The sequence below is a fragment of the Carex rostrata genome, chromosome 20 (genome assembly GCF_964058835.1).
Source record: "Carex rostrata chromosome 20, lpCarRost1.2, whole genome shotgun sequence".
NCBI lineage: Eukaryota > Viridiplantae > Streptophyta > Magnoliopsida > Poales > Cyperaceae > Carex > Carex rostrata.
The window spans coordinates 6,609,082-6,752,570 of NC_135937.1; the positions used below are offsets into that span (position 1 = coordinate 6,609,082).

Below are 143,489 nucleotides of genomic sequence, written 5' to 3' on the forward strand. Positions count from 1 at the left end.
GATCGTCAGAAATATTGGCGAGATTGAACGGGGAAAAAAAATCACCTCTAAAAACGTGTAAAAGATGGGTGTGATGTGTCAAGTTTTTTTTTTTAACACTTGCATGCATATGTATCCATATTTGCGCGCGCCAGTTGTAAAATATATTAAATATTAAGCGGTCCCTCAAGTAGTTAGTGGTTCATCCAGTAAACGAGCGGCCCCTCAACTTAATAATCGATAATAACGCATTTTGTGTTTGTCTTTTAGTGTTAGAAATTGTAGTCCCCCTCTTAATTAATGGTCAACAAAGACAGTTATTGACTGGGGGATAAATGAGAGAAATGAATTGGGGAATAGTTAGTTGATCCCTAGTCTAAATTACAAGAGTAATTTGGCTATACTTCCTAATTTACATTGGCTGGATAAGTTTCCTAATTATTGTCTAATCACATAAATCCAACTAGGTGCTAATTATAGCTTGACAGCTATCAATTTGAGGCTAGTTGATTTGTTTGCCTAAGTTAGCATGTGATGAATAATATTCTGAGTCTGATATTATTCTTTCTTAACAGCATCCGACCAAACTCGTTCCGATGCGGAGCCGTTCGATCCGCAACAAAATTCACGCACAACTTGAAGTAGTTTGCCTGAATATATATTGAAGCAGTTGATCAAACCAAAAATTTGATGTGATGTCTTCCGTACAACCTCCTCCGGTTCCGAATTGACATCCTCTCTATTACCTGATAATTAAGGGAATCTTTTACAATTAGTAGATCCGGACCGTTCTTTTTAACTAAACACGGATCTCAAACTTCAATAATTGCTAGTTCGAATCCTAAACCAGCTAAGACTTAATCTCAAAACGTAAAGTGAGAATAATTCTCTACAGTACCTGGGAGGATACGAATCATTTGACACAAGATCTGAAATAGTTGTCCACACAAGATTGTCCATTGTCAGGTGACATAATATACATGATGGCAATAGAAAATTAGGAATCCATCAAATCAAAAAGAAAAAAAAAAGGTTAGAAATCCAGACACGTCCAACCATGCTTGGTCTCATCATTTACATGTAGTACATGCTCTAATAATCCACTGCTCATGCATATAACCTACACTATAAGAAGACACGAAGAGAAGAATTAATTTCATAATCACCAAATAAGATGAAAAGCCCAACATTAACAAAAACTATAATTCATCTTCTACTGGTATCCGTTCATGTACTCTTCTTCCTCCCCTACCTCGCCACTGCGAGCCACCCGCCTAGTCCAGTTAAGTGCACCACCAACCACACATACAACTGCACTGTCACAAATGCATACGGGGCATTTCCCGATCGCTCCACGTGTCATGCTCTCGGTGTTGTGTACCCTTCCTCTGAACAACAACTCCTGGAAATTGTCGCGAATGCTACCGCCTCCAAGACCAAAATGAAGGTTGCAACACGATTTTCTCACAGCATCCCTAAGTTGGCCTGTCCAGGCGGATCTAACGGGTTAATAATAAGCACGCTTAATCTTAGCCGTGTCGTAAATATAGACATTGATAATATGAAAATAACAGTTGAAAGCGGGATAACGCTGAAGGCATTAATCGAGGCGGCAGCCAAGGCTAACCTGGCACTTCCCTATGCGCCGTATTGGTATGGTCTGACAATCGGTGGCTTGCTATCGACTGGAGCACATGGGAGCTCACTTCGGAAGAAGGGAAGTGCAGTCCATGAGTACATTACCAAGATGAGGATAGTCACACCCGCACCGGCCAATCAGAGTTATGCGAGAATCAGGGTGTTGACGGCCGGCAACCCGGATCTAGACGCGGCTCAGGTGTCACTTGGTGTTCTTGGTGTTATCTCTCAGGTACGTGTGACTATACTCATGTCGGTAAACTATTGTAAATTTATATTGTTTTTTATGAAATTGATGGTTTAGAATTTACAAATGAAAATTCAATGATTATATTAAAAAGAACACCATATTTTTTTTTTTACAAAAAGCAATACTCTAATTAAATTATTAAAAAAAATGATACTAGTAAATATGTCAGATCGAAGTGCCAATTAACCTTAATCGAGCGGTGAAAAATAATTGTGCATGTAAACATTTAGTTGTTGTACAAGTAATTAAAGGCTCAACTTATTATATTTAATAGTAAGATAATTCTTTTAACATGTAATCATAAAACATAATTATGCGACATGTATATTTAACATTAATTATTAATGATTACTTAATTTCCTGGATGGCAGAATAATGATATATACTTTCCAGCAAGAATGTGTTCATAGATCCCTGCTACAATTTATTAAATATTATCCTCAATATCATATATTCTTCTCTGTTAAAATTGGTCCCCATGTTGCTGTGAAATAATATCATTTAAGCTATCCGTTGACAACTGTTGATGTCCACACGACTAGGGGTGCAAACGGGTCGGATATTACCCTTCCGAATCCAGATCCGTATCCGAATTTTTGCAGATTCGGATATTCGGATACGGATAGTTGCAGATTCGAATACGGATACGGGTTGAGTTTCGGAATCGGATAGGGATACAGATACGGATAATTATCCGGATCCGGATATTTTAATTTTTCAGATATCCGGATATGTTAAGACTTGAGAGAATTTTTTTTTTGTCTATTTATCTTTTGTATTAGAACATCTTTAAAGATGATCTTTTGTGTTGGTATTTTTAATTAAAGTTACATTTATGTTGGTGAATTTTAGTTAATTAGATATATATTTTGTAATGGTGTAACAAGTTAATTAGATATATATTTTGAATTAGAAATCCGAATTATATCCGTATCTGTATCCGTTTAATATCCGATCCGTATCCGTATCCGATTACTATCCGATCCGAATCCGTATCCGAAAAAAAATACGGATACGAATATGAGTTGAGCACTATCCGATCTGTATCCAATCCGTTTGCACCCCTACACACGACTACACGAGACACTAATTTTGATTGTGCTTTATGGTTTATATTTATACATATAATTAATTGCGTGTTTCCTCTATATATGTACCAATGGATATAGGGTTGTCAATGGCACCCTTTTATCTGTTTATCCGATCCGTACTGTATCCGATAAGATGGATACTAGTAAGATTTTTTTTCGTAAAGTTATCGCGTACGGATACGGTAAAGGTTTTTTTTTGTTATCTAAACGGATAAGGATACAGATAAAGTCTATTTCGTACCTGCTATCCGATCGGTGAATTATAAAAAAAAAATTATATATATTAACGAGTATTGAAAAAAGTACTTAATATTTGAACAAATTATCATACATGTATGAAATAAATGTGTGAAATTAATACGATTAGCACGATCAGAAAATTTTTTTCAACAAAATACTATACATGTGTGAAATAAATATATGTGCTTTAATATTTTATTTAATAAATTATAAAAAAATTATTATATTAACATATTTATTATTTATCTGTTAGAAATTTATTTTAAAACTCAAAATTTAAATAATATTTATCTTAATATTAATGGTTTTTAACTTTATGATTTATAGAGCTAATTGTGAATTAATTCATTTAATTCAGTTTCTACATAGATGTTCATTATCTATTGCCTCAGAAAATCAAATCCAATAGATATTGAATATGAGCTGTGCGTGGCATACTGTTATTCATTTTAATCAATTGAAAAGCATAGCACAGCACTTTGCGCAAGTAACCGTTTGAGCTATACATGATGACCATTCATTCCTCAAATTCAACCGTTCAATTTCTTTAATATATATAAAAACTGAAATAGAGAATGAATGAGTATGTTAATTGTCATAAATGCACATATTTATCTTGTGTTAATGTCATTTGCCTATAAATAACACATGATACTTCAAGAAATGATCATCCAATAATCCATTCAACAATTCACATTCTCTTGCTCTTCCTATTAGCTCTATAATTCATAAATTCAATTTCTATTCTCCCACAAATAAATATTTTCTTTATAAAAACATATTATTCTGCTATCATTGTTGAAAGAAGCTACATCAACCTCTACCACGGTTGCGCCCGAAGGTAGAGGAATACCGGCGTAACTTGGGGCAAGCTTAACTGATTATTCCTGCGCTTAGGACGGGAAGTTGCCTTAGGTCCGCATTTTGCAGCTCCGGGTAATAAAGTTTTAATTATATTCTTGATTATATTTTTAATATAATTGTTATTTATTTTATTGATCAAAATTCAGATTTAAAATTAGTTGGTTAGTTCATATTTTTCCAACAATCTAAGGCAATAACCCGTAATCTGAATTTGATCAAATTAAATTCTGATTTTAATTATTTTTATAAATTGTAGAATTAATTAGTTTACCAAAATGAAAGATAAAAAATCAAAATCAAAATATTGATCATAACAAAAACTATTTCCCTGATTCGGATGGTATTTTGTATGAACTGTCACTGTAATTTGTGATATAAATTTAGCCGTTATGATTACTATGAAATTGTATTTAATTAATATTATTTGATTTAAATTACAATCGGAGAAGTTAGAAATATAAATTTGAGTTTGAATATATGCTGTGATTTATGAAATTAAATTAAGTTCCTTATATATCAATTAATGTTTTCTGTATTGAATACATTAAGAAATTATATTTGTTAATTAACTTCTAACTATGAGAATGATTTCCGCTATAAAAAATAAAATACAAGTTTGTCTTAATTTGTTTATATTATTTAGATCCCAATCATAATTAGAAATCAAAATCTTATTTCTTACTTAGACATTATAGATTTCTTACTAAAATATAAATTTAATTTTAGTAAATGGAAATTTTTAATAATAAACTAAAATGATTTCAAGTTGATGTAGTTGTTGATCAATGAAATATTATATAATTGAAATCGAAATAGAAAGTTACGAAAAAGTGAATTAAATATTAAATTGATTAATTTGATATTTAATTACAAAAGTGTTTCTTGTTATCCAATTGTTAGCATATATTTGATATGATAATTATACAAAGTCCGTTAGTAAATATTTGTTAAGTATATAATTGAATGTTATCAATAAAATTCGGAAATCTGATTATTACTCTTAACTCAAGTAATTAAATTTACAAATTATTTTTCTGAAAAAGAAGAATAAATTATTTAGTAGTGGACATCTTTGTCATAAAAATAAATAGAAAAAAACATTAATTTTTTACTTATGCTTCATCATTGTTGTTGAATTTTATAACGGATTAATATTATTAATTATTATAAATAAGAAAACTTAAAAGTCCTAATTAATGCTCATATAATTGCCACCTCTGTAATTTAATTGCATGAACCACCTTGATGATCTCTTTAATGAGTAGAGAAAACCAAAATAAACTGTGAACGTCTGTTTCTTAAATTAACACATGAACTAAGTGTTAGTTTCATATAATAGTTTCATATAATTAAAAATAAAATAAAATATATATATATATATATATATATAGAGGAATCAACAAGTGATATACAACCCATCTAATCAATATTAATATTGATAATTTCCCTCATCTAATGTCGTCCATATAATTAGATGAAATATTATATTTAATATTGAGAAAGTTGTGACTTGCAAGAGTATAGTATAATTTGAATTTATATGGATGTTTTCTAATTAAATTGTTAATCATGGTAATTATATCTTTAATGTTTATAATTATGTATTTAATGATTGGGAATATTGAACAGAGAATATTAAGCAGTTATATTCTTGAAAGACATTAATTCTCACTTGTCCAATCAGAAAATGCTATGTCATTTTTTTTTGTGTCTAATCAATATTAAATTGATTGTAGATATCGTTAATTTTATTTTGTGGGACATTAAAATCTGATTTCCAAATGGATATTCTACATTAGTAAATTAAACTTGACCTTCTATCCAGTCAATTTATAATTTTAAAACGGAATCTACATTTGCAATTGGAGGCCTTATTTTAATACTTTCTTATGGTCATAGTAACCAAAATATATAATTATGTTGAGATATTTTGTTCTCGAATAACTATACAAAACAATCTAGATAATATTTTATTTTTTATTTTTAAAAAAAAAATATCATGATCAAAATTATATTTTACTTATTACCAACTTCTAAGAAAAATTATCATAATGTAAAACAAATATGATTAGTAATAGTTTACAAACAGAGATAAAACTATTACAATTTAATAATGTTCCATAATAATATATATTATCTAATATTATACTATTAGTTTCATTGATGCCAAAAGTAAGAATTGTGATATCGAAGGGTTTATTTTGCCAAATAAATGAATATGTCAGTCTTATTTTCAGATTAAATAAAAATAATCCATGACATCTATGTAAAATAAATCTGATAACTATTGTAGGATTCCAATTTTATAAATATAATAATAAATCAAAATATTTAATATATTGTTGTCAGGTGAGATTTTAATTATATATTATTATAGTCTGAAAGACTACTAAAATAAAATTGATAATATTCAATACTTCTGAAAATAAATAAGAAAGAGAAATGTGGGGGTATAATTTAAAAATAATATTAATTAAAATAATTGTGATTAATTTTATTCATTGAGGTTCATTTTAATCAATTAATCATGATGACTAGTTAGCATACATGATTCATAATGTTATGTTAGAAAATAATTAAATAAGATGTCAATCTTACTATTTGATATATAACAGAATAATATGAGAGTTCAAATGTTTATTAAAATATATATAAACCTACCCTAAGTTATATATGGCATGAAATTACAAATGCATAAATTAAATCTTAATTGCACAATACTAATTATGCATTTATAGAATGCTTTAACATTATGTTATATATAGTTAATTGTGGAGATTAAATGATATGTATGGCATGAATATTGAATATATGTCCTTGATTTTAATTTTATGAGGAATTGTGATAAAGTTTAATAAGAAAACGAAATGTGGGGGTGCGAAATAAAATGTACTCATTTAATTATTGATCATGATAACTAATATATATATTGATTGTGATTATAGCTAATATGTATTAAATGAGACTACTTGATAATTTTCTCGTATGTTGCAAACAAATGTGAGAATTTAAATTATCATATATCATGACATGAGGCGATAAAAATTTATTGAGATATACATGCTTAATCTATCTTGATGTCTTAAATTACTTTGATTGTATTAGAATGCATGATTTTGACATTCTATTAAAAATACTATTATTGTTAGCTCATATATTTTATTCTAAGTGCGTGTGATTAATTTTATGTCACATGTTGCTACAAAATTAATGATATGCTTTTGAAAGCATTATTTCTAATTATAATAATTTGGTGAATATTATTTTGCAAGTGATTTATAAATAAAAAATAAATTACTTGCATGCTTGAGCAATAAATGATAATTCATTGACATGAAAATGTTAATGATTGACTAAAAGTTAAAGTCCATGTGTATATAGGATGAAAGTCCTAGAGTCATCGAGGGGATGAGATTTAGCCTAATGGGCCAATCTGGTGTGGGAACCCAACCTCTGTGATGGGCGATCCCCTGAAGGGGGTTCAATGGGTAAGAACAAGCAGATAGGTTGGCCAAGGAGCACAAGAATATTTAGATATGGAACTTATGTTCCAAACCCATCCCTATGGTGATCAGTGCTTCTGTGTAGTGTAATAAGATGAGTATCCCAAGTCGGTAATTCGTGAGATGTGACTCTACACACATTCTAGAGGGAACTCTTCTATATGAGAATAACCGTATATACAAGGCCGCGGCTACTGAGTTTAGGCAACCCGTAGAATATTCTCATGAAAAATCAAGTTAATGTGCATGGCCTCAAACGCACAACCCGCGATGTAGTTTTCTGTACTGTGTGTGTAATAATGTAAGTTCCGATCAAAGGAATCGTTGTTCAAGACCTGGTTCACTCCGATCTCCTCGGACTGAAATTATTGACACTAAGCGAAATCAAAACATTTTGCCCAATGCACAGTATAAACAATGGTAGCAGAAATATTTATATATATGTTTTTTAGTTTATTTATTTATTTTAAATTAAATTTTGAATTTTGTGGGGGATTGTTAGAAATTTATTTTAAAACTCAAAATTTAAATAATATTTATCTTAATATTAATGGTTTTTAACTTTATGATTTATAGAGCTAATTGTGAATTAATTCATTTAATTCAGTTTCTACATAGATGTTCATTATCTATTGCCTCAGAAAATCAAATCCAATAGATATTGAATATGAGCTGTGCGTGGCATACTGTTATTCATTTTAATCAATTGAAAAGCATAGCACAGCACTTTGCGCAAGTAACCGTTTGAGCTATACATGATGACCATTCATTCCTCAAATTCAACCGTTCAATTTCTTTAATATATATAAAAACTGAAATAGAGAATGAATGAGTATGTTAATTGTCATAAATGCACATATTTATCTTGTGTTAATGTCATTTGCCTATAAATAACACATGATACTTCAAGAAATGATCATCCAATATTCCATTCAACAATTCACATTCTCTTGCTCTTCCTATTAGCTCTATAATTCATAAATTCAATTTCTATTCTCCCACAAATAAATATTTTCTTTATAAAAACATATTATTCTGCTATCATTGTTGAAAGAAGCTACATCAACCTCTACCACGGTTGCGCCCGAAGGTAGAGGAATACCGGCGTAACTTGGGGCAAGCTTAACTGATTATTCCTGCGCTTAGGACGGGAAATTGCCTTAGGTCCGCATTTTGCAGCTCCGGGTAATAAAGTTTTAATTATATTCTTGATTATATTTTTAATATAATTGTTATTTATTTTATTGATCAAAATTCAGATTTAAAATTAGTTGGTTAGTTCATATTTTATTGATCAACGTTTTGTTAATTATCCGATAACTATAACAAATAAAAATAGAATACGGTTAAGATAATTTGTAATGAATAAAAATAAAATAGAATAAGAACAATTTATAACAAAAATGGATACACAAATGCTTTTATTCAACTCTTACCGTATCTGTATCCGTATCCGTGACGTCACTCCTAGATGATTTAGAGATCAGTGGTGCTCATTCATTTTGACTCACCAGTGGCCTCATTGGTTCATTCATTTTGACTCATACCAATTTAGTACATTCCTCTTTATCGAGTACAAAAGCATGTGATGGATCTTGTAACGGATCGAGTCTAGGGCTGTAAATGAGCCGAGTTTGAGCGAGTTACCTCCAACTTGAACTCGGCTCGTTTAATAAACGAGCGAGCCAACTCAAGTTGAGATGATAATAACGAGTTGTAGAGCCAATTCGAACTCAGCTCGTTATCAACTTGAGTTGGCTCACAACTCGTTTAACCAGTGATAGTATTACAACACAAGTTCAAACATATTTTGCACGAATCTCAAAGCACGAATAACAATCTAGAGATTCGGATTTGATTATTTTGAAATTTATTGTGACCAATACTATGTAACTTTATGTAACTCGAGTTATAAATGAGCGAGTTGGGGCCAACTCGAACTCAGCTCATTTATTAAACGAGTTGGCAAACTCGAGTTGTAAATGAATGAGTTAAAACGAGCTCTAAATGAGCGAGTTACGAATTCGAGCTCTTTTGCCCGGCCCTAATCGAGTCACAGAAAAGTTGAATAAAAGTAAAAATTAAATTATGATGCAATTTTACTTGATGTGCCTAGTTTTTTATAACAGACAAAATTAAAATGTGCCATGTGATTTATAAATGCAGTTCTTGAGATGACATCCCCGGTGAAGGCTTTGAACTCCGGCAAAACATCCAACTCAGTCAGAGAATTCTTGAGAATCAATAAGCGCTACGCCCTTTTGAGATGACAGCTACTTTTTGCTAGAACAAAACTCTGTCAAAATGAATTATAAATTATTCTTTGATAGAGATCATCATGAGTCTCACCTTGTGGCATCCACCGAAACTTAAAACTCACAATTAACCTCTCAAAAAATCATTGTATAGTAGAATTATTAGTTCGGCTCATTTGGATTGCACATTATCATGTATTACAATATTTCTAGTTGCACCCATAATCAGGTCCAAAACGCCAAGTTAATGTTGTTATATATATGCCACTTATTTAATTGATGCGTAAGCGTAAGCTTAAAATTTTCAAACATAATTAATTAATAAATTTAAATTGCCTCATAAATCTAAACTTTTGTGTAAATTTTAAAGCAGATTGAATAGCTTAGATCTGGCTTTAAATGAGAGTGTTGCCCAAAACCCTTTGAACCAAAACTTCACCCATAATTATATAGGGATCGACTAACTATCTCCCAGTTAATTTCCCTCATTCATCTCCCAGTCAATAACTACCTGTGGGGACCACTAATTAATTGGACATCATTAATTACTTGGGGGACCACATAATATTTGATAGATTTTTCAACTAACACGCGCAAATATGAATACCTATGTGCGCAAGTGTTAATATATAATATATCAAGTATTCATACTTAAGATACCAAGTATTTCGAAAAAAAAACTTGACACATCACACACTCATCTTTTACACATTTTTAGAGGTGGATTTTTTTTTCTCCGTTCAATCTCGTCAATATTTCTGATGCTCTGTGAAGAAATTTGCAAATCTAAAACCATGAATGTCTTCTATGCAATTTTCTCTTTCAAATGAGATTCATGATGACGTACTTTCGGGTTGTTCGTCGTGCAAGTATTCATACCCCATCGTGCAAGTATTCTTGAATCGTCGTGAATACCTTGTCATGTAAGTATTCATATCTTGTCGAGCAAATATTCATACCTCGTAATGCAATTGTAAATAATTCATGTCTGAAGTGTTTGTACCTAACATATTTTATCAAAAAAAATTCATATGGCACTGGATGACGTTTGAAAGTATATTGCAAGTATTTATACATCATTATGCAAGTGTAAATAGTTCATATGTCAAGTGTTAGTAACTAACATAATCTATGAAATTTTTATTGTTATTTTCATATGACACAGGATAATGTATGAAAGTATTAATTTCAAATATTGCAAGTATTCATATCTCATTATGCAAGTGCTGAAGTGTTTGTACCTAACATATTTTATCAAAAAAAATTCATATGGCACTGGATGACGTTTGAAAGTATATTGCAAGTATTTATACATCATTATGCAAGTGTAAATAGTTCATATGTCAAGTGTTAGTAACTAACATAATCTATGAAATTTTTATTGTTATTTTCATATGACACGGGATAATGTATGAAAGTATTAATTTCAAATATTGCAAGTATTCATATCTCATTATGCAAGTGTGAATAGCTCGTGTATCAAGTGTTTGTATCTAACATATTCTCTATCTTCTTTTTTTTCCTTGTGGCATTAGATGACGTTTGAAAGTATTAATCTCAAGTACTGTAAGTATTCATAACTCGTAATATAAGTATTTATACTTATAACTAAAGTATGAATTGTTACGTTAAAAAGTATCTTAATTTAATATTTTTTACAAATTACTCTATTTGATACTTGATTGTATTAATACATAATATGAAAAGTATTCATACCTATGCATTTATGTACTAATATTTATGTTATAAACTATGTTACATGGATACGGATACGGGTACATATATCGTATCAGATACGATACAGATACGACGATACGGTAATTTTCAAAATTTAGAATACAATATAGCTATTATTAGGGGTGAAAACGAAGCCGGATTATCCGGCGGATATCCGCTCCGTATCCGGATATAATCCGAATCCGGATAATCCGGATTCGAATAATTCCCGGATACGGATTCGGATAATTTTCGGAAATCCATAAAAGATCCGGATTCGGATACGGAGTCCTAAACGGAGCGGATATCCGGATTATCCGGATTCGGATAGTTTGGCCAAACCCATATAAAAGAGGAATAAATATTTGCTAAAGGTGGGATTTGAACCCATGTCCTCTCATCTCAATGCCTTTAGACTAAGCTTCAAACCACTACACCACAACATCTTTTGTTACCATACACTTATTTGATATATATATATTATATGAATAGATTATCTTTCATCTCTTATAAGTTCATTAATATTTATATTTAATGTTTTAATTAATATTTGTATTTTAGAAGTTCATATATCTTAATTATCCGACCATTATTCGTTTTATATCCGTATTCGAATCCGTATCCGTGGACTATCCGTTCCGTATCCGTATCCGTTTAAGGCGGATTTGGTTTTGAATTTTGATATCCGTTTACTATCCGTATCCGTATTCGTATCCGCTCATTATCCGACGGATGCGGATACGGTATTAGCATTATCCGCTCCGTATCCGCTCCGTTTTCACCCCTAGCTATTATACATATTATTTTTTATTATTTTAATTATATTATTAATTCAACACAATGATGCTAATAAAATTTGATAAAATTTGATGATTTTACTATGCTATCTGTCGCATTTTAAAAAAAAATTCAAATCCTTTTAGTTCTTCTTCGTCTTCTTCTTATAAATACAATAATTATGATATTGTAAAGGAACTAGACAAAATTTATGATTTTTCTATGAAATCGAAATATGAATACAATTCATCTAATATTTTATATTATTTTATGATAATTTATATTAACAAAAATTTCTGAGAATTTTGGGCCGGGAATAATGTCAGTATATATATAATGTTAGAAACAAAAGAACGAAAGGATAAATCTAGCTGGCTCAGGCTGAGGATAACAAAACTAACAATTTAATGCCTCTAGAAGTGGACCTTATCTTGGTCAGAGGCAACCTGTCTCGTTCGTACAGTTACCCATTCCTGGCCTATCTTTATCTAAATATCTCTCCAGAGGACCTTCCAAGTTGACAAATTTGTTCTTGCATATAGATTCTTAATTTTGATAGTTAATAAGTTAGTTATAGAAAGGTGGTTAGAAATTTTTATTCAATTATATATTGGTTAATAGTTTTAAATTTTGGAGATATATAATTTTTTTTATTAAAGGTCCCAATATATTCCAATATCTTTTTAGTTATTATTTTTGAGATTTGAACCTACATTCTCTTAAAAATATTGTTATCAGAACTAAACCGAACTGGAAGTTCCGGTCGGAATAAACTAGAACCAGACAGGTTTACGATTTGATCCATTATTAAGACCGAATATGCAATAGAACCATAAATATTTAATTAAATTAGTTGATTTTATAAGAAAAACCGGAGAACTAAACCAAACAAAACCGGTTTTGTATTGGTTTTGTGTCAGGCCAGTTATTTTCAATTTTGAAAGAAAGGTGCGGCTTTTGAGGTGAAAAAGTAGTATTCTTTTATGAGAAAAGTGAAATCTAACATGTATTTTTTTGTGGCCAATTATATGTAGTTATTTATGTTTTATAACATAGTTTTGTAAATAATTATGTGTTTGAGAATAATTTAATATTATTACAATATTATTTAACAAAAGTAAAAAAAACAAAATATAAAAATTCTAATATGGATTATTAGAGATTCATTGAATCACAAAAAAATAAAGAATTTCTATGTATTTATTCAATTTTATTATGAAGTATAAAATTATAAAATCTCTTTAATGAAAAAATATATATTTCATAATATTTTACTTTAATAATTTTAAAAATAAGTTTTACATTTGAGCTACAATAAATATATTATTTGTATTTTTATAATAAATAAAATTTCTTTTATAGTGCATTGTTTAATATGTATATTGGATTTATTACATAAAACATATTAAACAATGCATGTTAGATTTCGGATTGGTTGATCCATATTCTCACTTACATCTTATAAATATACAAGTATTTAAAAAACTAGCGGTCAAATTGGTTGATCCATCGATCCGATCAGTGAACCATTAAATCAGAGTTTTACCGATTCGACGTTCGGTCCAATTTTAATAACATTGCTTAAAAGAGAGATGATAACTTGTTTCACTACACTAAGCATGAAGTTCTCTTGGAGACAGGGGCGGACCCAGTGTAGTCCGGAGGGGCAGCCTGCCCCCCTGGATTTTCAAAAATTGTGGAAAAAAATAGATTGATTTCGGTTTCCCCCCCCCCCCCCCCCCCCCCCCCCCTCCTGAAAATTAGGTTGTCCCTCTTTGGAGAAAAACAGGTCAAGTTCTTTCTCTTTATTGCTGATAAGAATAAGCCACTATTTCTCTTGAATTTTGTTGTTCTAAAAATCTTCTTCTTTAGACCAATTTTCAGATAACAAATGAGAGAAAATAATCTTACAAAGGGGTCTCATATGTCATTGACTCAATAGAATGCTTCTTGTTATATTTTAATTCTTGGATAGGCTTGGTTTATGGTGAGCCTATGGCTTTTTCATGTATTGGTCTATGATGGTGTGGGTGTACGCAAAATGAAGAAGTCAAAATTAAATAAGGAATGCAAATAATTTAAATGGTGGCTCTATGACAGTGGACCCCACTGGTCGGATTGCCATCTAACACACCTAAATTGCACCCAAATATGCGTTAAATCTTGGAAAATCCATATAAAATCAACCGTTTGGAGGTTTTTCACGTTCTTCGTATCGAAATTCTCAGTTTAACGCGTAGAACATTATTATAGATTTTATTTTCAATAAATTCAAATCTCATTTTTGTGAATTTCAAAAAATTAGATTTTAAGACATTAAATCGACCCGATAAGCTAATGGGTTTGAACCTGATAAAATATTTGAATCCGATTTCTATTCCTCTCTGGCAAAAATCATGAGTCCTTGAAGATATATAAGTATGAGTGAGTCTATGGTACTATGCATATCACGGGTTGTTACCGTGCTACGGCTCTATATTTGAGTTTTCAAATCCTAACGGTCGATCCGAACCGTTCATCTTGTTCTCTATATTAATATGTGTTGGGAGACCAAATTTTACATTTTTTGAAAATTTTTTACTATTTTTTTAGATATTTAGAAAATCACTTGATCTGAAAATTCTGGACCATCCAAAAACAGTGATTTTCAATAAATCTAAAAAAATAGTAAAATAATTTCAAAAAATATAAAATTTGGTCTCCAAACACATATTAATATGGAGAACAAGATGAACGGTTCGGATCGACCGTTAAGATTTGAAAACTCAAATATAGAACCGTAGCACGGTAACAAATCGTAATATGCATAGTACCATAGACTCACTCTATAATTATTACCAAAAACGTGAAAGACAAGAATGGAATATTAACAACAATATATATAACACATTAATTCCTAGTTGCTGCATATACATTGCGCGCGCGTGCACGAAATTAATAATTTTCTAAATTATTTGACAACCGCATTCTTAATTCTTACGTACATTCAGCTGCTGCGCTGGTACAACAATCATGAAATATATAATAATGAAATAACTTATAACACCTTGAGCTATATATATATATACCCCTATCATTTCAGTTTGGTTCTGAAAGTGTGAAGTTTACGTTTAATTAGAAATTAGAATATTAATATATATAATCACAACTAGTGCTGTATATCATATATTGACATTCATTTAGAAAGTTAACTTGATAGCCACTACCAAGCAATTTAAAAAAAAAGACATTCATTTAGAAAGTTGATGATGTTCTAAGCCATATATCAAAGTGTTATCATGATAACTTAATGATGTCAAAGTCCTTGACCAACGAAATAATTTTTCATTGAATATGGCAACACTTTAGTGTGTGTCAGGATTGGAGTGGCTAATTAATCATCCCTAAAAAATTACTAAATATATGTACTACTAGTTGTAGTCTAGCTAATAGTTAGAATTCTATTTTGTAGTGTTGGGGATTTTTGTTCAAATTCCAGTAGCTAAATATTATGCATTTTACGTTTCAGTTCTCTCAATTTAGTTTTTTTTTTAACTTACCAATATATAATGGGATCATACTATATAAAACTAAAAAAATTAATCAAATAAATTCAATATAGATGATTAAAAAATTTAAAATTATGAGGTAGTTAAGTATTTTTTTTTTTTGACTTGATTGTAGTGGCCCTAGAGATAAAGAGAATGTAGAACATGCTATAAAATACAATTGCTTTATAGAAATGAAATCCTTGTAAAGGTTAATTTTGTGGCTCTGGCTGGATTTCATTTCTACCTTATTCAATTTATTTGGGACAAAAAAACTTCATTGTTATTATTATTGTTGTTGTATGATTTGTATATTCGTAGAAAATCACTATATTAGGCCTTTTTTTTTTTTATCTATCTGAAAAATTAATTAAAAAAAATATAAAATTTAATCTACTGATACATTATCAAGATCTGCCAACCGAAGATATAGGTCGATAGGGAAGGCCTCTTCGTAATATGCATATTAGTATATTACCATAACCTCGCTTAATCCTAATAATTTTAACAATGTTATAATATGTTGGGTTTCCCAATCTTTACTCGGCCCAAGAAGGCCCAGTCCAAACTGGATTTATGTGATTGAATAAAAACTGAATTAAAAGAGAGACTTTCCTGTGTTCTTTTGCGGGATATAAAGAGAGACTTATGGTTAGCAGGGATGTGATGGTGAATCTTTTACGCGTGTAGTGTAGAGATGACAAAATTTGCTCTTGAGGTTTCTTCCATGTTGGGTTCTCCTCGTCAGACAAAAATGGCTTGTTTACCCCTTCCTTTTTTATGTATGTCATTATGTTTTGTATGATGCACACAAGATATATGATGAAATGTTCAATATATTTTTCTTGTTTATTGGGTTGCTGACACAATGTTAAATAAAATATATTCAAAAGCTAGGTGTGATGATTGAATTATAATTAGTAATTATTTGATAAGTAATTAGGAATTTCTCACCAAATTAATTAACAAGCCCTTCATACAAGTATTGAACTAGATAAAGAACAACCCTTAAATAAATTTCATTATTCTTTATTTTTCTTTCAGGTCACTCTACAACTGCAACCAATGTTTAAGCGTTCGCTGACCTTTGTGACGCGCAGTGATGAAAACTTGGCAGAACAGGCTGTCAAATTTGGGCACCAACATGAGTTTGCTGACTTGGCATGGTATCCTGGCCACAGGAAGGTTCTGTACCGAAAAGATGATCGTGTCCCAGTAAATACATCTGGTAATGGTGTCTACGACTTCATTGGGTTCCGGTCGACTGCAACCTTGGCTATACAGATCAACCGGTTTGCTGGTACATGCTCATATTCATTTGATCTTAAATACAAATCAACAATGACTAGTTCAATCCTCACCAAATAAAGCCATTTCAAAACTGTCAGTTTGATAAACGGAATTTTAATGCCAGTTATTACATGTAAAGATTATTTTTCCTTTGATTTGTTGGCAACTTTATATTTGAGGATAGCCTTCTATTCACGGCCTCTGTCAAAATAAACTATAATTAGTTTATACAGGCAAAAGGATTGTATCAACAATGCAAGTATCACAAGTAAAACGAAACACCAAAATAAACAAGGACTTTTTTGAGCCAAGGAATTATACTAAGATAGCGTAAGTAGTCCTTGTATTTTTTTCATGTCCTAACCAGGGGCGAATCCATATTCAATGAATGGGGGTCAATTGCCCCCATTCATTTTCAATATTTTTGTATTTATACTCTATTTTTAATATAGTTTAAACTAAAATATTATGGATAGTGTGAAATTGACCCCCGTTCATAGTAGAATTTTTTTATATACTTGACCGTCATGCACGTTTGACCCCCATAGTCTAAAAATCTAGCTCCGTCCCTGGTCCTAACCCCAGAAAGACTATGATCTTTTCCGTAATGAGAAGCAGAGTTAAAACTTGAAACATCTTATTCAAATGTGGATGAATATATACAAATGTAGAGGATACCCTGGAAACAGCCAAAAGTGTCGATGGGAAATGTGCAGATTCACTACTCACCACATCCACGCTTGCACTTGCAGCCTACGGTCTGAAGAACAACGGCCTTCTTTTCACAGGCTACCCAGTTATAGGTTATCAGAACAAAATGCAGGCCTCTGGTGCATGTGCCTTTGGATCAGAAGATCGCCTGCTGACAGCATGCCCATGGGAGCCCCGGATTAAGGGATCCTTCTTCCACCAGACGACGATCAGCATTTCATTAGATAAAGTGAAGGAGTTTATATTGGATGTACAGAAGTTGAGGGATCTTAAACCGAGTGCTTTTTGTGGCTTGGAGCTCTATGATGGGATACTGATGCGGTATGTCAAGGCCTCATCAGCACACTTGGGGAAACAGTCTGATATGCTTGACTTTGACATCACTTATTACAGGTATGGTTTTTTTATTCATTTTTATTGTGCAATTATAAGATTTGCAAACATAAAAATGTAAAAAGCTCGTGGTTTCATAATTAACTCGAGAAATTTCTGCTAACAATTACACATTGTCAAGAAAGTAGATCTAATATAACACCTGATTTTATGTGGGTATAAGTTCGAGAAGGGTTCCAATACCTCATGTTTTTCATACCTCATCATACCAAATTTTATATTTTTGTTTTCAAAATCCAAATTGTCGATTTGAATCTCCCAACATGATATCCATATAGAAATATGCTTGGAGACCAAATTTTATAATTTTTGGAAAAAAATTACTATTTTTTACATAGGTAGAAAATCATTGTTTTTGAACGGTCCAAAAACAGTGTTTTTGTATATATGTTAAAAAATATTAAATTTTTTCCAAAAATAATAAAATTTCATCCCCTAGCATATTTTAGTATTGATTTCATGTTGAGCCGTTTGGATCAACAGTTTGAACTTTGAAAACGAAGATATAAAATATGAGTTATGAAAGGCACGAGGTATTGGAACTCTCCTCAAGTTCGAGATTAGAAAATTTTGGATGGATAGGGTATGTTCAACTTAAGACTCATAAGCTTCTTGTCTAGTGTCTGGTCAATGAACCAAATTATAATTTATTACTGTTGTTGAAACAAGTTGCTTTTTCTTTACCAGGAGCCGAGACCCAATGAGCCCAAGATTATACGAGGATTTCTTTGAGGAGATCGAGCAGATGGCATTGTTTAAATACAACGGGCTTCCCCATTGGGGTAAGAACCGCAACCTGGCATTCGAGGAAGTGATTAAAAAATACAATAACAGTAAGGCTTTTCTCGAGGTGAAAGGTAGGTACGACCCAGATGGGTTGTTCTCAAGCGAGTGGTCAGACCAAATTCTAGGGCTAGATGGCAGTGTGATTCTTAAAAAGCCAGGTTGTGCTCTTGAAGGCCTTTGCATATGCTCAGAGGATGTGCATTGTGCTCCTGATAAGGGATACTATTGTAGGGCTGGTAAGGTTTACAAAGATGCCAGAGTTTGCACTGATGTGAATTCGATCTAAGTCCAAATTTCAGATTTATTTAAGAAAGAGATAGGATTAGTTGGAATCTCTGCAAACCATGCCAGTATATATAATTGTAGCCAGCCTTTTGTGGTGAACTAATAGGTTGTTGGGTCATGCATATCATGTCAAACATGATATGATTTTAATTTACAAATAGGCCTTGTTCCCCAGCCGATCCCGGCCCAACTCGGCCTATTCAACTCTGAATTGGCTAATTTTCAGATTCATGATTTACAAATGGATATGATTAGTTGGAACCTCTCCAAAAATACAACAGGTTGGTTTGTTTAGCATGTACTTGGATTGCAGTATATGATTTTAATGTATGTATCATTGTGTGTATAAACCAATTTACTTCAATAAATTGATCAATGTCTATATTAATCTAAAGATTAGCCCTGAGTGACTATGTCATTCTTATGATTTCAAATTTTTAATTATGTATATTAAAATTTAATTAATTTTTTTAATATAATTCAGTCCATATCATGAAATATTTATTTGTAGTCTAGTAGTTAGAGCTCTATTTTGTTGTGGAAATAGAGCTCTAACTACTAAACCGAAAACCCTTGTATAGTAATATTTTTTTTCCTGGTGTTGATATTAAGTTTAATAGAGAATATGGTATTGTTGAGGATTCAAACATTACAAAATATAAAAATTATAATTTGTTAGCACATTTATAATTTTTATCCCATTATTTAAATAAAATAATATTAAATGTTTTATAAAACAGTTTTGTCGTAAATTATTAATTAAAAAACTATATAAAATGTTGAATAAATCAATTTTATCATAAATTAATAAATTATTAAATAAAAATCATATAAATGTAAATATAAATTAATCTAATAATAATAAAAAAATATGTACCTAACAAATATTATCTTATATAATTTCATATTTATCAATTATCCTATAGGTATCAGGTACAAAATAGTTTTTACCCATATTCTTTCCTAATAAACTAACTATCAAATTTTCTTACTCATATATATACCCTATAAATTAATAAAAAAAAATTACCTATACTTATCTTATCTCATACAGAACATGTCGAGTAAACAAATAAAATGATATCATTGACCCCATAATCTTACCCAAATTTTGAGTTTAGATCCGGACCATCTAAGGAAAGGTGTGCACTTGAAGGACTTTGTGTTTGCTCTGAGGATTTGCATTGTGCACCCGATAAGGTGTACTTTTGTTACAGTTTTGTAGACCCGGTAAGATTTATAGGGATGCAAGGGTGTGCAGCAATATCAGGAACTAGCTGTTGAAGGAATCACATGCATATGCACATAACAATAAATAATAGGTTATTCTTTGTCTCTCTCTCTTCTTTTTTTTTTTTTGAAAAATTGTCTTAGGATATATGATGAAAATGAGTCCTTAGTTAATTATGTTCTTTGTTGTGTATATATTGGTGTTTAAGCTGGAGCAAATTATAAAGATAATTACTTTCCAGGTAATATCGTACGTTGTTAATATATATCTTTTCTATATATGTGAAAACTTTACAATTGACAAAATGATAAATAATGTTTTATGAACCGATAAAGTCTGTGATAACAACTGTTATCTGCTATTCACAATGGAAAACACTTAACAGCCAGTATGAATCTATTTAAATACTTGAAACTAGTAAATAACATCTCCAAATAAAATGTATATTGAGGAAGGCTTTTCTATAAGTTAATTTTCATTTAGACTAATGAGATAACAGAGTACCATTAGCTACTCTGTTTCCAGGAAAAAGAATGACAAACTTAAGGTCATGTTTGGTTGCCGCGTAAATTTAGGGAGTACTAAGTTGCCAACTCCATTATTTATTCATCCTACATCTCGTTTGGAAATTTAGGTTATGACTTAAATTAATTCGCCGAGAGGATAGAGAAATTGAGATATGAATCTCTCTTAATTGTATTACATGGTCCAATAAGTTAATCTGCCCGAAGAGCTGCCAAGGCCGGGGGCCGAATAAAGAAGTGTGCAAATTTTACCACGTCTGAGTTAACATTGGAAAAAATGCATTTATAGTCTGATAGAGTCACTTTTTATTGGACCATGTAATAAAAGACCTGAAGGTTACCCAAGTTTTATATCTACCTCTTGATGTTTTTAATTCTGAATTTCGACATGATTTGAGGATATCTTGTTTATGGGACGTTTTACCAGAAAGCATGAACTCTTTTTAATGTTCGGATCCTCAACAATACCATATTCTCCATTGTTACTTAGCATATGCGTTGTACCGGTTTAACTTATTACCAGCATCCGTAAATTAGATTACAAAATTCATTGCTCAATTTATTGAAGTACAATGGTTTGTTCACACAAAAGTACATAAATTAAGATCAAATGGAGTTTGACATGATATGCATGACCCAACAACCTTTGCTACAATTATGCTAGCATGATTTGCAGAGGTTCCAACTAATCCTATCTCTTTCTTAAATAAATCTGAGATTTGGACTAGATTGAATTCACATTAGTGCAAACCCTGTCATCTTTGGAAACCTTACCAGCTCTGCAATAGTATCTTACATAAATCTGAGATATGAACTAGAATGAATTAATTCTCATGAGTGCAAACCCTGGCATCTTTGTAAACCTTACCAGCCCTGCAATAGTACCCCTTATCAGGAGCACAATGCACATGTTCTGAGCAAATGCAAAGGCCTTCAAGAGCACAACCTGCCTTCTTAACAATCACACTGCCATCTAGCTCTAGAATTTGGTCCGACCACTCGCTTGAGAACAACCCATCTGGGTCGTACCTGTCCTTCGCCTCGAGAAAAGCTTTACCATTATTGTATTTTTTCATCACCTCCTTAAATGCCAGGTTGCGGTTTTTACCCCAATGGGGAAGCCCGTTGTATTTAAACAATGCCATCTGCTCGATCTCCTCAATGAAATCCTCATATAATCTTGGAGTCATTGGGTCTCGGCTCCTGGAAAAAAGAAGAAGAGTAACTTGTAATTTCAGCAACAATAATAAATTATAATTTGGTTTGTTGACCATGCACTAGCTAGACAGGAAGATTATGAGTCTTACGTCGAACATATATACCCTATCCAAGTATCCATCCAGTATCTTCTAATCTCTAACTTACCCACATAGAATCAATTGTTAAATCTATGTTTTTGACAATCTGTAATTGTTAGCAGAAATTTCTTAAGTTAATTATGCAACCACAAGCTTTTTAAATCATACCTGTAATAAGTAATGTCGAAGTCGACCATATCCGACTGTTTCCCCAAGTATGCCGATGAGGCCTTGACATACCGCATCAGTATCCCATTATAGACCTCCAAGCCACAAAAAGCACTCGGTTTAAGATCCCTCAACTTCTGTACATCCAGTATAAACTCCTTTACTTTATCCAATGCAATGCTGACCGCTGTCTGGTGGAAAAAGGTTCCCTTAATCCTGGGGTCCCATGGGCATGCTGTCAGGAGGCCATCTTCTGATCCAAAGGCACATCCACCAGAAGCCTGAATTTTGTCCTGATATCCTATCACTGGGTAGCCTGTGAAAAGAAGGCCATCGTTGTTCAGACCGTAGGCTGCAAGTGCAAGGGTGGATGCGGTCACTTGTGAATCCGCACACTTGCCATCCGCATTTTTGGCTGCTTCCACGGTGTCCTCTACATTTGTATATATTCATCAACATTTGAATGAGATCTTAATTTTAAGCCTTTTTCTTTTGTGAAGTTACATAATATAGTTAACGCTAATTACGGAAAAGATCAAAGTCTTTCTGGGGATGGGACCTGAAAAATACACTGACTACTTGCCTAGCACAACTCCTTGGCACAAAAAATCCTTGTTTATTTTGTGTTTAATTTACTACTAATACTTGCATAGTTGATAAAATATTTTTGCCTCTATAAGCTAATAGTTTATTTTGACAGAGGCCGTGAAGAAAATGCTATCTGAAATCTATATATAGTTGCCAGCAATCCAAAGGAAAAATAATCTCTACATTAATAACTTCCCTTAAAATTCCGTTTATGATCAAACTGACATTTTTGAAATGGCTTCTCTTTTTTTTCTTTTTTTTTGAAAAGCATGGTAGGAGCATGTACCAGCAGAACGGATGGTCTGTATAGCCAAGGTTGGAGTCGACCGGAACCCGATGAAGTCATAGGTACCATTACCAGATGTATTTACTGGGACACGATCATCTTTTCGGTACAGAACCTCCCTGTGGCCAGGATACCATGCCATGTCCGCAAACTCGTGTTGGTACCCAAAGTTGACAGCCTGTTCTGCCAAGTCTTCATCACTGCATGTCACAAAGGTGAGCGAACGCTTAAACATTGGTTGCAGCTGTAGAGTGACCTGAAAGAGAAATAAAGAATAATGCTATTTATTGAAGAAGGTTTGTTCTTTATAATTTGGTTATTCAATACTTGTATGAAAGGTTCTTGTTAATTAATTTGGTGAGAAATTGCTCATCGCATTTCTGCGATTTTGGCTGCAAATTGGTAATTTTCAAGACCTATATAATTATCTTAAGGTAAATTACTAATTGAATAATTATTATCAGCTAGTTTTTATAGTATGTTTTATTTAAGATTGTGTTGGGAATCCAATAAACAAGAAAAATATCATTGAAATTTCATCATATATATATCTTGGGGGCACCATATAAAACATAATGACATACATAAAAGGCTAGAGTTTTTGGATGGTTTCCGAGTTGGTAAAATACATGGGAAAAAAATATTTTTAATTCTTCATCATTTTTAAATTGTTTATGGCTAGCGTTGAGGTTTGGTTCGATATACCCCATCTAGTTAATTTTTCACATGCGTTATGCGTAACGCTGTAGAGAGCTTGGCTGGACTCTTTGACTTCTCTATTATTTTTTATTTGATCCAGGTTGGTGCTTCCACATGACATGCATGTACATATTTATGATAATTAATTTGAGTTTTTCTATGGTGTTTTCTTATAAATTTTTTGTGGTGTTCTCTACCATCATCATCATCATTGTTTTTTTTTTCATATTTAAAATTAATTTAAAGCAATTGATTTGATAAAAAGATCTTTGTTAACTTTTATTATTATATATAATGCTAATATGTAATAACTAAGTTTATGAGAAATGTTAAAATATTTTTTATTTTTGTGTTTCCATATCAATCATGCATTCACTTTTAAATTTTCTAATACTAAAAATTCTGAAACTTATATGTCAAAGTAAAAAATTTAGATGAGATATATATATTATTTCATCTACATATATGTCCATAAAATTTTCTTTTCGATTTTGTTTTTATATGAATATATAAGTTGAAAAAATTATCATTCAGAAATTATCCATATCAGTATTTTTTTTTTTATAAATTCTTAATAACAATTCAAAATAAAATTGTGTCATCATCTTTACATATGCATACAAAAAATAAAATAGGTAACGGATTTATTTTGATATTTGAGCACTAACTTGTAAGTTATTAAAACTTTAAAAATGAAGATAATGGAGATACAGAGAAAAATACAACATTTGAAACGTTATCAATTTTCAATTAATTAATATATTGCACTACATATATCTAACAAAATAATGTATTAAAAATTCCTCGTCGTGAGCTTGTACTTAAAGTATAAAAGCTCGTGATCCATGCATAGACTATACATTATTAATTATTCATACATATATACCTGAGAGATAACCCCAAGAACACCAAGGGACACCTTAGCCGCATCAAGATCCGGGTCGCCGGCCTTTAACACCCTAATTCTCGCATAACTCTGGTCGGCCGGTGCAGGTGTGACTAGCCTCATCTCGGTCACGTACTCGTGGACTGCGCTTCCCTTCTCCTGAAGTGAGCTCCCATGTGCTCCAGTCGACAGCAACCCACCGATTGTCAGACCATACCAATACGGTACATAGGGAAGTGCTAGGTTAGCCTTGGCCGCCGCCTCGATTAATGCCTTCAGCGTTGTCCCGCTTTCGACTGTTATTTTCATTGTATCGTTGTCTATGTTTACCACACGGTTAAGATTAACTGTGCTTATTATTAACCCATTAGATCCGCCTGGACATGTCAACTTTGGGATGCTGTTAGAAAATCGCGTTGCGACCTTCATTTTGGTCTTGGAGGCGGTAGCATTCGCGACAATTTCCAGGAGTTGTTGTTCAGAGGAAGGGTACATGACACTGAGAGCATGACACGTGGAGCGATCGGGAAATGCCCCGTATGCATTTGTGACAATGCAATTGTATGTGCCGGTTGTGCACTGAACTGTACTAGGCGGGGGGCTCGCAATGGCAAGGTAGGGGAGGAAGAAGAAGAGTACATGGATTGATACAAGGAGTTGAATAGTTTTTGTTAGTGTTGGGCTTTTCATCATCTTATTTGGTGATTATGATATAATAAAACTTGGAATTTATTTTGGAGATATGATTGTTATGAACTTCTTCTCTTGATGTCTTCTTATAATGGATTGTTAGAGAATGTAATACATATTATTGTGTAAACGTGGAGCTCATGGTGGGTTGTGTCTGGATTTAGAATTTTCTATTGCCATTACTGGTAGCGCTGGCATATATGAATAGTTTGCAGTTGGCTTACATTTTTGTGATTTTTTTTATTTATGCTTGATTGCATTGAATAGTTTGCAGTTGGCTTACATTGATGCGGCTAAGGTGTCCCTTGGTGTTCTTGGGGTTATCTCTCAGGTATGTATCAATAATAATTAATGTATAGTCTAGGCATGGATCACGAGTTTTTACTTTTTAAGTACTTGAGCTCACGACGAGGAATTTTTAATACATTATTTTGTTAGATATATGCAGTGTGCAATATATTAATTAATTGAAAGTTGATAACGTTTCAAATGTTGTATTTTTGTCTGTATCTCCATTATCTTCATTTTTTAAGTTTTAATAACTTACAATTTAGAGCTTAAGTAGACAAATAATTCCGTTACAAATAAGATCTATTTTAATTTTTTATACATATATAAAAGATTGTGACACAATTTTATTTTGAATTGTTATTAAAAAATTATAAAAAATCACTGATATGGATAATTTCGAACGATAATTTTTTCAACTTATGTATTCATAATAATATATATATCACATCTAAATTTTTTACTTAGATATATAAGTTTTAGAATTTTTAGAATTAGAAAATTAAAAAATGAATGCATGATTCATAAGGGTGAAAACGGAGCGGATAATGCTGATCAGCAAACAGATAATGAGCGGATACGAATACGGATATGGATAGCAAACGGATATCAAAATTCAAAATCAAATCCGCCTTAAACGGATACGGATACGGAACGGATAGTTCACAGATACATATTCGAATACGGATATAAAACGAATAATGGTCGGATAATTGAGTTATATGAAATTTTAGATATAAATATTTAATTATTAATTAATAAAACTTAAATATAAATAAAAAATGAATAATGCCTATACGTGGCATAGAGTATAAACAAGAAAATACATTCAAAAGGTTCATGTCCAATAAAAAATGCACACGTGGTGTGGAATTTGAACCAAAGATGTTTGCCAGTCAGTAGGGTTGAATAATAATAATTGGATAGCTTATGTTTGTTTAAACTTTCTTCATTTGTTTATTCAATCGGGTCCAGATGTAAACTCCCCCATCCACAGCCCAATCAATGCTCGGCTAAGCATTATAATATCGCTACAGCAAACCACAATAATTTCATTCACGTGTGAAACTGATCAGTTAACATGAGGCTGAGCTGGAAAATTTCTGCAAAATAAATTAAAGTTAACAAAGATCTTTTTTATCAAATCAATTGCTTTAAATTAATTTTAAATATGAAAAAATCAATGATGATGATGATGATGGTAGAGAACACCATAAAAGATTTATAAGAAAACACCATTGAAATACTCAAATTAATTATCATAAATATGTACATGCATGTCATGTGGAAGCACCAACCTTGATCAAGGGGTTTCTTTAATAAAAAATAATAGAGATGTCAAAGAGTCTAGCCAAACTCTCTACAGCTCTCTACAGCGTTACGCATAACGCATGTGAAAATTAATTAGATGGGGTATATCGAACCAAATCTCAACGCTAGCTATAAACAATTTAAAATGATGAAGAATTAAAAATATTTTTTTCCCATGTATTTTACCAACTCGGAAACCATCCAATAACTCTAGCCTTTTATGTATGTCATTATGTTTTATATATATGGTATTTTTCTTGTTTATTGGATTCCCAACACAATCTTAAATAAAACATATATACTATATATAAAAGCTACCTGATAATAATTATTTAATTAGTAATTTACCTTAAGATAAATATATAGGTCTTGAAAATTACCAATTTGCAGCTAAAATCGCAGCAATGCGATGAGCAATTTCTCACCAAATTAATTAACAATAGCCTTTCATACAAGTATTGAATTTATAACCAAATTATAAAGAACAAATTAACCTTCTTCAATAAATAGCATTATTCTTTATTTCTCTTTCAGGTCACTCTACAGCTGCAACCAATGTTTAAGCGTTCGCTCACGTGACGTGCAGTGATGAAGACTTGGCAGAACAGGCTGTCAACTTTGGGTACCAACACGAGTTTGCGGACATGGCATGGTATCCTCGCCACAGGAAGGTTCTGTACCGAAAAGATGATCGTGTGCCAGTAAATACATCTGGTAATGGTACCTATGACTACATCGGGTTCCGATCGACTCCATCCTTGGCTATACAGATTACCCGTTCTGCTGGTACACGCTCATATTTATTAATTAGATCATAAATACAATTAACAATTAACTTCAATCCTCAGCAAGAAAAGCCATTTCAAAAATGTTAGTTTGATAAACGGAATTTTAAGGAATTAACTTCAATCCTCAGCAAGAAAAGCCATTTCAAAAATGTTAGTTTGATAAACGGAATTTTAAGGAAAGTTATTAAATTAGAGATTATTTTTCCTTATCTCATTCAAATGTTGATGAATATATACAAATGTAGAGGACACCGCAGAAGCAACCAAAAATGCGGATGGCAAATGTGCGGATTCACAAGTGACCGCATCCGCCCTTGCACTTGCAGCCTACGGTCTGAACAACGACGGCCTTCTTTTCACAGGCTACCCAGTGATAGGCTATCAGGACAAAATTCAGGCTTCTGGTGGATGTGCCTTTGGATCAGAAGATGGCCTCCTGACAGCATGCCCATGGGACCCCAGGATAATTAAGGGAACCTTCTTCCACCAGACAGCGGTCAGCATTGCATTGGATAAAGTAAAGGAGTTTATATTGGATGTACAGAAGTTGAGGGATCTTAAACCGAGTGCTTTTTGTGGCTTGGAGGTCTATAATGGGATACTGATGCGGTATGTCAAGGCCTCATCGGCATACTTGGGGAAACAGTCGGATACGGTCGACTTCGACATCACTTATTACAGGTATGATTTTTTTATTCACGTAAAAAGCTTGTGGTTGCATAATTAACTTAAGAAATTTCTGCTAACAATTACAGATTGTCAAAAACATAGATTTAACAATTGATTCTATGTGGGTAAGTTAGAGATTAGGTATGTTCGACATAAGACTCATAAGCTTCTTGTCTAGTGTATGGTCAACAAACCAAATTATAATTAATTATTGTTGTTGAAATTACAAGTTACTCTCTCTTTTTTTCCAGGAGTCGAGACCCAATGACTCCAAGATTATATGAGGATTTCATTGAGGAGATCGAGCAGATGGAATTGTTTAAATACAACGGGCTTCCCCATTGGGGTAAAAACCGCAACCTAGCATTTGAGGAGGTGATGAAAAAATACAATAATGGTAAAGCTTTTCTCGAGGTGAAGGACAGGTACGACCCCGATGCGTTGTTCTCAAGCGAGTGGTCAGACCAAATTCTAGGGCTAGATGGCAGTGTGATTGTTAAGAAGGCAGGTTGTGCTCTTGAAGGCCTTTGCATTTGCTCAGAACATGTGCATTGTGCTCCTGATAAGGGGTACTAATGCAGGGCTGGTAAGGTTTACAAAGATGCCAGGGTTTGCACTCATGAGAATTAATTCGATCTAGTTCATATCTCAAATTTATGTAAGATACTATTGCAGATCGTGGTAAGGTTTCCAAAGATGACAGGGTTTGCACTAATGTGAATTCGATCTAGTCCAAATCTCAGATTTATTTAAGAAAGAGATAGGATTAGTTGGAACCTCTGCAAATCATGCTAGCATAATTGTAGCAAAGGTTGTTGGGTCATGCATATCATGTCAAACTCCATTTGATCTTAATTTATGTACTTTTGTGTGAACAAACCATTGTACTTCAATAAATTGAGCAATGAATTTTGTAATATAATTTACGGGTGTTGGTAATAAGTTAAACCGGTACAACGCATATGCTAAGTAACAATGGAGAATATTGTATTTTTGAGGATCCGAACATTAAAAAGAGTTCATGCTTTCTGGTAAAACGTCCCATAAACAAGATATCCTCAAATCATGTTGAAATTCAGAATTAAAAACATCAAGAGGTAGATAAAACTGGAATAACCTTCGGGTCTTTTATTACATGGTCCAATAAAAAGTGACTCTATCAGACTATAAATGCATTTTTTTTCCAATGTTAACTCAGACGTGGTAAAATTTGCACACTTCTTTATTGTGCCCCCCGGCCTTGGCAGCTCTTCGGGTAGATTAACTTATTCGACCATGTAATACAATTAAGAGAGATTCGTATCTCAATTTCTCTATCCTCTCGGCGAATTAATTTAAGTCATAACCTAAATTTCCAAACGAGATGTAGGATGGATAAATAATGGAGTTGGCAACTTAGTACTCCCTAAATTTACGCGGCAACCAAACATGACCTTAAGTTTGTCATTCTTTTTGCTGGAAACAGAGTAGCTAATGGTACTCTGCTATCTCATTAGTCTAAATGAAAATTAACTTATAGAGAAGCCTTCCTCAATATACATTTTATTTGGAGATGTTATTTACTAGTTTCAAGTATATAAATAGATTCATACTAGCTGTTAAGTGTTTTCCATTGTGAATAGCAGATAACAGTTGTTATCACAGACTTTATCGGTTCATAAAACATTATTTATCATTTTGTCAATTGTAAAGTTTTCACATATATAGAAAAGATATATATTAACAACGTACGATATTATCTGGAAAGTAATTATCTTTTTAATTTGCTCCAGCTTAAACACCAATATATACACAACAAAGAACATAATTAACTAAGGACTCATTTTCATCATATATCCTAAGACAATTTTTCAAAAAAAAAAAAACAGAGAGACAAAGAATAACCTATTATTTATTGTTATGTGCATATCAGCATATGCATGTGATTCCTTCAACAGCTAGTTCCTGATATAGCTGCACACCCTTGCATCCCTATAAATCTTACCGGGTCTACAAAAGTACCCCTTATCGGGTGCACAATGCAAATCCTCAGAGCAAACACAAAGTCCTTCAAGTGCACACCTTTCCTTCAACACAATTACACTCCCAGCTAGACCTAGAATTTTATCAGACCACTCGCTAGAGAACAAGCCATCCGGATCATACTGCTCCTTCACTTTGAGAAAATACTGACTATTTGCATATTTCCTGATGACGCTATTGAATGCCAGATTGCGGTTCTTGCCCCAGTGGGGTAACCCATTGTACTTGAAAAGAGCCATCTGCTCGAGCTCTTCGATGAAATCTTCATTTAATCTTGGTGTATTAGGGTTGTAATTCCTGATTAATTTAAGAGGCAAATAATGTTCAACACATGTTTCTTACAAAAACCAAAATATGGAATTGAACTAAGAAATAATTAATTAACCAACGAAGTTTGTCCCAAATTAGAAAGAAATATAGTTACTTATAGATATGGTTATGATCTTTTTCGTTGTTTGTGTTTATCTAGAAATTGAACCTTAGAAATTGGTGTACAAAAGCGCAGTAAATCCACTGCTGATAGGGAGCGCCTATATTAGTCAATAAATTTCTTTTGTACATTGATAGAAATAGAAAGGAGATACATAGCGTATGCTGTATATAGATAGCTTTTGCTTAGAGTTTGTTACATATTCGGTTATGTTATTATATTGAAACCCTTCATTGTATAAAGGCCATTCTGTACATGTACTGATATACATTAAAAAAAGATTCTCTCCATTGAACAATTATAATATAGTTGTATATGGAAAAACCTATAAATTAGAAATTTTTAATCTACGCCACATACCATATTAATTAGCTATTTAGGCATTTAGCTACTTATATGACGCACATTTATGTGGTATCATTTATAAACAGCTGCACTGTGTAATTAATGCTGACAAATATGTATAGTTATCCAAATATAACATTACCTGTAGTAAGTGATGTCAAAATCTAGCATGTCAAATGGCTTCCCCAAATATGCCGATGATGCTTTAACATATCGCATCAAAATGCCATTATAGATATCGAAACCACAAAATGCTTTGGGGTTAAGATTCCTCAGCTTCTGCACATCCAAAATAAACTCTTTTACTCTGTTTAGTGGGATGCTGACAGCAGTCTGGTGCAAGAAAGTCGCCTTGATTCGTGGGTCCCATGGGCAAGAAAGTCGCCTTGATTCCTCAGGCCCAAATGCACAACTCCCTGATGCTTGCATTTTGTTCTGATAACCTATAACAGGGTAGCCCGTAAAAAGAAGGCCATTGTTCGTCAGACCGTAATGGGCAAGTGAGAAGGCCAAGTTGTTCAACTCTGATGCGAGGCATTTTGCATCAGCATCTCTCCTTGCCTCTGAGGATTCCTCTGCAATTCAGTAATTTTTAAGGCCTAACTAATTAAGATATCAATAAATATTTTCAACAAACTATCAAAACCATAATATTCGTTATCTTGTTATAAGTCTTAATTAACACATACAATTGGTATATGTATTTATCAGTCTCGTTAGTTGTTACCAATATAGTATCACTATATAAATCTAAAAATCCATAAAAAGAACAACCACAAATAATATATTTTATGAATCATAATATAGGTAAAATTATTAAAGCTGATCAATAATAATAATTTCTGCACTTAGTTCAGTAGAGGTAAATGACAACCACGCACATGTAGCGGAAAAGATCGATGTACTTGTTCCATACTTGTACAGCTTATAGTTCAAATTTGGGCTCCCAAAAAGCTGAAAATGCAGCTGTTAATTAGGACCTATTTATGACATTGGAAAATCAACTTGTGGTGAAAAATGTTTTTACTTAATTCCTTCCATGGAAGAAGTATAAAAACATTCCTAATTAGGAATTTACATAGATCTAACATGTTTTGTTTAATTAGTATCTTATAATCAGATTAATCAAAATTTCAAATGTTAGAGTACATGCATGAATGTGTCTACCTTCTAATCTATTAGCCAACGTAGCTGCCGATGGAGTGGGTCGGAACCCAATGAAATCATACACTCCATCACCTGATACATTCACTGGTACGCGGTCATCAAGACGGTACATGACCCTGTTGTGGCCTGGATACCAGGCAATATCAGCAAACTCATGTCGCAGCCCGAAAATGACAACCTGCTCTGCCAAGTCAGAGTCATTTCTTGTGGAGTAGGTTAGCGAGCGCTTGAACATTGGTTGCAATTGTAATGTGACCTGAAAATTAGAAACATTAAAAATAGTGACATTTGATGAGATTGTGTTAGACAATCCGTCATCTTTTTTCTAAGATGATCACAATTTTTCATCATTTTGGCACAATTTAGTATATAAATATATTATTTAACTAATTTCATTTTATTTTGTGTGTTTCTTTTTTTTTCTTGGGTTCCGCCACCATTACATGTTCGTGTCCTTACTCTAAAAAAAAAAAAAAGAGGTGAAAGAAATATCCTTTGTTTATGTGAGGTTAATCATCATATTCTGATAATTTTGCAAATCTTTTTAAAATAAAAGAGCAATTTTGCCTCTTGGTTTTAAACCGTTCCACATGTGAAATTAACATGAAAAAAAAATGGGTAATAAAGAAGGCAAAGGCTTCTATGGACAAATTTTCAATTGGGACTGTTCATTTCTTCCTGTGGTTTAATAAAGAAATATTGCCATGTGAAATTAACATGAACAAAACTTCCTGTGGTTTATTGCAAAATTCAACTTTTTCTTAGTCTGGCAAAAACTTGAAATGCATGTTGTGCCTTGTGGGGTCGTTTCTGAATATGTATTATCCTCAAATGTGTACAATTAAGACGCACCTGAGAGATTACCCCAAGAACACCAAGTGACACTTTTGCCGCATCCAGGTCAGCATCGTCAATTTCCAGCACTCTGATTGCCGTGTAATGTTGAGCGGCAGGTGCTGGTGTGACCAGTCTCATCCCTGTCACGTACTCATGCACTGCACTTCCCTTTCCCCAGAGCGAGCTCCCGTGGGCCCCAGTCGACAACAATCCGCCAATTGTCAACCCCCACCAGTATGGCACATAGGGGAGCGCTAAGTTGGCCTTAGAAGCAGCCTGGATCAAATCCTTGAGATTCATGCCGCTTTCGACTGTTATACGCATTGTTTTCATATCCAAGCTGACCACCCGGTTAAGATTTCTGTGTTTAAACAGATACATTTCAAATGAATAGTTTTCAGGTTTCTGTATATCTAAAGTTTACAAGTTTAATTAGGATAAATTGGAGGAGTCAAAACTTACCGTGTGCTGATTAGGATCCCATCGGACCCACCAGGACATGTCAGTTTGGGAATGCTGTGAGAGAATCTCGTGACGACTTTCATCTTCTTCTTAGAAGCGGTTGCCTTGGCCACGATGCGAAGTAACTCATTCTCTGAGGATGGGTAGACAACCTGGCTGGCATGACACGTCGACCTATCAGGAAATGCACCGTACCCATTTGTAACTGTGCAATCTGATGTGGCCTTAATGCAGTGCACCGGATCAGGTGGAGGACTTGCGGCCGTGAGAGAAAATGGTAAGGCGAGGAAGAAAATGTAGATTGCTATTAGCCTAGAGCTTTGCATTCTTATTTTAGAGATGAGAATTTTTGAATCGATTGTATAGAAATGAAGTATGTCAATATTACATACTACATATAAATAGATGTTAATAGTTTTGAGTGGTGCAGCTGTGTCTGTGTGGCACATGATCATTTTTTTCTCATGCGTATTTTAATTATGTCAATGATATCGCTAAACCATGCATGTATATATGTATTTTCCTAAATTAATATATGTAATTACTATGCATTAATTGACCTCTCCGTTTACGAGATTAAATCAAGGGTATGTAGTAACGATCTCATCCTCCCTTGCACATTATTACAGGAAATTATAAATGTTTTTTTTAAGGTTTGGAAATTATAAATGTTAAAATGTATGTATTGACATATATAGTTTTTTGAAAGAAATTCAAGCCCAAAATTATCCTTGATATAACATAGCTAGAGCACAATCATGTAGAAAGGCCCAGCCCACAGTTATCCATTCATTTATGATAGGACACAAATTATTAATAAAATATTTTGTCAAAAACAGTCTGTTTGAACCAATGTTGTAAATAACGGTATGCGGTTATCGGACAGACAGAGTACTGCCAAGTGATTAATTGAAAATAATGGGCTAAAATTGGAAATAACTGACTGATAATTAATCGGGAAAATTCGTGACGCTTTGGTTACCGCCAAGGACTAATCGATCGACCGATTAATCAGCCTAAACAAACGTTTTTCACAACACTGGTTTGAACTATAGAGAAACAACAACTAGCCGCTGGTTCTTATATGTCACACCCCGAGACAACCCGCCACGTATTTATACGTAAGGCGTGTGCACATCACATACATTATCAATAACAGTATGATATAAAGCCACATTTATTCCATAAACAAACGAGTTCAACAAACAATAATGGCAGGCATGGCTAGTAACACAAGCGCTGCCATGCCTGCTCAATATATCAATTATTGAATCATGGAAATAAAAATAAACATGTGGCAATTTATAAATCACAAGCCTTCCCGCTTAGTCTCACTCTTGTCCTTGCTCGAATCATTCCTCTTCATACCTGGAACCCACGTAAAAGTGGAACGGGTGAGAGATCGAACCTTCTCTCAGTGCGGGATTTAGTTCCAGCCCAGAGCTTATAAAACTTTTACTTATATTCACAAATATGAAAATACATAAATAAAATGCGTATGCTTCTTCCAATGCAATGTATATCCTATTGTTACTTCATTCATTTACTTTCATTTATTTAAAGAAAAATCCGTTAATCTTGTTCGTTTGCCTCACTAGACGGTGAATTCATATGCCGCTAGGTCTTGGCGTGATAGGACCGCTTCCGCCTGCAATCACGTCCGTGAAAGGACCGCTTGCGCCTACGATCACGTCCGTGAAGGGACCGCGTCAGCCTACAATCACATCCGTGACAGGACCGCTTTTGCCTACAGTCACGTTAACGAGGGGTCCAGTCGAAACTAAACCCAATGTATACATCCCAATATGCAAGCATATTGGCCCCTGTTCAATTACCATATTCGTTTGTTTTCAAAACACATTTATTCAATCACACAATTCATGCCATGCTCAACACATCCTATTCATGCAAGTCCATTGGTCAATATATGAATCCTATCATTTCATGCAATTTATTTATGTCTACTCAAGTCGAATGGTTCGAAGACAACATGCATAAATCCAACTAATGCAATAAAAATAAACAGTTGAATGAACAATAAGAAAGTAAAATAGTTTTATAAAGTCTAGGAAACCCGCACCTGTTTACGTAGTAAATTCTTGACCGTTATCTACATCTCTTACTTTCTCAAGAATTGAACCTAAGAAATAAACATACCTCTAATTAATAAGGTTTGAGTTCACATATTCTTATTTTCTAAAGTTCCCTATTTTTTATTATATTCATATATTTTAAGTCTTAACTTCTAAACTTTAATTAGTTTAATTCTTTGATATTATAATACTATTAAGTAAGACAATTTGACAATTAAAAGAAAGAAAACAACTAAAGCAATTTAAAAATTTATGTCACAGATCCTTTTTGATTTATTATTATATATCTTTAATAATTATAAATAAATAAATCAAATAACCGAAACTTGTTTATTTAGGAATCCAACTTTCTTTTATCTAAGGAATATATAATAGTTTTGTTTTTAAATTTTGACATCCAACAAACAAAGCAAAAAGTGAAAATTTATTTGAAAAGAAGGAAATAAATTATCTAAAATAATTCATAGATGGATAACGGTTTTGACAAGAATTAATATTTAATATTTACTAACTAAGAAAATGGTGAGTATCCAAACATATATAAATTTAGTAGAATATAATTTAATAGTCAAGACTTTATCATTAAAAACAAAATGAGAATTATGATCGAAACTTATTACTTAGAGTTTGCAGTTTAGGAAGGTATGGGCAACAGTCACTGTTTCTGATGGTTCTCGACGGTCGAAACTCCGATCGGGATGAATCCAGCGCTTATGGTTCCGTATCGCCGAACACTACAACTCTCGTGTTGAACACTTCTTCAAAATCTGGATTGGGCTTTAATGGACCATAATTAATCAATCTTACCGACTTGGGCTAATGACAAATTATGTTTTCTGCAGTTTTAATTTTCATCCTTAAAGATAAAGTTACCTAGACTTATAGGTTCGGAATTTGGGAAAATTTACTACATAATAGTCATAGGATTTTCTGTTACGGTTTCAACCAGACTGATTTCAACTTAATTGGAATTTCCAGTGAGTAGGAATTGTTAAATTAGTCGACATAGGTCTGCAATTTCCGAACAGCACTGTTTACTGATTTTAGAATTTTATGGACAATTCTACGTTCGGAATTTGGGGTAGGTTTCTAAACAAAAGTTGTAGATACTGAAGTTAACTTTTCAGGTATTAAATTTCATTTAATTCAGAATTAATATGAGTGAGCTGCGATTAGAATACTAACAACTATCTGTCTGAAAAATCCAGCTGAAGTTAAATTCAAAAGGTTATCAAAAATAGGATAGTTCAGATCTAGGTTTTAATTATAGGTTCGATTAGTATTTATATCCTAATTGTTGCGGTCAGGTAAGAAAACATTTATTTTAGAAATGTTTGTATTTTTCTACAAGATTTATTACGATATTTTCTATATAGATAACTATGTGTGCAATCCTAACTCAAGGTGTGTGTATATAGATTGGTCTTTCATTTGGACTCTTTTTTTACAAAGTGCTTAAACTTTCTTTACATTCTAAAATGTATCTAGTCATGATGAAGCGTTACATATATATATTATAATAATCTTTACGTTCCCTCGTAATGATTTTTTAATAACTAAAACGTTGACGTGACGGGACGTTACATCCTTCCCCCCTTAAAAATAATTTTGTCCGCAAAATTCAAATATAAAATTAAAAAGTTGATGTGACGAACGTTACATTATATGATTCTGGGTTCCATAGAAGAATGCCCGAAATTTTCATTAATAGGAAATTAATTAAATAAATATCGATAATGGAGAATGAATCTGAATTTTTTCGAGATACTGGAAAACATGATAGTGTATAACGTTCTCTGAACGTTATAGACTATCACGGCCAAAATTAGCGATAAACTAATTACCGCACTTATTAATTAACTAAAAAGCAAAAAAAAAAAAAAAATTACTGGACGATCACGTCCAACAAATGCATTGCCCAATTTGAATTTTCATGCTTTCCTTTTGACGTACAAGTGATAGACTTTTAATGGTTGAATAAAAAGAAAGAAATATACAAGTGACTCTCAACTTCTCATAGAAAGAAATACAAGTAGGATAAAGATGATAGACTTTGAACTTACAGATAGGCTTATTTATTCAACCACAAGATTTTGACTCTTTGCTATTGGCTGGACAAATGCATTGGTTTTCCTCCAATTTGAATTTTCATGCATAGTGGCTGGAGTTATCACGTCCAGTAAATTTTTTTTAGTTAATTAATAAGTACGGTAATTAGTTTATCATTAATTTTGATCATGATATATAGTCTATAACGTTCAGAGGACGTTATAAATAAGATATTTATTTAATTAATTTTGTATTATTAAAAATTTTCGGGGAGAATGCGCCATTATTTTAATGTAGTTGTTGGATATATAATACAATCGTGTAAATGTCTCCTTTCGCAGTAACTTGAGTACCTATCTATATTGACATATGTTACCAACCTACATTTATTATTACAAGTAATATTTTAGAAGCCAAATTAATTAACGTACAAGAAATGAATACATTTGTCAAAATTTAGTCTATATCTATATTATATCATTCGTAGATAATACATATATAAAACATTAAATTTGTTCATACAAATCTCAATACACATCAGACAGACAGTGTAGGTCGGGTTTTCAATAAAAATTTATCAAAATCTTTTAGACAAAACCCCCAATTCGTCCAGAATCGGCCATCATTTTAGTCACTTAATTTGGCAAATTCATGATATATACACTGCTTGCTCTCGATTTAGAATTTGTTCTGTTCTTGATATATACACGTCATCATATCAACCTCATACCAATCCTTGTACTAATAGCATTAGGAAATTAAGCTTTGCTTTCATTACTTTATTAGTGAGGCTGGTTAGTACGTATGACATCAGAGTCGTATGACATAATTTCAAAACTTATTGGATAGATTTCAAACAACTAATCAAACTGTCACGATAACTAATTTTTCGAATTTATTTAGTATCAAGTCAAGAGGTCAAATATGTTGACTTTTTAATTAAGTTAATTTTAATGCATTCATTTTTCAACATTTTTAGTTTTTATCGCTTGACTTGATACTAAAATAACCCAAAAAAAAAAATCACATGTAAATGCATCACTCATAAAATAAATCAGTTTGAACAGTTTAAATTAGTCATTTGAAAGTCTATCAGATAAATTTTGAAATTAGTATCATATGAGAACGATGTCATACTAGCCAACTCTTTATTAGTAATAACACTTTTCCCGATAACTAATTAAAGTGACTAATTAAATCGCCACGATAACTTAAGTAACGTAGTCTATTAGGTATATACATTGTAACATTGACATATCTTACCTACTTGCTATTATATATTATGATAACTAAGTCGTACTCTAGAAACAACCTGCATGACACGACGCAGACAAGAAAAAAAATGCATCCAAGGGACTTGTCACTTGTGTATATAAAGTGGAGTAATCAATCCAAGCAAAGTGATATTCTTAAGAAGAAAAGGTTGGAAAAAAGAGAAAAGGATACAAGGGCCTCCATGCATGCATGACAACCTTAAGTGCAACAAAAGATACAATCTTTATTTCACAGTACATATGGTGAAGCTCGTAACATGTCGATTGATTCGATCAGTAAACGAGATGGAAACAAAATCTATTCATCTCCTGATCATACTAGGAATCCTACTGATCTCCTTCTTCCCCCTATCCTCCCCAAGCCCTCCTCCTAGCCCTGTCAAGTGCACCACCAACAGCACGAGTAACTGCACCGTGACAAATGCATACGGAATATTCCCCGACCGGTCCACGTGTCATGCTTCAAAAGTCGTGTACCCTACTTCTGAACAACAACTCGTTGAAATTGTCGCCAATGCTACTGCCTCTAAGACCAAGATGAAAGTCGTGACACGTTTCTCGCACAGTATCCCTAAGCTGGCCTGCCCTGGCGGGTCTAACGGGCTGATCATTAGCACACGTAATCTTGACCATGTCGTGAAAATGGATAACACGACAATGCAAATAACCGTTGAAAGTGGAGTGACAATGAAAGCGCTGATCGAAGAGGCAGCAAAAGGTAACCTAGTAATTCCATATGTGCCGTACTGGTGGGGACTGACGATTGGGGGGTTACTGTCGACTGGGGCCCACGGAAGCTCGCTCAATGGGAAGGGGAGTGCAGTGCATGAGTATGTGACTGAGATGAGGCTGGTCACACCTGCACCTTCCAATCAGAGTTATGCGAGTGTTAGGGTTCTAAAGACGGGCGACCCGGATCTCGACGCCGCAAAGGTGTCACTTGGTGTGCTCGGAGTTATCTCTCAGGTACTTTTCAACAAGTGACTCAGTAAATATGATTTGTTGGGCAGTGTAATGAAGAAACATATGCATGGACTTACTAATTCAATGTAATTTTAATTTTGTAGTTAATATTACATCTTTAGAATGATAAAATTTACTGTTGGGGCTATCTCTACTAGGGGTGCAAATGGATCGGATAGTGGTAAAATCATATTCGTATCCGTTTACATTTTTCGGATTGGATATTAGACTAATATATATGGATAAGGGTCGGATATTAAACAGATACAGATACGGATATCCGCTTTTTATAATAGGGAATAACATAATTTTTTTCATAGTATATATTAAACTATATAGTATATATCTATTATTCATATACGAATAATTAAAATTTAAAACCATATTCGTATCCATATCCGCACAGATATTTAGATATCTGTATCTAATTTTCGAATATGGATTCGGATACGGTCAGATAATATCTAACCTGTTTGCATCCCTAATCTCTACTCTCAAGTAATTTCTCAATAATGAGAATGATTACCTAGCCTAAAAAAAAAAATTCATTTTTAGTAATGGTTCTTGTCTATAGCTTGCAAATAACATCCAGGTTTTGAAATATATTCATATATATAGAGGAGAAAAATAGTTGTCCCGTACCGATCATATCCTTTTTTTGTCGAAAGAAAAGTCATATGATGTTGAAGAAACTTCTTTTGTTATATTTCTTTTCCTGCTTTATTGTCAACATCTAAAGGATACTAAACTTAAAATTGCTTTCTTTTCTCGCCAAACTTTAATTTGTCTACTGTAATTCTTTTATGTGAAGTTATAGAGAAGCTCTAAGTTTTTCAGTATTTGATTAATTAAGTAATTGCTTACATGAATAAGAACATGTTATATTCTCAGGTAAAAAGACTACTTTAAGAAGTACATGGAAACTAAGAAACTTTTTCTTACAATTATTCAACATTATATATAGCTGTATAAACGGTAAATGTTAAATTAATCTAGCACCATTTTGCATTTTTATTACCCTTTTAGGTCACTCTGCAATTGCAACCAATGTTCAAGCGGTCGCTCACCTTTGTGACACTCAATGATTCAGACTTAGCTGATCAGGCAATCAGCTTTGGTTACCAGCATGAGTTTGCTGACATGGCATGGTATCCGGGCCACAGAAAGGTTCTATACCGGAAAGACGACCGTGTCTCGGTAAACGTCTCTGGTAGCGGTGTCTATGATTTCATTGGATTTCGATCAACTGCAACCTTGGCTATACAGGTCAACCGCTTTACTGGTATGGATATTAATGTCATGTATACATGACTTCATAAATTCAAACAACAACAAGCATTGCCCTTCAACAAAATTCAGTCTTTTCAAATATAATGAAATCAATTATTGTGAAATTTTGTAAAAGTGAAGAGTATTAATTTCTAATTTTAAATTAATGAAAACACTAAATTTTAAAAAAAATCATAAAAGTTTAACGAATAAAAGAATTTGTAGCATTTTGGACTCACATTTACGATATTTTTTATGTTTATTGGCCGAGCCGAAAATAATTTTTTCATATGCCAATGCAGAGGACATCCTAGAGGCGGAAAAAAATGCTGATGGAAAGTGTACATATTCGGAACTAACGACATCAACACTTGCATTATTAGCATATGGTCTGACAAACAATGGCCTCATCTTCACTGGCTACCCAGTGATAGGTTATCAGAACAAAATAGAGGCCGCTGGAGGTTGCGCCTTTGGATCGGAAGATGGCCTTCTAAGCGCTTGCCCATGGGACCCTCGGCTACAGGGATCCTTCTTCCATCAGACAACGGTTAGCATCCCGTTGGATAAAGTCAAGGAGTTTATATTGGATGTACAGAAATTGAGGGATCTCCAACCGAGTGCTCTTTGCGGCTTGGAGCTTTATGATGGGGTGTTGATGCGTTACGCCAAGGCCTCATCGGCCTACCTTGGGAAACAGTCAGATGTGCTCGACTTTGACATTACTTATTACAGGTAAGTACTAAGTAAGGAGCACATGATATATATATTCTTGCTTTTTTTTCTTACTTTCTCCTGCTTGATTTGTTCACAAATCAAAATAAATTATTTTGCCAGGAGCCGTGATCCGATGACACCTAGATTATATGAGGATTTCTTGGAGGAGATTGAGCAGATGGCGTTGTTCAAGTACGGCGGGCTTCCGCACTGGGGCAAGAACCGCAACTTGGCATTTGATGGGATTATACAAAGGTACAACAAAAGTCAGGATTTTCTCGAGGTAAAAGAGAGGTATGACCTAGACGGGTTGTTCTCGAGTGAGTGGTCGGACCAAATCCTCGGACTGAATGGAAGTGTGATTGTGAAGAAGGCAGGTTGTGCTCTTGAAGGCCTTTGTATTTGTTCAGAGGATATTCATTGTGCTCCAGATGAAGGGTACTATTGTAGACCGGGTAAAGTTTATGAAGATGCTAGGGTTTGCACTGATGTGAATTTATCCAGTTAAAATTCGAAACTTATTCATGGCATATAGCCAGGATATTTGGTAAGTGATATATATATTTGGATTCTTGTACTTCCAATTTTATTAATGAAATTATTGTATTCATGGCATATAGCCAGGATATTTGGTAAGTGATATATATATTTGGATTCTTGTACTTCCAATTTTATTAATGAAATTATTGTACGTAACACATTCCGTTTGTGGAAGTTGATGTTATCACTGGAATAGAAATTAATGATCCAAAAAGTGCTTACAGATCATTAGAACCAAAAATTGCTAATGGAAGATACTCTTGATTCTGCTAACGGGAGAGAAGTTCATCTAAATTTCTTATCACTTAAGAGAAGTTAAATAAACTATGCTATATAACAAAAGTAGAGTGTAATGAAAATAAACTAAGTGATCGTTGATAGTTTCCTATATTATTAAGATTACCAAGTTGAGTATATTATTTTACACTAATATAGCAGTACCAATTATGTATAATCTATAGAGGATATGCTTCAGAAAAAATTGAACGATAATGCAACTCATTTTAGAGTAACTTTCACAGCGAAATTTCCCATGAGAATTAACACTATAATATAATATATTAATCTAGTATTGAAACCTTATTCAAAATTTGAAATGCCGCCTCGTCCTGCCATTTACTTTGTCCAGTATCTAACCTTCCCTTGATTTTGTTGACGATGTGAAAACATGTCTCTTAAATACCCAGGCTTATGGAAGCATAATGTTAAATCCATCTAAAACAACGTAAAACACACAGACAAAAGAAGACAGAAACTGGTATTCTTACGCCTAAAAATACAGCTAACCAGCAAACAGCATATATTGATTTTTAACTTATAATCACTGTAGATCATTGAACTAAACAGGAAGCAGATCGATCAATCAGTCCTTTTCGGCAGGCATCAGACGAAGCCTCTCGTCTGTGCTTTGCGACAAGAGAGAATGGAGATCGCTGCCGTTGGCCAAACTGTTGAACTCGACCGACTTGGAGGGGTTGGCAGGGTACCGGCGCTGACAGAGGGTCATGAGGCGCTTAACAGACTGCAGGTACTTACGTGTTGTCTCATCATTCATGATGTGAGCCACACTGTTCGTGTAGATCTTCTCCCGTGCCGAACGCTCGTGAATACCAACCATAGTAACCCCAATTGGCCAAGGTGCATTGCCAATGGCTAGCTTGATGTACTGGTCCATGGCTGCCAGGTAGTCCCGTTTCATGCAGCAATTTACCACCACCATCAGTGCTATACGAATGTCATCCGGAAGGATCTGTAGTTATCATCATGGAAGAAAAACTATGCTCAAAATTTTATACTCGATCATCATTACTCAGTCAACAATAAAATAGATACGTACAATAACAGTTATCAGTAGATGTGCGACAAATTAATAAGCCCTCACTGTGAGAGGCAAAATCTCTTCATTATGATTGGGTTTCATTTCTAGCCTACCCCAACTTGTTTGGGACTAAAGGCTTGGTTGTTGTTGACGTATCTGGCATGTGTCTTTCAAGACGATCTTAATTAGTGCAGTATCCAATTCCAATTAGAACTGGGATATTCTAAGTTCATATTACAAGAATTTAAACAGACCTAGGGAATATGAACTGTATCTACTTTGAATAGTAACTTCTAATTTCTAAAGTTGCACTTAACCCTTTTCTGCCACTCATCATTGGTTCATGATACTTGGGTCAATTATTACTTCATTTTCACCTGTATATAGTTCCTGAAACTATTTTTAAAATTTTCAATCTCTATATCTCTATGTTCAAATTCACTTGCGGGTCTGTTCAACATGAAATGGCAGTACTTAGAAAAAGAAAACTGTAATAGAACATATATGTTATTTGGATTATGTCAATTCTTTCCAACCTGTGATTGTTTCAGGGACTTAAAACTACAATCAAAATATATTACTCAACTTTCAAAGACGCTCCCAGGTAGATCAGTTTTCACTGGGTTGAACTTAAAGAACACACTACTAATTAGTAATACAGTAGGGAAAAAAAAAACAGAAGTATTACCTTTTTACGGCAGAACTTAAAGAGGGGAGTCAGATAGCGAGCACACTGCTTAAAGGTGGCAAAAACAGATTTCCCTTTTGCGCTTCTCTTCTCAGTCTCAGTCATGTCATTGAGCTCCTGCCGCCACTCATTCAACAGCCTCTTGAAAAACACAAGGATCTTATCTTCATCGCACAAATCCTCAAATTTTGCTGTCATCCTCGCCCCATCCTTGTCGTCTTTTTCCCCTTCATCACCACTCAGTACTAGATCCTTATCCCCCTGCCCTTGGCCATCATCCGCCTCATCCGCTCCAATTACAGTCCCATCCATTTCTCTATTCTTGTCCTTCTTCAAAAAGTTACCTCCTGCCCCTGATTTCTGGCGCTTTCTCAGCTCGTATATGTCTCGCAAGAAATCATTTGCTTGCCCATCGATCATGTCATTGTCGATCTCTATAATCCCAGATTTAAGAGTAAGCTTCAGACGCTCCAGCCGAGTTGCATCATCTTCTCCAAAAAGAGTGATCGGTTGCTTGAGCATGCGGAGACGGCGAATGACCTCGTGGCGAGGGAGAACGAGGTCGTCTATTGGAAGGGATTCAGGGTGACTGGTGCTAGGGTTAGGGTTTGAGGAGGAGGAAGGAGTGGCAGTGGTGGAGGTCGAGTTAGAGGAGGCGGAGGCCGAGGTGGTGGAAGTCGAATTAGAGGAGGCGGAGGCGGAGGAGGATGATTTGGCAACGAGGGAGCGGTGCTCGTCTTCGCGGAGTTTCTGAATCTCCTTTTGCTCGATTTCGGAGCGGCGGAGGAGCTTCTTGCCTCCGAAATCGGCGGTCAGGTTTTGTCGCTTCCTCTGTAGCTCTCTCTTTAGTAGATCCATCTGGCCGATCGAACCGCCGTCTCTGATCTTTTTGGGTTGTGACTTGTGATGGAGTACGCGGAGAGAGAGAGAGGATGCCGACCGCAGGAGAGGATATGCGTTGTCGGATCGAAATCCGCTAGTAATATGGGTAATGGGTTAACAGGTTAGGTCGTTCAGCAACCGACTATTGGTCCGGTTTATTTGCTTTTCAACCGAGGTGTTATTATATTTGGATCAAAAGGTTCCCTTTTTTATTTAATTGTTTCGGTTCAGTTAAAATTTGAAAATACTTTGATTTACTTTATTTATTATATTTAATTTGATTTAATTTCTCTTATTTTGATTCCACTGATATATCTTGATATTTATTTATATGATTAAGTTTTAATATTTTTTATTTCATTTAATCAAATAAATTAAAATTTACTTTATTTTTTTATATTCGATTGTTATTGGAATTGGAGTGATGAGTTTAATTCAGTTAGTTTACTTAAATTTTTAAAAACTGAATAAAATTATGATATGATTATTTTAATTCGGTTTTCATTTGAACCGTTCCCAAAATACACCAATTGTTTGTATTATCAAACCTGTCGCACGTCGACAGTCCGACTCGGATCCGAATGTACCCAAAACAAAAATACTGCGCCATCCGAACACGTCGGTCACGCAAGATTTTATCAGAGAGTACATCACGTGATCACGATCATATATTTATTTTATTCTTAACGACCGCAACATTTTATCAGAGGGGAAATAAGACTACAAGTCCGCTATCCGTTACACATGCATGCAATCTAAAAGCTAATTTAGGATACAAATTTTTTCATTAGGGGGTTGATAATGAAATTCTCATGTTATATATTTGGGTTTCCAGCAAAGAAAGCTAGGGACCCAACAAAAGGAGCATTGATATATGTCGCCGGCTCGGTCTGTCGGTAATTATTCCGGTCATCTGAAAACCCGTCCCCGTTGTCAGGGCCACCGACAACTGCCCCGACAAGTAAATTAGGGTTTGGTGATCCAGAATAGAGGTATTGGAATCCATCACCGCAAGAAATGCCACTTGGGTGGTCCCGCAATGCCGGTAAGGACGACCCACGATGGTGCACATGTAATGGGTATCGGTTACCGAATCCTACCATGTAGGATGTTCTTGCCGGGTTCTGACCCAATATGTAATCCACCTGGCATTTGAAAAGCACTAAAGTTATTCCTTCTCAAACAAACAAATAAAAAACATGTAAAAGAAGTAGTTATAAATTTGGATGAATTGAGGATTGATTTGCAAAAATAAGCTTACTTTTGTTGTATTGGATGAAATTGCTAGGTTTAGTTTGGTACCTGTTTCTTTGCTAAAGAAATGAGGTCTGTTGCAGAGACAGTGGTGGTACCACAGGAGATGGATCCTCCATTTGTGGTGAGATACTTGGCATATGTTAGAAGTAGAAAACTAGTAGATGTTACATACTGTAAGTTGCTCTCACTTCCTTTGAACAAAAGTCCCCCTGTTATATAATAAAAAAATTAAATTTCATTTAAAGAAATTTTCCAACTATCTTGCTCTATCAAACAATTTTTTGTTTTTTGTTTTAAATCAAAACATCAAAATCTTTGGGAAAGGGTTTGATTGTATTTTAATTTCTTCGAAAAATAGATGCAACCGCACCAATAGTGCACAGTTCCAACAGTTTTCGAGCAAATCTGTGGTTACTGGTCAGGATCAGTTTATGGACATATCTGTGATCAGAATGGGGTTTTAAGGTCTGAAAAGCACTGGAACCGCACCAAAGGTACAGTCTCAGAAATCTGCACCTGGTGGACCGAATTGTACCATTGGTGCAGTTCGATCTATTTTTCGAAGAAAAAAAAAATAGTCGTTCCCTTTTCCGAAGAATTATATGTTAGTCTGGAAATTTCTCTTTTATTTTAATCTGTCAGTTCCAAATGCACAAGCTGTTTGGCAGTTTGGTCACAGAGAATGAAATAAAGAGAAATAACCTGGTGTATACTGTGATTGGAATCCATTTGATCCAGGTACAAGAGAACAGATATAATTATCTGAGTGAACTTTGTACAGCTGCAATGCATCTATCCTGTTTTGTAAAAACCCCTAAAACAAATTAAATAATTAGGTCTTTAGATTCAACCAATTTTAAGCTTTGCTTTGCTTGTTTGCTCTCTAATTAAGTACACAATTGGGTGCAATTTGAGACTAATTTAGTAGGATTCAGGCTTCCTTGGGGTGCAATTGTCAATTGACCATACTTTAATTGACATAAATTGTAAATAAAGATAAAATAATCCATTTTCCTAAATATATTCTTTCTTTTCTTAATTTCAACTAAATAATTCCTGTAACACTGATGGATTTTGAGAAATCCAATGAATGCAATCAATCTCAGGCCTAACCAGATGACCTTTTTTCTGAGAGAAAAAAAAAGTCAAAAATTGTGTTACCTTGGATAGAAGAACCTTGGTGCCGACACGCTTATCATCCCAACAAAAGGAAAAATCATCTTGTTCGGCACCAAGCATATGACCGTTCGATTGAATGTATGACATGTACGACACGTCCTCTGATGCCCAGTGCAACCATGATGCCCCCCATAGAAGTTCATCCTGTATATTCATAGATCATTTAAAGCTTTAGTGAAGATATTTTGTTTAATTTTAACCTTTGTCTCTGACATAACTCTTATTGCAAAATTACTTCAGTGCTTAATTTCCTCTGACAACAGAGGATTAATACTGATATTCTTCAATTATCTTTTGGAAGAGAAACTAAAGTTATACAGATTTGAAGATCTTACATGATAACCAGAATAAGAGCAATAGAAGGGACACACCACAGAGCTCAGCGAATCACTGTATGATCCCCGGTACCTATCTGCAAAGTCAAATACCTGCAATAAAAAAAAAAAAAAAAAATTACATAGAGAAAGTAAATGGTATGAATCATTATTTCTTTCAAATGCCAGGACTGTTTAGTATTTCTTTCAAAACAAGGGAATGATGAATGAAACTTGCTTGTTATTTTATAAACCTTAGTGGCAGCATGAAGCAACTTGGCAGAGTAAGCAGGATCACAATTCTTGAACACAATAGATGCAGCAGCCAATGCGGCAGCAGTCTCTGCTGCCACATCAGATCCGGGATTCTGGGCAGTGACCCGGTATACGTTTCGTGGTGTATCCATGTCCTCGGGCCGCTCCCAGCACCTGTGGTCCTGGTTTGGGTCTGCCACCTACAAAATTAAAATCAAATAAGAGAAATAACAACAAGGGCTTTCATTTAAAGCTTTATTACAATCAAATTCAGTGTTCTTTATTATATATATTTCTTCAACACACACTAAGCAAGCTCTAATTGTGATGTAGAGATCAACAATCCAAATATGTCATTTGAAATTTAAATTTTTGCACTATATCATCGAAATGAAAAATAGTTATGCTTGGACAGACATCTTAAAAATCAAAATGCACTTGAAATGATGCCCGTCTATTCGACCACGTATTGAGTAATCGCATTTTTGACCCAATAAACACAACTGGTACCATAAACCTGAGTTGAATCAGGTTTAATCACCTGAACATATAGGGAATCGGGAGTTGCGGTGGCAGCCTTGAGGAGGTAATCAGAGCCCCACCGGACAGCTGCTCTGGCGTTGTCAAGTTGGCCAGACATCATGTTTCCAAACTCAATTACGCTCCATGCTAGCATTGTCGTGGTGAAGGCCATCGGTAGCCCGAACTTAACGTTGTCACCGGCATCATAGTAGCCGCCAACCAAATCCACCTACAAAAAAGTTGGTCACATTTGGCTTATCAATATATGTTGATTCTGGTGCATTTTATTTTATGATAAATTAAGTAGTAGGTTTAACGAACTTGGTATTGAGACCCGTCAGAGAGGCCAGAGTTGCCTCGCCAAGTGACACGTTGATTACTCGGTAGCTGACCGGATCGCTGTGCTTCGAAAAACAAGATTGACTTCTCGAGTGCATCCGCATAATTAATTGTTGCTGTGACACAATGGTGGTTCAAGAGCAGGAAAACACACAATGGGAGGGAGTGCAAGAGATTTGGAGCCATTTTTAGACTCTGAAACGTTGCTGTGTTACACAGTTACAGTTGAGGGAGAGGTGAGAATTTATACTGAAGGGGAGAAAGAAATGAATTAGTTGTAAATAAACTTGGTTCATGTTTATGATTTATCATGTACGTAAATAATCGTTGAAATTTTTAGCAGAGGTCCAATAATTTATCCTCTATTTGTTTTACAGATTGTTCTTTATGGCTTAAAAGTTAAAAGTAGTCTAATATGTTTATATGGTATACATTTTTTAATTTTAATTATGTATATTCAAAGAAAAGGATTATTTTCAAAATATATATATAGGTATCAATTTACAGTATCATAGCATTTTTAATATGTATTTCTAAAGTATATAGTAAAATTGTGAAAATTTAAAAATAAATGGGGTCAATGTATATTGAAATCTAATTTATTTTATTTTTGGATAATATTTTATATAATTCAGCTCTTCTTATAAAATATTAAATGTGATGCTGGTAGCTAATTAATGATTAGAATTCTATTTTAATTGTGAAAAATTAAATTCAAATTCAACCTATTACATGTTATTCATTTTATTTTTTAACTCCAATTTAAATTTTCTAGTTCCACCCTTTAAATTATGAATGAACATCTAACCATTATTTCTTATTGGCATCATCACCAAATCTCATGATTTTTTTTCGACATTATAACTGATAAGATATATATATATAGAGAGAGACTAATATGTATTCGGTAGCATATGGGTCGATATGCATACGGTTCAAATTTGAAATTTCAAAATTCAAAAAGTTGATCTGAACCGTTCATCTTGTTCTCCATATTAATATGTGCTTGGAGACCAAATTTTATATTTTTCTGAATTTTTTTACTATTTATTAAGTCACTTTGAAAATTGCTGATCCAACGGTGGCTGCTGATTTTATTGTTTTGTTAAGCCACCGTTGGATCAACAATTTTCAAAGTGGCTTAATAAATAGTAAAAAAATTCAGAAAAATATAAAATTTGGTCTCCAATCACATATTAATATGGAGAACAAGATGAACGGTTCAGATCAACTTTTTGAATTTTGAAATTTTAAATTTGGACCGTATGCATATCGGCCCATATGCTACCGAATGCATATTAGTCACTCTCTCTCTATATATATATATATGATCCAAGACCGAAATTTTTATTAATACCATCTAAAAAATAAACCAAAAACACTATTGAAATTGAAGAATTTGAAGAATACCAGGGTCTTCAATTCAATCTGCGGCTCATTATTGAGGGGCTACAGATTGAATTGGAAGTCCCCAAAATCTAAATATTAGTATATTATAGTACATTTTTTTGTTTTTAGGGGGCTCCAATTCAATTTGCATCCTTCCCCTCTAAGAATAAAGCAGCAAATTGAATTGGAGGTTCTCATATTTTTCAAATTCCCTTTCATTTGTAGTTTTTTTTTAAGTGGTATTAATAAAAATTGCGGGATCCAAGATTCTAATAAAAGGCAAGTATTAATTGGCTCCCTGCTAAAATAGTTTAAGAAATAGAACGAGTCTAGGCAGGAGGTAAAGAGGTAAAGAGGCAAATGCGACAGTTGGTCGTTGGAAGCAACTGAAATGGGGCGATTTATGTCAAACTAATCACGGGCGCAAATTTCACATGCGCAAAGCTTCCAACTTCCAAGTAAATACCAAATAGCGGTGAACTTTTGCACTTGATACCTTGTTGCAAGGAACCATGCAGTATACATGTGTGTTCATCTCCAACAAAAAATATGTTTTAAGGAGTCTGGTTAATTAGTATGACTTTAGTATCATTTCAGTCTATAATATTAACTTTAAAAATTTTTGGATTGACTTTAAACGACGAATTCAAACTGTTTAAACTAATCTACTTCATTAGTTGTGAGTTTACATGTAAAATTTATAATTTTCGAATTTATTTAGTATCAAGTGAAGTGGTCAAATGTGTGAGTTTTTAAGTTAATTTTAATTCATTATTTTTTTAATATTTTTTTACCGCTTGACTTGGTAGTTGATACTAATACAATTTGGAAAAAAATATAAATTTGCATGTATATGCAGCACTCAAAAAGTAAATGGTTTGAACTGGTTGAATTTGTGATTTTAACTTTTAAGAATATTCCATAAGTTTTCAAGTTGTTGTCATATGACACTGATGTCATACTAACCGGACTGTATATTAAAGAGAGCTTTCAGCATTTGTAAAAGATCTAAATATAATATTAATTAATATATTCTAACAATTTTATAATAAATTAATATTCTTTTCAAGATCTCGTTACATGAAAATGTAATTAATTGTAAATGTTATAATTAAGACTTGAAATTGTTTATTGCAAAACATAAACATGATATTAAGATCATTTACATATTTAGAAAGAAAGAAGATGCAGTAGAAGATCAGACAGAAACAAAAATAAGAGAATCCAGAGCTGATATGAAGAACATAAGAGACAAAATTAATGCAGTAAAAACGCTGTTATTACGGTGGCTTTTACGCCGTAAATGGAGGCACACAACGGTGGTAAAATTTTCTTAAAAAGAAGAGTCTTTTTGTGGTTTATCAGAATCAACTGAAAACCTCTTTGTCTAATATCGTTATATTTTTTTTAAAATTTGAACATGGATTTCAGGTTTTAATGGATTTTCTTATGATTACATTTTTTTTTAGAAGATCTATGATTTATTGATACACTTATTTCTTTGAAAGACATTTTAATAGAGACCCTAATGCTATATAATAGTGCATTTTGCGCATACTATCTCTTGCCTGAAGTAAACGGTCAGTAGCTCAAAATCTTCATATGAAAAAAATCTTTGAGGAACAAATTTAGCATTTTTTTATTTTTTTTACTATGTTTTTAGATATGTACAAAAATTGTTATTTTAGATTGTCCAGAATCTTCAAAAACCAACGATTTTGTACCTATCAAGAAAAAAAATAGTAAAAAATATATAACTAATGTAAAATTTGTTTTCCAAGTACATTTTAATATAGAGATCATATTAAATAGTTCAAACTAATTATTTTAATTTTAAAAATAAAAATATGTGCATAAAGTAAAACATGACTATTTATGAAACACTATAGCCCAACTCAAATTTATATAAAAAAAAAACTAAACATCCAACAAGAAAAAAAAAATTTGCTTCCTTGTGGTACCGAATCATTCCCGAATAATTCTCGAACACAAATTTTTAATTATGCCGAACTGAATCCGAACTATTTATTTGTTACTATGCCACCATCAAGCAAGGTGTTAGTTTGGTACCCAGAGTCACGAGATGATTGTTGGGCTTGTGCATCTCTTCTCTTTCATCCCAGAATAATCAATAATTTGGTCGATTTGATTTGGTTCCACATAATTAATGACACAAACAGTTACACTAATTAAAGAGACTCTTTTTGCGTTAAAATCGGATTATTGTTTACATATATTAATTTTATAAAATTTTGAATTATCCGCTAATTTTAAATAATTGATGGTCTCTCAATCCAAAAACAATTTGGTTAGCCCGGTAAGTTACTTTTCTGGTTTCCTATCCTATCACGCTTCAAATTTCAGCCTTTCTAGAATTTCGCTTGTTTTGAAAATCCGGGTGAACAGTAAAAACAATAAAAATTTATGAACCACCGGATCAGCGATTTTCAAAGTGGCTTAATAAATAGTAAAAAAATTTCAAAAAATGTAAAATTTGGTCTCCAAGCACATTTCAATATGGAGATCGTGTTGAGCGGTTCGGATCGATTGTTTGAATTTTCAAAATGGCTAAACTGTACCATGGAGCACCAAACGCGTATACTCCGCGTCTCACCCAAGTCCATCTCTCTCTCTCTATATATATAGAGTTAGGCTGGGGTGCTATGGATAGCATAGTGGCCTCTATGCTACGGCTCAATATTCGAGTTTTCAAAATCCAAACGGTCGATCCGAACCGTTCATCTTATTCTCCATATTAATATCTGCTTGGAGACCAAATTTTATAACTTTCTGAATTTTTTTACTATTTATTAAGCCACTTTGAAAATCGCTAATCCAACGGTTTTACTGTTTTGTGCAGCCACAGTTGGATCAACAATTTTGTAAAATACTTAATAAATAGTAAAAAAATTCAGAAAAATGTAAAATTTGGTCTCCAAGCAGATATTAATATGGAGAATAAGATGAACGGTTCGGATCGACCGTTTGAATTTTGAAAACTCGAATATTGAGCCGTAGCATAGAGGCCACTATGCTATCCATAGCACCCCAGCCTAACTCTATATATATATACAAAGTATAATCTTCAGGTGTTTGATCATATTAAGTTATACATCAAAGTATTAACATCTTATTTTGTAAATATTGATACATATACACTAAAATATTTATACTTGAGGAGCAGGATAGCTACTCTACTTCCATAAGCATATGAGAACATATGCTTATAAGTCATTTTTGTGTTTTCGATGTCCAAATAGTTGATCTAAAACGCTCAATATGTTCTCCATATGAATATGTGTTTGAAAACCAAATTTTATATTTTTTTACTATTTTTTTAGAATTTTTCAAAACAGTCATACAAAATATTAAAAATAATAATTAAAAATATGAAAAACCCAGTTTTGCAAAATTCTGAAAAAATAGTAAAAAAAATCCAAAAAATATAAAATTTGATTTCCAAACACATTAATATGAAAAACATGTTGAGCACTTCAGATTAACCATTTGGACATTGAAAGCGCAAAAATGACTTATAAACATATGTCCTCATATCCTTATGAAAGTAAAGCAACTTTGATAAGATTAACTATTTTTGTTATAGAAAAATTGATATAAAAGACAAGACCTCCACTATTTCATTAGAAAAAAGTTGACACAGCGAGGACTAGATGCAGGGACAGGAGGGAGATTGGAGTGCAAGAATAAATATATTATTCATAAAATAACCTCCATTAACATGATTAATATCTAAATAAATATCCAACGGGAAAAACTTGCGAGATTTTCTTAGGCTTTTCTCCTCTACCACTATCACGAGATTATTGTTGGGCTTGTGCATCTCTTTACTGTGTACCCGTGTGTTAAGAACAAGCGAGAATTTGTACTGTCTCGTTACCACTCCCAGAAGAATCAATTATTTGAGTTCCGTCAAACATACTGACACCAACAGTTCCACAAATTAAAGAGAATATTTCAGCAACTAGAGAAAATCCGAAAAATAACCCATATTCAACGTGCTGAAAAGAGCTTACAAATGATTATGGAAATCAATAATCCTAAACATATAGCAGTACAGAACATTAACAAAAGCACAATTTTTTTGAAAAAAAAAAAAATTCCAATAGCTATGTTTGCAAGGGAATTCTAGACGATAGGCAACAAGTACAAGCTTCACACCAACTCTAATCTCCACAATGGAAAACATAAGTACTAATGTCCATAGAAAAATAGAAAAATATTACATGAGAATAATGGAGGATCACTTCAGTTATGAGTGTCATGCTCTATCTTCAGGAGAACCGCTATTTTACAAAGAAGATAAATTAACTTAGAAATGGAGGGAAAAAGATTCAAATTAAACAAGCCGTTTGATACCAACTGGCTCATACTAAACAATACCTGGGTAATATTACTAATTTGTTATAAGCAGGAGTAGATCGGTTTAATTTCCTGAAAATACTACCCTATATAAAGATTTGAACAACAAATAAATTACAGGGTACATATGGAGAGCAAACATTATGTTACTGTACCAGTATGGTTCCAAATCTGATATGCTAATATGAGGGTTCAAATGCCTCCATTTTTTGTGCCTTCACTATGCCTCTATTTTTAAAAACTTTAAAAACTCAAAATTTAAGACTTAAAAGTCAAAATAAAACCGTTGGATATGATCTATATCATTTTATCTATTCACATGTAAAAAATTATAACATTTCAATTTTGTTTTGGTTGTCATCTAGAGCTTGGAAAAAACGTGCTAATGTGGATAATTTCTAGACGTTGATTTTTCAACTTATTGATTCACATAAAAACAAAAGTGAAATGTGATAATTTTTTATGAGCACATAAAGAAAATAACATAGATCACATCTAATGGTTTTATTTTGACTCTTAATTTTTAAATTTTGAGTTTTAAAAGTTTTTAAAAATTGAGGTATGGTGGAGGCACAAAAAATGGAGGCATTTGAACCCTCCTCTGATAATATATGTATAATAAAAATAGATAGACAGCACGCACCTTGCATACCTATCCTTCTCCTCAGACCTATCTCTGTCTCTGTCTCTCTCCCTGTCCTTCTCTCTGCCCCTCTCCTCAGACCTCTCTCTGTCCCTTTCCCTCTCCTCAGACCTCTCTTCTCTCTTTCTCCCCCTATCCCTATCCCTCTCTAGATCCTTCTCTCTATCCTCGGACCTCTCTCTCTTTCTACCCCTGTCCCTCTCCAGATCCTTCTCCTTAACCCTCTCCTCAGACTTCTCTCTATATCTCCCTCTCTCCCTGTCCCTTTCTCTCTCTCTTGACCTATCTCTCCCCCTATCCCTTGACCTCTCTCTTTCCCTCTCTCCAGACCTCTCTCTCTCCCTCTCAGGAACTGGGCTATCAGCCCGGCCATTCACTGGACTTCTGGACCGACCTCCCACTGGACTTTTGACACGGCCATTGTTTTCTCTTGGGCTCGATCCACGGCCATAATCAGGGCTGCCCCTTTCACGGCCCCGCCCATAAGGACTGGGGGACCGTTCCCGGGCACGGTATCTGTCCCTGTTAGGTGACCGGTTATCACGGCCCCCATCGCCATCTCTATCCCTTCTGCTGGGGCTCTGGTGGCCACCCCTTTCGTCATCATCCCTCAGCGCAAACTCAACTGACAGAACCCGATCCAATAATTTGCTACATTTCAGAAAATAATGGAGTTAAACCTTATATAATGTAAGATAAATTGCACAATCCACCTAACGTCAAAAGCCATTATTTAAATCAACAGCCCCAAAACACTTGTCGCTCATGGAATTCACGGAAGCTATGATATATTCATAATTGTATGCAAAAGTAGAATTTAAGCATAAAAAAATCTATTAAAAGAAAATAAAAAGGGCATCGTTGTTAGTTTTTACCTTCCATTAGTAGCCTCAAAGGCCTTGCTTGCATCATCCAGGGTATCATACTGCACGAAGGCAAAGTTGCGACGGATCCTGATGTTGATGATCTTGCCGTAAGGCTCAAAGTGGCGTTCCAGATCCCTCATGCGGGTGCTGACAGGGTCAAAGTTTATGACAAAGAGAGTCTTCGACGGCTTCATGCTGCCCGGCGACCGCCGCGAGCCACGGCCCACTCGGCTTACCCCTCCTCCGCCTCGATCTTCATGCTGATAGAATGACAAATTACTTATTTTAGTATAATTGAATTTTACTTTTTTTATTTGTATGATTGCTCTCTTGTTTGTTTGTTTCCTTTTTGTTATTTAAATACACTGGTGCAGCTTCAAAGTCCTATGTTTTTATGCGATCACAGCATAAAAATAAAGTCTGAATAAATTCTAGGGAACTCAACTCAAGATACTCGAATTTAGGTGCATTTACACTGCAATATCATAATGGCTTTGATGTGACTTGACAACTGCAAAAGCTTGCCTTTTTTATAATAACTAAATAATTTCTTATTATTTATTACTTTTTGAAAAAAATAATCAGTAATAGAACCTTTGCCAACTCGATGCGAAGCCTACGGCCTTTTCTGCCAAATTCAGTTCGATCAAGGGCTCGGATTGCATCATCAGCATCCCTTTCGTCCTCCATGTAAACAAAAGCAAAACCTACAAATTTTTATGCAAAATTAACAAGATTTATCGTGTCGAATTTTGAGATTCGAAAAATATAACATTTTTGTAAATCAACAAAAGAAAAAAGGACAAATGGAAAAGATTAACAGGTTAGGCCCTCCATTTAAACTATTAAAAATTTGGGCTAGTAAGCAGGAACAGACCTTAAATAAATGTAGAGGTACAACAAAGATGAAAATGTGAAAAGAAAGGCATTTGCATTTGGATTTGCATTTGGTGGTTGTTTGACAATCAGAAATTACGGTTGTGCCACCACCTCCATTAAATTGTTCCTGCTTGGTTGTGCATGACTGGAACCCACATAGAAGATGTGGTAGACGGGTAGTAGGGACGATAGAAAAATAGGCAAAATTGCATGACAGAGAGGAGACACTAAGGTTGGTTTAGTGCCCAAGTGAACTGAAATGAGTGAGTGGGGTGGGACCCGTTCCATCATCCAATATTATATCCTGCGCAAAGAAATTGCTGAGTACAGGAGACCTCAGGCACATAATATGAAATAATTACATACAACCTTGTAACCAACATTTCTCAAACACCTTCACCTGAAGTTCACATTTCTTATATAAGCCTATAAAACTAAACAAATATCCCAGATAGCTAAGATAGTATTTCAAATGTTTTGGTATCTTTCATACATTGAAGTTTTCCAATTAAATCCTTAAATGAAAGAAATCTTCTTTCATGCAAAATGATTTATTTTTGCGATGCTACTCTGTGCAGCGGCCGGCCAGGGAGACGATAGAAATCCAGCATGCCCTGTAGGTGGTGATGCCTCCATGTTGCGAAAGCAAATAGCAGCACATGGCAAGTTACATTTAAAATGAATTTTTGCCCTTTTCCGTTATTTTTGTTGGACTAATTGTACCTGACTTCATGTCGATCTTGTCAATTCGACCATACCGCCTGAAAAGCCGTTCCACATCAGATTGTCTCGTATCAAAGTCAAGGTTCCCACAAAATATTGGCCTCATCTTTATCTGAAAAATGATAAAAATAAAAAAAACGCAAAATTACTCTAGCAATTTTTAAATTCAATCAAAATTGATAGTTAATTTGTATAAGTAGGATTTGAAAGCTTCCTTGAATCTAGACAAAGCCCCATTTTGGACTAGTTATGCTCCAATTGACCATGAGTTCTACAATTATGAGCAAGTATCGCTCAACGGAGACTATACAGGCCAAACCAAAGAAAAGCAATGCAAGAAGCGTAAGCAAAAAAATCTCAAAGTAGTTCAACGGTAGTAGTTAATGCTATCTATTGATCTATTGATCTAATAATCTAGCTGCACGGACTAATCGCGAGAACAATTAAAGATCCATTCTTGTTCCATAGAAGACCAACGAATTTTAGTTATATCATCATCTATTTCTCAAATAGTGCACAAATGAAAGGAAAAATTACAGAAATAGACGATACCAACACAGATCGCTATGAATACCAAAAACAGAACAAACAGAACTAGATCTCAAAAAAAAACATCAAGCAATTGGAAGGATAATCTACGATCTAGCAAGGAGTGCATCTAGAATCTCTCACCTTGGAATTGTTGCAAGGTCAACAATAAACCCTAGATCTCGCTTTGGATGCGCCGTCTACTAAAGAACAAGACGATATGAAGATTTAAATGGTTCTGTATTTAACATTTTCTACGACTTTTTACTTTCAAGGTGACGTAGCAGAAAAAATGGGCTTCCGATTTGCAGCCTTGGGCCAAACAGGCTAAACAGCCCATAAAAACAACTATTAAAAAAAGAGAAAAAAAACCCTGCAAGTTGTTTTCTTTCTTCAGTCTGAACTTTTGGGGAAATGGTAATTTCATTTCAATTTTATACTTTAGATGGAAATTTTATTTGTAGTGTCAGAGATATATGATAATTTTTTAGATGTAAACAACTATTTATTTTATTAATGAAATGGCTTTTAGACGTCACGTTGACCAATATATTGATTAATATTCACTCATCCATTTTAGAAATTAATTTTTGAGATGTATGAGAATTGTTTATTTCAATTTCTGAATGTTAAAAAGCAATCAAAACCAATTGCATGAGTGTATTTCTTTTCAAATTATCGGCCATTTTTATTAAAACCCCCTCCAAAAAAGAAAATTTTAAAAATAACCTTGCTTCTGGTTTTTTTTTTATTTATGCCCTGATCGTCAGGCCCATGGGCGGCCCAAATTTTTCAGTGGAGCTCCCGTTACAGAGGCGGGCCACAGGCCTAGTGAGGCGCCCTAACCACGGGCGGCCCAAAACCAAAGTGAAGCGCTCCCTTCACGGGCGGTCCATAGCTCTAGTAGGGCGCCCCCGTGACGGGCGGTCCACTAGAGACCCGTGATCCTACCCGTTAACAGCCTTCTCTTCAGTTATTTATATTATAATATATGTCTAATTTAATGGATGTAGATGCTATTTCAGCCATCAAAATAGTAAAGGAATGATAGAAAAATAAAGTAAAATATTAAAGGAATGATCCTTGTCTAGTTTTGAAATGATAAATTGATAATAGAGGAGGGTTCAAATGTCTCTATTTTTTTGCCTCCATCATAATTTTATTTTTAAAACCTTTAATAACTCAAAATCTAAACTTTAAGAGTTAAAAAATGTACATAATTTAAAGACGTTGATTTTTTAACTTATTGATTTACATAAAAACAAAATTGAAATGTGATATTTTTTTATGAGCACATGGAGAAAATTACATAAATCACATTCAACATTTTTATTTTGACTTTTAAGTTTTAGATTTTGAATTATTAAAGTTTTTAAAAATTAAAGTGTGATGGAGGCACAAAAAATTAAGACATTTGAACCTTGATAATAATAGTTCTCTCTTTATTCATTCACTTCTTGTTCATCCTCTTGATAATAATAGTTCTCACTTCATTCATTCACTTTTTGTCCAACGGAAAAAGATTCTTTCACTTCTTGTTCATCCTCTTGATAATAATAGTTCTCACTTCATTCATTCACTTTTTGTCCAACGGAAAAAGATTCTTTCAATTTTAATTTAATGATGACATGGTCTTAATAAAACTCTAAATTAGTTTTAGGGATGTAAATATTTAGAAACTCCAGAACTTTTAGTTTCTAAAAAGTAGTTAACAATTATTTAAAAACTCATCATGCTTTGAGTTAAATATAGAGTAGACGTAACATCATCATTGATAAAATGGTGTGCCGCTAGAAAACATACGTGTTAATTAGACAAAAAAATAGTATCACTAATATATTTCCTTCGTTGCACATATGAATAATTGAATTACAATTTACATGGAATGATAAGGTAGAAAATATATCTATATGGTATCAAAATTCTCACAAAACAGTCAAGAATCACACAAAACTAAGAACTAACAATCTGGTATCAAAATTCTCGCACTTGAAGATGTCTAAAAGAATGCTTTTGCAATTCTATTTTAGCTTTGGATGCCATAATCATTTTCCTATCAAAGACGAACCTCCTTGTGCTGGTGCCTGGATTAAGATCAGCACCCCAATTCTTCGTGGAGAAATCAGGGTGATTTTATTTACAACTTCAGAAGAATTTACTGTTTTACCAAATTGTTATGCAACCTCACAAAATCATTCAACGTGAGCTCAGCGGGTCTTGACTGCATTTGTTGAAGCATAAAGTTAAGCAACCAAAATGGAGAATATTGCAAAAAATAATACATAACTTTCGACAGTATTTCTAGGAGTAGGGTTATAATGCCTCACATCCTTATCTTTATTTTCAAAGTCCAAACAGTCAAATCCAAATTACTCAACCTAATCTCCATATAAAAATGTGATTGAAGACCAAACTTTGTGTTTTTTTTTTAAATATACTATTTTTTTAGATAGGCAGAAAATCATTGTTTTTCAGAAGATACTGGACCATCCAAAAACAGTGATTTTGTATCTAACTAAAAAAATAGTAAAAAATTCCAAAAAATATAAAATTGTCTCCAAGCACATTTTAATATGGAGAACATGTTGACCAATTTGGATCAACTGTTTGGACTTTGAAAAAGGAAATAAGGATGTGAGGCATGATTGGGGCACAAAAATAATAACCCTACTCTATTTCTAATATCCAATAAACATACCGTGGTTGAAAGCCCAATATTGTCAAGAGCCGATTCAATCTCGGTAGAAGAGCACAAATAGTGAAGTGATCTCCTCAACATTTTTCTCTTCCCATTGAAAGCGGAATTTACCTGAAAAATTAGATTTTAAAATTGACAAAAAAATCATTAAAAATCAAATTAATGCACTAGAATTTCAAATGCAAAAATTTAATAATAAAAGTTGCTGACCATAGAAAAAAAGGTCTTTGGAGAAGCAACTGGTGGATACTCCGAAATCTGTTTTACTTTAAACCTTACAATCGCAGCATCAAACTTCAAATTTAATTAACAAGAAAACAAAAATATTAGAGCTTGGTTCCTTCATCAAAAAGCATAAAATAATAGTTAGAGCAGCAGTGTAGGATGAAGACACAAGAACATATGTTTTCTTGCTTAAAATATTTACATGTTTTTCTTTTCCAAACAGGATCAAGATAAGCATTTCTTTAAACTTTCAAATTATAAACCCTCCAAAAGTACTGTTTTGTGCACGTGCCCCACTTGTATTCATTTATTACATGGAGAATTTCAGATATAAAAGCACTGGTAAAATATGGACAATCAGCCTGATTTATGAAATTTAGCACAAGTATAAATGCTAGCAATTTACAACTTTTAGGGCTATAGATGGAATTTGTGATCAATCTTTCATGTGTTTCAAAAAGAGAGGTTTACCTTTGGTTGAGGGAAGAAATTTGTTCTTTCTACTTGTAATTTGTACTCTGGATCTACAAATGAGGGCCTTCAAAATGAGTCTCTTAATATCATGATTAAAAAATATTAACATTTTAGGTGCATGTTTCCTCTAAAACTGTTCAAAGTAACTGCTCCTTTATACAAAGAGATATAATGATTGAGAATAAATGTAGTTGTTCTAAGGAAGTGTATGGAGGTGATTCCAAAATTGAAGATAATTAAGCCAACAATAGATGAAAACAAACATAAAAACTCCCAAGAAGACTTATTTGAAAAGCATTAACTGTCCTATTCTGATAAATGCATAGTTCAATTAGCAGTATGACAAACAAAAATTAAAATTGCATACCAGAGTAGAAGTTGACAAATATATTAATGGATCGATACTCAGGTGTTTCAACTGAAGCGTCAGTCAGCCGTGCAGCCGCCTCATCCTATAATTAATTCAAGACAACACCAAGCTTTTACTTATTATTGTGTATAAAAGAGTTTAGTCTTAGGTACAGAACCTGCTTCTATTCTTGTCTGCTTGGTGCTTTAATTGCAGAGGTGAAGTTTAAATTAAGGCTAGGTTGGATTCAACTGAGAACCATTGTCCAATTAAGGGCACATTGCACAACTGATTGTTAATTGCACTTCGGGATGTAAAAAAAGTCATGCCGTAACCGGATACGTCACTGCATGGCACGGTACGTGTGTCGGTGAAGTGCCGTGGCTCGCGACGCGCCGTGACCATTTGCGGGTCGTGACCATCCTTCGTAAAACTGACACGGTACAACATGCAAACTGGTACGGTCATGGAATGGCACATGGTCACGCGACCCAAGTCACAGCATGGCACATATTTACATCCCTATTTGAGCGCTTTATGCTTTTAATAGTAGCAGAAACTCATTCAAAGACTAATTTTGGAAAACATGGGTACTAATTTAAATAACAAACCTGAAGCAAAAGGACAACATCGGAGAAGGTATTTCCCATAGGAAGTAGAAGCTTTACAACCTCAGTACTTATATTAAATGGTATATTTGCTACTACCTGAAGAAATAAGATCATTATGCTAAAAACATCAAAGCATTAATCATGTCCTATTTGAGCCCTTGAACTTTACAGTATCCCATTTTGGTCCAAATAATATGTTTTCGTATGCAACGTAAACGATATTCTTTTGGATCGTGAAGTATTTGAAAAGTTATTCTGATAGTTGTAGCCTTTCAAAATAGGAAAAAATGGTAATAAATTAGCTTATCATTTTTAGTTCTTTACTAAATTATGAAAATGGTCCAATGAAATTTTAGGATTACTATTCTCATTCCAAAAACATACAATCTCGTAATTTCGTAATTTAATAACTTGATATGGGTTACCTGTTTGTTCATCACTGCACTACAGTATTTTAAATATTTCATAAAATAGCAGGAGTCGGAACTCGTAACAGAGAAAATAAACATTACTAAAAATGTTCATATCGATACCTTTGCAAGTTTTTGAGGCCCCTCCGGTGTCTGGTTTTGTAACATAGGAGCAAGATGCGAAACAAGGTGGCATTTTGTGATATCCTCCTGGAGAATCTACGAATTGTGATGAAAAAAAATATGTGACTAAAAAGGTGAAACAAAACTTTCCTCCAAACTGTTTGCAATTGAAACCAAAGGTCCTTTCAAATTTATTCAAAAGAGAATGCTATGGTGCAATCAGTTCATAAGATATTCTCTTCAGATCCATTTCATTTTCTTTTATCGATTAATTCGGACTTTTTTATTTTCTTATTTTTTTTTTTTAAACTGAACCACTGCACTGTAACGAGGGCAATTCAGCTTGACTTAAGCAAATTTAGCTCGAGTAACCTAAGGTTGCAATGGAACCTCTATTTCGACACTATTAACTTCAGTTTACACTTAATTTCTCAAAGTTCAAACCAAACACCAAACAATAGATAGAAATAACTCAATATAAAGGTGGTCAAAGAGGTTTTACAACAATACTATGAAGTTCAAATTGGTACAATTTATCACCGTCATGGGATTATGCTTTTCCAATCATATCTTCTGATCTAACCCGCAAGCATTAGATGACATTGTTAAAAACGCACCCATAGATGATGTCAGCTGATTGATCTGATGCGCTCATTTAGATCAGACAGTACGGACTCACAAGACATCACTAAAACAGTATGCAAACTGACCTGAACATACTAAAAATCATGTGGCCAGATATGTCTAATATTTTGCTATTTATCTTTTGCATCTTGTATAATAAAAATTAAAAGAAATATACCTTTAAGCGCTCGGTGCCTGCAAATCTATCCTTTATCAGAGTTGCCATTCGAGGATCCTATTATATTAAAAAAAGCATATGTAAATCTTACTGCCCGGAAATACAGATTTGTCATTAACTCCAAGATAATAAATGCAGTAAATATGTAACCTTCTCTACAGCTAGGACTGTAGCCCCCGAATTGAGAAGAGTGTTGGTTAATGAACCAGTACCAGGTCCAATCTCTAGTACCACGTCCCCTTCTTTGACATCAGCTGCATCTACGAGTTCATCATTTATGCTTGAATTCAACATATAGTGCTGTAAGAATAACCAAATGTTGAGTGAATTGGATGGCTTTATGAAAAAACAATGAAGAAAACTAAAACCAGAGATCAATTACACCTGTTCTTTTGAACCTTGTTTTGTGTCTTGTTTGATGCTTAGGCTAGTTTCAAAGCTAAAAAAAGGCGATATTGAGGCTCATTGCAAATTACTGAGTCAATTTAATCAAGTCTAAAGTTTAATCTCATAATTGATATGAAAATCAAATTCGATGGAAACACTGGGCTAATGTAGCAGAACTTAGATAAAACCGGGTTCCTTCACTGGCAATTACCATTGTACCTCAGACAATAGATTACCTGACCGAGGGATTTCCTTGGCACCATACGCTCACGTGAGTTGAGAGACTCCACCGTGGCATGGTAGTCGTCTGTCGGTCGTCTCTTCTCCTTCCTGGCTGTTCCGCCGTCGCGTGAGGTTCTAGAGACCGCCCGCACGACTGTGCGCCGCCTTGTACACGCTCGGCGGCGCTCCGCCGTGGGAGGTGGCGAAGGCCCTGAGGCCACCCGAACAAAGAGGAGCATCTCTTTCTCTTTGTCAGAGCTGGGTTTTAAGAGGGCTTTTAACGGTGTGGAATGGATAGAGCAGCTTGTTGAAATGAGGAGGTTATTTTTCTTCTCCTCTGCTTAAATTTAGATCATATACGTTACTGGACCGTGCAGAATGAGATCTGAGTCGTCCATTTTAATCTGGAACGGATCTCAAAGCGTATGAAGCGAATAGGCAACAGTTGATTTTGAACCGGGCATCCTACATGATCGGTCAGGTACTTTAGAAAATACTAGGATCTAAATAACTTAATTTTGAGTTAGATCCGGACCGTACGATTAGAATTCGGTCTTATCCCGCTCAGGTTGAAATTCACGGGGCCCTTTAATATCTGTGCGGATTCTGATCGGACGGTCCATATCCAATTTGAGTTATTTAGAATATCCGAATTTTAGTCGTTGGATTACCGACGAATAAAAATTAGATCAGTAATTTCGAAGTGTGGGTAAATCGCTCGATCTAGTCTTAGCATCCAAAATATTATCCATTGATTGAGAAGGCTCAAGGCTTGGTTATATTCAAATTTTTTTTTTATAATTTTAAATAAAAAAATAAGCCACAGACTTGTAGAAATAAATATGAAACTTTATTGTCAATCCAAATTTATTTTTAAGTCTTGATAATTTAATCGCACCTATTTACGTTTCATATTCTTCAGAGATTTGTAACTCAAATATCAAACCACTTCTTTTGCGCAAAGAGACAAAAGCTGCAATTGTTCTATATATATTTCTCATCTTTCGTTATGTAAGGTGCATGTGAAAGATAATTACAATATTAAAATTTATGACAAGCAAAACAGTATAATAAGAACAAAAGATTTAAGGTATAATTCCATAGTGATCCTGCGAATTAGAATTAGTGAACTTCTAAAAATAAATATAACAACAAATAACTCCTAGAGTAATAATAAAAAAAAAACGAAGCGACTCCAACGGAGGAAAAAAAAAAATCTCAAATTCTAAATCCAATTAGCGGTCGCCTCTCACAGTCTCACTCCATCTCTTCTTTTCGAGTTTTCACGTAAGTAAAGTCATCTCGATCAGAGTGCGGCGATGAGTAGATCTAGTCATATCAGAACGTAGCGGTGATCGAAAGAGCAAATCTGATCGTAGAGCAAGATAGGGATTAAGGTATTAGAATGATTATGAGCATATATAAATAGAATTATAAGAGTATATCTAGGAATTTAGAGGGTGATCGAGAATGATTAGAGTAATTTTAAATAATTTAAAAAATTTCGTGAGAATATAGAAGTAAATCTAAAAATCAGAGTCACTTAAATGGTTGTAAAATATATTTTTTTATCAATTAAATTGTTACTAAACATAAAAACCACTAACCTTCAAATAAATAAAAAATAGTGAATACTAGAACAGTAGAACATCTTCATTCTAACTACAAATGAATTGTAAAACGCTGACATGAAAATTATAACATCACCGTACAATGTCAAATATTTGATAATTTACAGCGAGTCTACTGCTACAACTATTTCAATCATAGTGATATTGATTTCAAAATTAATCGAATAAGTTTCAAACGACGAATATAAATCATTCAAACCGATTTACTTCACACGTGACGCATTTACATGCAAAATTTAGTAATTTTTTATTTTATTTGGTACGAAATCAAATGGTCAAAAAATAAGATTTTTAAGTTAATTCTAATACATTCATTCTTCATCATTTTTTTTTAACAATTTGACTTCACAAGAAATAAATTCAAAAATTTATAAAATTTACATGTAAAACCGTCACTCATATGATAGATCGATTTGAACGGTTTAATCGTTATTTGAGATCTGTTTAATGAATTTTAGAGTCAACATCACTACGGCTAAAATAATACTATTATTATAGTAGTCAGACTCATTTATAATCTCACTTAATTGACTATTATGTTGAATTTTACACTGTTGTTTGTGATTGATATGCAATATGCAAAAGAATGTATTTGTAAAGATAAAAAAAAATATATTAAGATATTCAGTGGATTCCCCTTTAACTTATAATGATTTGTAGGGATTAAAATAGTTTAAAATTGATTGCGAAATAACTGTTAAAGTTATTGACATGATTGGACAAAAAAAAATTATATTGACGATTGCAACAATGAAGATGATAAGGTAGAGTAATATAAATAGTGTTTTTTTATCGGCAATTGTGAAAGGGGGCTTTTTAAACCGATCGGTTTTAGAAATCGCCTCGTCTCTTTTTCTTTTTCTTTCTCTTCTAATGAATTTGAATGAATTGTGAAAGGGAGGAGAGAAAAACGGAATATTTATAGCTATTTTTACAAAATAAAAAACAAATTATCAGGTCGGTCAAACTTTGGCTGGCCGAATATTTAAACGGACTGATCAAAGTTTGTCCGATCTAGACACTTTTAAAAATTGTCTCCAGAGCCGAATATATTTGATATTTTTTATTTAACGTTGGATATTGAAAAAAATGACATTTTAATCACGACATTCTCATCATTTTAATTTGTGGGACCAATGAATATTTTAATACAAGTTATTTTGATGGATTAGTAACTTTGCAATTTAAGTTTTACATTCATGATCCCTAATTGCAAATCAATTGTAAAAGGTGAATGACAATTTTAGATGCGGCCATTTTTATTAATATTTTTTTAAAAAAAAGATTTTTTTAAAACTGCCCTCATATTTGTTTTTTTTTTAAATACTCCGACCGTCATGCCCACGAGCGGCCCGTTCCTCCTAGCAGACCGCTCGAGCCAAGGGCGGTCCGCTAGGGACCAGACCATCTGGGGTCCGGGTGATCCTCTTTTTTTTTTTTTAAGAGAGAGATCTTAATATTTTAATTTAAATAATTTTGTGAAGAAAAAGTTTTATTGTTTAGAGTATATGCCAAAAAATAAGACATTTGATATATTTATGAAGTGACGTCGTAACTCTTTATAACTTTGATTTGGTTTGTCAGTTGGATATCACGAGTTTAAAGATAACACTAATTAAGGACTTGGCCTCTGACAGCTTGTTGATCTTTTTATCTTTATTTCTGGTACTAAAAAAATAGTTTAGAGCTAATAAAATATATTAAAATCTCAAATTAGATCTCTGTCTATGCACAGTGCATCCTAGACTGACATCTGGTATGATACCAAGTCCAAACTCAGCAACCAAGTACTAAGCAAAGGCCACTGGTATAGTGCAATGTACTAAAAACATCAAATTTGATATCTTCTGATAAATCAGCAAATCTGGACTGATACAGGGACCAAACTGCGAAAGTGATTATACCAGCATGTAGAGCATTAAAAAATACACAGAATTGACACGAATTTCAATTTATTTGGATTTTTTTACAATTAGTTATGAATTTCCAAAGTTTGGTTTTTGAAAAAACTTTAAACAGTCATAACTTTGGCTAGGAAAGTCGGATTTGCGCGTATGACCACTTTTCAGAAAGGGAGGGGGGGACGGGACGAATCCGAATATCATTTTAGGGGAAACCTCCGGGTATCCAAAGCATCAGAATTTAAAAAAAATGTCGTTTAGTACCTCATAAATTCAGTTTAAGTCTTCGTTCGACAGTAGGCATACAACGATCGGTATTTTGTTTAGTCAATAGCCTAAGGGATTATTCAATAATGATCCATATAATTATTTTAAAATGCATTTACTATTTATTGTATTCGTTTGCCTATCTTCGAGTAAATGGTATACGTTGACAATAATCAAATAATCCAATTATTCTCTAAATAAATGGTATAAGTCGACAATAAGCAAATGGCATATGTTGACAAGAATCAAGGCCAAGTCCTCAGTGTTATCGTTAGACTTGTGATATCCAACTAACAAATCAAATCAAAGTTATAAAGAGTTACGACATCACTTCATAAATATATCAGATGTCTTATTTTTTGACATACACTATGAACAAGAAAACTTTTTCTTCACAAAATTATTTAAATCAAAATATTAAAATATCTAAAAAAAAAAAAAGGACCGCCCGGACCCCAGGCGGTCTGCTAGGAGGGGTGGACTGCCCATGGGCCTGGCGGTCGGGGCATTTAAAAAAAAAACAAATATGAGGGCAGTTTTAAAAAAATCTTTTTTTAGGGTATTAATAAAAATGGCCGTTTTAGATGTATTACTAATTAAGTGAGTTCATTATTTTTTCATTTATCTTGAGTAAAAATTAGAGATCAAATCACTTAATTATTTAATATACACAGAGAATTTCTTTATTCAAATTTTGAACATGCAACTTTTAACACGTAAAACATTATCTTTACTACTAGACCAAAATTAATTCTCATCAAGTTAGTTTATATAATTAACTATAATTATTTTTATTTTATATTCCTACAATTAAAGTTAGGATAATCACATAAACAATTAGATAGGCGATCCCACTTCGCACGATGAATTTACAAGTCTTGCAGTTACTATAACACATCCATCCTGATCTATTCATAAAATTTTATTATTTTCTTGCAAAATTACTCACAATTTTATTGTGTCCATCAAATTCTATATTACAGGAGAGCAAATAGTTTATTTCCTACTCATATGCACATGCAAGCATATGTTTAAATTCTATCATATACCCGTCACAGGTAGAAAAAAAACCACTTATTCTCATAAACCGATCTGTTGGAAAATGAAATATTTTTCTTATACATAATATTAATTTTTTTTAATGAAGAATAAATTGAGTAATTTATAAGTTAAAAACGAGTTTTAACACAAAGGTCAATAAATTAGGTAAATTTGTGAGTTTTTTTAAATTTAGGAGGATAAATATGATGTTATGAATTTTAGAGGAAAAATACGTAATTTCGAGATTTTTGAGGGGTATACATGACATTTCCCCTCCAATACAATATTAGTGATAATCCAAGTGAAACTTCTCATACAAAATGAACAAATGGAAAATAGGTAGGATTGTCAAATTTCAACGGGGGAATAAAATTAATAAATATTACAATGAGGAAATAATAATAAAATAAATATATTATCATTGATATTAAAGGAGGGTTTAAAAGCCTTTATTTTTGTGTATTTAATATACTTCTATTTTTTAATTTTTCGCAATAACAAAAATTTTCAAGACTCACGCGCTTAAATCAAAACTATTATATGTGATACATAGAAGTTTCTTGCGTAGAAAAAAAATCATCAACTTTGACTTTTATTTGTATATAAATTATTAAGTTGAAAAAAAATCAATGTTCATAAAATTTTTAACATCCGTGTATTTTTACAAACTCTTGATAATAATTAAAATAAAATTAAAATACCATAAATTTTTACAATTATATATTTATAAAAAAAGTAATATAGATCATAGTTAACTATTTTATTTCGTTATTGAAATTTTAAATTATATAAATTTTATAAATAAAGACCAAAAATAAAAATAAAAAACTGAATCCCTTCCCTGGCTATAACAAAAATTTCAAATTTAAAACGAACCTGTGCGGCTGTTGTCTAGCAAAATACTAGTCCCGGGGTCAAACAAAGAAGGCCCAAATATGGGCCCCGCTTGTCATAGTCAGCGTTCTGCACACCGTTTGTAAGCGAGCCAAATCCTCCGAGGTAACAAAATATTTCTGTTTATACCAGAACCGTCTGATCAGAATCTGTGCCAATCCGGACCGAGGTGGAATAGATCGGACGTTATGGATCTGAATAGAAATACCGTGTTACCTTTGGCGATATGAATTCTCAAAAGCTGGATTCTATCCGAAAATAAAGGAGAGGGAAACGGACCAAAAGGTTTCTCCTGCAATCCCGCCCCTTCTTTCTCATCCTTCCCGCTTCATTTCTAAATTCTAACGAAAAGGGAAAGATAAACTAACCTAGTAACCTTACCTTGCCTTTCCTCTCCTCTCTCAGTCACACACACTATCTCTCTCTCTACCGGATACAGGTACAAATTATCACTTCTTCTTCTAGTGATAATTGTGATCGCGCATTCTATGTCTGTATCCGTTGAATCAGATCAACTGGCGTCGAATTAGGGATACTTTCGTTTCTCTTTACTTGTCTGGCTGTTACCAGCTAAGAAGATCTTTTAGATCCGCTTTACGATACTGAAGAAATCCGCAATATAGGTGCTCGACCGTAATTTTGATTTGTTCCCGATCGGGTATTTTGCAAGAGTTCTCTCTGTGTTCCTGATCGGGGATTTCCTGATTTTGATTTGTTCGAGTGCTTTCAGTTGCGACATTTTGTGTGAACTAGATTTCTATTTGAACGGTAGTTGATCCTTTTCCTCCTGGATTTGTTCTTTTCCCTCTTCCAATAGTCCCTCGCGTAAGGCTAGACAAATTTATTCATAACAAAATTTGCTCGACGTCCTTAATAATTAGTGTTTATCAACCCGTGCTGCTGTTTCGAAATTCATATCAAATGACAATATCTGAATTTTCTAAAGTAGTTCTGTCCTTAATGTTCATCAACATCTATTCCTATTTGACAAAAAGTTAAATTATTTTTTATCACGGTATTGTATTGCTCTCCAGTTGATTTGTTTTCTCTTGTTTATCAGATCAGGCAGATTGCAGCGTGCATAGGTGATCAAGATGGATCAGGCAAGTTGGCATTACGCTTTATCTGTCCCTCTATCTCTCTCTTCTTCTCTTTCAACTTATGTATAGGCCCTTGTGGTTTTGATTAATTATGGAACTATATGCTTACTACACTCAGTCCTGTCAAGGAGTGTGGTGTACTTTGCTCCAGCACAAATTAATGAATAATACCAGTGCCAGAACCAAACTGTATGGTTTGTTCTAGGTAAGTCACCAGCACAAATCATTTTTTTTGGATGGATCAGATACCTATTAGTAACAATATAAGAAGTTCAATTGAATGCTCAAAGGCAAAAGAATTTTGAAACTTATCCAAGAGCTAGGAGCTTAGGACATCTGATGTTAGGTACTAGCCAATACATACTGATACTTTACTTGTCAGACTTTATTGTTTGTCCATAATTGTGATATATACAGTACGAGAAAGTAGAGAAGATAGGAGAAGGTACTTATGGGGTAGTATACAAGGCAAGGGACCGGTGCACGAACAAGCTTTTAGCATTGAAAAAGATCAGGCTGGAGCGCTCCGGCGATGGGGTTCCAAGTACTGCCATTCGTGAGATTTCTCTCCTCAAGGAAGTGCAACACTCTAACATTGTCAGGTCTGTTTTCTTTCTTCTTAGAGAAGGTATAAATTCCAGTATGATTCAAAGACAGTTTATATCAAATGTGTCAAACAAGGAGTCAGGTTAGGCCAGATTCTGACCAGTAGGCTTCTGTTCTTATAATTGAGTGCCTGATTGGGTTCTTGTTCGGGTTGGCCAGGTGAGGTTTCAGGTTGGGTCTAGTTTGGAACAGTTCTAGTCAAGTTCAGGATTGTTGGGTTTCTATTTTTTTGCATTAGGGGTATCTCAGGTCCTGGCTTGATGACAGTTAAGGTCTAGTTGGGTCCAAATTTGAGCAGGTTAGCAGGTATGCCTGATTTGACCAGAAATTCCCAAATTACCCCTTTTCACACTCATCATTAGGACTTAGGAGTTGGAATGTACTATAGACATTTGAGATTTTTTAATGATTAAATTGAATCTTATGATCACAAACTATGTTTGTATTACCATACTATGTAGGTTGCATGATGTAGTGCACACAGAGAAATGCATATATCTGGTTTTTGAGTATCTTGATTTTGACCTAAAGAAGCACATGGATACTTGCCCCAGTTTCTCAAGCAATCCTCGGATCATCCAGGTCAAATTTTTTTGCCTTCTTTATCTCAGTTCTCTCCGTTATCTATATGCAAGTGCCATCTGGATTAGCACATTAGTGTACTGAGATGTCAGTACATTTGATTTGGTTGAGTCCAAGGGGATTCTATTCTTTCTGTTTATTTTTATTTCCTCGTGGGAGGTGGGTTAGCATCTTTGTTTTTCCATTTTTTTATCTTACATATTCAATACATGCATGTTTGTTATGATGTAAGAACCTTTCCATTGCTATACAAGAAAGGGAAAGACAACCCCCTGACCCACCAAAAAGTAAATAACTTTACTAGTAGTTTTTCTTGACACGTGAGTACTAGGGCGTCTTGCCGCATACTTAAAAATCAGAGTGTTTTCATACTTCTGAATCTTTCTTTTTTTGGTGTGTAGTCATTTGTGTTCCAGATCCTTCGGGGTTTAGCATACTGCCATTCGCACCGAATCCTTCACAGGGATCTGAAGCCCCAAAATTTGCTAATAGACAAGCATAACAATGCCATCAAGCTCGCCGATTTTGGCCTTGCCAGGGCTTTTGCCATACCTGTCAGAACCTTCACTCATGAGGTCAGACTTGCAACTTTTTCTTTAAAAGGACCTGCCCCAACCAACTTGTTTGGGACTAAAGGCTTGGTTGTTGTTGTTGTAGGCAGGACCTGCCTAGGGCAGACTTGCAATTTTGCTCCCCCCCCCCCCCCCCCCCCCTGAAATTCTGGCAGAGTTTTGCATAAAATTTAAAAATAAATTTCATCAGCAATCACTCGTGCGCTATCTCTCTTCTCGCTTTCTTTGTTCCCCACCCCCCTCCTCACCCTCTGTTTCCCTTCGGAGTTAAACTGCATGTGATTGAAGATCGTATTCAATGGGTTCACTGATGACATATGGTTTGCATAAATCAGGATGAGCTGGTTAATTGTGGTCAGCTGCAGATCTGCTGAAATCATGGCACTTTAGACTTGCACTTTGCAACTTAGATCAAGTAAAAATTTGGTGTAGCGACCGGAATCAATATCCTCTGTGGATATAACTATAATGTGAATGATACCGTTTGATCTTTACTAGGTACATTTAATGGATATACCAGCAATACCTGTACAATTTTTTAATTTAGGAACAGATGAAATGCTACTTTTATATATGAGGGGCATTTAGTTTTCATTTTATCTCAGAGCCAACTCTAATTCATATTTATCCAAAATATCGAGGTAATATAATCTAAATGATATTTGGTAGACCAACTGGCTGGTTGATTTTATGATTTTATAATTTATACCATTTTTAGTTAACTACATAAGCAGATAAATTAAAGCTTTTCAGTGGAATATATTCATACATCCATATTTTACCGATATGAACTAACTTTTGTTCGTCTTTTATGAATAGGTGGTGACGCTATGGTATAGGTCTCCAGAAATATTATTGGGGTCCAAGCAGTATTCAACCCCAATTGACATATGGTCAGTAGGGTGCATATTTGCAGAGATGGTTAACGGCCAACCTTTGTTTCCCGGTGACTCTGAGATTGACCAAATCCTCAAAATTTTCAGGTTTAATATCACTTGTCTGAAACTTCAGGTCTTAATTTAACACAATTTGCCATCACTGAACCCAAACATGGTCTTGATTTATGATAAGTTTGGTTAAGCTTGTACTGGTAACACACTGGCCTTATGTACATGGCGTTCTCAGCAGAGCTTGGACTGATCAAATGTTAAAAATTTCTAGTTTAGTATGTTGATATTGGATAAATTGTTTACTATGGGAACTGACTGAACTAATAAATGAAGGGTACTGGGGACCCCAGATGATATGACATGGCCAGGAGTTACTTTCTTACCTGACTACAAGCTTTCTTTTCCCAAGTGGCATCCTCAGGTAGTAATATACTTTCTAGTTTTGGTTTCTTTCTCATTTCCTATTTTTCAGCCATCTATGTATTTGAGAACTCTTATGGATAATAACCCCTCAAAGAGTGATACTATGGTATCATGCATAACGCGGATTGTGCTGTACCACGGATCAATATTTTTGTTTCAATGTCCAAATAATCAATCTAAACCATTCAACATGATTTTCATATGACAATGTACTTGCATACCAAATTCTACATTTTTTCAAAAAAATATATTAATCTTTTAGATAGGTAGGAAATCACTACTTTTGAATGGTCTACAATAGTGATTTTCAATATATTTAAAAAAAAGTAAAAAAATAAAAAAAAAATGTAAAATCTACAGGTACATTTTTAGATGGAAATCTTGTTGAACGGTTCAGATTGATTATTTAGACTATGAAAATGAAGATATTGATTCGTAGTACATACTAATATGCGCTATGCATAGTACCGTAGCATCACTCACCCCTCAAGTATAACATTTTCTGGATGAGTTCTGTCTGTTTTTTCAAGTTAAAGATGGACATTAACAAAGGCTATGCATCCAATGTTTTTTTATTTTATTACATGTTCCTCTGCATGAAGATTAGTGAGACATATTTGGAATTCTAATTGAACATTTGCAAACCTTTGCAGGACCTTGCAGTGCTTGTACCCGAATTAGAACCATCAGGAGTTGATCTTTTGTCGGTACGTTCTCTGTCTTTGTTCTCTCAAGTAAATTATGATAAAGAAGTGCCAGCAATGCACAACAGTTGATCAACATGGTGCAGCTCTTTTCAATTTTTTCTACTTGTGTTCTAACCAAACTCCAGTTTTACTACGAGCTTGGGCCTGTATTCATTTTTCATTCCAGTGAATAAACATGTCAGTTATGGTTAATACTGAAATAAACCTATAGAACACAGTTTGATGATAACTTAGATTTTGTTTTTGAAATTTGATTCATGCAAATAGAAAATGCTTCAGTTAGACCCAAGGAGAAGAATTACTGCCAGGAGTGCGCTTCTACATCCGTACTTCCATGGTGTGCAATTCATTTCCTAATTTCAGGGATTTGAAATTTCATATATAGTTTTGGCCTTTTGGGACTTTGATGCACATACAATCTTGTAAGTAAATGCACCTGTTAGTTTCTGGGATTTGCAATTTAGGTTCAGAGCTTTTGGAATTAATAATCCATACTGTGCATCACATTAGCTCATGCCTCATGTATATCTTCAAGTAAAAGTTTGTATGAAAGCATTTTTGTGTCAAATTGCTTTTGAAATTAATTACTGCAACTTTTTTTTTTTTATGTTTTTACGTTTGGCAATATATAAAATTGAAATGACTCATCGGTTGTTTTTTAACATCCTATATAAATAAGACAGCGTTAGTCAATACTATATGAAATTAAATGTCAATTATTATTAAATTAATGTAGTAAGTGTAAACTTTATAAAAATTCAAACCTGTAAATGATTAAATTTTTGTAACATATTGCGTACTAAAACGGTATTTTTTTTTTTTATCAGTTCGAGACTAAATTTCTTGAGCAAATCAAATCATTTCCCAATGCTATTAAGACCGTTTTTGAGCTCATCTTTTATCTTTTAGTGGGGAAGATACGGACACTTTAGTTGATTAAAAAAGTGTTTTTAGTTGTCTGTGCTGGTAATATAAAATTATAAATATTTCTAGAATTTTTAAACTAGCTGTTGATGGGATGAAGAAACAAGCGCCAAAATAAAAATAAATAAATAAAGGTATTGCTAGGTGTAATTAGGTTGTCGACTCGTTGTGGTCACTTTTCTGCCGATTTTTTTATTAATAGAAAATAAAATAATAAAATATCGAAAAAGGTATAGATTTTGGGTTTTGTCGAAAAATAAGTAGAACGGTTTAATAAACCCGTTCAACGGGACGGGTCTAATTATCCCGTCCGGATTTAAGTATTAATTAATTTAATGATGACGCTAATTAAATTCAGTAGAAAGAAAAAAAAAAAGAGAGAGAAATTCCCAGACGGTATAATATAACCCGTCCGGTGTTACAAAAATTTATTTTGAATGTTGTAACAAATGAATTTTGTTGAAAAATACGGGTTCAGTGGCATAGATGTAATTTGATATTTTTAACGGCAATAGTTCTCTTTTTTTTCTCTTTGTTTGTGGGACCTAATAAACTATGGCACTTTTTTTTATTTTAAGATTTATGGGGTCTTTCCTATGATACGAAATTTTCGAATATTAATCGGATTTTATTTTTTAATTTCTATTAATAAAAAATTTAGCATAATTACTACCATAGAAATGGCATGCTAATTGTAAATTTGTAATTAACGTGATAATAGCACAAACCATACCTGCTCTGAATCTCCATCTCATGTCTCTTTCTCCAGTGCTAGTGCTACTATACAATATTGCATCATCTTCGGTACAATGTAATAAATTTCATAATAAATTTTTTAATGCCGGATGGGTTATATTATACCATTCGGGATTTTTTTTTTTTACTCAGGACGGGTCTGCTTGTACTGTCCGGGTTTTTTTTTTTTTCCCTTTCCGCTGAATTTGATTAGCGTCGTCATTAAATTAATTGATACTTAGATCCGGACGGAATAATTAGACCCGTCCCGCTGGACGGGTTTATTAAACCCGTTCTACTTATTTTTCGACAAAACCCAAAATCTATACCTTTTTCGATATTTTATTATTTTATTTTCTATTAATAAAAAAATCGGCACTTTTCTGCATGTTTGCTGTTTACCTTATTTTTATAAATACAGTATTTTTGCATTTGAAGGATGTTTGACTTGACCATCTAGTATATGTATAATATATTCTGTTTTTAATAAACCACCAATGCTAATTGTCGAGAAAAATAGCTCCTCTCCCTTGGCACATTCAAGTTGGAGACGTCCATTGTTAGGTTTTATTTTTTTATATCTGGATGGAGATCAAGTCTTTTAATTTTAATATTTCGCCATAGATTTTCTTAGATGCTATATCAAAAGCTGATTTCCTTATTGTTAGTTTTATTATGTAGAACATAATTATATTAACTTTAAAATTCAATGTCAATTCTTCTTTTATACTAAACTTAGACACCGCCAAGGACTTAAAAGATTGAATATGTTCAACGAAGTTATTTAAAAAGATGCTGGATAAATAAAATTATATAATGTCTTATAGATTTTCTCCTCCTTATAAAGTACATGAATACACGCATATAAAACTTCTCTAACATAAGAAGTACCTTGCTTAATTAGTTCTAAGAAAATAAAAGTCATATTTTTTATTTATTTATTGTGCCGTGGATATTAATTTTGAATTCCTACCCTGCTAACATTTCTGTGAGGGCATGATTTTTACTATAATTCAATTTGAACCTAATTAGTATTAAAATTTTACATATGAAATTTATGACATAATTTGAGTTGCCAAAATTTAATTATATTGCTTCTATGCTTACCTCTATACTTTATGACGTAATTTGATGCAATATCCATGGGATAGAAATCATAAAATAATTTCACTCAAGTCAAAATTATATACAGAGCCTATTTAAAATATGGAGAACCATTTTAAGATTATCAGATACATCACCTGATATGAATGCGACTATGCGAGTATATAACACAGTATTCTAAATAACGGTATGTACTCGTTGGATAGGTAGGGTACCACCAAACGATTAAGTAGGAATAATCGGTCATAATCGGAAATAGTCAGCTAATTAGTCTGAAAAATTTGTAACAGTTTAATTTCCACTAATAACTAATCAGTTAATTAATTAACTTAAACGACCGTTTTTACAACACTGATATAACACTGAGCATGAGGTATTGGTCATGTGGAAAAACGCTGATGAAGGAAAATGGATGCTTCCATTACTTTCACAACTGGATGATGGAAACCCGGATCATTAGATCCTATTCCTGGCCCCGTTAACCACTTGCAGCCGCACATAGATTCCAGATTTCTATTTAGAAAGCTTCTCTCTTTTCTCTGTTTTATTTTTATTATTAGTTTGGTTTACTTCTTTTTATAAAAAACGGTTCATTAAAAACATATAATTGTTATTTGTTCGTAAATTAGCCATGCTAAATTCCATTACTTTAAATTATCGAACCGTTTTTTTTTTTTTTATCATCTGGTTTTCCTTTTATGTTTTTTGTTTGTAATTGAAAAAATAATACCTCTTAATGGGACACTTTTTTTGGAAAATTGATAATTATTGTCCGAATTTGTTAGTAATAAATATACATCATGGTTATAAACTGTGTATAGAATATCTGAATATATATGAATTCCATACAAAATTGTGCAAAAATAAAACCTCTAAAGGAATTCAAGGATGATTAAGTCCCCTTCATTTATTTTTTTTTATAAATTTCATGCATAATTTTTATTACTTTTAATAAAATTTTATAGGTTTTTCTTTTCTCTATTAATGAAGCATTTGTATAATTAAAATGTCTTGTTCTAAAAATATATCTTGTTTGTTAAATTCAGTCCATTACAATAATTTCTAATGATGTCCTGGATACTCAGCAAACATAATTTACAGTGGCTTGGAAGGAACCATAAACACCGTAGATAATTAAATATAATTTCCTATTATACATCTAACCATAAAAGTCATTTCGTATTAAATTAAATTCCTTCAATATGGGAATTTTTTACCTGTAAAAATTATTAAAATAAGACGTACGAAACTAAAAAGAGTGTCTTGTTTTCAACAAATATAGAAAGAACGGATTTATTGAGTCCAATCTAAATATTATGGATTAGATTCAATGATTCAGATCCATATTTTTTTGAATTTGGATCCGGACTGTCCGATTAGAGAATAATCAAGTTCTGATCCACGAATGATCTCAGAAAAAACATAGTATTTGGATCCGGATCATTAAATCAGATCCATATATCTTGGATCAGACTCAGTAAGTCATATTTTTCTTTATTTATTGGAAATAAGACACCTTTTCAATTTTCACATGCCTAGACTTAATAATTTCTATGAATAAAAATTTCCTTAAATAAAAAATAACTTACCACCATTTTCAAATTTCAAGGTTGGCTCGAAAAATGTAAAGCAAAACATTACTTTTCTAGGCCACTTGATGAAGAAAAATGACAAAATATAGAAACAAATCAAACAATCAATCGAGAAAGAAATCCCTTTTCTATCTCCTCCTCTTTTCCATCTTATCGTACTTCCAATAGAATTGGTGGTCCCACTCAGCTAAACAAATTACGAGCGCCGCCGACGTTCTATTTATTACTTTTTATTAGGAGTGTTATGTAAAATACCGCCCCCCCAAAAAGGTCAAAATATTGACAACGCAATTTTCACTTCATGCAGCGTAGATACACTAAAATCAAAACAACGCCTATATGACTGGTGTGCTGCATGAAACAAAAACTACTCTGTCAATATATTGACCCGTCCCCAACCGAGCAACCTTTTTTATTCGATAATGTAGAAACGAAAAATGGGAAAAAAAATCGAAATTAAAACTTCTACAGTTAAAATTGGCATATATTATTATAATAGTCATACTAGTATCATGCCCTTGCGTTGCAACGGGGACATATTATAATATATATATATATTAATGAAAATAATAATTATCCAAAAATTAAGACACATATTAATAGAAAATTTATATGATTATGTATTTTAATTTAACTTTAATCGTGATCTTTGATAACAATTTGATGATGTGATGATTCTTTATTTTTAAGTACCAATGACGTCAAACAATAGCTCGATTTGAATCTAATATAAAATATTATACAACAATTCAATATCAACATATAATATGATATTAAAAAACATAAATAAAAAGTGTTATCGTGTGTATGTATAGGATACACACACATATTATAAGAGAAATATATATCCACACACACGTTTCAATTTATATTTTTCTTTGTTTCCAATTTATATTCTTCTTATTCTTTCTTTCCAATTTAGAATATACACGCACAGACACACACACATTGATATATTTTATATTGGAAATATATTCTAAATTACCCACAACAATATGTATATAAACAAAGAAAGAAAAATAAGAAAATTAAAAAAAATGATTTCTATTGTGATCCCTATAAAAAAGAAAAAAAGGCAATGAAAGAAAGAAATAAGAAAATAGAAGGTGGAGCCTTCTCAATTGAAGGGGAGAAATATGAAAACAAAGAAATAAGGAAAATGAGAAATATATCTCTAAATTTCAGAGTATGTTCAATTTTAATTGTAACGTATTGTGTGGCAGTACATGCGGTGAGTATATTTTTAATAAAATTTAGATTTCTATACATAAAACATATGCATTTAATTAAAAAAAGACAAATTATATAACTGGAGGGTTGAGATCAAATCCGAAGCTGTTGACCGATCCGATACCCAACGTGCTTAATAATAAAATGGAGATTACATACTTTTTTTTTTAATTGGAAAAAGATCTAAAAAATCCACCTTCCCCGCACAATTAATGCCGATCTCAAAATATTATTCTTCAACTTCACTTTTTTTTTTTACATTATTACTCAATAAAAAACTTTGCCATTATAGCCCCCTTTTCTATCTAAAGCTTTACAGAAGCGACTCTTTCTCTTTGCGGTCAAGGAGAAAAAAAATAACAGAAAAGGAGATAAAAACTCGAAGAGAGAGAGAGAGAGAGAGAGAGAGAGAGAGAGAGAGGAAGATCAATGGAGACTTACAAGCAGTTCGTGCGAGCGAACAGAGAATTTGTTCAAAATCTCGAATCCCTCGCCAATGTAAGAATTCATTACATCGCTTTTCAATTTCAATTCGTTATATTTTGGTCGATGTTCTCAAAGAAGCAAGTATCTGTGTGATTAATACTTACTTCTTTTTCCCTTTTTTAATTTCGGATGAGAAATCTACATTTTTAGTTACTTGGACTTAATTGTTTTAATAGGGTTGACAAAATCTAGCTTACAACCCCACTGATACTGGTACCTGAAACTTGATGTACCATCATAAGTTGCAATCCTCAATAATTTTTCACTGCTAATATTCTTTTATTATTTTTTAGGCAATTACATGGCTGCTACCAGAGCGGTTCTCCAATTCAGAGATCGGGCCTGAAGCAGGTTTTGTTTATTGTTTGGTAAATTTGCTCTTTTTGATTTTTGGGAAAGTTTCTTCTGTACCCCTAAACAATTTTGATATATCAGTTGCACACAATGCTGCAAAATGGAAACCTGTATGTCATATAAAATGTCAGGCATAACCTCATTTACTTTGGAAGTTGGTTTATTTTGAATTAGATATCAACAAGAAAAATCCCATCAATCTGTGTTTGGAGAACTTTTTTCTATCCCTGGTTATATGAAGAAATAAAAGCCGTGTTTCTAGAAAAATAGTTTCAAGTATGTTTAAAATCGGAACACATTTTTACAAAAGGGTTTTCTGAATGCATGCACTCAGAAGTGTTGTTTTCTGAATGCATGCATCAGGTTGTAAAACTTGAGAAATTCCATATTTGGACGGGTTTAATGATATTAATGCGATATGGCTTGTACCAAATTTGGACGATATTAAACCAATGCTTATAGTTTGTTGTTGTTTTGAACAAGTTTTGTTAAACTAAAATGAAAAATAAGGAACAATTAATCAAATTTTACTTGACCTTTCACAGTCCTTTAGTAATCAGAAGAAAAACTTAGCAACGGGGAGAAAAATGAGGTAGCTATTTGATTTTTAATTATTTTTCACCTAGATCTGCCATTGGTCTGCTTGATACCAGATGTGATGAGTGCTGGGTTCTGAGATCATATCATTCGCCTGATCTATTTTCATTGTTTTAAACTTCCCTGTCTTCAAAATGTATGGAACTATTTGTATTTAACACAGACTAATTTTTTTGAAAAATAAGAACGAAAAATAGTAGCCTGGTCATAGTGCAACGAGACTATTTCTGTAACTTTCGAATAACAGAAGGGCTAAACTCAAAAACTGTAATTTGAGCAAACAGGTGATTCATGCAACTTCACCTATTTTCTAACCAGCCTTTATTCCGCAGTTTATGCATTTTTGGGCATGGTAAGTGCTGTGAACCAGCACATAGTCGACACGGCCCCACAAACGCTAGTTCATCGAGGCCAGGAGGGCTTCAATATATCACAGCTTTCTTGGTCTCTCATTTTGTCAATTTTAAAAGATGGTGAGGCAGTTGTGGAAGTGGCATCTCAGCATTTCTTTGGGCAAGACGGAAAATGGGGCTTTATTGCGGCCATGGAGGCCATCAAGTACTCTTTTCTTTGCTAATGCCTTTAGATTATTAGGTCTGTTTTTGAGGCATGCCCCTGGAAAAGATCTAATACTGTATGTATCCCTGCAATGCTTAAATTATTTCATGGACACACCTCCAAACGTGGATAGTACCCAATTAGCCCTCATTGAATGCTTCATTAACTATGTAATTTGAATTTTGCTAGACAAAATGCGAGTATAGTGTATGTGCCCCACAGACACCAAAGTACCATGCGTGTGAAAGATATTATCAAAGTCTTCCCGCATTTACTTTATTAGATGCTTATATAAAAGCACCTTTATTATTGTTTACGCCTTAGTCCTTTACAGCTAGGTGATCTTCTAGTTGGAGTACCAGATATTTTTCCTTTCTATGGTTTGGCATTATATTTTGAATTTCTGCAAGGCCAGAATTGCAAAGCAAACATTTTCACTAGGATTATGTGCTTTTATTGGGATACCAGGGCACTGGTACGAGTTGCGACATTTAAAGAGAGTGGGTTCAAGATGCTATTGCAAGGAGGGGAGGTTTTGAACGAGGGAAAGGGCCTATTTGCAAATGCAGAGGGGTCTTCTCAACATTCTCAGGTACCGAGGGGTCTAGAAGGAAGAGCTGTCAATGCGCTAAACAAATTTGGTCAAAATGCAAAATATAACTTGGGTACATACAGACCTGCACCTGTTATGCCTGGTAAATTCTCCTGACTCCCTTGGAAAAAATCATGATATTTGGGGGGGGGGGGGTAGGCATGTTCATAATTATTGGAAAGGAAAAAGGGGTGAATAGGAGGAAAACAAATACATAGAGAAGGGCTATGTAGGTTAATTCTCATGTCTTAGCAACATTGGAGGTAATGTCATATTTTGATAGAAACCCTGCAATGTAATTCAAGAAACTTTAACACAAGGGAGGGTGCAAAGTGAAAAAAAATCTTTATGAGACTAATTTGTCATTTTCGTTCTTTTTTTCTTTGTCTGACAGCACCGAAACCTACATTCTCAAGTATTTGGCATGAGAAAGGATTGCATGGTCGCCTATATTTAATAGGAGAAGTTATTCACGTATTGAGACCTGTCATATACGTATTATTTATACGAAAATTTGGGATAAAATCTTGGACACCTTGGTTAGTGTCACTAGCTGTTGAACTAACCGGCATTACCCTTGTTTCTCATGCTACTAGTAGAGACAGCAAGAGAGGAGGGAGATCGTACCAGTTATCTGACTCTGAAAAGGATGAGGTGAGTGCATTATATTTGTGAGGTTTCGCACCTTAGATGCATAGACAACTATTCAATTTGTGACTCATACGGCACTTTCTTTGAGCCAATTGCACTTTTAGTCTGAATTTAAACTCAATTCAGGCTCCATTTTGTCGTCTGTTGTGGCAAATTAGCCTCAAATGCAGACTCCTCCATGCAATTGGCAACCAAACAAGCCAGGAGAAAACAAAATGGAACAGAAGGAAACAAAAATGGGCCAAATTATTACTAGTTTAATTTGGGCTTATAGATCGTATCTGGACTTGAATGGTACCAAAATTCAATCTAATCCTTTAGCACCCCCTTTGCCCAAGGACAGTAATTTTACTTTAATAATTTTTCTATTTTCTACTTTATTTCTGAATTGGTTTTCGAGAATTGATAAAGTTTTTTTTTTTTTTTTTCTGTTTTTCCAAACAGCTCAAAAGGAGAAAGAATATATTGGCTCTGTACATCTTAAGGGATCCCTTCTTTACTAGATATACCAGGTACACCTGTTTCCGTGAGAATTTTCTATGAAAACTTTTGGTTACAGATTTTCTATTGGAGAAACATTAAATTTAAATCATGTCATGAGGTTGTCAATTGGAATGTGCTTTGAAGATTATGGCTTAAATTCTGTTAACTATTAACTGTAGAGTGTGCTGTAGTTTTAGTATCAGTTGTTGGTTTGTTGCATACATGCTTTCATTTCATTAGTCTGTTGTTTTATGTTTCATTACTTTTGTTGCCCAAACATGCTGCTATCAGCATTGTGACGAGGGCCTATATGTAAAAACTTTTATTTTAATGTTCAACTTGTCAGTCACTGGCAAGGTTTCAAAAAAAAAAAAAAAGATTCTGTTTGTATATACTAACTGGGTATCATTTAAATTATCTGGTATGATTTATCATATAACTCAATCGGATCCCTATTGACTCACTATTTCAGTATCCATGGCCGTAGTTCACGTCTTATTGGCACATATCTTTCTATATTAGTTTCTCATGATGAACATGTAAATTTCAAATATGCCCAATATTTTTAATTATTTGTACCTTCTATTTCTCTCTTCAGGAGTCGTCTGGAGAAAGTTGACCAGGTCCTTAGCCCCGTGCCAATTGTTGGCTTCTTTACATGTATGTTGACATAATTTTTCTTATTTGAAACAAAATACTGTGAACAAAAGAGGAATATATCACATCTTATCGTAGAAATCCGGCTAATTACCTCAGTTATCAGTATTAAAAGGACACAAGTGATTTTTCCTGGAAAAATCCTAGTGTGATATTACCAATTATTTGAAAAGAAGTAGCACCAGGTCAAGTAGTTATTTTGCGCTGTTATATATGCTGGCATGTCCTGGTACCGGATCAAAACAATGTGATTTCTTTTTTCTTTTTGCATCTTTTTGTCTATCTTTGTACCACTTAGCTGTCTCTGAATCTGTAACTATTGATACCAGCATAACCAGCATTTTTTTTAGATTCAATGTGTTATCATTGAATACTGTTTTGTTACTTTCAGTGACAGCGTATAAATTATTTTTTGTTTTTTGATGCAGCTAAACTTGTAGAGCTATTAATTGGGATTCAGACACGCTACACGTACACAGCAGGCTCATAAGAATACAAGAAAAAGAGAGTTAAAGTGTGTCATTATATCCTGGTATATTTCATTTGACAGCTTGCATATATGATTTCTCAATGCAAATTGCATTGAGAAAAACTTAACACTTTTGTTTTGATAAAAAAAAAAAAACTTAACATTTTTGGACTCTTTTAAGAAAGGGCGACCCATTGACAATGGAATTATTTGATAACTCCCAACAGTATATCTCAAATAAAGTATATATAAGTTTGAAAATTCAGATGATAAGTTAATGTTACGTGTTGTTGGTTATATAGACAGCGCACTATAATGAATTTCATGCAATTTAACTATAGTTAGTAAAGCATCAGGGATTGTTTTATACTTATGAATAGCACAAATTCGTTTAATGAAAGGTAAAACATGCTCTAGATCTCATTAGTTTTTGTGTGCTTGATATACAATACAGATCATACCTAAACTGTACTTTTTTTTTAGATTTTTAAGATTGTAAAAGTTACATGATTGTCAACGGATCGTACATCTTAACAAGAATGGTGCGATTTTATAGTGTACTTGTACTGTATAACCTTATAAAACAATGACGTGATGTTTGATTTGCATCTAAACAGGGGTGCTTTTTCGGAGTTTTTGAATTGCAATTGGAAAACTTGCTTTTCAATCGATGGTACGGTGGTCATTTGAGATTTTACTCCTGTTAGTCAGATAAGTTCTAAAGTTTCAGTTTTAAGCTGAGTTGAGATGAAATGCATGGGTTGCCTTGCATATCAAAACTTGGCTGAGTAGATTTTTTATAATTTATTGAAAGGCGGGGTCATCTAGAAAATAAATTTATTTGACAAATTGTTAATATGTGTAACATTTACGCAAGTATTAGGCAGGGAAATGAAATTTACTTTTTCCCTCTGAAGTTGTATTTTAAGAAATCGCAACATTCTTCCTGTAAAAGGCTATACAGTCGGCCCCATAGCAGACACAAAATCAGACACGGACACGGACACACATACATACCACGTCTTTTCTTTCTATATGATTTTTTGTTTTAGCGAGTTGGCAATAAAAAAGGTTCAATATGATTTTTTATTTTTTCTGGGTTAAAGTTTTCCAACTGTAAAAGCAAATTATGGGGCCACCTATTTTTGTAAAAGCAACTTAATGCGCATGTAAGGACCACCTATTTGTGTTTTTTATAACTTCTCTGCTTTAGATTTGATACATTTTACTAACATTTGTGTCGACTTTAATTATTTTCAAATGTGGTTTGGTGTTGAACTAATTAATATTACTTGTTCATAGTTGTCGTTGACCGAAAATACATTACTTTTATGACATGTTGACTTGACCTAAATGTACCTTCAAATAAGCAACACATGATAGTTTTTAAACAAAGAAAAACTCATTTTTATATTTACAAAAAAAATAAATAAATTGTGAGGTTCGGAAGTCCATTGTGCTATAAAACATTTTCTTAACTTTAACGCATTATAATCCCATTTCCCCCAATTTTGTTTACTTCACACTACGGTGAATTTTTATTATTTTTTGAAGTAATTTGATGAATGATCTTGTTAAATTTGTACGCATTTACAGTTTTATCCGATCCTAAGCATAGTGTTGTGATTTTTGTTCTTAATTAATGGGATTGCTATGATAATTCAATAAACCCTTTTTTTTTTTTTGTGAGAAATGACGGCGCAATGTGACAAAATTGAAATGATATTTCAAGTTTGCCTTCTTGTATCAGTGTATGTTTTTTGCAAAAAAGAAATGGAAGTGCAATTATACGAAATGAAGTTTCCAAAACCTATGGAGGATCAAATTAATAACTTCTTAATTTCAAATTTAAAATTACATAGATATTAGGGTGCGTTTGGTTGCGGTGAGAATAGAGCTATTCTCAGAATAGCGGAGCTATTCCTAGAACCCTGCAATCCAAACGACATATAGGAAATAAGAATAGCGGAGGAAAAAACTCTATTATGCTATTCCGTCAAAACCATGGGTTAGCGGAAAATAGAAGAAACGGGGTTAGCAATATCAATTAAAAATTAGTGCTATTCCTAACATACAATCCAAACAACATTTCTACTAATCCGGAATAGCCAAAGTTAGTGCTATTCTTGAATCCCTTGAGTTAGCACTATTCTCCATCACTAACCCAAAAATTGCTATTCTTGCACTAATCCTTGCACCATCAATTTTAGATTATATAAATATTAACATGCTTAAGAGTATATTCAATATTAGACTCGTTATGTTTGTAAAAATGAAACAAATATTTTAGAAAAAAAATTGATTCAATTTAAAATTTGCAATGAGCACATGTTCATATAAAGAACTATTTTTTTTTCTATGCATAATCAATTATATTTAATACACTCATTTTGTTCACAAAATAGAGATGACTATTTTTTTTTATAAACAAATCCGATTTAATTATACATTTTAAAAATTGAAACTATTTACCGTCAAAAGATGTGCGAATCATACAAATATCAACGGATTCTATGAAAAATGTCAGATTTTAAAAACACCATGCTTGATCATTGCATTATTAATGTAGTAAATCTTGACAGATAGTGGCTTCTAGGCGTGAAAATGGTATGGATAAAATCCGATCCGTATTTTAAAAATTAGATGTGGATATTCGATATCTGAATATCCATGTGGATATAAAATAGATAAATTTTACGTTCAATTATCAGTATTCAAATAGTAAATTTATACCATATAATTTAATATATATTATAAAAAAATTATTCATCATTATTATTAAATAAATATCGTAAAGGTGAACTTTAGTATTATTTAATTATATTTTTATATAATTTTTAATAAATATCCGATGTAATCCGTATTCATATCAGTCTAATATCCTAGTAATTAAAAATAACTCTGATGTTAGATAGTAATATGACGTCGGATATTCGCGGATTTTTATTTTTATTGTAGCATTTACATGCAAATGATCTGCGAGGAGGAACCTGAACCTCGATGAGTCAAGATTCGTGCCGGGCCGATAATCCGAAAGCTTCCAGGTTTTACTTAAAGCAAGCAAGCACATGAACAGGGTTCTACACAACCAGCTGGATACAATTGGGTGAGTAGGTGTGTCATACTTAAATTGCATTCATTTAATTTGAAATCACTTGTTCCATTTTTTAATTCAACTTTCAAGTTAAAACGTTTTAGCTTAATATTTTAATTTTGGATGGAGTATGAACATTTTCAGATTCTGATTCGTGATTAACAGAAATTCCCATTTTTATCAAGGGTGCCACCGTACCAGTCCATTTTTTGGGCCTCAACAACCAGTAACATAAAAAGGCCCATATACAGTTTGGGCCCAATTTCATGATTATCTAATTTAGGAAAGCTGAATGCTCTCCCCTGGTCGGAAAGGTTCGAGAAACTCATCTAGGAAAGCTGGTTCGCTTGAGAGAATTCACATCCTCTCAGGTAGTGTATTAATAATACCCGGGTTGGATATACCCTACCCTGCCTGCCCGTGCCCGGGGGTATCCGTGCCCGAGCCCGGGTATGGGTCGGGTACGCGGGTAGGGGCAAAAACCGGACCGAACGGGGTTTTTTGGACTCATACTCGACCATATCCGTATCCGACCTTACCCGTACTCGACTTTACCCTACCCGGGTACTCGTCTACCCTTACCTGTACCCATACCCGTACCCTTATACCGATCCAAATTCAAATTTCCCCCCCAAACCGGTTCAAGTCCCATCCGGACCCGACCGGCCGGACCCACCCGGACCGAACCGGACTGACCGGATGGGACATAATTTTTTTTTTTTTTCTGTTTTTAAAATTCTGTTTTTATTTTTGTTTTTAAAATTCTGTTTTTAATTTCTGTTTTTAAAATTCTGTTTTAATTTCTGTTTTTTAATTTCTGTTTTTTTATTTATATTTTTTATTTATATTTTATTGTTTTAAAGTAAAAAAAAAAACAAAAACAGAAAAAAAAATAACAGGAAAAAAAACGGAAAAAAAAAAAACGGAAAAAAAAGAAAAAAAAAGAAAAAAAAAACGGACCCACCCGGACCGCCCTACCCCTCAAGGGTACCGCGGGCACGGGTATAGGACGGGTAAGGCACGGTTTTTGAAAAAAATACCCGAGATACCCGCAGTACCCGTGCCCCTGCCCAGGTATACCCGGCCCGCCCATGCCCTGCCCGAGATTAATACACTACTCTCAGGTTACCGGACTGAGTACAGTTGAATTGGACGGCCCAAAATTGTTCTTTTTAACTTGGCACTCATCTCAAAGCACAAATAATACTGCCCCCTGCGCCATCCCGAGAAAGAACCCGCTGAGAGTAAATCTGGACCGTCCATTTAAATTGAGCTGAATCAGGTACCTGGGAGGATACGGATCGAATTCAGCAAACCTTTCAAGTTTCAACGGATACTTTCCATATTTAAGGGTAATATATATAACCTCCCCCATCGACCATCATCATCTCTCTTTCTCCTTTTCTCAATCTTCTGATACTAACGAAAGAAACAAATAGATCACGCCAAGATCGGTTCAGCACACGGATTCCCACAGAAATGGCGAGTAACGAGGCCATGGTCGCGAGTACAAGCAGCAGGGGGGCTACGCTAGTTGGATCCAAGAGGAAGCAGAACACTCACTGCAAGATCCCCATTGAGTGCATTGAGGGTGATAGTGCTCGCCGGGTATTCGACAAAATGCCTCTTCGAAATTTCTAGTCTTCTTAATTCTACATGTTAATTAGATTTTGTCAATTAGACTCTGAAATTTTGGTTAAAAATTAAGATTTTTTCCAGAGTTCTGTCTATGTTTTCTTTTGTTTTGATTTGCTTTGCCTGTTCCCTCTATCAGAGTTCTGAATGAAAAGAGAATACGAACCAAAAAAAAAGAAACTGTACTATTAAAGAGTTTCTTGCTTTTCTTGGTGTGCTATTCATTCTTAATTTTGTGAATTCTAAGTATTTACCATGTTAATTATAATATTGAATAATGATAATATAAAAGTAATCTGTTTCTTAATCAAATGCACTTGCTCTTGCAGGATTGCTTCAACAAAAGACACAAAGGTTTGTTCAAAAAGGCATCTGAGCTCTCTGTTCTCTGTGGGGTTCGGATCGCTGTAATTGTCTTCTCTGAGGACGGGAGAGCCTATTCTTTTATACACCCCCCCTCCAACACTCCTTCCTTCCTCGATCAATACATCTCTAAACCACCGGTGTCGGGTCACACGTCGCAACCCTATTCGCTCCCAGATGTCACCATGCAACTGTCCGAACTCGATGCAGTGCTTGTTGCTGAGAAGGCAAAGGAGAAGTCCCTCGAAGAGAAGATTGACGGACTGGGAGAGAGCATATGGGGGTCTGAGAAGGCAAAGAAGATGTCCCTCAAAGAGAAGATTGACGGACTGGGAGAGAGCATATGGGGGTCTGATGTGGAAAAACTCTCTTTAGAGGAGCTAAAGGTAGTCGAGACTAAACTATTAGAAGTTATGGTTGACATGGCAGCCAGGGGAGATCGGCTGATGGTCAGTTCAAATGATGGTGAAGAGATGGCGGCGCTTGATGCCCCTGGCATTTCTGTACCAAATATGGTTACCAGTACGAAAGAAGGCCATGTCAGTGTCATTGAGGAAAGAAATTATTTTGCTGAAAGCGTTCAGAGACAAGAATTAGGTGCAGCGTCACGATCGGAGATGATGAATAGAGAAGTGCAAGAAGATAATAATGCGTCTGATGAAATTGATCTAGAGCTCAAGCTCTAAAATGTTAATTGTTTATTCCTTATATTGAAAAATTGGTTTCTGATCTCTCTGTCTTCCCAAACTGGCATGAGAATGTGTGTATGATGAAATTTATCCGTTGTATCATGGGTGCGTGAAAATTTACCTTTTTGTGATGTTTTGTTGGGTTGTTTAGAATCTGTAATAGTTGACTTTGTTTCTAATGAAACGGGCAGTAAAATGCCTCTTATCAAAAAAAAAGAAGAAAGAAAAAGGGAAAAAAAAAATTGAAATCTAAATCTATAATATTGATTTAACCTTACATCGAATAATGCATAAAGTAAATTGTAATATTGTAATATGGCTAAATTCATGAGGAGCTTATTGAAGTATTTGATGATATTAAGATTTTTTGATCTATATTACTGTTAAATTATATAAATAACTTCTACACTAATCTTAAAACAACTATTTTAACAATATTACTAAATGCATATGTAATAATATGAAACTCATCAATCAATAGCACAAGGGATATGTTACAGCACTTGTCAGATCAGCAATCAATTTGCAAGTTTTTCATGTATGCTGTGGGCTATATGGAGTGGGTGAAATGAGGAAGTCTATGCTGCCAAGAAGCCTTGCATCAAAACTTGCCTAATTAATGTACTATCAAAAGGAAGAAAATGCCTCAAGGACCTCATAAAGTAGATTGGTTTCAACGATTTGAATTTATTGTTTGAAATCAATCCTACAAATTTTGGAGTTAAACTCACCAAAGGGCTTGGTGAGATTAAGAACACCCTAGTTCTACTCGACTAAATTATCACCCCTCTTATGCAAACCAGTTTCGGTACACTCATTTACCGTACCAGTTGTGGACCTCACCTTTAGTCCGCATTACCTGATAATTCTAATTTTGATTTTGAATATGGACTGTTTGATTATTATTCGACCAATCCAGTTCAAGTTGGAATTTATGGGGTCTCTATAATATTCATGTGGATTATAATTGGATGATTCAAATTAAAATTCAGCTGTACCTCTGGCACTTAATGAAGAGGTTGAAACCAGAAAACTGCTGTTTTTCTTACTATTTTCTGAGCTATTTTTATTTTATTTTATCTTTCGAGTTTTTCAATCATCGCCCCTCTTTTTCCTACCGTTACTATGTGATGCATTTCTAGAGCAGAACTAAGAAACACAGTCACCACTTGCAAGGATATCCTCATTGCAAGGCAACTTGGCAAATGGCAAGCCTTAAATCAAACACCAATAGTTTACACGCACAAAAATAATTCAAATTACACAATTTACATAAATCTATACATGTAACAATAGGAAATTAGCAAAGACTTTCCTATGCATCGGTTATCCCATGCACATTATTTGTTTTATGTGCACATTATTTGAGTTTGTTTAACAGAATCCAACATCCAATTGCACCAACAGTTCCTGGTACACAACATGCCTGCATCCAATTCTGATACGGATCTCATACTTCAGCAGTAGTTTCTCACAGTTAACTGAACACTGAAAGATAAGCATTTTATAAATAGCCCACTTAGCAGTTGCAATTTACAAACCAAGCAAGATAAGCAGTACTAAATATTAACAATTTTAAGTTAAAAAGGAGAAATAAACATGCCTTGTGGTCTGAAGTTTTCATTCTATTTATTTAGCCCCTGGATTTAAACCAATTGCATGAATATTTGTATATGACAGAACACTAATACAAATCGACTGCTTTGTTTAAAGCAGTCTGCAGCTGGTCTAATTGCATAAAGTTACAAATAAAAAATTTCGAATATTACAGTGAAAATGTAGGGAATACTCGTAGCACCTCTCTTTCCCTTTTATCTCTGAATATAATAATTAATGTAACCCTTCAAAACAAATATGGAGGGGCTGAAATGGGAAATAAATTCTTTTCATGTACACATACGGGCTTTATTCAAATCTTTGGAAGCCACATAAGTTGCTCAAAGTTCCAAATAACTTCTTAGAGGCAACTGACAGCTACAGGATTTGAAACCGGTTGATAGCTCAAGTAAGATAGAGATTGAAGACATGACACAAGCACCGGCTTTCTCGTGACATCGTCAGATTCTGCCACATGTGCATACATCTCTCCTAACAAGGCATCCTGGCCATCCTTTGGCAACTGTGATACCAATCCCGCTAACTCCCGTAGCAGATAGGGTAAAACCTGTTTTGCAAAAGTTTATATCGATATGGGATGTTAATTTAAGATTATACAGGAACAAGATGATTTGGTGGTTTTGTAAGAGTCATTGAACCTGATGTAACTTGTAAGCCCTGAATTTTGCCTCAATATTATTGCCAAGACCAGAACCAATCTACCCTTTTTAGGCAAAAGTTTCTTTTTTCCCTATTTGATACACCCTTTTTGTTATGTATAATTACTCTATGAATGTTTTTGGCATTTGAGATACTGCCTTTTGTTCAATACCTTATTCTTAAGAGTAGGATTAAAATGCCTCATTGTTTTCGTGCCCCAATCATGGCTCACATCCCTATCTCCATTTTCAGAGTCAAAACAGTCGATCTGAACTTCTCAACTTGATCTTCTTATTAAAACAAGCTTGGAGATAAAATTTTTTATTTTTGGATTTTTTTATTACTATATAAAAATTTTTATTTTTGGATTTTTTATTACTATTTTTTTAGATAGGTACAAAAATCACTGTTTTAGGATGGTCCGGAGTCTTCTGAGAAAAATAGTGATTTTGCACATCCTATCTAAACAATAGTAAAACAATTAGAAAAAGTATATATAAAATTTGGTTTCCAAGCACATTTTAATATGGAGATCATGTTGAACAGTTTGGAAAACAGAGATAAGTATCTTAGGCATGAAAACAATGGGGCATTTTAACCCTACTCTATTCTTAAAAGGTTTTGGTTTTGTTTTTATCAAGCCAGTTAGCAGACCAACTACTATTACCTGAATATCGACTAGAGAGACAAGGCGTAGCAACAGATCCACAACTTTCTTACATGGCTCTGAGCTTTCTTCCCAAGATTTCCACAAGCTTGGACTCCTCGCTGTTGCCTCGTCAGAGAGGCTCTTGGCCTTGGAGACGAGACTATGTACACAATGATAAGTACCTGGGCTTCCAGCTGGAAGGTTTCGGACTAGTGCTACTACACCAGAGGCTAGGCCTTCAAATGGAGTCACCCCTGGGTAAGCCTATACAAAGAAGCATATTTCACATCCATCAACTATTTAAGAATATATTTGATTGAGTCTATGATACTATGCATAGCACCGATTGTTCCGTACTATGAATCAATAGCTTCATTTTCAAAGTCCAAGCAGTCAATCTAAATTGTTCAACATGATCTCCATATTAAAATTTAACAGCATACTAAATTTTTCATTTTTTAGAATTTTTTTACTATTTGTTTAGATATGTAAAAAATCACTACTTTTGAATGGTCTAGAAGATTTGGATCAAGTGATTTTCTACCTATCTAAAAAAAATAGCAAAACGATTCTAAAAAATGTAAAATTTGATCTACAAGTACATTTCCATACGGAGATCAGGTTGAATGGTTCAGATTGACTGTTTGAAGTTTGAAAACATAAATATTGATCCACAGTACAAACCAATACGCGGTATGCATAGTACCATAGCCTCACTCATTATTTTTTATGGGTATTGACCATATGTTGTGGTTTGGGCTCAACAAACAATTCTAGTGAAACCAGAAAAAAAATTGCAATTTTATATGTGCCCAGCAAGACCTCCAAAATCTGATAACAAAAGAACCTAGAAACATAAACTACATGCACACACCACAAAACAGAAGGGGATTATATTGACAGCAAATTTTAAAAGTCTCTGAATTGATATACTACAATCTACTTTTAGTCGCTGAACTTCTAATTATCTGTTTTTGGTCACTAAACTTTGATGTTTATCCATATTTAGTCACCCCGTCAAAATTTCTGTGATCTTTCGTCATTTATTTCTATTCTGGAGTCTCTCTCAATCCAACAGAAGAGAATAAATTTAGAATGAAGCAAGCAATAAACACCAACATACATAATACATGTGCACAACCCAAGTTTATATAAGCATAATTTCATACAACCATATCGTGTAGTACAAAAAGCAATTAATATGTGTTGTACCCCTACATCTCTATAGTAAAACCATCTCGATGCAAATCACAATTTGTTTATAAAAATAAGTTCAATTGTATTCTGTAAAAGAAACAAATACGTAGAGAGCGATTAGTGAATCGCATTTTAATGTTTCTCCAATCAGAACTTCACTCTCCTCTTCAAAATCTCATACTATGCTACTAGTTCATCAGTGATGCGAAATTTTTCTATGCATTACAGGAGAAACACTAGTCCGAAACCTGATTGGAATCAATTAATTGTAGCATATAAAAATAAGCATGAAATTAGTGAGAGAAAGGTAGTAGCCCCACCTTTGGAGTGGATTTTACCATTTCTGGAGAGAGAAAAAACCTCACAGGGCAAATCATTAGAGATAGGAGTAACTGGATTTAGAGTTCTTTCTTTTGCTATTTTTTTTTTATGACAGTCTAACAAAGAACAAACAGATGACTGAAGGGAAGGGAGACAACATAAATTTTGGCGATGACTGAAGAGAAGAAAGAGAACAGAAATTTTGACGGAGTGACTAAATATGGACAAACATCAAAGTTTAGTGACTAAAACAGAAATTTAAAAAGTTAAGTGACTAAAAGTGGATTCTACTATAAGTTCAGTGACCTCTGAAAAAATTTACCCACCAAAATAAAAGAAGTCAAATTACAGTTAAGTTCTCTACAATGTTGATTGTGTCATTGAGCAGTTTGAAAAATTAAATTGGTGACCAAAAACGATTTTCAAATTGGTCCAAATTTAATATACACCAAATTTTATAAACACAACATATCTCCAACTTTTTACTTTTTTAATTTTGATACCCCTATGTACTGGTTTCACAGTTGGCAAACACTTTCGCTTCCCACATCCCATTTTCTTAAAATGCCAAATTAACCCCCCACAGCCAACATAAATCAAGGATAAGGAGTACTAGTTTTAATATTTGCAAAAGATCACGAGGGAAAGGTGCCATTGATATTTGCTGTCATTTCATATCTGGGATATGTCTGAATTTGATCAATAGAGGGTACATATAAATAATAATTTTTGAGTTTTTAAGAATATCGATGAAGTTATCCAGCAACTAAAGGTAATATAGAAACAAAAAAGGAAATAAAAACAAATTAAATCAACCACAATGAAATTTGAGATCCATTAATTCAAAGAGAAGAAATAAGGAAAAAAAAAATTAAATGAAACTATTAATCACATACCTCTAAAGCTCTCTGTATATAGTAGAATGCCAAGTGCTCTTTCAAACTAAGCCTTTCTTCATCATCTATTTGGTTAGAAGAAGATATGAAAGAAACCAGCACGGAATGTGATGCACGAGCTACCTTTTCATTAGGATGGTGCATGTATCTACAATATAGTTTTATGTTAAGGGGGCAAAAACAAATTGCAATGCACAAGATTAACTCGCAGTTCTCCATTTTAATCCCTTAAATTTGAAAACTTCCCATTCTATCAATACATTCTTTTAGAGTAAAGGTTGGAGGTAAAGTCACCCGACTATTTAATATCGACAAGGGATCCCCCATCCGGGTCTCAACTTGCAACCTCCCACATGGAGGCTATCAATACATTCTTTTATTTCCTACAGCTTATACCCACAAAAAAAAATACTTTTTATGTTTGTTTATATTGTCCATAATTGACCTAACACTCAGATCTCGCATTACATAAGTAACTTTCTAGAGACCAATGTCAAACTAAAGTACTTCTTTCCGATCAAAATCACGATGCATATAATTTTAAGGACTGAAATTATAATCATGTAATATTTCAGAAGGAACAGCATCCCAATGTTTAAAAACCTAGACATGACGCTAAGAAGTTCACAATCAAAATATAAGAAGACACTTGAGAATCATAAGCATTCTATCTAGGTTAAATGTACAAGGAAATTAGAAAATGAAATATTAACAAAGTTCCATAAGAAGGAAAAAAAGGATACAAGAACATGGTGGAAGCAACCTTTTTGGCAAACAGAGAAGCAGGTATGATGCTGACAAAAGTTGGTATGACCCGAAGGTAAAATAATACACGGGCTGTTTGAACATCATCTTTGGACCAATGATACAGATCTCCTCCTTGATCTTGCAAATCTTCATAGTTATTACCATAGAAAAGGGAAAAAGATGTTAAAGATGGCAAACTAACTACAAATTGTTCTAACCCGGCAGTTGTTCAGTATTGTACAAGTACTTGTTTTAACATCTTTTTTGCATTTTTCTTGATTTCCAATTTGGTGTTTAATCGTGGAACTGACTGATTTGGATGTACGGGTACGGTACGGGTAGGGGTGTCAATGGTACCCTTTTATCTGTTTACCCGACCCATATCCTATTCTATAAGACAGGTAAGGTTAAGTTTTTCTCGTTAGCTTATTGAGTGCGGGTATGGGTAAAAAAAAAATAGCATAACGAGTAAGGATATGGGCAAAGACTGTCGTACCCGTTACCTGATACAAAATTATTAGAAATAAATTATATATATCGATGGGGAAAATGCATGATATGATATAGTTTTATTCATGGCCCATACATATCTATTAAGTGACACCTTTTATCCGTTTACCCAACCCGTACTGCATTCGATAAGACAAGGATGGGTAAGTTTTTTTTTCCGTTAGCTTAATGGGTACGGTAAGGATAAAGATTTTTTTTGTTAACTTGACAGGTAAGGGCATGAAATGCTTCCACCAGACCCATTTTGTGCCAGTTCACACCCCTAGGTATGGTCCTAACCAGATATCACCACCACTACAGCGCAATATCAGTGCTGTAACAAACCAATGCTTGGATTATTCAGACACAATTTATTCTCATATAGGATCAGATATAAAACTGCTATCAGTACAAATGGGCACCGTACTTATATCTGTTATGGTTACTAACTGAATCAAAATAACATCTGACCTCTATTTTCAGTCAATTCATCATATGAAGGCAAAGAACTGAGAAAGTTGAAAGAAAAAGCCACATCATTTTGAATAGTAAGCACAGCTCGGCGCACAGGGTCAGTATACTCTGGTAGCCTGACCCGCCTTAAATACTCAACGCAAGAAAACGCCTCAAGCATTCTAACGGAAACTTCCGGCTTGGTCCCACCTCCTGGCCTAGGGTTTAGTCTACTCTTTGACACCTCATTTGCAATTACCACCACCATTAGAAAAGCTGCTTCAGCTATTCTCTCCAATTCATTCAACAATAAACCATTGTTCTTTCCTTTATGAACCAAAATTGCATATCTAAGGCTTGAATATAGTTCATGTGAGTAGTCCCAAATTAGAGTTTCTACAAATTCTTTGGTTGGTTCATCAGATATGGAGTACTGATTGCATAGTACTCCTGTTACTGCACCAGCTTCTTTGAATAATACCCCTTCCATGTGCTGTTTTAATTTGGTGATAAAATCCTCATTTGAGTTTTGAAGCGAAGATTGGATCAACGATTTCAGAGGGAAAACCTCATCTGTCAAAGCTATGCAAAGGGATTTAACAATGTATGGATTAAACCCAATTTGACCGCATCGCACCAAACCTAATGCGATACATTTGACAAGGAGACTCATATCACCATTTCCATAGCCTAAAACAGCATTTTGGGCAAAAACGCCAATTGCAATTTCAACAGAATCCTTGATTTTTGGGTCAAATTCAAACTTATATCTTGAAGAACCAATCTTCAATGCACGTAAAGTGCCACAACAAGCCATCACAACGGCAAATTCCGAGTATCTCTTCTCACTACACTTCTCGAGATTAGTAATTTCTGAACTAAAAACTCTGATATTTTCAACAGAGCCGGAGGCAATAAAACTGGAGACCAACCAATCGACCAGCTTGAAAACCATGATCCCATTTTCTACCGGGGAGATTGCAGTATCACGCCAAATTGTGAACAAAAAGAAGAGAATCCGGGAGAAATAAGGGGAACGAGGAGGGAGCCGCGAGAGAGCGTATCCGAGACCCGCTAAAGCTTCAGGTAGGAAGTTGGAAGTAGAGGCTATAACGGAGAGGTGGTTTTGGAAAAGCGAGATAAGGTGGGGGTAGGCAGAAGAGGTGTGAAGCGAAATGGAACCGAGAAGGAGAGAAAGGTGAGAAGGGAAAGGAGGAGGGGAGGGGAGTGAGAGGAGGGAGGAGATGGAGGAAAGAAGAGAGGAGAGGGAAGGGGAAGGAATTGGAGGGGAGGAGATGAGGTGTAAAGAGAGAGAAGAGAGGAGTGGAGGGGAAAGGGAGGAAAGAGGTGGAAGGGAGGAGAGAGACGGAGGGTGAGGCAGGGAAGGGGAGGGGATTCCTCGTAGGTAGTCCTGGAGAAGAAAAGGCATGGTCTCTCTCTCAGTTTGGACAGGAAGAAACGATGGCCTGATGAAGAACAGTTCTGCCTCAATTCCCGCAGGAGGACTGAAACAAAGAGAAATTTAGATATATACCCATCATCGATTAGATATTTTCTCATTTACATTTCAAAATTAAATATTTATCTATCCAAACTCAAGTAGGACTGTCGAATCGAATTTATCTCATAAATTTAGATATATACCCATCATCGATTAGATATTTTCTCATTTACATTTCAAAATTAAATATTTATCTATCCAAACTCAAGTAGGACTGTCGAATTGAATTTATCTCATTTTGAGTTTGAGTTTGAATAAGATTCAAATCGAAATGGTTTGATTTGTTTCAGAACAAACTAATTTTTAATTGAATTAATTGCGAACTATAAATTTTTTGAATCAAAGTCAATCGAATTACAAACTATAATTTTTTTGATAGCTCTAGTTATATCGGTAATTTATACATTAGTTTTCTTTTCGCGAAACGAAATTCACACGGTTTTCTTTTTACCTTTTATAAATTTACACTGGTGGATTATGAGCCAGCTCAAAATTCTCTTATCATTTACATTGTTGGATTGATTGAAATCTAGTTAGTTGTATATATCTAAAGTAGATCTCAAGCTGAATTCAGTGCCCTCTTCATTAAATTTTTCAAATTGGTTTTATTGTGGTGTTCTCCTTTTGATAAAATAACAAAAGTTATTTGCATTTATTACAGTATAATACGATAAGCCAGTCATTTTCAAATATTTTGTATGCTTGGTAGGAACAATTAGCTAGATTTGTTTTATTGCAAGTAGTTCATGACTTTCGACTTTTAAAGTTCAAACCTTAAGGAAGTAATGTAACATACTTGATGGTAACAAGTTCAGAATTTGAGAATAAAAATATATATATGGATATAATTTGACTAATAATTTACAAACAATATACTAAAATAATAATGTATATAAATTGTAAGAAACAAACAAAGAATATTCATAATATTTATGAATAATATGAGCACAAATATAATAGTCCAAAAAGTTTTTTCATATTTAATCTCTATATCTTTTTTTATATTTAGTGGCTTCTATGAAATACCCCGGATAAATAAATTCAATTGATGGAGTATATTATTTTCCAAAATTTTAAATGAAATGAGAAATTTATATAGAAATAATTTAGCCCCAGGAATTCCACTGATTGATTTTAGTTATTTTGTAAATCAGGAGTAATTGAGAAGTTAATTAGAGAAAGGAACCAGAATGTCACTACAATTTTGTAAGCTATATATCCAATTAAAGTTTTCAATTATTTGAGAAGGATTCCAATACCTCATGCTTTTCATACCTCATCATCTTATATTTAATATTTTTGTTTCAAAATTCAAATCATCAATCCGAACCGCTCAATATAATATTCATACCAAAACATATCTAGAGATGAAATTTTATAATTTTTGAAATATTTTTACTATTTTTTAAGATAGGTACAAAATCACTGTTTTCAGACTGTTCAAAAGTAATGATTTTGTACCTATCTAAAAAAATAGTAAAAAATTTCAAAAATTATAAAATTTGGTCTCTAATCATATTTTAATATAAATATCATGTTGAGTGGTTCAGATCGATAGTTTAGATTTTAAAAACAAAAATATAAAATATGAAATATGATGAGATATGATTTAAAACATGAGGTATACACCCCGTCCAATTATTTTTCTAGAGTTGATCAAGTGTTGGTCAAACGGCACATCCTCCTTTAAAAAAGAAGAAGAAAGAAGTGAAAGGGCATGCTATTTTATTTGTTTATTCCGATTTCAAAAATAATTTTGCTCCCTAAACTTTCTGTCCGCTACGACGTCTGCCACTTTTTACGCCAAATTTATTTTGAATAAATCGCATTTTGGGGGGTCTCTTACCGAGCGGGTGCAAATATTTTTTTTTCTCCATATAAAAATAATTGTATTTGTATATTATACTAGTATCGTGTCCGGCAAATATTCCATGCCATACAGATTAGCCTCAAGTTTTGATTAATTTGAATTTTTCTGATATTTTTAATGTATTTTGGAAGTTCAGCTTTGCAAAATTCTTAACTTTATTTTTTTTTTATTTTGCTTCTTTATTGATGCTGGTACACAAAAAAACATGGTATTGAGTCCCTTGCCAGTATCTCATAGGAAAATCCTGAGCTCACCAAATAAAGCACATATGTAATATAGATCATGGAAAGCATTTCTACACAAAACAAACCAAAATTCCATATAGTCAATTGCTCAAAATAAAATTTGACAAAATAATAGGCAGAAAATATGAACTGACAACCCCTCTGTCACAAATTCATAGTGAAAAAATATAAAATTTGGACAGTGACCACCGGACAAGATTTAGAAGGCATTTGTGAATGAAAATGATCCCCTTTACATTCAAATTCATGATGAAATTAAAATGTCAAGTTCAACTGGTAAACACATAGCACTATTAGCTTACATACTATGGAAATAAATCAGTTGAAATTCTGAAATCGGATACTGTTCATCCTGAAATTCCTGCAATCCGAAATCCAGCCATTGAAGAACGCATCTCGAAACAGCTGGTTTTTCCTTGCACGTCTCTCGAAACAATTTGACGGCTGGATTCGGATTGCAGGGATTTCATGGTGAACAATACTGACCTTGGATTTCAGCATATTCGGATCCACATACTATGGATTGACTGAAATCAACGCTTCCCTTTACTAATTGAATGTGAATTTGATACAAATACACGTTAAACAATGATTTGTAAAGACATGAACTTAAAATCATGTATCATACAGAGAAAATGGACCCAATAATTGAAATTTCTCTTATAAGGGGATCGATTGAATTTTTGAGGGATCAATAACCCAATAATTTAAATCAAAGATGGGGATCGGAAAAGGGGTTAGGAAATTGACCTGAAATTGAAGAGGAGAAGAGGTGAGCAAGCTCAAGTGAAGTTCTTAACAAAATTACAAGCGACAATGGAGAGCAAGGGTTTATACCGGAAAATTATAAGGGTTTCGATTGTTAAGAGAAGAAGAAGAAACAGAAAGGCTTCTGCCGCGTCTCTTCTGAAACTTCCGATCAGTTGTGGGAAAAACCTTCCGACTTTTTGAAGAAAAAATAACTTGCAGCCAACGCACGCTTGCTAAGATCTTTAAGGGGTGATGGGATGAATTAAAGAACTGAGTTCGGCATACTGTTAATCCAATATTTCATAGGAATAGCGAAATATATAACAGCTAATTTGAGTTATTCTTTTGTTGAGAATAACATTTTTTTCATTCAAACGTACTGTATTGAGAATAGCTCGTCAGGAATAGTAGTTATTTCTGGGTTCAAAATAGCTGCTAATCCAACATTTCATAGAAATAGCGGAATAACAGCTAACCTGAGCTATTCCTTTGTTGAGAATAGAGTTTTTTTTTCATCAAAACGTGCTGTATTGAGAATAGCTCCCCAAGAATAACAGCTATTCCTGTGTCATCCAAATGTACCAAGATAAGTCTATTAAATTTTAATTTATATCGTGTGGCTTTTTGTGTGGTGATTATGATTTTAACTAAATTTAGACTTCTACATCTAAAATAAATGTATTCAATCAAAATAATACAAATTATTTGATTAGAGGATTTAGATTCAATCCAAATTTAGATCAATCAATCATGAGTGTTACCGAATAAGGACACTCAACATGCATAATGTAGAACAGGAGATATCTTTATCCAATAAATATAATTTTATTCATATTCTATCTTTATTCGTACAAAAGTAATAATAAATAATTATTGAATCAACTGATAGGCTTAATTCATAAATATGACAAACAAATTGACCTATTAAATACATCTAGGTAATATCATAAAATATAAAAGTTATAATCTTTATGTCATTATTTAAAAAATATAAATTATTAATTTAATAAAACAATATAAAATGTTGTATAAATTAAAATTGTCATAAATGAGTAATTAAAAACCTATATGGAATATTGTTGGATAAATTAATTTTATCATTAATTACTAAAATAAAAGGTTATGTAAAAGGTTGTATAAATCAATCAAATAATAATGATACAAATTAAAATAGTTAAACACACAAATAAAAATGATCATATATAATTTAATATTTATCAATACTAAATACCCTATAAGCTATCAGGTACAAAATACCTCTTATTATCCAAACTCTTGACCAATAATCTAATTTTTTTTTCCCGGTACCCATGTCCATATATGCTGCGTTAAAAAAAAAAAAAAAAATCTTACCCATACTATCTTATCGAATGCGATACAAATTGGATAAACAAATAAAAGAATTTTGTTGACACCCATAGACATTTTGATTGTTAGTTAGATATATACACTAGTGGAGAACATACAATTAGTGTCGCCTTAAAAAACCGACACTAATATTTTAGTATCGGTTCATTACACTAAACCGACACTAAAAACATTAGTATCAGCTTTTTATAATTACCTGACACTAATAATAAAGAATTAGTTTCGGACTTTTTGAATTAACCGACACAAATACTTAGTGTCGGCTCTTTATAAAGAACTGACACTAATAATCAACAATTAGTATCGGCTCTTTATAAAGAGCCGATACTAATTGTTGATTATTAGTGTCGGTTCTTTATAAAGAGCCGACAGTAAATATTTGTGTCGGTTGTCTAACTAATTCTTCTCCTTTATATAATTGATATCCGATTCTAGCTAGGTTTTTTGGTTCACTGTAACCAGCCACGCTGAGAGAGCTCTACGCGAAAACACTGTATTTTCTGCATTTTCTGGACGTAAGTGCTATTCTGTTCTTTACTCTACTCTATTCAAATTGACCACATTTGCAATTGAAAGTGAATTATATATTCTTAGTTTGATTTCATATTTATAGACACCTGCTGGCCGGGGCTTACTCTTCTTCTACTTGGCTCTCTTGCATTTGAGCTACTATATCTCTCAAGCTGCTCATTTTCTCGGCCATATCTCGGGGTAAGAATTTTCCCTCTAAATTTAGCTATTTTTACATAGAAATTATAATAATTGCAATAGTAATTAATGTTGTAAGTCATACTCCGGTACCAAAGGGAACTTGAGGGAAACATCAATTTGGTCTTTCGTTTAGATTTGAGTTCTTAACTCTTGGTTTGGTACCTCTCTTTTTTATCAAATTGGAGCTCATTTCTTCATATGAAACCTTGATTATTTTATCAAATTGGAACTGCTCTTTGAATATGAATGAAACCTTGATTGATCATGTTGTAATTAATGATCGTACACCTTGGTTCTTAACTCTTTGAATATGTATCTCTTTTTTATCAATTTGTCAAATTATACACTCAACCAATTTTATTGCATAGTTCATATGCTGATAGCTCATGATTTGAATTTTTAATCTTGATTTTTGAATGTGATCTTGTATTTTTATTACATAATTAATCATTTACTTAACTATGTAGACTTTTGGGTCAAATTTCACATTTTTACAGATTTTATTTCTATTTTAGATTCATGAATTTGTTATGCAAGGGCATCAGCTGGTCATTTTTAGTCTTTTAATTGTGAATTTTATTCTCAGCAATTGGCTACATGTATTTTGGGTTTCTTTTCATGAAAATGTCCATATTAGTCCATATTACATGTGTGATTTATTTCGTATTTTTCTGATCATCCTACTTTGTGTTGGTAAGGGGGTTTTCAGTACCAAATGTTGTGTACCATGAACAGAAAAGAGGAAAAAAAAAGAAAAAAATCACAGATTTTCATAAAATAGAACTTAAAAATTTCATTAAAAATAATAGAAAAATCTTTTTTAATCCTTTTTAATACATTTGGTCGTTACAGGACCAAACAATTTCGAGGGATTTGGTGCCACGATCTCTTCACGACACTCGATTCGGCATAAAAAAAAATTGTAAGTACAATATGAAACTAATGTTTAATTTTGTGCATGGATGTGTATTATGATAAATGTATGTAGTTAATTAAATGTATGTATAGTTGGTAGGTATCGAGCTAAAGTATTGTCTTATGAGCCATAACCGAATTATTAATGTCTCTAGGTCATGATACCCGTTCAAAATTAATCCAATAGGGATTAATTTTGAATAGTCCCCGTTTTGGGACTGCTCTTTGAATACTTTGTCTCAATTAGGATGTGAACACGTGTTAGTCGCGTTTTAGTATTTAAGAAAATTTCGGCATCATTTCCTTCGATTAGTTCCCCGGATACTCGGGGAACTAAGGGGAAATGCTGTCGAAATTTTCTTAAATACTAAAACGCGACTAACGCGTGTTCACTATGGAGACAAAGTATTCAAAGAGTGGGGTAGGATTGTAAACCGGCCCTATATAAGCCCTAAATTCAACATTTGACCCTAAATGTGTACTTAATTGTGTTTTCTTATAATTGCAGATGGATCGCAGTTGGATGTATGGAGCATCACGTGTTTTAGATGAATATTTGACAGGTGTTGATGAATTTATAAAAGTTGCTATGGAAGACATGACAAGTACTGGAAATGTGAAGATGGCATGTCCTTGTTGTGATTGCAACAATAACCAGAAATGGTCTAACCCCGTCCAAGTGAGGAATCATTTAATCCGCCGTGGATTTAAGCAAGATTATACATGTTGGATATGGCATGGCGAGAGTTTGGAAACCGTCATAGATATTGGTACTGGTAGTAGGAATCAGGAAGACCACAATAGCGAAAGTGATGTGCAAGGCGATGGAAATGATGATATGGTGGTAGACGAAGGTGGTAATCTTGATCAAATGTTACGTGATTTAGAAGAGGATTTTGGTAACGATAAGCAATATCATGTATTTGAGAATTTGTATGAAGATTCTAAAAAATATTTGTATCCTGGTTGTATTAAATTTACAAAATTGCAAGGTGTATTGAAATTGTATAATCTAAAAGCATCTAATGGTTGGAGTGATAAAAGTTTTACTGCGTTATTAGAAGTATTAAGAGAAATGCTGCCGGATGGAAACGAGATACCATGTAATATTTATGAAGTGAAAAAAATGTTGTGTCCAGTGGATTTGGAAGTTCAAAGAATACATGCATGCCCAAATGATTGTATATTATACAGAAATGAGTATGTAGATCTCGATGAGTGTCCAAAATGTGGTACATCACGCTACATAAGAAGGAAAATAACCAACGATAACAGTGATGATTCTAAATTGAAAAAAGGGCCTCCGGCAAAAGCATTGTGGTACCTCCCTGTGATACCAAGATTCAAAGCTATGTTTGCAAATGCTGAAGAAGCGAAATTATTGCGTTGACATGCGGAAGACCGAAAAAAAGATGAAAAATTACGGCACCCCGCTGATTCTCCTCAGTGGAGGAATATCGACAAAAAGTTTGACTTTGGCAGTGATTGCAGAAACCTAAAGCTTGGGTTCAGTACAGATGGAATGAACCCGCATAGTAGCATGAGCAGTAAGCATAGTAGTTGGCCGGGTCTATTGTGCATTTACAATCTTCTACCTTGGTTGTGTATGAAACGCAAGTACATCATGCTGACCTTACTAATACCCTTTGATGAGACACCCTTTGATGAGACAACTCTGTATAAGAGATTCGTACAGAAGGATGAGACACCCTTTGATGAATATAAGTCCATTGAACCTCATGACTGGGCTGAATTCGTCAAGTATCACCGGTCGGAAGAATTTCAGGTTTTTTAATTTCTTCATGCCAACTACCTAATGCCTTTTGACTATCCTGAATTTCATATGATTTGTTAATGCCAACTATTTTCTTGTTGAAATTATAGAACCTAAGTAAACGAGGGAAGGAGAATCAGGAGAAAAACTTGTACCCACATTTATTGGGAAATCGAGGTTATAAGGGTGAAAGATTCCAGAAGAAATTGAAAGAAAATTTGAAGGAGATTGCTAAACAGGAGACACAAAGTGATTTGTCATCGTGCGGGTCAAGTAGTGTCCTGTCGGAAGAACAACTCAACAAGTTGGAGGTTCAACATAGGCACGTCTCATGGAAGCTCGCAAGAGAGAAGGTGTTGGACGATGGGGAACATGTTCATCCTAACCCGAAAACTAAAGAAATGATCAAGACAATTGTGAGCATCTAGTACATGGTTTAAGGTGTCTTCAATTTAATTTTAAATTTAATTAATTATGTTATAACCTATTGTCATTGGTTTAATCATATCAGGAAGAACAAGAAAAGGCTTTCAAGGAAGGCACGTTCACCCCCGATCGATACAACGATATTCTAGGAAAGTCGCTACAAAATCCAGAACATCCGGGGAGGGTGAGAGGCCTTGGATCTCTGGTGGGTATAAAGAAAGCTTATGTTGGGTGCGGAAAAAGGAAGAGGCACACTTCTTCGGAGTCTGAGGAGAGTATTGAACAGAGAATACAAAGAGAGGTAGCGGAGAGAATGAAAGACGTATTGGAGGTGATGGAGAGGCAGGGCAGGCAAATAACAATGTTGATGGGCCAAGTAGCACTGGAGAATCGATCAGCAGCAAGTAGCACTGGAGCTATTCAGAGCCAGACCAGTTGCCCGTCACTGCAACCAACACATCCTCTTGATTTCATTGAGGTAAAATTGTTAATATATAATTTTGGAGATACAGCTGGTACAGACTAAGTGCTCAAAAGCACTTCTTAACTGATCAGCCAGTGCAAGATGACCACTAGTCTAAATCAAAAAACCAAATGAACAGTCAAATAGAGGACTTTAAAACAATCATTTTAGAGCCAAAATTTCAATTTTTACCATTTTCTATGCATTTTCTATCATTTTTCAAAGTTTTGTGTTATATTATTCCGTTATTCCTTTAAAGGAAGAGCGCAGTTGCAAACTCCATTTGGTCCGGGATGGGCAAAAGATTGAAGTGGCCGTAGGGACGATATATGCAGGCACAGTTATTCACGGTAGACCTGTACCGCCTGGCCATGTGAGAGTAATGGTGGATGATTATGCCGCGGGTGAAGATGAGACGCCTGTACCCGTACCAAATTACGAGGTGGCTAATCTTCGCTTAGCTCGTTCTAGTTTCACGGCATGGCCCAAGGATATGATATCTTTAGATGAGGTTAAAATGTTTGTTTACAAATTCTTTAGCTTGCAATTCCGTAACTAGTAAAGTTATCCTTGATTTTTCATTTTCTAATTGCAGGAACCACGCAAAGAGTTAGAAGTTCCTACAAGTGAGAAGTTAGTTCGTAGTGATGGGTTTGAAGAAAGAGATCAATACAAGGAGTTTCAGGGTATAAATTTCGATCGGCTGGGTCCTACCTTCAAGAGTCTACGTGATCGGTTTGTTGAGCAAGTAGGCAACGCATTCTACATCGATCCGCCAATGGACCTTTTCCACAGAGAGGACCTCATTTCTGTTCATGCAGACGATTTGAAGGCTTTGACTACACCAGCGACGATGCTCACTGGACCAATTATTCAGATCTTCATGATATGAGTTAATAGTTGTAATAGAGCAAAAATTTACTACTTGTAATTCAAATTTACTAATAATGACATTTCTGCCCTTGTAGGTATGCGCATAAATACTACAAGGATGAATATTCGAATGAGCTCGTTGGTTTCATTGACCCTGCAAAAACATGTGGCCATTTTGTGGGTGGTGATGATCGCGATAGACAATTTGTCGAGGAATACCTAACAACAGCATTGAAAGGAAACAGAGACAAAAAAATTATATTCTTACCATATCATGAGGGGTTAGTTCTCTCTCTCTCTATTTATATAATTTCTTCAATTTCTTTCATTTCGTAGACATTAAAAATTATAGCATGTTTTACATAAATATGCAGTATACATTGGATATTGATTTGTGCTGATGCCAAGAGCGAGCACGTTTTACGTGTTTGATTCCCTGGGTAGCCCGAAAAAAGTTTACAAGATCTTCAAAGCGCTTGAGGGGTAGGTTTTTCATATACCGCTAAGTTGAATTGTAAATCATGCTCTCTCTTTTCTTTTTTGGGATTCCATAAGGTTTGGACTTGCAAATTGAATTTATGCGCTCTCACAATTGAATTCTTTTCTAACAGCCCATTCCTAACGGATTCATGCACCGGAGGACCTGGAAAAACTAGGTGGAAGCGTTCAAATGTTCAGGTAATAGTAATTAATTCATATTTGTTCAATGGAAAAGAGATGATGTGAATAATTCATATCTTTTGACGTCATATATGTCTGTATCATTCGACATTTTGGATAGTGTCCTAATTTGAAATTTTTTAATGTAGTGCCCACGACAAGTTGGAGATTGGGAATGTGGATATTATGTCATGTTATTCGTGTATGACATAATAACTCGATTCCTTGATGTTTTTCCGAACCTCACGGTATGTATATTTTTTTTTGGCAAAGGTATATGCATAATTAATTTATCTTACGCCAAAAATATGAAATTTTGATCTTTTATCATTTGTCGCTACAAAATGCAGGACTTTCCCAAAGAGTATAACGGAGTAAACATCGAATACATACGAACAATGTGGGGTAAATATTTTTTGAGGGAAGTATTAGACGTGAAAAGTAAAACAATTTAGGACGTGTTGTTTAAACATGCTTAACTTAGATGTTTAATTTAGGATGTGTTGTTTTGTATTATTTGGTAAACTTTGTAATTTTAGGATGTGTTGTTTTGTATTATTATCTGGTGAACTTTGTAGTTTAGGATGTCTTGATCTCTTTATATAGGCCAGCAAAAATATATGGTAGCTGGCCAAATAACATAATTTATATTTTTTATTATTTTTTAAACACTAGTGTCGGTTTTTTATTATTTAGCCGATACTAATTCGTATTAGTGTCGGCTAATAATGAATTAACCGACACTAATGACTATTACTGTCTGTTATTTCATTAAAAGGCCGACAGTAAAAACTATTAGTGTCGGCTAATAATCACTAACAAGTTTTAAGGGTCGGTCTATAGATTTAGTGTCGGTCCATTAATTATTAGCCGACAGTAATAGTCATTAGTGTCGGTTAATTCATTATTAGCCGACACTAATACGAATTAGTATCGGCTGTTTATTAAAAAAGTCGACACTAATACTCATTACTGTCGGCTAATTAATAACCAGCCGACACTAATTCGTATACATTTAATGTCGGTCTTTTAGAGTATTAGTATCAGCCTCATTACTGTCGCCTAAAGTCCGATAGTAATACTCATAAAGAACCGACACTAATTTCAAGTTCTCCACTAGTGATACATTTGTCCGGTGAAAACGAAATAGGACTTAAAATTATCTTTAATTAAGTCCATTATTTAATTTTCAGTATTGCACTGTATTATACGAAAGGAAGTGATTATATATAATTAGGCCGACAAATACAGGAAATTTTATTGCAAAGGCATCATAAGAAATCCAGAATTATAATTCATCTTGATGCATGCACCAATTAATTACGCCCATGCAGTATAGATATCCAGATCTAGATGTTATACTTATTTGGGGTTCAATTGAATCTTAATTACTATATCTAAGAAGTGATATAATTGGATATATAGTTGATTTGTTGTACTTGAAATAAAATAAAATATATTATATACTTTGGTGTATAATATCATCATGTGAACATTCTCCAAAAAATAAAATACGGGAAGATGACTTAATTAATCAGATGCTTTTATTAAAAGAATATACTTTAATCAAACTATTCTTCAACAAATTTCTTATGTGAATTTGGCCAATAAAACAAATTAATTAAGATGTGGACCACTAAACTAGATTATGGTGGTCACAGCCTGACAAGTGGAATATCCACTTGTTTATTACAATACTTTTATATCGTTTTCCAACGAGAAATGATATAATTATGGATAGAAGAACTTGTATCTCTGATGAAAGTACAATAAAGGCACTTGCTAAAGTTTTCATAATTCGTGATAAGGTTCATATTTATTAATTGTATAAAGTAAAATATTCTCACAAGTAGGGCCATAAAAAATACAAAATACACGTGTCAATAATCTAGAAATAATAAACAAAGTTACAAGTTTCACAGCAAGCATGAATAATTCACAAACCCTCTATAACAAAACCAACAAAAACACGTAAACATTCAATTGCACGGTGATACACCGAAAAATGCCCCCTTTCTTTCATACTATTCTTCGCCAAATAAATGAGAAGAACGAAGAAAGGACCGGAGTTATTAGTACCTATCTCGGTACCACCATGAACCACCATGAATTTAACATAGACCCAAAGAAACAAGCAATCAAATATATATAAGAACACAAAGTGTGAAATAAATATTCAAATTAATACCCTCTTAGCAGCTCTTTTCACGTATTAGTTTCCACTTCCCTGTGTAGGTAACCAATTAAAAGCTAGACGGCCGCTAAACGTAAAAATATTTGCTAGCAATAATCCTGTTATCCAATTGCACCGTTCATCTGATATTGGATCAGATACAAACCAATAGCTAATGAAAAGACTAATCATCGCAACAATAATTGGAGCTCCGACAGTCGTTATGAACATAACCTATTAAAATTACATTATTAAATCTTAGAGATTCATAATAATATTTATATTAATAATAATAGAAATAGTGAGGAAAAAAAAAAAAAAAAACGTAAGAAGGAATCCCAAATTAAGAAGAAGTTAAAGAAAGCAAGACTTACCATGTAGGTTGCATGGACGCCATGTAGGAATTGGAGGAGGTAGGGAATACCGGTTATTATGTGCAAAACAAGGTTGAAAACAGCGAGGATCCTCAACCGGTAAATTGTTTCTGATCGATTTTGACCAAAGGTGAGATCAACAACCCTGGAAAATGGGTGATTAGTGCGGCCCGAAAGGCCAACCTCAAAGCCCACTTTTAAGTGGACCCTTAAAGAGCCAGGACGCATTACTGAAAGGCCCTCTTGGGCTTCAGAGTCTTGCAGTTGCTGGTCCATGTTGAGCCCAATACCAGCTTCAGAATCTGAATTTAGTTGCTGGTCTTGCTCTGGAGGGTCGGAACTTAACTGCTCGGTACTATGGGCCTCTACGTTGTGTTCCAACTGAACCGGCGCTACCATCTGTTGCCAAGACAGAACCTGATGCAGATCTACGTACAAAATCGGATGACAAAACATACATCCAACTCAGTGAAATTAATGGGGTACTCAACAATATGAAAAAGGGGGAATTTCACGTATACCCCTCAAAAACTTCAATATTACGTAGTTCCCCCTCTAAATTTTAAAATTACATATTTCTCCTCTAAACTCCAAAAACTCACATATTTACCCATTTTATTATATTTTATATTAAAACACATTCTAAATTTATAAAATACCTATTTTACTCTTTTATTAAAAAAACATAATACGCTCATCTGACTCCAATTTGAATCTGAAGGTTCCTCTACCGTCCGAATTGCTTTAAGATCTGTGCACGCTACATCAACACGAATCTTGAAGTGAACACACACGGATATTGAAGCAATGTGCACAGATTTTAATGTGTTGCATGCGGATCAAAATTGCTTTGATATCCGTGCAGACTAGATTAGCACGAATCTTGAAGCGAACACGCATCTTATTGCGATGCGCTCGGATCGGACAGTATAGGAACCCTTCATATTCAAATTTGAGTTTAATGGGGAATTTCATACTTTTAATGAAGGGTAAAGTAGGTATTTTATAAATTTAGAATTAGTTTTAATATAAAAGACAATAAAATGGGTAAATATGTGAGTTTTTGAAGTTTAGAGGGGGAAATACATAATTTTAAAATTTAGAGGGGGAAATACGTAATATTGAAGTTTTTGAGGGGTATACATGAAATTCCCCCTATGAAAAATGACAAGGGTACTCCAGCACTAAATTTTTTTTTAAGTTAAATCAAAATTTTTATTTGACACTTTAAGTAAACCAAATAGGGGTGTAAACGGATCGGATATTATCCAATTTCGTCCGAATCTGAATTCGGAAAATTACCAAAATTATCCGATCCATATCCGAGATTATTTGTATCAGTATCCGAAAAATTATTCGAGATTAACTATCTGTATCAGACCGTTTACACTTTTAAATCACAACAAATGTTCCTTGTATTCTTAAATTGATTTATTAAATTGCATATAGATATATATTTTAATGAGTAATATAACACTATGACATAATTAGTGATTAATATTTTAATAATATAATAGATGTTTTGTAACCAACAAGCTAATTATGAAAAATATCTCTATCCGTCCAATATCCGATCTGTATCTGTAACATTTAATATCTGATCCTTATCCGTATCCGAAAAATTATAACAGATACGAATACGGTAAGACCACTATCCGATCCATATTTGACTGTTTACACTCCTAAAACCAATAAGCAAACACATAATCTGAATCAATTTGGTACTATTGAAGAAGATTAACTTTTAATGTACATAATTAAAACAGACAAAAATGAAATACTAGCTAGAAGATGAAACAATGAGAGAATCAGAGAAATTAATTATTACTTGGGTCAGTCAGAGCAGCAAGCTGCTGGATCGCTTCCTCGACGGCTTGCTCCATTGACGAATAGGCTACTGTCTTCTTAGTTTTGATCTAAAAGTAGTGCTGTATCTGGACTAGATGTCTGTGTGTGGGAGGAGAGAATCTCAAGGTATTTATAGCACAGGTGGTTGGATACGTGGGGGGAAGTTCTAATTTATGAAATGACCCTCCAAAAGTCTGTTATATATGTCTACTTGTCTTTCTATTAGAAGTTTAGAACAGTAACTTGTATAATTCAAATAACTCCCATTTGACAACAAGGCGTAAGAAATGATTTGTATGTAAATATATTATAATTTCTTATTTCCGAACTTTTGAATTGTTTGTTAGGGGTAGTTTCGAAAATAATATTAAAATAAATAATACAGGTATCAAACGATTATATAAAGAAAATTAAGTTTACACATAAAAATTAGGGAAAATTTCTAGTATACCCATCTAAACTTTTGAAATAGCCAATATCTCCATCAAATGATCATAATAGCCAATATCCCCATCAAAAATTAAGTTTCTTTCTTCTATCCCCTTTTAATAATTTAATCTTCTATTTAATTATTTAATAAATCTAAATGACCTATATGCCCCTTATTATTAAACGGAGATATCCAGTACTTTTATTTTTCTTCTAATTAATTTTTTCTTCAAAAATCCTTCTTCACACGCTAGAGAGAAATCTCTTCCTAAATCGTCAGAAGTGGTCTCTGTGCAGCCGTGCCGCCCCTCCTCCGCTGCTCCCTCATCTCGCGAACCGAAACCATCTCACTCCCTGATGCTGCTATATCCTCCCACTCTCACAATATTGATCTTCCGACACAGTGCCACCTTGCCGGCGAACCTCTAGATTATCACAACTTAAACTTAAATGAGTTTTTGCATTTATATATAGCTATGGTCTAATTTTGGTTGATTATAAGTCTTTTACCTGGCACATCACATGGTGGTATTGAATTCCTTGAAATTTAGACGATTAAACTCACTTATGGTCTAAAATTTATAATTAACCACAATCATGCATCAATTTACCTCAGTTGTGCAGACATATCCTAATTTCTCTCTTATGTGAGTATTTTCTTAATTTCTCCCAGTTTTACTTGCTAGTATATGCTTGACTCGTATAAGACAATCTGATGTCTGTATATCTGATACTCGTCAAAAGAACACAACTAAGTACTAAAATCCAGTTCAACATAACTGATTTTCTCATTGAATGAACTGATACTAACTTTTTTTTTCTTTGACATCAGAAAACCATGTGCAAGAGAGGAGCAAGCAAATTAGTGTGCTGAGGTGGTCCGAGTGAGAGAGGTTCGCTAGCAGGAAAGCGTCTGGACGCACTACAGTGTGCTCCAGTTAATTTAATTGCCTTGCTGTTAAAGGTGGTTTGATTTTGGGCCAAGATCGGTACCGTTTAGTCAGTACCAGATGCAAAATGCATGGTTTAGGATGTGGCGGTTTGTTGTGGATGCCAAGTTGAGCCCAATTAATTACTTTAGGAAATTCCTCCAGATTCCATACCCTCCTACATGATACAAATAATTATAAACTTGATCAAATAAATTCATAAAATTTATGGTTATATGATATTTTGATGGTTTCTGGGGAAGAAATTGATGGTATTTGGGAAATGAAATGTGAATATGTGAACTCACTTTGATAGTATTATCCATGGAGTCTAAATAAAGTTTCGTGCCTCCTACAACAGATGAAATGATAGACAGGCAATGACCCAAAAGAGAAGCAGCAGGCTCGAAACAATTTGTTGGTGTGATGTATGATGTATCTCCTAGATTTTGCATTGGGTAAGGGTGAACGAGATGTGGGGGGTCGGTGGAGGAGGGACGGCATGGACATCTCTTCCGGCGATTTGTGATTGAGGGGTGAGTGAGATCGCTAATCTCAGACTCTCAGTACGAAGAACAAACAAAAATTGAAAGGACTGGATACTCTGTTTAAAAACAAGGGGTATAATAGTCATTTAAAATTTAAAATAATTAAATACAAAATTGAATCATTAAAAGGGCATGGAAGAAAGAAAAGTTATTTTTGATGGGGATATTGACTATTATGATCATTTGATGGGGATATTGGCTATTTCAAAAGTTTAGATGGATACACTATAAATTTTCCCTAAAAATTAAGAAGTACAATTTGTAAAATGTGAGTTTATATGAGTTAAACGCGTTGTACCCTAATAGAAAAGAGTAAGTAGAAATACATACTTCTGGAGGGTCAATTTGTAATAAATTCACCAATTAATACAAGTATACAATGGTCTCTTCACACTTGGAGAGACCCCACCACGAGTCCCTAGTCCACGATGACATTCTACCCCTCTTTTTTTTGTGAAGAACTTGAGAGCGGCTGCAGATTTTATTGAATAGAATATATAAACAACTCGTGAGTCCAGGCTGACATTCTACCCCTCTGTTTTTGTGAAGAACTTGAGAGCGGCTGCCAAGGAGAATTTATTGAATAGAATATATAAACGTCTTTACCCCTCTCTCCTCTTTCTCTCTCCTCAAATTTTAGCGACAGCGGATAGAGATAGAGATAGAGATAGAGATAGAGATAGAGAGAGATAGAGAAAGAGGAGATAGTTTCCGCTCAAAAAAAACAAAGAGGAGATCGTTTCCGCTCAAAAAAAACAAAGAGGAGAGAGAGATAGAATTAGGAGCTGCCAATTGCAGAGATAGAATTTCAGAAATTCGGAGATTGAAATTTCAACTGATCCTAATTCCCACTTTACACACAAACAAACAGAGTTGGGTTTTACATTATTTATGTGGAAATTGTAACAATATTTTTACACATGGATGTATGTCTGCCTGTCTGGGGTTTTTCGAATTCATTTCACTTAAGGTAACTCAAATTTTGTGTTTAGATCCGGATCGAACTAGTTTTGGCACAATTATAAAATAAAGGGAAAATTAGTTATTTGTCACTCAAAAATCTTAAAATTTGAAAAATACCATTCCGAAATTAGAAATCATCTTAATGCCACTATAAACTTAATTTTTAATTTTGTCATTCCAAATGATTAATGACTAAAATACCCTTTCATGGACTCTTCCTCTCCATCCGACTCTTTTCATGGTTGATAATAGAACGTCGCAGCAGTACTTATCCCATCCCACCCCCCTTTCGTAATTTCTCTGCCGATTCCTTCTCTCCTCTCGCTGTTTTCACTTCCTCTCGCTGTTTCCGCTGACGAGATTGACTCCAACACCACAGTTCTCGAGGGAGTCGATAATAGGCGCTGGATTTCTTCTGAACCGAAGAATCTGTGAGCTCTCTATTTTATAGTTCTAATTTTGATTTTGCCAATTCAGGATTGAAATTTGTCATTTGTAGATTTGTAATGGTAATTGTTCTACCAGAATTTTGTGCTGATAGGTTTCTTTTCGGTCTTTCAAGAGCATTCTTCCGAGATCATGGCTGTACAATAGTGACGGAAATTCCTTCCATTAGAAGATAATTGCTCTTCTGTTGGTATATTTTATAAAACCTATTATTGTCGTTCGTCCTCTAAAATCAGCCACTGATAGTCGGGTCTGTGGGTTTTTAGTGTTGGCTTTTGGAGCCATCGTTTTACTCGTTTGACTGGATTTGCAAGACATACATAATTGCATTTTACAATTTTTCTTCTTGAGAAATGTGCAGGTTCATGACAACTGAAGATACAATAAATACACATCGATGATGAATTGATGAACTGCAATATAAAATCAAGGATGTGGTCATGAAGCTCAAGATTATGGATGACAAAAACATAACTCAAGATTAAGGACAATTAATATGTAAAATTGGTAAAATAAGCTTGAGACTGAACAGAGTGAGGCCTAGTTAAGACACTAAAATGACTGCACCTCGTTAAATCAAATCACGAGGTCCACACTTGAAAATAAGTCAAAGGGTTACCGTTGTGGGAACCGTTGCAACGGTAACCTACCGTTGTAATGGTCCATGAATCGTTGCAACGGTCAGGGTCACTTACTTCCTTTTTGGCAGCTCTCTATAAATAGAAGCTATTCCAAGGTTTGAATTGACACTCTAGCTGCCCCCAACTTCAATATTTTGTATTTTCATATCTAGAGAAAGTCATTGTTGCTTGTGTGCTTAAACTTCAATATTCACAATCAATCTCAAGCTTATTCAATCAATTACAAAACTCCTAGAGTGATCCTGCGTGATCAACCCATTTACTGCTTTGAGCTGTAGCGCTCACCCCGGCAATCCTTGAGTCCTTGCGAATTGGATTGACCAACCTGAGCCTTTAATGCTCCTTGTTCGGGCCGTATGACTTCTCAGAAGATTGTAAGGGCTCACCGGTTTCACCTTGTAATCCTTTCTCACTGGGTAAAGAAAGGTGCGCCATCTCAAAAGTCGCGGGCCTTGGAGACGTAGGCGTTAGTGCCGAACTCCGTAAACAACTCTTGTGTCAAGTGTCTCTAAACTCTACTCTTTACTTTACTTATTTTATACATTTAGTTTAGAACAAAATTATTCTAAGTTTCCGCCAATAATAACTTTAGAACACATTCGAACTTTATAACTTAGATTAAAATTTAAAAATAACTTATTTACCCCCCTCTAGGTGCCTTTGGAACCAACATTTAGTATGGAATAGAAGCAATAGATAATAAGGACTAAATGTTTGTATTTGGTTGGCAAATCGCAAATTCTTCAAACTGATGCGATTTACTGATTCTTTCTTATAACTTTTAATTTGTTAGGTCAACTAAAGATTTTTCCGTTTATTTTTTATTTGTGCCAACCTGTGAAAATGGGAACATTGGTTAGTGCTGCTCTGTAGTGCTTACTAATTAATTGAACTTTTCGGAAATAGATTACAAAATCATGGAGAGAAAGAGCCCATGAAAGGATATTTTAGTCATTAATTATTTGAAGTGAAAAAATAAAAAATTAACTAAGTTTAAAGTGGTATTAGGATGATTTCTAATTTCGATGTGACATTTTTAAAATTTTAAAATTTTGGAGTGACAAATAACCAATGTTCCCTAAAATAAATTCCCTACATTCTGTCTCGGACTGAATTGATCCAGATTCCCAACGGTCTATATCTAAACTCAGAATTTGAGGTACTTGAGAGGATCCGGACTTATCCAATTGAATGACAGAGTATCATCAAGGTAATAAATAATGACATGCAGTCTCATAAATGGATTTACACAATTAATTATCTGCATTTTTACTTGTATATTCCAGTTTAAGATTTTGGGATTACACAATTAAATTGTAATACCAAATAATTTAGTTATGCTTAAATAAAAGAGTAGATTAATAAATTGATTACTTTATATGAAAATTCCGTTTTAGTATGCAATTAAATCAGCTTAGAATTAGTACAATCTAAGAAAACAACTTTTTTTCTATGAAAATTCTTAAATACGATATAGGATAAGCAACATTAAGCTCTTAATGATGCATGTATAACATAAAACTAATGATATAATGAAAACAACAGTTATAGCATGATATCATGAGCACCCAAAATTAAATCCATTTATTTATTTATTCGGACAAAAATGGTACAAAATACACATTTGAAGAATATCGAAATAATAAACAAATTACAAATTTTACATAAACCCAAGATGAATAATCCACACACCCTCTGTAACAAAACCAACAAAGCACATAATTAAAAATTCAAAGAAACGGTGATAAACCAAAAACACTATTAATTTCCTGTTCGCTGTGTGGGCACCCAACTAAAAGCTGAGGAGGTTCCAATACCTTGTGTTTTTCATATCTCATTATATCTCATATTTTATATCTTTATTTTTAAAGTTCAAATTATTGATTCGAACAACTTAAAATGTATTTATGCTAAAATATGTTTGGAGATGAAATTTTATAATTTTTATAATTTTTTTACTATTTTTTAAGATAGGTACAAAATTATTGTTTTTGGATTGTTCAGAAAACATTGATTTTCTAACCATCTTAAAAAATAGTAAAAAATTCCCAAAAATTATAAAATTCCATCCCCAACCATATTTTAGTATGGATATCATGTTGAATGATTTGGATTGATAATTTAGACTTTGAAAACGAAGATAACGGAGATCTAAAATATGAGGTATTATGAGATATGAAAAGCATGAGACATTGAAACCCTTCTCTTAGAAGCTAGACGACCACCAAACATGAAAATATTTGCCACCAATAATCTTGTTATCCAATTGCTCCGCTTGTCTGATCCTAGATCAAATACAAGCCAATAGCTTGCCAAAATGGAAAATTTTATAAAATGCCATTCTTTTTTAAAACAGAGAACAAAATACTCTCCTTCTAAATTTTTTAATAAAATATCATTGTGGACCCCACTTGTTCCCTCTCTTTTCCTCCCTCTTCTTTCTCCATATTTACTCTCATCTATTATTTGCTAATGTAAAAATATACAATTGTGATTTTATTAAAGTTTTGAATAACTTTTATTTTTTATTTGTATAAATGATTTAGAAGAAAAAAGTAAGTGTGAATTTTTTTTTGCTAAAATAAAAAAGTATAGTATCAGTATGTATGTAGAATTTTTTTTTTGGATTTGAAGAATATATATATGGGTCTTTTTAAAAGTTACTATAAGACACCATTGACTTATTTTATAAAATGTAACATATAAATATTTTTAACATATGACATTATCTAGTTTATTTGGTATAAAATTTCATATTCCTGGCTTTAACAATTATAAGAATTTTATCAATCACATGTTAAGAATAATTTAGTGAGATACTTATACTTCAATAAAAATATACTAATTATGTATATGACATAATATTAAGAAATTAAGAATAAAAATTACCAATGTAAGAAATAATTTCAGCAACTTTGAATCAATTACAATGCAAGTAATACGACTTGCCAGTAAATACATTATGGTGAAAAATTAAAAACTAAATTTTGTAGAATTTGGTAATTAATTGGACTAGATATGTACTTCAAAGGTGTAAAAAATGTATCCCAAACCATCTACACCACTCATTGTTATAGTATTCGAACTCAATATTTTTTGCATTGATTATTTATTTCTTAATTTCTTAAGATTATATCATATACATAATTAGTATAATTTTATTGAAGCATAAGTAGCTCACTAAATTTTCTTAATATGTGATGTGATAAAATTCACATATTTGTAAAAACTAAGAATATGAAACTTTATACCGAATAAATTAGATAAAATGCGTACGTTAAAAACATCTATATGTTAGATACTATTTTTTTTTTATAAAATAAGTTAATACCATGCCTTATAATAATTTTTTAAAAGATTCATATGTTGAAAATATTATGCATACACACTAATAACTTTCTGATTTTAGCAAATAAAATTTCACACTTAATTTTTTTACTCCAAATCATTTATACACATAAATTTTGTTTTCAAAACTTAAATAAAATCACAATTGTATATTTTACATAAGCAAATAATAGATGAAAGTAAATACGGAGAAAAAAGAGGGAGGGAATGAGAGGGAACAAGTGGAGTTCACAAGAGTATTTTGTTAAGAATTTTAAAAAGATGATATTTTGTTCTATATTTTAAAAAAGAATGATACTTTGTAAAATTTTCCTCACCAAAAATGCTAATCAACGCAACAACTATTGGAGCTCCGACAGTTATTATGAACATAACCTATTGAAATTAGAAGATTAAGTCTTAAAGTTATTAATAACAATAATAATAGTTTAAAATAATAGAAATAGTGAGATGAATAAAAGTTTAGGGTCCGTTCGGCAGCTCAGTAGGGAATAGGAATGGATGTGGGAATCAAAAATTTTGAACTAGATTTTACTGTTCGCCGTGAGAATAAAAATTTAGCTCTGAGCAAATTTTTTTTTTCTCATGGTAAACAGTAATCTACCAAACGGACCCTGAAAGTACGAATGAAGGAACAGCCGAAGAAATAAAAAAAAGGAAGCAAGACTTGACTTACCATATTGGTTACATGGACTCCGTGCATGAAGGAATTCAAGGAGGTGGGCGATACCGGCTACTACGTGGAAGATAGGTTGACGAAAGCGACCGGCTTGACCCAAGGTAACATTAAAAATCTGAGAAATTTGGTTATTAGAGTGGTTCGAAAGCGATTTGAAGGCCCACTTTGAGTTGGAGGCCCAAAGAACTAAGACCCGTTACTGAAGGGCCGTCATGGGCTTCAGAATCTGGGAGTAGTGGATCTATGTGGAGCCCTACGTAGTCTTGGGTTGAGAATCTGAGTTTAACAGGTCCATATTCAGCCCTCCAACTGAACTGGCTCTACCATCTGTTGCCGAGACAGAATCTGATGCACATCTAAAAGATCGGAGGACAAAAAAATATATCCAACTGAGTGAAATTAATGTGGTACTCCAGCCCTAATTTTTTTAATGTAATATAATTTTTTTTTTGGTAGTTTAAACCAATAAGAAAACTTATATAATCTGAATCAATTTCTTGCAGTGGGTTTATGTCTTAACTCCGTACGTATTAACTATTGAAGGAGGATTAACTTTTAATGTACATTAAAAGATAATGAAATACTTACCAGAAGATGAAACATTGAGAAGATTACAATGTACCTTGCTCAATTGCAGCGGAGAACTGCTGGATCGTTTCCACAGTCCGATCGAAGAGAGCTGTAGCTGGGTTTGATGAAGCTTTATTGTGGCCTGTGTTTAGAGAAAGAGCAGAGAAATTAATATGAGCAATATGAGGTAGCTGGTGGATATGGTCACCCATTGTGTTTGTGTTTGGTGGGTTTGTGTAGTCTTAATGTCATCTTGTCTCAACTAAGGTGAACACGGAACTTTTCAATATTTTCTATTACAATTTGTCAGTAATCAATCATAAGGCTGGTCAAAAGAAATTAGTGGTCAAACGCCAAATAACACACAGAAACACAGACCGATCACCGGTACATAAATTATACATATCCTGATACAACAGAAGACATCTTATTCAACGAAGCGAAGATAGGGGTGTGCTCTAGAGAGGGAGAGAAACCTTTCATTAAAGGGAATGAAGGTAACACGTACGTGCTAACACAGAAAGAGAATGAAGGTAACACGCACTCAGACAGAAGCTACTCGTGATGTTCACCCGCTCCAGAAGCGAGGAGATTGGAGAGGAAAGGAAGGAAAACGGCACTGTGCCAAGGAGAACTCGACGTACAAAAGCTCTGAAATCCGCTCTCCCCGATTCAAGATGTAGAGAAAGTAACATGTACTCGTGTTCCTTCCTTTGCCTCCTGTCCCATTCCTCTGTGCGAGTGATTTCTGAAGCACAGCCTAGTATGCTTCATAATTGAACTTTGTTTATTTTCTTATCTAAGTTATTATATTTTCTTTTGTCTACTAAACTTGTTGACTTTCTTTTCGCCTTGTGTAATGTACGCTAAACTTGCTTAATTTTTTTTTGCCTACTAAACCTTTTTACTTTCTTTTGTGAGACTGAGGACCTTGGCCTTGCCGAGCCTAATGTACATCAAAGTTATTTTTTCTGTTAGTTTATTTTCTTTTGCCTACTAAACTTTGTTTAGTTTCTTGTAAGACCTTCGCCTTTTCAAGCCTAATGGTCATGTTCGGCAACGAAGATTAGAGTGTTGCAGCTTAAGAGTTTAAGCTGTGCTAAGGAGGAGATGTTCGGCTAACAAAGGCTTAGAGTAATGAAGCTTAAGTGTATAGGCCATGTTCGGCACCCTTCCTTAAGGGTGAAGGATTAAATTTTTAATCTTTACTAAGGAATTTGTGTTCGGTGAGAAATAAAGATTAAGAAGAAGTCTTTATGTAAATAAAATATACATTTTAGTATCCAAAGACCAATATGTCCCTCACATTGTTATTGACCTATTATCAATATCCAAGCAGGAAAAAAATGTCCAATAAATTAATAAAACAAGGGAGCAAAAAATTTGTAGACAAACTAAAATTAAACAAACTTAACAAACTCTGAATTCGTTGCAATGATATTTTGCTAAATGAATTTATTAAACAAACTTTTTTTTTTTCTGAAAAGGCATAGGTTAAACAAACTATTCGAATCTGCTCGAATTAAACAATTTACTATTTTGAATCTGGAGCAATTCGAATCTGAAATTTCTATGTTGATTCTTTCTTCATTCCTTTCTAACAAAAATCTGATGCAAGCCTTTCTCTTTTACCATCCAATCAAGGAAGAAGATGAGTCACAAAAGAAAACTATTGTTATCACTAGGATAGAAGAACGATTGAAGAACGAAATAACCATAAAAAATTAAAGGTACGCCAGCAAGAAAAACGAAATAACCAAATCTGGCACTTCTTCATCTTAGAAAAACAAAATAACCATTAAAAATGTACTTGCAAAAACTATTGAACAAAGGTTCCCTGATTTCAGAACTGAAATTTCAATTAATAGAGAAAAATAGGATTAACCAAATCCATTGAAGAAATGTTCTTACAAAAACGAAACTCATCTCCATCAGTCAAGAAAGAAAATAATATCACTTTGATGGATGTCTATGGAGAGAGCATCTTAGACGAAAGCCATCTGTAACGTTGGATTTTCGAACTGGTCGTCAAAGAACCGACTATCTTGGCCGGAAGAACGAGATATATTTTTTCCCTGCACCTAGGGAACCGTGCGAAGCTGGAGAGAAGAAAGGAATATAAAATAATAAAAGGCAAAGGAGGGTCTAAGGAGTTCACCTTTTTCAGGGTATTATTGTCAAGAAAAAGAGCTAAGGAGGTTCTAAAGAAAGCAAATTTGCTAAGGAAGGGGTGAAGCCGACTTAAGAATTTCAACTAAGGAGGTTCTTTAATCCATCTAAAGGATCACATGTTCGTCTGGATTAAGGGTGATTAAAGCTAAAGGAAGACTAAGGAGGTTGTACCGAACATGTACATAAAGATGCTAAAGAAAGGCACTAAGGAGGCACTTTTTCTTAAGCCTATGTTTTTTTTGGCTTAAGAATTTGCTCTAAGGAAGGTTAAGAAAGGTGCTCTAAGCTTATCTAAGGAATTATTGTTCGGCTAGCTTAAGTAACTAAGAAAGCTAAAGCCACTCTAAGGAGGCTAAAGCCTTGTTGCCGAACATGACCAATGTGCATTACACTTGTTTATTTTCTTTTGCCCTGCCAAGACTTTTTTGATTCATTTATGTCTGCTGAACAGAGGCGGAACTAAAAAATTTTATTTCGACAGAGAGGACTTAATAATCATCATACATTTAAGTGTCCATTTTCAAATTTTATTTAGACAAGGAGCATACATATTCGAAATATTTGAAAGAATTAAGTGACGGGGACTGGTCAACACAAGAATATTTTAATTTACTTCTTAAGAAAACATGCACAACAGAGGCCAAACAAATGAATCACAAATAGCGGTGCAAACAGGTCGGATATTATCTGAATTCGTATTTTGAAAATTAGATATGAATATCTATGCGGATACAAATATGGTTTTGAATTTTCATTATTCATATCTGAATAGTAGATATATATGTATATATTTACGTAAATCTGATATCTAATCCGTATCCGTATGTATCCGTTTAATATTCGATCCGTATTCAAAAATTAAAAACATATACAAATATAGTTTTACCACTATCTGATCCGTATCCGATCCGTTTGCACCCCTAATCACAAACCACTACCAGAATTCAAGTGTTTAGCATGTGATTAGGGGCATTGTGACCCACATGATTAATTGCATGGGTATGAATGTGGGTCCCACTTGTTTAATTGCCAGGATATTGTAGTTAGTTTTTTGCTTGGATGTTGCGATGGAAAAAATAGATTAGAAATGAAAAGAAAATCACCATTTTCTAATTCTACAATCCAGTACCAATATTGTACCACCCTGGTACGAAGCCAATTCTCACCCATTAATCATTTACATTTAAAATTAAATAAATTTTAATAACAATACATTGCAATTTAAGGAGAAACCTTATAATAATCATTAATCGACATACTGTTATCAAGCATGCATTATTCCAAAAACTTAAAAACTTGAGAACATAACAACCACTTTAATGTAAAAAGACTTGTACCTAGAACCTAAATATATGGTTAAACACTAAACAAAAAATTAGAAAAGAGCATAACAACCACTTTATATGGCTTTTCACATGTTAGAACTTCAAAATACCTACTGATGCTAAAATGGTTACTAGAATGTCAGGCCATTATTCTAATGTAGATACCATCATCAATTAGATATTTTCTCGTTTACATTTCAAAATTAAATATTTATCTATCCAAACTCAAGCACTGAAAAATAAAAATTAATCATAAGAAAAAACTAAAAAAACAATTATACTAAAACTTCAAAATACTGTGTTGCTAATTCCTCTCTCCCTTTCTTTCAGGAATTCCACACTCCCTCAGGTTACCTGACCGAGTACAATTGAAATAGACGGTCCAAGATTCGTCTTTTAACTTGGCACGAATCTCAAAGCATAAATAATACTGACTCTGCACCATCTTGAACAGGCATCAGCTGAGAGTAAATTTGAGCCGTCCATTTCAATTGTGTTGAGGCATGTACCTGAAAAGATATCATTTCTTTCAGATTTTAGTGACTCTTTTTCAACCATACACCTCCGGATCCGTATCCTCCCAGGTACTTGACTCAACCCAATTGAAACGGACAGCCCATATTTACTCTCAGCCAGTTCTTTTTCAGGATGGCGCAGGGGCAATATTATTTTTGCTTTGAGATTCGTGCCAAGTTAAAAAGAATAATTTTAGGCCGTCCAATTCAATTGTACGCTGTCGGTAACCTGAGGGGATGTGAATTCATACACCTCCTACCTTGTCCGAAAAACAAATTAAAATCAATAATAACGACCACGTGAAGGTGAAGCACACTTTCCTTTATTAATTGATTCATCCACCATTCTTTCATCCTCAAATGATCAATTCCCAAACAAAATTGATTTTAATTTGTAAATTTAAATTTTAACTTTTGAGACCATGTTAATAAATTCCTTCTTTCTTGACAAATTCGAGTACAGGCATTGTCGAGAATTTTCTTTTAATAAGCTTCTTTTTATAAAACAAATAAAAATTTGAGGTAAATTTCGCGGAATGTCACTAAACTTTGTCTTTTGTCACGAATTGGTTATTCAAGTCTGATTTATCCCTCTCTAGCTATTGAATTTTTCATTTGTCTTAATTAAGTCACTTTATAAATTTTATGTCCAAAATATTAATGAAATACGCTCATTCTGTCCAAAATACTAACGGAATATGTTAATTCTGTCCAAATCAATTTATATTGTAGTAGTTTTTTTGGATGAAAAGAGTTATAGAGTGACTTAATTGGAACAAATATAAAATTTAGGTGTCTACAGAAAAACAAATCAAATATAAGTGACCAATTCATGATAAAAGACAAAATTTAGTGACCTCTGGTGAAATTTACCCAAAATTTGGATACATGTATATCGGTGAAGTTGCGTCTCAGGGAACCGAATCACCTACCCTCTTATGGGTAGGAAATTTCTGCCTCTAAAATCATTGACAAGTAAGTTCAGAGTAAGTTTTGACATTTAAATTTTGAATATAGTTTTGCCTCAAAATTCATTCCGAACCCAGCTGTTAGTGATTTAGATACGAGCTTGAATATGATTGTAATTGTCGAGATGCATGTGGGTGCTGTGCTACCTGACGAGCGAACATTGGTGAACAAATAAAACGAAATCACCAATGCATTTGAGAGAAAAAAGGTCTCGAGATGCATGGTAGAACAGAAGGATGGAGGTCGCAGATAGGGAAGAGAGAGAGAGGGATCAAATTGTCTTTTTATTCCTTATTATTAATCTTTATTTTTCAGTGGTTAGATTAAGAAATGGATGTTAATAAAATGAGTTAGCTTGAATGGGTAAATAATTAATTTTAAAATATTAATGAGGAAATATTTAACTGATGAAGTTACGATGGATATATATTTACTTTTCTTTGAAACTATATATATATTAATAAAAAATCAATAGATGTTCATTAATCATCTTTATTCCTCTCCTTAGAGAAATATAGTTCATCTCCATCTTTTCAGAAATGGTTCATTTTCATATCTTTATTTATTATTTGCATTAATTTAAATGATTTTTTATTTACAATTTTGTAGACTATAAAGAAAGGATCTGTAAGTACACATAAGAAATAGGAGAAAATTTTATTGTACTCATCAAAATTTTCAAAATAGCTAGATAAAATCATTTTAATATCAAATATATCCATAGAAATTTCACATTGTTTCTCATATCCCTTTTATTCATTAAATTTGTTATTTAATTACTTTAAAAATTAAATTGACAAATATACTCCTTTCTTTTAAATGGAGATGTTCCTTAAAAATTGAATAAGAGAGAAGTGAAGGAATGCTTCATCTTCTTCACACCTAAACTCCTTCGCGAGATTCAAACCTCGATGAGGTTGGTGCTTTCTACTGAGTTGGCGTGCACGCTGTTTTTGAGGGTACCAAGGCAGTGACGAAGTTTATTAGTGCATAGCTTGGGTCTCGGGTGGGAGTTGGGTCCGAATTTGGTTTATGGGTTTTGTTTGCTATGGGGTGGGGGTTGGGTCCGAATTTGGTCCAAATATTATTGAAACTCTCGAAGAGCTTTAAAATTAGTAAATTATTTAAAGGAAGAATTTGAGATGAAAAATCTTAAAATAATGAAGTGTTACGTTGTATTGCAAATTAAACGTTTAAAAGATTATTAATCTTTGTGCACTAATTCCTCTCTAATTTGCAATATGGGGTGAAACTAGAAATTTTGAATAAAGAGGCTAAGATATAAAATACATAATATGTGAAAAGATAAAAATAATGCGGTCACTGAAAATTAAACTTAAGACCTCACAAATATTTAATAAAACTATAACCACTATATTACAAGTACATATTTCATTTTTTTTAGGGGGACTAAACTATAAACTATGTAAAAAGAAAATAAAAATTAAATAAAATTTATATATATGGTTAAAAAATTTAAAATTATAAGGATGACTTACAATTTCCTGACATACACATAGATTCATATTCGTATCTTCCTAAGTACCTGACTCTGAAACCAACAACTCAGATTTATTTTCAGCCGGTGCTTATTCAGAATGGCGCAGACTCGCTGAGGCCATAATTATTTGTGCTTTGAAATTCGTGCCAAATTAAAAGAAAATCCTGAACCGTTCGTTTCAATTATAATCGGGTAACCCGAGGGATGAGAATTCCATATATTCGTTTTTGGAATGTATTGTTGAAAAAGTAAAAAAAAATAATAGTTATCTAGAACCTACAGGACATCCGAATACTTTCATTTCGTCTATTTCGATAAAACCGTTTGATTGAGTGAATCTGATGCCAATCAGCCGGATCCGTCCATCCGATCCGATCATGGAATCTGATACGATCCGGTGCAAAGTTTCGTTTCGTCTATTTCACAAATGGAATCTGATGCGGTCCGGTGCCAGATCAAACTTCCATACATGTACGAATCTTGATGCCAATCAGACACTCTACTCGCCATTGGATCGTCCCATCGGACAGCCCAAAATCCGTTCCGTTTAATACCATGACTTCATTAATATAAGGAACTAATGGACACCTCCATTTCTTTCTATCTATCAGTCTATCGCTCTCTGACCAATCCCTCGCTCGTCTCTCCAGGGCTTCTTCTTCTTCCTGGCCGCGACTTGCACGGTCGTCAGGTGAGATCATCCATTCATCCCTCACCGAAGATCACACCTCCTCCTCTTCTTCTCTCTATCCCTCTTCATATTTCGAGGCCAACTGTCGTCTCCTTCGATCTCTCCCTTCCGCCGTGGACCATTAAAGGTATCCATTCGACTTCCTCTATTTCTTATCTACGTACCTGGAGTCCTGAGCAATGTTCTAAACACTAGATCTGTCAATTTTTAACATTCTTTGCATCAGATTCTCAGTTTAAATTTTGGTTGTTTTTAGTCAATATCCTTTTTGTAAGTTCATTTTCTTGGGTTTTTTCAATAATTAATGGATTTATTTCTTTTACTCTAGGCATTTTACTAAAGAGTAAGATAAGCTTACAATTTTAATCTGAACTTTGTTGAATAATTTCTTGATCTGCTCTTCTCCTTCAATTTTTTTATCAAAATCTTGGAGACATCAACGACCAACTTAATTCTTAAAAATTATGACAACTAAATGCTGCCAACTGTATTTTAAAATAAATAAATTGAAGAACATGGTATTTACTGTCTGTTTTATATCTGAAAGGTGTTTGATTGTTGCCTGATGTAACCTGGTTAGTTTCGATTTAGTTTACTAGTTACTATAAATACTCAAAGCACACAGTATATATAACACATGAGACATTATTTCATGCATCAGCTTATTAAACTCAAACTCATTACCTCCAACTTGATCTTTATGTGAAAAAGAATAAGGCATAAATTCTTAATTACTTGTATTCATCTGAAAGGAATCTAACTTAGTTATATCAATGAAGTTTCCCATTTTCTCGACATAGTTGATAATCAATGTTCTTCATCACTTGTTGCTTGGATGGTTCAAATTTGGGTCCACATCAAATTGTCCATACATGGGAGTACCCACTCTTCTCTTCTCCATTGAAACAGACGTCACCTTATTCAAACAACAACAACAACCAAGCCTTTAGTCCCAAACAAGTTGTGGTAGGCTAGAAATGAAACCCAATCATAATCATAGAGTCAAGGTCAACAGTAATAAAATAGTAGTAAAAATAATAATAGTAATAGTAATAGTAGTAGTAATACTAATAGTAATAATGGTATCAATAATAAGAATAATAATCATCATCCTAATCCTAATCCTAATTATATTATGCCTAAACTATAGATTGTAGGGGTCAAAGTCCTAAACTCTACGTCTTTGACCCCGAATCGCTAGTCCTATGACCTAAGGCCTATAATACTACCCCTAAACAATATTTCCTAGGTCATGGTTTTGGTACGTGGATCGCTGACTTCCACACGCTCTTGTCCGAAGCCAACTCCTTGGATACATTCCATTCTTTGATTGTACCTTCTCTCTTCTCATCTTTTGATCCTTTCCATTTTCTCTCTCTTTGCTCCTTTTGGCTTTTACTTTTCCTTTTTCAATTGATAATGGACAGATTCTCTTGTCACTTTTTCATATACTTCAATTTAATCTGGCATTTTGTATTTGTTGTAGTTAACCATATTATTGTTTCATCTTTTTCCTTAGTGAATCGGACTATCAATTGGAATTATATATCACTAAGTGCTTGATGAAATGGCACAACCATCTAAGAAGGATGAACTGTCGGTGTATCTCTACATTCCTAATATAATAGGTATGCGATTAGACTGCATATTTTACCTTATATTGCATCTAGATCTTAGAGCCAAGTATGCTCATACCTGTATTGATTGGAATGCTCCCGCATATTGTATCATTACTGGGCTTAAAAACTGTCTTTTCTTATTTATTTGCATCTGGTAGATTTTGTACATAGACAAGCAGTTATAAGATTTGAGGCTAAATTTGGTTTGAACTGCAAACTGCAAAAGGAAGTCTTAGTGGGCATTATGGCTCAACAGTGTTAATTCAGGCTCAGGGTTATTTCACAATTGAGGGTCAATTTAGGGATTAATTGGAGAAGAATATATAATTTGCAATTTGTGATATGTGCTTAATTAAAGGACCAGGAACTTTGAGTGCAGGCTGATATTTCAATCTAGCATCAAATACTAAGAACAACTTTTAATATATAATAATATCCTCTTGCTTTAATCTTCCTTTTCTAATAATTATGTATTTTTGGTACACAGGATACATAAGAGTGATAATAAACTGTGGCGGATTTGCACTTTGCTATACAAATAAGCCTCTTTTTGCTTTCCTTTACTTCTTCAGGTTAGTTTAAATTCACTATACGATTATTTATTTAGTACAAAGTGTACTGAATGCTGTTTACTTGTAATTATGAATCATTTTCTTTTTCTGTGTTTTCTATCTCCTGCTACTGCAGGTAAAGTCTTTGTATGATATTACATTTCAATGTACAGCCATAACTGGTACTGGTACAGTAATAATTTAGTCACTTTCTAGGTTGACGAGCTTATATTTCATTGATTCTTTTTTGTCCTTTTTTAGTTTTGTCTGTGATGGATTGGATGGCTACTTGGCAAGAAAATTCAATCAAGGTTAAATTTATTACCTCTCTCTAAGAACATGTATTTCTGTATTTAGTCAAGAATTCTGTTGGTGCATGTTAAGAGGCACAAAAACACATGGCTGTTGCTTTTGCAAATTGATCAAGTATATATAATTGGAACTGATTTAGAATCCTTATATTTCTTACAGTGTCTACCTTTGGAGCTGTGCTTGATATGGTAACCGACAGGTATACTTTTTTTTTTCTTTTTTTCTTTTTCTTTAAAGAAAATATGAAAGAAATAAATTGGGCTTTATTTATAAGATCAAAGATGTAAATTAATTGTTTTGGCCTTTGTCATATCTTGCTTTTTACTTGCCAGTGACATATTTAACGCTTTGAACTATTTTTACGTTTATATTTAGCGCTTTTGACCAAATATTTTATTTTTCAAGTTTGATTTGTACAAGATCAAGGGGTTGAAAAATGAAAAATAGTTCATTGTTCAACCTCTCGATCTTGTACAAATAAAACTTGAATGCTTAATTTTCTGAATTCAAACACTTGGCCTTTCAATGGTTCATTTTCGTCATTTGAAGCTATCCGAGTTTTGTTGGAGAAGGATATAAATTAATTGTTTTGGCCTTTGTCATATCTTGTTTTTTACTTGCCAGTGACATATTCAGCGCTTTTGAACTATTTCTACGTTTATTTTTTTTTTTGTATATACAGGGTTAGCACTGCTTGTTTATTGGCACTCCTCTCCCAGTTTTATAGGTAAGCACTTGCCCCTCATTCCTTTAAAAACTAAATGTTAGGCTGTTAGCAGATAAAACCATTTTGTTCGAATATTCCTTTATAGCCCAGGATTGATTTTTTTGGCATTGCTTGGATTGGATATCGCAAGCCATTGGCTTCAAATGTATAGGTATTTATACATCTGTCTTATTTCTTGTCTGTTTCCTGAAAAGACCTTAAATTTACTTGATATGTGTAATTAGAACCAGACATAAATGAGGAATCTACAGATTTTTCGATTCCTATTCAGCTCCTCCTCAATTGTACTGAGTTAATTGGATGCTTCCAGGAAAATATGTGTTGTCCATTTTTCTTTAGTGACCAACTCAGTGGAAATGTATCGACACGATATGCCAATACCCCAGTGACCAAAATAGTGCTAAATGTTGAGCTTGTAATCTTTTGGTGCATTATTCCCCTTGATTATTCCGAAAATTGACGTTAGATACAATTTTTATTTGTTGTATTTATATTATCATTTGTTTTCCTTTTTATTTGTATTTTAGTTCTTTTTTGTCGGGTAAAACAAGTCATAAGGATTTGACAGATAAGAGCAACTGGTTACTGAAAGCTTATTACGGTTATAGACCCTTCATGGCCTTCTGTTGTGTCGCTTGTGAGGTACTATAATTGATCTTGTCTATTGTTTCTATTTTGTTTATTACTACCTATATATATTATTTCAGTAACATTTGGTAAGTTTAAGTGGCCATTATTTAGATTTTGTTTCAATTTATATCAGAACATTAATTTTTCTATTAATGTAATTATTGTGTAGCTAAAATTTTGAATTAACTCTCACTATCTAATCAGGACTTCTCTTTACTTGATTTTAACCCAATCAAGCTTCATTTTTTACCTTAATTGTGCAATTGACTGGCAAAAAGGGTTATGAATTAGCAAAAATATCATTTTTTTTCTTTTATAAACCAGTACAACTACAATATTGGCATCTAATAAGTTGCATTGATATCTGGATTGTAATGTTTTGTGTTGTTGTTTGTTTAAATTGTAGGTTCTATATATCATTTTATTTCTGTATGCTGACAAGGAATCCCCCAAGTTATCCGATGTAAGCTTTCATTAGACATTCATTTCCTTTGCAATGTTCTCAAATGTGACCCTGACCTCAATAGCATAATTACTCCTAAAATCAGAATAACAATCATTATTTAAATAATAATTAAGGAGAAACATCCCAAAGACTATATGTGTGTTTTGATTAAATTTAGAATTGGAAACTAGGGATGGAACCTTTTTTCCTTGGGCATTTTAGAAATAACTTTTAGAGATATTTGAGATAGATGGGGTGTAGTACCTGAACTTCCTTTATTAATTGTAGATTAAAGCTTTGGAAGCCTAGACTAATATTTGTTTTGAGAAACAGGTATCGATGAATATAATTGCTGAGAGGTCCCTTGTTTCGTTAGTATTTGTGTTAACTTTGTTTGGTTGGGCGATAAAGCAACTCATCAATGTTATTCAGGTACTTTAATAATTAAGGATAGTTATTTTTTTTCTTAATAACTTAAACAAGTGTTAGGTGCTAATTATTCATTTAATTTTATGTGTTGTAGATGAAATCAGCAGCAGATTCGTGCGTGTTATATGACATAAAGAGGACCAAATGAGGGGAGCTCTGATCATGTGCCAAGTACCTTTTGTATACTTGAAATTTTGGAGGCCTGGTGGAAATGAAAAAATGTATTGCCTGTCTGTTAGTGTGTACAATAGTTTTAATTCTTTGGAGATCCTTTAGTTGTGGCATTTGTGTAAACAATAGGCCATAGTTGTCTCCACTTGATTGCAGTGTTACTCGATGTAGACCTCGTTTTGTTATATTTGTTATTTTTTTTGTTTTGTTTCAATTAGTTCTATTTATTTTTCCTTTTCTTTTCCAACCAAGGAGCAACTGATGTTCAGAAGGGAAAAAAAATCCAATTAAAGATGAGCAACAACAAAATTTAAAATTTACATTAGGGGAATGACTAATGAGATATGTGCTTTGCCTTTTGTCTGCTACATCAAAAAGCGTTAACAAATGCAAAAGTGAGCGCATCCTGGGTGCCTTTACCTTTTAATAAGCTTTCGATAAAGAGAGATTGGTACCGTGATCAATAATTAATTGTCGTAGGGACAGATGTGACAAAAGAGAATGTTAGTTTAACTTTTTTCATATAAACTCAAATGAATGAATGAGATTCTGGAAGTGATTTCTCGTGCCTTTCCTCAATACCTTGTTGGTTGACAAAGGCAATGAAAATTAACAAAGATGATTTTATGTTCAATTTCTGCACGACAATGTAAAAAATCTAATGAAGCAAATCGAGCTCCAACTCGATTCGAATCAGGAGTTGCGAGTTGCAATATCAAGCTCCAGCAGCCACTTTGTTTTTCTGTGTGACAATTGTCAAAAGTAACTCAAAATTTGAGTTTGGATTCAGACTATCCGATCATAATCCGAACCAATCCGGTCCAAAGTAGAATTCACTTGATACGTTTAATATTCTTACAGATTTTGATCGGATGGTTCAAATCCAAACTCAAATTTTGAGTTACTTTATTCGAATTCTTATCCGAAATTTTTATTAATAGGAAATGTATTAAATAAATATCGAGATTAGAGAACGTTTTTGCATTTTATCGAGATATAGGAAAACCGTTATGGTTTATCACGGCCTCTGGCCGTTATGGCTTATCACGATCAGCATTAACACTTAATTAATCATCACATATTCTAACTGAACCGCGCAAGAAAAAAACCTGAAAAAAACCCTGGCCGTTACTATCTATCACGGCCAGAGGCAGAAAGAAAGAAAAAAAAAAGGGGCTGGCTGTGATAGTCCATCACGGCCAGAGGTGAAAAAAAAAATTTATTTATTTTCGCGCCTGGCCGTTACTGTTCATCACGGACAGAGTTTTTTTTTTTTTTCCTCTGGCCGTTCCAATCTATCGCGGACAGGATTTTTTTTCCGTTTTTTTTATGGTTCAATTAGAATGGTTAATATTGTTAATTAAGTGCTAACTCTAGCCGTGATAAGCCATAGAGGTTTGCTAAAACCCGTTTGGGTTCAACCCGACCCACAAAATCCATACCCGAGGTACCCGTACCCGTGCCCGGGTATAGGCGGGTAAACGGGTAGTCGGGTACGAGTTTGAGACGGATCGGACCCCCTTATTTGAAAAAAAAAACCCCGCCCAACCCGTACCCGCCTTACCTGTGCCCGAAACCCTCCTACCCGGACCCGTTGTACCCGTGTACCCGAACCCGCATCCCTTTACCCGTTGTACCCGTACCCTTTACCCGTTTAACCCGTACCCGTTGTACCCGTGCCCGCACCCGTGTACCCGAACCTGAACCCGCATCCCTTTCCCCGTTGTACCCATACCCTTTACCCGTTTAAATTTGAAATTCAAATTTTTTCAAAAAAAAAAAGAAAAAAAAAAAACCCGGACCCTACTCGAGGTACCCGTTACCCCTACCCAAGACGGACACGGGTATGAAACGGGTAGGGTAGAGTTTTTGAAAAAAAAAACCCGCCTACCCGTACCCGTTCTACCCGACTACCCGTCCTACCCGTACCCACCCTACCCGTTACCCGTTCCGGGTTTACCCGAGGTACCCGTACCTTACCCGAGAGCAAATCTCTAATAAGCCAGTGATAAATAGAGTTTGAATAAAACCCGGGTCGGGTATACCCGACCATACCCGCCCGTACCCGCCACCCGGGGTACCCGTGCCCGAGCCTGGGTATGGGTCGGGTACTCGGGTACGCGGGTACGGGCAAAAACCGGACCGGACCCGTTATTTTGGACCAATACCCGATCATACCCTACCCGAGTTTACCCGTACCCGGCTACCCGAGTACCCGTACCCGTATACCCGACCACTGTTCATCCCATTTCAAAATTCAAAAAATCTGATTTTTTTCCCCCCCAAACCGGTGCCATTAAAAAAAAAAAACAAAAAAAAAACCAACAAAAAAACCAGCAAAAAAAAATAGCAAAAAAAAAACCAACAAAAAAACCAAAAAAAATAAAGCAAAAAAAATAAAAATAAAAAAATACCCGTACCGGCCCTACCCATACCCGCACCCGCCTTACTCGTCAAGGGTACACAGGTAAGGGTATAGGACGGATAGGGTATGGTTTTTGAAAATTATACTCGCCATACCCGTACCCGTATATTCTTGTACCCGAGTATACCCGTACCCGAGACGTACCTGTACCCGTCCCGGATATACCCGGGGTACCCGTACCCGCCCGAGTATAAATACACTAGTGATAAACCATAACGGTTTTCTATATCGATATTTATTTAATATATTTCCTATTAATAAAAATTTCGGGAATTCTTATCCCAGTATAGTTTCAACTTTCAAGGAAACAATTGCAATAAAATTTGTGGACGCAAGCTCACTCCCCGCATCCTCCTCGCTTCCCTTAAAAATCCCCGCTCTCTCGCTCTCTCTCTCTCGGTGCATCAACAATGGCGGGAACGATCAAGCTTAACAGCGGGTACGAGATGCCCACGGTAGGTCTTGGCGTGTGGCGCATGGAAGGAAAGTCGATCCGCGATCTCCTCTTATCTGCTATAAAAATCGGATATCGCCATTTCGATTGCGCTGGTACGCTTTCTCTCTCTCTCTCTAATGAAGAGAGCAAAAATCTCTCGTTCGAGGCTAATCGGATATCGCCATTTCCATTTTGTAATTTAAACAGCTGATTATCAGAACGAAGCTGAGGTAGGAGAAGCTCTTGAAGAGGCATTCAAGTCCGGTCTTGTCAAAAGGGAAGATCTCTTTATCACTACTAAGGTTAGTTACTGGTATTGTTGTTCTTGTTGCTAACTTACACTATCTCGTTCTTTCTTCCCTGATAATATCCTAATTGTATAATTGCATTTTAGTGTAATCTTTTTTAACCTTATAAATGATATGGATTTGGTTGTCAATACTTGCTGGTGCAGTGTCTGTTCAGTGAAAATACACACCTAACTACTATAAAATGCACCATAGGCCTTTTCCTTGCTGCACCTGCATAGATTACCGAAATGTCCCAGTCTTTCCTTGCCTTCTCTTCATGAATGAGTGATGAAATGTTGAAGTCTTGGGCATTGACAAGGAAAATACTTGCCTCTAATTTATCTGTTTCTCAAATGAAACTTCTACATATTATTATTTCTAATTTTATTCTTCTATGTTTAAGTTGTGGAATTCTGACCATGGGCATGTGTTGGAGGCATGCCAAGACAGCTTGAAGAAGCTCCGTCTAGATTACCTTGACCTGTACCTGGTGCACTTTCCCATTGCAACTCGTCATACTGGTAACATGTTACCACTCTGTCGTCTATTTATGTTTGCTTGTTTGTCCTTTGCATTCAATATTGGTAGCATGAAGTATACATAGTACCAAGCTGTCAACTTTGGGTGTTTGATCATTTTTTTTCCCCTAAATATTGTTTTTTGTAGTTCATTCATTGTTGAGTTGTAGAGCTCAGGGAAATTGAGGTAATTTGGTTTTTAAAACAAAGCTTAAGTACACAAATTTCAGTTATTTACTGCCTTCTGGGTATTATTGGCTTACTGGAATAACTAAAGGCTTGAGTGGAAGTGTGGAACTCATTGGTGTTTTTTTTAGCCAAAGAAAAGCACACATCCATTATTATAGCAGAATAAAAATTTATGTCGAACCTGGTTAATGAATTCCTACAGGAGTTGGTACAACTGATAGTGCAATCGGAGAAGATGGAGTGTTGGACATTGACACTACCATTTCACTGGAGACAACCTGGCATGCCATGGAAGACCTTGTCTCGAAGGGGTTGGCACGGAGCATTGGAATCAGGTGCAACAAATGGAAGTTGATTCTGCTTATTTCAAATTTCTTGAACAAATTCACGGCTATTGGTTTACAACACAAAAAAAGACAGTTCATATTTGTTTGACCCAATTGAGCCACAATTAAACTCTGGACTGCATAGTTGAGCGTCACTGGTGCAATTTATCATCTGTTCCAACTCACGTGCAATAATAAGCCTGATTAGGCTTTGATTTCTCAATTTAATCTAAAATGACCTTAATTCCCCCAACTTTTGCTATTCAAGATCAAATGAACTAAGAAAGAGCAAAGTGAAACAAAAAGAGGACAATTTTGGTCAAATTGGACTCATGGGATGCATACTTGCAATTTTACCTAAAATAACCTGAATTTTCCTCAGTTAGTTGATCAACCATGAATTTTGCAATTGAGAATCAGTTCAACTCGATTATGTCCATTCACTCTCAGTCATACAACCAAACGCTAAACCAACCCAACATTTGCCTCAATGAAGCATCAATTATGCCATTTCTTTTTGCCGAAAGTTCACTTCAATTGACTTAACTCAGCCATTTAATGTTTCTCTGAGATTTTTTTTTCTTATTCCTCACCTTTCAGCAACTATGACATATTTCTCACGAGAGACTGTCTTGCCTACTCCAAGATAAAACCTGCTGTGAACCAAATCGAAACACACCCCTACTTCCAGCGGGACTCACTTGTGAGATTTTGTCAGAAGCATGGGGTGTGTGTTACAGCTCATACACCTCTTGGCGGTGCTGCAGCAAATACTGAGTGGTTTGGCACTGTCTCTTGCCTAGATGACGCCACCCTCAAGGTATAACACTAGGATTTTTGGATCAGAGTTTGGTCAGTTTAATCAGATTTTGGTACTGACAACGGACTTATAGGTTAATTGATTTTGAGTATTTTTCTCTTGGTTGTAGAGTCTAATTAAGAGAGTAAACATTAGTAGGATTTGCATGCAGGCTGATCATCGATTCAATTAACCATCAAACTGTGCAATCTGCAGCCTGAATTTATCTAATTTTACTCCAAAGTGTTCAACAAAGTACCAAACAAGCCAATGATGAAATTAAGGAATATTGGTGTTCTTCGGTATTGACTACAATAGGTTGAAAGAAAAACAAACTAAAAACACATTCCGTCTTTCTTATAGGCCTTGGCTGAGAAGTATAACAAAACTGTAGCTCAACTGGCACTCAGGTGGGGTCTACAAAGAAACACAGTTGTTATACCGAAAAGCTCCAAAGAAGAGAGGCTACGTGAGAATTTCCAGGTGTTTGACTTCACCATTTCAGATGATGACATTGACAAGATCAAGGCCATTGATCGCAAGTACCGCACCAACCAACCTGCCAAATTTTGGGGAATTGATCTCTATGCTTGATTAGGGTTTTGTTCTTGTTAGATTCTCTCATGGTACTGGTAAATTGCATGTCTGATATTGCTAGGTTCTTTTTTGCCTGTTCTCTATTTTCAATAAATAAATTGCATTATCTGCACACATTTCCGTCAGGCAAACAGGGCAAGTTTACATAATTACATTGCACATTTCCATTTTGTTGTGATTAGAATCAAAGGGCAACAGTTGTTATGTTTAGAATCGAAGAGCATAGTTGTATTATCTTGAACATGGATTGTTGGTTTTAATGGTTAGATTGATAGACTGCTGGTTGTCGATGTTCATATATGTATTATATTAGAATTAATGTCTCGGAATAATAACAAATGTGAAACTTAGAAATACAAAATATATCTTAAGCCATTGCAGGAATTCCTTGATGCATATTAGCTTCTTGTCCAAATTCCAATAAACATCAGCGACCTGCGTAATGCACACTTGTTTTTCTTTATATATAATGATTGCCACAATGCATTTATTTGTGAAAAATATATGTTCTTCTCTTTCCATATCACTAGTCATATATAGAAAGATTGATGGTATTCCTTCTCTACCTTAATACACGCAAATAACTAGTGCCATTTTTCAAATGATGGAGAGAGGAACCACCACCTCTACTTAAATGGAATAAAAAAAAGGACACTAACTTGTGCCTCTCTCTGCTGAGAGGCGGGGTCCACACCATTGCACTAAGTCCACGGTTTGTGTAAAAGTTGTTTTGATTTGGTAATGTTTACGAGCTTTTGTTTATAAGCAATCAATTCCTTTAAGATGACTTCTATATTTCCGTTTTTGGAGCTCCGTATTTGCAATTTTCTAATTTTGAGATAAATCTAGTGAAGCTAAGCAGCCTACTTAGCTTCACTGGATCTTCTTTTGTCACTTATTTAGGTATGTAATTTTTTTTGTTTTTTTGTTTTTTATCCTTTTTAGGATTTTTTGTCAGATTGTTTTTTTGTTAGATATGTACGTAAAATTCATCTTATAATCTCGTACATTATAATATGACAAATTATGAGCTATAAATCTTGCAATATAAATTGTATCATCTTGGTATGTCGTTGAGTGGTGCAACGAGATGTATAGCCATTATTTTATATTCTTGGTTGAAATGATTTTCTTCTTCTTTTAGTTACTTTTAAAATGAAAATCTAAAGAAAATATTCCGAAATTACTAGAAAGTGAGTTCTTTATAATGTGAAAAATAAAAATGTAAACTTAAAGAAAAAAATTCCGAAATCATTACAAATGATGGAACCTGAAGTGGTACCCACATGCCAGAGTTTGCTCCCAAACAAACGTTATTTAGTAACTCAAGCGCAGTTTTAATAACTAAACAAAACTTATGTTAGCCCATTGGCCTTTTACTGATTAATTAGAATAAGCCCAACAATTGTTCATAGCCCAATTCTACTTTGTGCCAACTTGTCAAGTTTGACTATCCACAGGTAACATTTACTGCTTTTAGGATTGTAGGTTATAAAAAAAAAAAAAAATTACTATTTATTTTATATAAAAAGAGTAAAAATCATGTGACGGCGCCGTAATTTTTCCAATTATGAAATTTTGATTAGATATATGAAAAGTGATAATGGGTGGAGATGACGTGATAATGGATGGAGAGGACATGATATGCATAGAAAAAAATGGAAGTTTTGGCTTAGTCGTTATGACTCTAATCCACGATGAAGATTTGTATGGTATTAAATTTCAACTGATTATTTTTTAATTTTGTAATTTTCTTTTAGAGATATATATTTTTGAGTGAGTCTACGGTACTATGCATATCACGGGTTGTTACTGTGCTACGACTCTATATTCGAGTTTTCAAATCCTAACGGTCGATCCGAACCGTTCATCTTGTTTTCCATATTAATATGTGTTTGGAGACCAAATTTTACATTTTTGAAATTTTTTTAGATATTTAGAAAATCACTTGATCTGAAAATTCTGGACCATCCAAAAACAGTGATTTTCAATAAATCTAAAAAAATAGTAAAAAAATTTCAAAAAATGTAAAATTTGGTCTCCAAACACATTAATATGGAGAACAATATGAACGGTTCGGATCAACCGTTAGGATTTGAAAACTTGAATATAGAGCCGTAACACGGTAACAAATCGTAATATGCATAGTA

The 143,489-nt window shown here is 33.8% G+C and overlaps 14 protein-coding genes and 1 long non-coding RNA gene across 21 annotated transcripts; 7 read left to right on the plus strand and 8 right to left on the minus strand.

Moving 5' to 3' along the window:
• The first annotated feature begins 1,341 nt into the window (after window positions 1-1,341).
• On the plus strand, window positions 1,342-19,418 carry LOC144572585 (putative L-gulonolactone oxidase 6). The gene is made up of 4 exons (XM_078322213.1): window positions 1,342-1,849; window positions 16,885-17,140; window positions 17,802-18,234; window positions 18,922-19,418. The coding sequence occupies exons 1-4, from the start codon at window positions 1,421-1,423 to the stop codon at window positions 19,304-19,306; spliced, it is 1,503 nt and encodes a 500-aa protein (XP_078178339.1). The 5' UTR covers window positions 1,342-1,420; the 3' UTR covers window positions 19,307-19,418.
• Window positions 19,419-21,817: 2,399 nt separating this feature from the next.
• LOC144572586 (L-gulonolactone oxidase 2-like) lies at window positions 21,818-25,495 on the minus strand. Its single transcript, XM_078322214.1, has 4 exons — window positions 24,986-25,495; window positions 23,401-23,656; window positions 22,527-22,959; window positions 21,818-22,263 (listed from the first exon to the last, which is right to left on the minus strand). Exons 1-4 carry the CDS (start codon window positions 25,478-25,480, stop codon window positions 21,885-21,887), a joined length of 1,563 nt encoding a protein of 520 aa, XP_078178340.1. The 5' UTR covers window positions 25,481-25,495; the 3' UTR covers window positions 21,818-21,884.
• On the plus strand, window positions 25,493-29,361 carry LOC144572218 (putative truncated L-gulonolactone oxidase 7, mitochondrial). Its single transcript, XM_078321688.1, is given in 6 exon segments — window positions 25,493-25,620; window positions 25,943-26,006; window positions 27,809-27,845; window positions 27,848-28,060; window positions 28,308-28,743; window positions 28,983-29,361. Coding segments are annotated over 6 exon segments (1,257 nt in total).
• A 1,252-nt stretch (window positions 29,362-30,613) lies between these two features.
• Window positions 30,614-34,077, minus strand: LOC144572676 (putative L-gulonolactone oxidase 6). The gene is made up of 5 exons (XM_078322339.1): window positions 33,995-34,077; window positions 33,548-33,893; window positions 32,696-32,951; window positions 31,671-32,103; window positions 30,614-31,050 (listed from the first exon to the last, which is right to left on the minus strand). The coding sequence occupies exons 1-5, from the start codon at window positions 34,075-34,077 to the stop codon at window positions 30,669-30,671; spliced, it is 1,500 nt and encodes a 499-aa protein (XP_078178465.1). The 3' UTR covers window positions 30,614-30,668.
• A 5,458-nt stretch (window positions 34,078-39,535) lies between these two features.
• On the plus strand, window positions 39,536-42,965 carry LOC144572675 (L-gulonolactone oxidase 2-like). The gene is made up of 4 exons (XM_078322338.1): window positions 39,536-40,376; window positions 41,400-41,655; window positions 41,945-42,377; window positions 42,480-42,965. Exons 1-4 carry the CDS (start codon window positions 39,597-39,599, stop codon window positions 42,865-42,867), a joined length of 1,857 nt encoding a protein of 618 aa, XP_078178464.1. The 5' UTR covers window positions 39,536-39,596; the 3' UTR covers window positions 42,868-42,965.
• A 601-nt stretch (window positions 42,966-43,566) lies between these two features.
• LOC144572587 (splicing factor Prp18 family protein) lies at window positions 43,567-45,846 on the minus strand. The gene is made up of 2 exons (XM_078322216.1): window positions 44,906-45,846; window positions 43,567-44,148 (listed from the first exon to the last, which is right to left on the minus strand). The coding sequence occupies exons 1-2, from the start codon at window positions 45,761-45,763 to the stop codon at window positions 43,762-43,764; spliced, it is 1,245 nt and encodes a 414-aa protein (XP_078178342.1). The 5' UTR covers window positions 45,764-45,846; the 3' UTR covers window positions 43,567-43,761.
• Window positions 45,847-46,485: 639 nt separating this feature from the next.
• On the minus strand, window positions 46,486-49,871 carry LOC144572360 (endoglucanase 1-like). The gene is made up of 8 exons (XM_078321903.1): window positions 49,636-49,871; window positions 49,334-49,543; window positions 48,792-48,992; window positions 48,559-48,651; window positions 48,206-48,367; window positions 47,747-47,858; window positions 47,090-47,253; window positions 46,486-46,932 (listed from the first exon to the last, which is right to left on the minus strand). The coding sequence occupies exons 1-8, from the start codon at window positions 49,837-49,839 to the stop codon at window positions 46,603-46,605; spliced, it is 1,476 nt and encodes a 491-aa protein (XP_078178029.1). The 5' UTR covers window positions 49,840-49,871; the 3' UTR covers window positions 46,486-46,602.
• A 5,132-nt stretch (window positions 49,872-55,003) lies between these two features.
• LOC144572588 (serine/arginine-rich splicing factor RS31-like) lies at window positions 55,004-59,337 on the minus strand. 5 transcript variants are annotated; one of them, XM_078322219.1, is made up of 7 exons: window positions 59,206-59,337; window positions 58,534-58,645; window positions 57,526-57,638; window positions 56,941-57,191; window positions 56,287-56,716; window positions 56,066-56,232; window positions 55,004-55,346 (listed from the first exon to the last, which is right to left on the minus strand). In XM_078322219.1, exons 2-7 carry the CDS (start codon window positions 58,637-58,639, stop codon window positions 55,322-55,324), a joined length of 1,092 nt encoding a protein of 363 aa, XP_078178345.1. In that variant the 5' UTR covers window positions 58,640-58,645; window positions 59,206-59,337; the 3' UTR covers window positions 55,004-55,321. The 5 variants fall into 5 exon arrangements, with proteins under 5 accessions (XP_078178345.1, XP_078178346.1, XP_078178344.1 ...); XM_078322220.1 differs by having other exon boundaries at window positions 56,066-56,152; window positions 56,240-56,716; XM_078322218.1 differs by having other exon boundaries at window positions 56,075-56,716.
• Window positions 59,338-60,893: 1,556 nt separating this feature from the next.
• LOC144572590 (uncharacterized) lies at window positions 60,894-61,122 on the minus strand. The gene is made up of 2 exons (XR_013517755.1): window positions 61,023-61,122; window positions 60,894-60,985 (listed from the first exon to the last, which is right to left on the minus strand). It is a non-coding gene; the product is annotated as an uncharacterized LOC144572590 (long non-coding RNA).
• Window positions 61,123-61,192: 70 nt separating this feature from the next.
• On the minus strand, window positions 61,193-65,664 carry PFC1 (Ribosomal RNA adenine dimethylase family protein). The gene is made up of 10 exons (XM_078322222.1): window positions 65,377-65,664; window positions 64,904-65,053; window positions 64,754-64,810; window positions 63,952-64,047; window positions 63,419-63,514; window positions 62,826-62,910; window positions 62,456-62,508; window positions 61,970-62,053; window positions 61,760-61,870; window positions 61,193-61,282 (listed from the first exon to the last, which is right to left on the minus strand). The coding sequence occupies exons 1-10, from the start codon at window positions 65,599-65,601 to the stop codon at window positions 61,217-61,219; spliced, it is 1,023 nt and encodes a 340-aa protein (XP_078178348.1). The 5' UTR covers window positions 65,602-65,664; the 3' UTR covers window positions 61,193-61,216.
• Window positions 65,665-72,094: 6,430 nt separating this feature from the next.
• Window positions 72,095-76,544, plus strand: LOC144572878 (cell division control protein 2 homolog A-like). Of its 2 annotated transcripts, none has more exons than XM_078322560.1 (8): window positions 72,095-72,199; window positions 72,614-72,798; window positions 73,264-73,384; window positions 73,786-73,959; window positions 74,776-74,939; window positions 75,180-75,270; window positions 75,923-75,976; window positions 76,244-76,544. In XM_078322560.1, exons 1-8 carry the CDS (start codon window positions 72,191-72,193, stop codon window positions 76,331-76,333), a joined length of 888 nt encoding a protein of 295 aa, XP_078178686.1. In that variant the 5' UTR covers window positions 72,095-72,190; the 3' UTR covers window positions 76,334-76,544. The 2 variants fall into 2 exon arrangements, with proteins under 2 accessions (XP_078178686.1, XP_078178687.1); XM_078322561.1 differs by having other exon boundaries at window positions 75,180-75,267.
• Window positions 76,545-81,875: 5,331 nt separating this feature from the next.
• On the plus strand, window positions 81,876-87,318 carry SSE1 (shrunken seed protein (SSE1)). 2 transcript variants are annotated; one of them, XM_078322023.1, is made up of 9 exons: window positions 81,876-82,059; window positions 82,341-82,398; window positions 83,331-83,556; window positions 84,025-84,251; window positions 84,543-84,802; window positions 85,244-85,311; window positions 85,881-85,942; window positions 86,368-86,471; window positions 87,026-87,318. In XM_078322023.1, exons 1-8 carry the CDS (start codon window positions 81,991-81,993, stop codon window positions 86,427-86,429), a joined length of 1,032 nt encoding a protein of 343 aa, XP_078178149.1. In that variant the 5' UTR covers window positions 81,876-81,990; the 3' UTR covers window positions 86,430-86,471; window positions 87,026-87,318. The 2 variants fall into 2 exon arrangements, with proteins under 2 accessions (XP_078178149.1, XP_078178150.1); XM_078322024.1 differs by having other exon boundaries at window positions 81,998-82,059; window positions 82,341-82,415.
• Window positions 87,319-93,793: 6,475 nt separating this feature from the next.
• On the minus strand, window positions 93,794-100,694 carry LOC144572441 (obscurin-like protein). The gene is made up of 5 exons (XM_078322025.1): window positions 99,216-100,694; window positions 98,252-98,402; window positions 97,509-97,656; window positions 95,113-95,358; window positions 93,794-94,353 (listed from the first exon to the last, which is right to left on the minus strand). The coding sequence occupies exons 1-5, from the start codon at window positions 100,624-100,626 to the stop codon at window positions 94,147-94,149; spliced, it is 2,163 nt and encodes a 720-aa protein (XP_078178151.1). The 5' UTR covers window positions 100,627-100,694; the 3' UTR covers window positions 93,794-94,146.
• A 30,069-nt stretch (window positions 100,695-130,763) lies between these two features.
• Window positions 130,764-135,973, plus strand: LOC144572443 (CDP-diacylglycerol--inositol 3-phosphatidyltransferase 1-like). Its single transcript, XM_078322027.1, has 11 exons — window positions 130,764-131,002; window positions 132,395-132,503; window positions 132,982-133,066; window positions 133,307-133,356; window positions 133,517-133,556; window positions 134,040-134,084; window positions 134,170-134,235; window positions 134,612-134,726; window positions 135,121-135,177; window positions 135,493-135,591; window positions 135,683-135,973. Exons 2-11 carry the CDS (start codon window positions 132,443-132,445, stop codon window positions 135,734-135,736), a joined length of 672 nt encoding a protein of 223 aa, XP_078178153.1. The 5' UTR covers window positions 130,764-131,002; window positions 132,395-132,442; the 3' UTR covers window positions 135,737-135,973.
• Window positions 135,974-138,485: 2,512 nt separating this feature from the next.
• On the plus strand, window positions 138,486-141,634 carry LOC144572442 (NADP-dependent D-sorbitol-6-phosphate dehydrogenase-like). Its single transcript, XM_078322026.1, has 6 exons — window positions 138,486-138,733; window positions 138,828-138,922; window positions 139,314-139,431; window positions 139,820-139,952; window positions 140,544-140,763; window positions 141,106-141,634. Exons 1-6 carry the CDS (start codon window positions 138,595-138,597, stop codon window positions 141,334-141,336), a joined length of 936 nt encoding a protein of 311 aa, XP_078178152.1. The 5' UTR covers window positions 138,486-138,594; the 3' UTR covers window positions 141,337-141,634.
• Window positions 141,635-143,489: the final 1,855 nt, after the last annotated feature.

Coding starts and splice junctions, on each gene's coding strand:
- LOC144572585 (XM_078322213.1), top strand. CDS start 1,421: ATGAAGGTTGCAACACGATTTTCTCACAGCATCCCTAAGTTGGCCTGT. Junction 1,850..16,884: donor TTCTTGGTGTTATCTCTCAG/GTACGTGTGACT, acceptor TTTTTCTTTCAG/GTCACTCTACAACTGCAACC. Junction 17,141..17,801: donor ACAGATCAACCGGTTTGCTG/GTACATGCTCAT, acceptor ATACAAATGTAG/AGGATACCCTGGAAACAGCC.
- LOC144572586 (XM_078322214.1), bottom strand. CDS start 25,480: ATGTACCCTTCCTCTGAACAACAACTCCTGGAAATTGTCGCGAATGCT. Junction 23,657..24,985: donor TTCTTGGGGTTATCTCTCAG/GTATATATGTAT, acceptor TTTCTCTTTCAG/GTCACTCTACAGCTGCAACC. Junction 22,960..23,400: donor ACAGACCATCCGTTCTGCTG/GTACATGCTCCT, acceptor ATACAAATGTAG/AGGACACCGTGGAAGCAGCC.
- LOC144572676 (XM_078322339.1), bottom strand. CDS start 34,077: ATGAAAGTCGTCACGAGATTCTCTCACAGCATTCCCAAACTGACATGT. Junction 33,894..33,994: donor GGGATCCTAATCAGCACACG/GTAAGTTTTGAC, acceptor GTTTAAACACAG/AAATCTTAACCGGGTGGTCA. Junction 32,104..32,695: donor GTTGGCTAATAGATTAGAAG/GTAGACACATTC, acceptor ACTGAATTGCAG/AGGAATCCTCAGAGGCAAGG.
- LOC144572675 (XM_078322338.1), top strand. CDS start 39,597: ATGCATGACAACCTTAAGTGCAACAAAAGATACAATCTTTATTTCACA. Junction 40,377..41,399: donor TGCTCGGAGTTATCTCTCAG/GTACTTTTCAAC, acceptor TTACCCTTTTAG/GTCACTCTGCAATTGCAACC. Junction 42,378..42,479: donor TTTGACATTACTTATTACAG/GTAAGTACTAAG, acceptor TTATTTTGCCAG/GAGCCGTGATCCGATGACAC.
- LOC144572587 (XM_078322216.1), bottom strand. CDS start 45,763: ATGGATCTACTAAAGAGAGAGCTACAGAGGAAGCGACAAAACCTGACC. Junction 44,149..44,905: donor TTAAGTTCTGCCGTAAAAAG/GTAATACTTCTG, acceptor TGATAACTACAG/ATCCTTCCGGATGACATTCG.
- LOC144572360 (XM_078321903.1), bottom strand. CDS start 49,839: ATGGCTCCAAATCTCTTGCACTCCCTCCCATTGTGTGTTTTCCTGCTC. Junction 48,652..48,791: donor TGCTTCATGCTGCCACTAAG/GTTTATAAAATA, acceptor TTTTTATTGCAG/GTATTTGACTTTGCAGATAG. Junction 47,859..48,205: donor CCAAGGTTCTTCTATCCAAG/GTAACACAATTT, acceptor AATTTGTTTTAG/GGGTTTTTACAAAACAGGAT.
- LOC144572588 (XM_078322217.1), bottom strand. CDS start 58,639: ATGAGGCCAATATTTTGTGGGAACCTTGACTTTGATACGAGACAATCT. Junction 56,717..56,940: donor TTTGAGGCTACTAATGGAAG/GTAAAAACTAAC, acceptor TCTGAAATGTAG/CAAATTATTGGATCGGGTTC. Junction 55,347..56,065: donor GAGAAGGATAGGTATGCAAG/GTGCGTGCTGTC, acceptor TTTGTAAAATAG/CGGTTCTCCTGAAGATAGAG.
- PFC1 (XM_078322222.1), bottom strand. CDS start 65,601: ATGCTCCTCTTTGTTCGGGTGGCCTCAGGGCCTTCGCCACCTCCCACG. Junction 64,811..64,903: donor CAGTCCTAGCTGTAGAGAAG/GTTACATATTTA, acceptor TTAATATAATAG/GATCCTCGAATGGCAACTCT. Junction 64,048..64,753: donor CAGGCACCGAGCGCTTAAAG/GTATATTTCTTT, acceptor CACAATTCGTAG/ATTCTCCAGGAGGATATCAC.
- LOC144572878 (XM_078322560.1), top strand. Junction 73,960..74,775: donor TCAGAACCTTCACTCATGAG/GTCAGACTTGCA, acceptor TTTTATGAATAG/GTGGTGACGCTATGGTATAG. Junction 75,271..75,922: donor CCAAGTGGCATCCTCAGGTA/GTAATATACTTT, acceptor AAACCTTTGCAG/GACCTTGCAGTGCTTGTACC.
- SSE1 (XM_078322023.1), top strand. CDS start 81,991: ATGGAGACTTACAAGCAGTTCGTGCGAGCGAACAGAGAATTTGTTCAA. Junction 82,060..82,340: donor ATCTCGAATCCCTCGCCAAT/GTAAGAATTCAT, acceptor ATTATTTTTTAG/GCAATTACATGGCTGCTACC. Junction 82,399..83,330: donor AGAGATCGGGCCTGAAGCAG/GTTTTGTTTATT, acceptor TTTATTCCGCAG/TTTATGCATTTTTGGGCATG.
- LOC144572441 (XM_078322025.1), bottom strand. CDS start 100,626: ATGCCTTTTCTTCTCCAGGACTACCTACGAGGAATCCCCTCCCCTTCC. Junction 98,403..99,215: donor TGAATTGACTGAAAATAGAG/GTCAGATGTTAT, acceptor ATAACTATGAAG/ATTTGCAAGATCAAGGAGGA. Junction 94,354..95,112: donor TCTCTCTAGTCGATATTCAG/GTAATAGTAGTT, acceptor TTTGCAAAACAG/GTTTTACCCTATCTGCTACG.
- LOC144572443 (XM_078322027.1), top strand. CDS start 132,443: ATGGCACAACCATCTAAGAAGGATGAACTGTCGGTGTATCTCTACATT. Junction 134,236..134,611: donor CATTGGCTTCAAATGTATAG/GTATTTATACAT, acceptor TTTGTATTTTAG/TTCTTTTTTGTCGGGTAAAA. Junction 135,592..135,682: donor AACTCATCAATGTTATTCAG/GTACTTTAATAA, acceptor TATGTGTTGTAG/ATGAAATCAGCAGCAGATTC.
- LOC144572442 (XM_078322026.1), top strand. CDS start 138,595: ATGGCGGGAACGATCAAGCTTAACAGCGGGTACGAGATGCCCACGGTA. Junction 138,923..139,313: donor ATCTCTTTATCACTACTAAG/GTTAGTTACTGG, acceptor TCTATGTTTAAG/TTGTGGAATTCTGACCATGG. Junction 139,432..139,819: donor CATTGCAACTCGTCATACTG/GTAACATGTTAC, acceptor GAATTCCTACAG/GAGTTGGTACAACTGATAGT.